This window comes from Apostichopus japonicus, chromosome 17 (assembly GCF_037975245.1).
Source record: "Apostichopus japonicus isolate 1M-3 chromosome 17, ASM3797524v1, whole genome shotgun sequence".
Classification (NCBI taxonomy): Eukaryota; Metazoa; Echinodermata; class Holothuroidea; order Aspidochirotida; family Stichopodidae; genus Apostichopus; species Apostichopus japonicus.
Window position 1 is genome coordinate 9,690,389 of NC_092577.1, and position 144,179 is coordinate 9,834,567.

Consider the following 144,179-nt stretch of genomic DNA (forward strand, 5'->3'; position numbering starts at 1 on the left):
CTGTTTGTAATATCATCCTATCATGTGCATTTCACGATTACAAAAGGTTCCCATTGTTTCCACGGCCCCCAAGAAAACAATACCACAACAAGTAGCTGACTGATCAAACGAACCTCGAAATACCCCTTTTTAAACCCTCCTTATTTATGGCTTTATTGCTGTCTCATTATACACCGTTTTTTTTTTAGTGGGAGGACTTATTCTTGGTAAAGCTCAATGCCTAAAGAGACGTTATATCAAAAGGAGCATCATTACATCCTTTCATATACTCTTGTGCAAGGAACCATGACCGGAATGGGATGGTGTGATTGCGTCACAAACTACGTAAGACAACCTGGACAATAGCGACGTATCTTCTTTTATACTAATTCCTTTAGAAATTGTCCTTGATACCCGCTTTATCCGATTATTATGTCCGTGTACAGCAGGCAGTCACAACCCTCGTACCCAAACATAGCACAAGGAAGGAATCTTTTCGTCCAGACATTAGATTAGAGTTTGTCCGGTGAGTTTAGTACAGAGTGACTTCAGAAACTCTTCAGGGCATTTTAGACGAGTAACTGGGCTTCAAGGCTTCTCTCTAGGTTCGAAGGAGAGGCGTCTGAGGAGAAGTCATTCTAGTATATTATAGAAATAGAAAAGGGAGGGTAGGACACTTCACGGACGGCGGACTCATATAATTCCAGGTAAAACGACGAAAACTTAACCAGAAGACAGCCGACCCAAGGAGAAAAAGTCTAAAGGCAAAGCTAAGATGTTACGCGTGGTCCATCTCATTGGCCTAATATCGCTGGTTTTCATTTATGGTAAGTTCATAAGCTAACGTCTTAGAATTATTATTCTGATACAGTTAATGCTATAGAGAATGCATCGTGACTTCAGCGGTAACATGGAAATTTCTTTTTACCCGGCCTTAAGGATACATTTATTTTCATTGCCAACAACTTGATCTATCTTTTACTTAAACTTTTAAAGGATTCAGTGTATTGCCCCTATTTGGCCCCTACCTTCCACCAGTGAACGTTTCTTTTCAAACGGACAGTTCCCCCAGTACCCACCCCATCCTCCCTCGTCAGCGAACACCCCCCCCCCCACCCGCAAGATTTTCACTGATGTCCATGACTAAGAAATGACGAAATTATATGTTACGTTCGAAACATTTTGCCTCAGATATGATGCAAGAGTAAAAGGGCAATGCAAACTCGTACATATATTGACAGTGTAAGTTTATCGAGACACTCTGAGCCACTTTCACTGCCGGCCGTGCATCGAGATATTTAAGTTAAAATATGTAAAGAATGAAGAGTTTGCAGCAATATTTGCACGTGGAATGCACAACACTGAGGTTAATAGGTTATTAATAAGCTACTCATGTGAACACGTGTACGCTGCAATGTAATTTTTTTAGGCTCTGGTGTATGAACAGGTTGCGTAATTTAGCAGTCTGAATTGTGTGTAATGCTGTGTAATGATGTGTAATGTATAATATCATTACATATTATTCTATATATATTATATTATAATGGATATCGTGTGTAATATATAAGTAGCTATGCAAAACTGCCGTAGGTGTTAGCTATACTATTGTGTTATAACCCTGGAACCCTACAATAAGCCCATATCGGCAGTGGACTGTTATTTCTTTACAGTATAATCGAATATCACGTACGGGTTTTTTCAAGATATTTAAGATATTATTCTCAGATATTTATTCAGATGAAAATATCATAATGCCAATATAACCTAGGAAATATGTCATATCACCCATCTTTATAGCATGGCGACTCATCCCGAAATATGTGGGTCCCTAGATATGGGGGGGGCAGGGGAGGGCTTCATGTACGCCGCCCCTACATGCGGTACAAATTACGACGATCACAGAATACTAACCATTCCCTTCAAAATAAAACATATACTATACCTGCAATATCCCAAAATACAAAATTTCAGTAAAAAAATTCAGATAATTGTCATGATATAGAAAATAAAATAGGATATAAAAAAGTAATTGATATCATCCCAAATTTTGTAATAAAAATCGCTCATTTTACAACAGTTCCTCAATTATTTGTTTAACCTTCTTCAAGATCGCTAATGTTGAAGTTTGCATAGGCGGCGATCCGTACTTCCGAGTGGGGGATATGACCTTTTTGACTATCTAAGCGTAGCGTCACCATGGGTTGGCGCGAAGCGTACAAGAAAATTTTGGGATTTACAAACCCTCTAGATGGCCGGAAACGGCACTTCCCGAGGTTTCCAAGCGTCATATACCCAACTTTAAAATAGGGATATCATGTCCGAAATATCTCATAATCAGGATCCAAAATACTTTTTTTTTTAATTTCGAGTGTTATTTTGGGAAAATTGCCCCTGTCAATCTTGTTTCAGGCGCTACGTTAGAATGTTCGAGAGCTCTTTTATATTATTCGATGAAGAAAATGGCCTGATGCAGGTTATTATAGGCCTATACACATGCAATACACAATTACACATAGTTACATTCCTAGGTACCGATTGCTAGGGCATCCAGGTGAAACGTGTATTAAGCATTACCGTGGTAACATGAGATTCTCAGCTGTTCGAGGGAACAGGTACGTGTGTAGGCCTACATTAGGGCCTATATGAATACTATGAGGGTGCCTATATGTACTTTATAAATACCGTGGGCGCAATAATTCATTTTGTTGTTATATGGCCAATGAAGCCTACAGTCAAATATACTTGCTATATAAAGACGCTTTATTTGGAAGGATCGCACTGCGTTTATGGTAGGCGAGAAATGAAGCTAAAAAAGAGCCGTACATTCACGATGATGCATAAATGTAGGCATGAAAATATTCTTATCCCTGGCATTTGGTGGGGGATATGGTGTATTACATCCCCCACCCATTTTCATGGGGGGATATATCCCCCCTTCCCCCCCCCCCCCAGGATCGCCGCCCATGGAAGTTTGCATTGACTTTATATAGAGATTTTAAAGCTCACCTCCACATTTATCTTTCTCGAATATGCACTAATTTACATGTTCAGAGTTCAGGATCTTGTCCAATGTCTTTTGTAAATACTATTTTGATTCAGAATTTTTTTTATTTTTTTTTTTGAAGGATTTCAATTTCTTATTTTCAACTAAGAATTCAATAAGATTGTCAAAGGGTCAAAGTGTGGACGTTTTCACATTACAACCAAAACCAAGCATGGCAAATCGGTGTTTTAGTTTAACAGGGGGCTCGAAACCAAATGCGTCATTCTACTCGTTGTTATGCGGAAATACATTCGGGTTTAAATATTTCACCTTGTATGCCGATTAAGAAATAAAACCTGAATCATGCGCTGAATGGGGAGAAGAATATGCCCCTTAAGCTCAGCTCATCCTTTTCTTTTCAGCTTTACCAAGCTCCTCAATTGGTATACGCCTTAACCCATTCAGTACACTACCAAATAAACCGCTTAGTGTACAGTTGACCGGCCCCATTATGACATCGTTAAATTAACGTGCCAAGACTTTCGTTGGCGGAGGTGTTTTTACTTGCATTTGTCATTGTGTGTATGTGTGTGTGCACTTGTTTTGTAATCTGACTGAGGACTTGAATAAAATATTTCAAGTCCTCATATGTTCATTCAAAAGAACTGCAACGCCCTGAGAAGAATTATATTGTTCAGGGGGGAGGGGGGGGGGGGGGTATCGTTAAAGTTACGGTACATGGATATGAACAATAGAAGAAAACAATGGGGTTTGAATGTAAAACACCTGTGTGTGTGCATGTGCATTAATCTTTGTATATAAAAATCGTTTTGAGAACCCGCGTTCCATAACTGAATTTGCACTGAAATCTTAGTTATTTTACACCAAGCAGAGCAAGGAAATATTCGTGTTTATGGCTCCCCTGCTGCTCCTTAGTATGGTTACCGTGTTAGTGTATATATAAAAAAATGTGTCAGAAAAGAAATGTTCTGTGACACAACCCACCAATGTGAACTGCATGCCAAACTTCAAGAATAACAATATAATAATAATCATACTCATAATAATTATCAGTTATTTTTACGACGCTTAAGCGACCACAAATGTGCTGAGAAACCCACAAGATTTTATGGTTTAAAACTTACACCTCCGGTGGCTTCCAATTCAACATTTTTTTAGACTCAAGTTTGGAATCTTTTTAATTTAGAAAGTCATTTCAGCTGGGAAAACCGTAGATTGCTCTTGGACAATAACTCACCTTACTATGACCCGGCCGGGTATCGGACCCGGGTACTCCTGATTGCTAAGCCTCATTGCTTCAAATGCCACCACATCGATCCACTCGGCCACAGCACCGATTATATGATGATGATAATAATGACTTAAAGCAACAGATTTATGTTTAAAGTAGACATTTTCTGTTTTAGTTTCTGTTTCTGTTTTTCAATTTCTGTTTTAATGTAGACAGAACTTGAGCAAGTGACAAACGTTAGACGGGCGCCCTCACATCGTAGTGCTAGTATATAATTTAGTTTAAAATCTTGCGATTACAGTGAATTACCGATGGATTAATTTGATCGTGTTCGAAATCACTGTCATTGATAATACGTTTAACGTGCGTAGAATGATACGCTACGTTTCTATAACATGTCACTCGTATATAATGTGTGATGTCATCATTACGTGATAGACTTGGAAATATTTCCTAATTCTTGTACAAATTATTTATCTTAATCAAGACTAAAATAGACAATCCTAACATATTTAATCGGTTATTCGTCACCCCCTACCGCGCCTCGCTATCCTCCTACCCTCCAACTCGCGCCAATACGGTTAGATCAACATTCTGGGGGAGGGGGCGGTTACATTCTGGGGGAGGGGGACGGTTAGATCAACATTCTGGGGGAGGGGGAAGGCATTAAAATGAAAGAGATGGAAGTGAGAAGTGTATCATTGTAGGTGTAAAATACACAAGGGCGTAGGAACCGGGGGGCTGGGGGGCGTTAGCCCCCCAGTGAAAAATATGGGGGGCGGAAGTATCATTCCGCCCCCTCCCCCGCTCAGCAAGTCAGAAAACCCCTTTTTCATTTCCAAATCAGAAAAAAATCTCATTTGGAGCACCAAATTGCATCTAAGGCCAGGTGAAAATGCAAAATTATTTACAAAATGGAGTGGGTGTTGAAGTGTGCTATATTGCACCAAATTGCATCTGAGGCCAACTGGAAATGCAAAAAAAAATCCAAAGGGGGAGGGGGACCCCCCTCCCCTTAGACCCCTCCCCCAGGCCGGCCATTAGTCTTCAGCCCCCCCCCCCACTCAAAAGTACCTTCCTACGCCACTGAAAATACATATGTCTACCTCCCTCTTTTTTATCTTGCTCAAAAAGGAGACGTTTCCGCTCAGATGCCGCAATGCGGGTTAGCTGCCGATAACCCACATGGAATAGCTAGAGTAGTTGGAGGAGACGATGCTCAAGCAGACTCCTGGCCATGGATGGCGTCACTGAGAGGAAACGGCAGACATGTTTGTGGAGCCACTCTTATCTCCCGTCAATGGGCCATTACTGCAGCACATTGTGTGTAAGTATTAGTGGAGCTCCTCCTAAAACGATGGAGGTATGAAGCAAGTAAATCAATTAAAGACATTGAAGACTCGCCCCAAACCGCGTGCCGCCCTCTTCCAAAAAAAACTTTCCGTTGCTTGCAAGTGAGGTTTTTTCTTGTCGCTACAAATTCAGAGAGTAATGAAACATGATACCATGTTATAGTTTATTTGGACCTGAGATGTCCATCGCTGCCATGTACACTGTGTTGTGGGTATTGACCGCAGCTGCATGTATTGCCTGTACACTAGTGCCTAATTAGTCTTCACTCCCTTTAAGGTGTCTTTTAGTTTGCTCAAGCGTGACAGTTTTTGTGTGTGCTCATTTAGTAGGGAGTGATTTACCTTACCAAAGCATCACCAAAGCCGCTTGGATGCTAATCAGATTTGGGTTGTGAGGAGGGAGGGAGGGAAGGAGGGGGAAGGATGGAGGAAGGGAGGGAGGGACATAAAGTTGAGTGATGTCCGTACTGGGGATGTGTCTGGGAGAGAATTTTGTAGAGGTGAGGGGTGTTCCATCCCCTTCGAAAATGTTTTGCATATAGGGGGATGCTTACCCTTTGTAAAATGGTGCCTACATTTTAACTACATTGATGTACAAGTTTAAACGTTGCCAGTGTACAGGATTTTGCCTGCGTTATTTATAGCATATCAGCTGCTTTGAAACTAAACGCTCATCCTCTGATCCCACACCTCACCGTTGCTATATACAGCCCAAGAGACAGATGTTAAATCTTGTTATCTATAACCCACACAGAGCAGCGGGTGTATTTAAACCGCAGAAAGTAAAGAGAAATTTGCCCAATTTGATCCGCTATCAGCATTGCCTTTAACACTGATTATCTGTTTTCTCTCCCTCCTTTTTTGATGGGGGGGGGGGAGCAGGGGAGACCATTTTACTGATATACCCAAATATTCAATATCCAAAACAGAGCATCAGATTTATTTAAAAGACATAATGTATACAACGTGCTAATGCCGACACGTCTTTGCATGAATAAGAAAAAAACATATTCTGCATGTTATATGCAGATCCATAATTTTACAAATAATATGTTAATTCTTAGTTCATCTATCCCTTTGTTTTAATTTGGTTTTCTTTCCTTTTTTTTCTTCTTCTTCTTTTTATCAGCGGTTACTTTAATTCCATCGTTCTCGGTGATTTGCTGCTGGATACGGAATCTACTTTCCACGAGGAACATGCCATAGATATCTTTGTTCATCCAGAATACAACTCGGTATCGTCTGAGAATGATATTGCCATTCTCCGTCTCAAGACCAATGCAACGTTTTCCGATTCCATCCAGCCAGCTTGTCTTGCGACCTCTACCACTGAAACCAGTACATACAGCAACTGTTGGGTAACCGGGTGGGGCGATCTCATTGAAGGAGGAGGTAAGACAACTGGGGTGTTAGACAAGGCCGAAAACGGAAAGGGATCCCTGATCCCAAAGTTTGAATCCTAATTAATGGTATACATTTCTACGACATGTTTAAGTTTCAACAATTACATAATACATATATATATGGATAGATATATAGATTAAGATGGATTAATATGTATATATGCTTTTGCATATGTGGTTACGCGTATATAATGTGTGTGTGTGTGTGTAAAGTGAGACTAGTTGTCGCATGAATATTTTAGCAGCACTTGATGTTTATCATCGCGACACATATAGCCCTAACTCAATTACATCGTAGGTGTGAAGCTATCCTCGGGCCACACGGGACGATGATCAAGTGAGGTATACAGCCCGGTCCCGGGACAATTAGAGTACCCACGAAGATATGGCCATGCCCGAAAACTATATATATACGGTTCTAGAAATCTTTTTATAGTATCGCCTGCTGTGTACATGAGAATCTGAGCTGAGGGCTCTGTGTAATATTGCATGGTAATGGTTACACAGCTTGTGTACATCAATCCTCGCTTGTCTGTAGTCCTCTGATCTAGCCTAGCCTAAGAACCGGTTACATTCTTGCACTGCGCCCCCCAATAAACCTCTCTAAGGCCACTGTTTCTTCCTTCCAAATCTACCATTCAAAAGTATATATACACTAGTGTTTCGGAAACACAATTGTATAGACTTCTGAATGGAAACACTGTTTCTACATGATTTTCACCTTTGTGTCACGCCTGGTTTAGCATTCTCAATGGGCTATTTTGAAATCGTTGAAAACTTTACTTCATTTAGTATCTGCTACAACGAATCACTGCTTAAGTATTCTTGAATTTCCATTTTTTTTTTTTTTTTTTTTTTTTGCCGCTTCAGGATTTCAGCTCATATACCACCTTTTTGGGATAGAAAGCAGTTAAATGATAGTTTGACTATATATATAATAATAGAAGAAAAAAAACAGACAAAAACATATTTTCTGATAATTTGCTATTAAATCTCTTACAGGGTCTGCCCCTAACACGTTGCAAGAAGCTGCCGTAGATCTGTTCACAGACCAAGAGTGCTCGGGATTCTATGGAGGTGGTTATTATGCTGACGTCATGATTTGTGCTGGAAAAGCAGCTGGCGGGGTAGATACATGTCAGGTAAAAACCGATACTAAAAGCTACTCGGTCACGTGATACGTGCTACGTGTCACGTGACTATTTAATGCACCACTTCAGTTCATTTATTGGTGACGAAATAAAACATTGTGAAGAGTTCAATACTGACACTCTTTAATTTAAACGCGGATCTGACTTAAGTGGTTAGTCCAAATGGAAATTACATTTGACAGGTAAAAAGAGTAACATTTTTTTTTCAAAACATCTTGGTGAAATTTTGGATTCGATTGTAATGTACAGTTCGTTCTCAACAACAGTTGACACGTTTTGTAGCCACAAGTGAATATATGGTTAACGGGTACAATGTCAAAGGAGCATATTAACATGTTTTTTTTTTCTTCTTATATCTTTATCTTAAATTTAATTACAATTTTCTACTTCAAACTTGGGAAGTATATCGGTGAATGGACATACTGCCCTCATTGGTGGTGTTTTGTGAACTTCATATCCCCTAAGGTTAAGTTGGGACTCTATCCAAACCAATATCAAAACAAAGTCAAACAAAAGGCCAAGGTCAAAGCAAGGTCAAAGCGAAGGTCAAACCAAACAGTTTGTTACCAGTGTGCAACTATGGATATCGTACCTATTTGCCAAAGGTTACACATATTATACACAAACTCTTGCGATTTCAATTATCATTTAAGCCTTGCACGGTAATCCGGTTTAAGTACCGAAACCGGTTTTTCCCGACCGAATTTCGGTACTATTTTTTATTTTAAGAAAACCGAAAAACCGGAAAAAAAAAACGAAATGTGAATTGCAAATACTGAAAAAAAAATTAAAGCTTCCATCCATCAATTGTACACTTTGGTTTCTCCTATTTACTGTTCTTTTCGCAATATGAAAGTAAATTGCGACAAGAGAAAGCTTTTTCTGATAGACGATATTGTCAGCTACGATCGGCACACGCCATATACCAGTGCTGAGTGCGGAAAGCTAGACCTAAAATTAGGCTATGCAGCCCTTATATGCGTGAATCAGTTAGATGACCTTGTTGTATTGAACTGACCTTGGTGGCCAATGTCAGTAGTTGTGAGAAGTACACACTCAAATGACGAGATGCAGTTCACAATAAATTGTTATATCCAACGTGTTTGTCCTCTTTGTGTTGTTCTTATTATTTAACTTCAATTTAACAGTAGAGAGTATCGAGAAAATCTTTTCAAACACATTGATCACAGCTCGTGTTCAAAAAAATGAACGTTAAAACTTGAAAGGTACATTGCGAAATCCACAATACCATACGACATGTACAGCCGCAGGGGGGGGGGGCTCTGTTAGTTTAACAACTTAGATGCAACAAGTAAAATTAGACCAATCACAGGGGGGGCTCTGTGAGTTTAACAACTAAGATGCAACAAGTAACATTAAACCAATCACAGTCTATTATTCACAAGATACACCTGGCGTCAGGCTTGAGTCAGGGGAATATAAGGGAGTATAAATGTTGCATACGTGGCTGGAAATTACAGATGTTGCTGTTGTACGCTAAAAGATTTTATTTTCTTTGTAAGTTTCCTTTCAACATTTCTTCTTATCAGTTATCAGACAAGGCGTCTCTCAGTTGGTTTTTCTTTTACGTTGATGAACACCTGTTTCCAACTTTTACGTAAACAATTTATATTCTTTGTACGGAAGCGTAGAAAGGACATTGCATTAACGAGTTACCAACTTGACAAAACGACAATTATCTGCAAATTGACGAGTTGACGAGATGGTAACGTAACAAAATTCAGAAAATGGACGTTTTGACGAGATAACGGGTCTCGTCAATGAATCAATTTTCTGCAAATTGACGAGTTGCACACTTACTACCATCTCGACAAAATGACAAAATTCAGAAAGTTGACGTTTTGACGAGATAACGGATCTCGACAATGAATCAATTTTCTGCAAATTGACGAGTTGCACACTTACTACCATCTCGAGAAAATGACAACATTCAGAAAATTGACGTCATTGCAATGTCCCTTCTACGCTTCTGTATCTTTGCAGACCGAATCCCCACTTTTGCCAGCGATATTTTTTCAACTTGTACTTGAAAGGATAGACGGTAAATTTCCCACACTCCTTGAAGAGAAATTTATTTTACCGCTAAGAGACCACCCGCGAACATGGCTAGAGCCTCGTGCAATTTGGTACTTTCGAACACTTTGTCAGCCACTACTGAATATATTGGACCAATCATATTGTAAAGCTTTTTTTTTTTACGATCTCCAATTGGTCATAATGGGGTTTACGGTCGGCCCTCATCTCCGAAAATATAACATATAATATAACATGAACGTGATGTTTTTTTGTTTTTTTTTCTGAACACGAATTTAAACTTCGTGAAGTACAGTAAACACAAGACAAAAGATACATGTACGTGATGTTAAAACTTTAAGAAAACATTTCACTAACACATTTCTTTTCGACATTTTTACTTCAGTTTAGTTAACGTGGGAAATCAAATGAGAGTCATGAAGGCAGTCACATTTCTTGAATTTATACTCCTTATTTTTTACCCTTTACTGTGAACGAACTAGACTTGGACTGCTGTTGGTAAAGCATCAAAAATACGCATCTTAGCGATCGCGACACCTCCGTTAGAGATTTGGATGTTTTTCAATGCAATTTGGGAGGGGAAAAAACGGTTTTTGAGCCAGATTCGGTTTATTGCTAGAGAAAAGCCGGTTGTAAGTTTTCACGAAAGCGTGCAATCATTCATATTATATCTCGAGAAAATGCCATGTAAGAAATGGATGCAAATTTCACGGCAGTATATATACTAAGAATGTTTGCCTGTCATCCGTCACGTATATAGTTTACTTTAGACTAACCTTCCAAAGCAGGAGTAGGGGTTTGACGGGGTTTCAAGAATCATGATATAAATGCATACACAATGATACCTATTGAAGCATATTCACTGAAGCCAGTATGTGAAACATATTTATAAAAGCAAACGTACTGAAGCATATATACGTGTTGAAACATCGGTACTGAAGCATATGTATTGAAGCACAGTCGTGAAGCAAACACACGAAACATACACATGAATCATACGTATTGAAACATACCTAAGTATTGAAGCATACGTACTGAAGCATATACAAGAAGCTTACGTATTATGGAATACGTTTTGAAACATACGTATTGAAGCATACGTATTGAAGCATACGTATTGAGACATCCTTATTTAAGCATACGTATTGAAGCATAAGTACTGAAGCATACACAAGAAGCATACGTGTTGAAGCAAACGTACTGCAGCATAAGTATTGAAACATACGTATTGAAACATACTTATTGAAGCATACGTTTTGCAGCATAATGTACTGAAGCATACAATTGAAGTATACGTATTATGGAAATAAGTGTTGAAGCATATGTTCTGAAGCATACGTATTGGAGCATACGCACTGAAGCATACACAAAACGCGTTCGTACTATGGAATACGTGTTGAAACATACATACTGAAGCATACGTAATGATGCACAGTTGTGAAGCATACACACGAAACATACTCATGAAGCATATGTATTGGAGCATAGTCATGAAGCATACATATTGAAACATGTTCATGAAGGGTATGCATTTCAGGCATACATATGAGGAATACGTACGAATCTTGTACATGTAGCAAACGTAAGGAAAAGAAAGACATGCTAAGCCAAGAACAGTAATCTATTTGCATTGCCATAAAACAAAATGTTCCCAAAGTATAGGAAAAGTGAAGAAATGTGTATTAGGGACATTACTAAAGTATGCGTTAATTACGATATTTATAATTTTGATATAAAAGTACCCATTTATATAGAAAATTTTTAAACCGGAAATAAATTGGTCCCATGTCAATGGTGAAACTAGCTCAAATCAAATCATCCCATGGCAGCGGATAAGTTTCGAAAAATTGATGGCGCTATATCTCATTAGATAATGAAATAATTCTATCATACTACTTGATGGAAAGTCAACTCACTTTTATATTCAAGTTAGGTTACAGAAACAATGAATCTTTCGGGGATTTACCTGTTTTCCTTTGTTTTATTTTTTCGCTGATTGGCAGGGGGATAGTGGCGGACCCCTCGTTTGCGAAAACTCTGGTGTTTGGGATCTACTCGGTGTGACGTCATTCGGTGACGGTTGCGCAAGACCAAATAAACCCGGCGTGTACAGTCGAATATCGAGCTACACGGATTATGTCAGTGAAACAATAAGCAAAGGTGAGGTATAGGACCATCTTACTCGAGTTGTTGTCCTCTGACATTAATAGCAACTCAGTTTTTTTTTATAGATCTCTTCGTTGCAAAAGGGTATAGAGCTCGTTGTGGTCAAGTGTTTAAGGCAGTGGACTGGTAATCTAAGGATTACAGGTTCGAGCCCTGGCCAGATCATTACGTTGTTTCCTTAGCCAAGGCACTTTATCTCCACTGCCTCTTTTCACCCAGGTGTATAAATGGAGTCCTGTGAGATAAACTGGCAGCTGGGCGCTGTTTAGCTGCTACCATGTGAAGGGATTGTCTCTATGTTTGACAGGTTATCGTTGAGCAGGGTAATATTGTTATGCACCTTGAGCACCGGCGTTATCGGTGGATATATGTCTGCGCTTTATAAGTATTATTTTATTATATTATTATTAATATAACGCTATACAATGTTAATTTCACATGGATTGTTCAGTAACTTTTGGAAGACATCCGATGATTTTTTTTGCCCGATAACAATCGAAGCTAGTAAAAGTCCTGAGATCATCATCACGTGGTGCAACGTCATGAAATAGTCACAAATGGCTTCGATTAATATATATATCATATAAGGCTTGAACTTGGACTTTTAATACGTTCTACGAAACTACGAAAATATTACGTAATCATTCTGTAGTCATGTGTGTACCATCAATGATGTTAGAAAATCTTTCCAAAAAAAAAACACTTTTGGAGGTAGTCAACATTCTTTTGTGTATTAAAGCAGCAAATTAACCTCAAAAATATATTGAAAATAAAAACAAAACACTATGTTGTAAAGTTACAAGAATTGCTTTAGCATGCTGCGATAGTTGTACTTAAAATCTTTATAAATTTAAACCCCAGTAAAGAACACATGCTGATAATTTAATTCCATTTGATCGTAGTAGTATAGCTTTATCAAAGTGCATAATAAACACTGTTAAATATACCTCATTCCTCTCTTACCTGTCACTATGTAACATACGCACTTCATATCTACCTCAGTAACCCAAACAAACTGCGCCACCACTGACCCACTTCCGGTTTTAAGCCATGTCCCGCTGTTCTTAGCGAAGCATAACATTCTGAAATTTTATACCTATCAAAAATATTTGGATCTCATCCATATGGATCTGCTGAAAGAACGTTTACTTTCTTGCCTGACCATTTATAGCTGTCACCTTATAGCTATAAGCCTAGATGAATTATACAAACAGAATACCTTAATTTGCCCATGATTTCAATTCACACAAATATGAACAAGGTTTTTATCGACAAATGGTTGGTCAGGTATTTTTATTTATATAAAATTTCATTTCCAGAATATATCGAATGTCCCGGTGGTGAATCTATTTACGTGAAAGGGGATGACGAGTGTGATATCGTAGCTACCTGTGTTCTCGATGGTGCAGATGAAGCTAATTGTCGTAAGGAAAATATTGCTTTTTCTCCTTCGAACCTCCCTGTATCCCTCCCCTTACCCCTCCCCCCTCCACCCCTTCCTCCTCAGTTTGCGGAGAGCCGTAGAGTGCTTCATTTCGTTAATACGGAGTGCCGCTTTCTTTGTTCTTTCCCTTCTGTTTTTTTCTCGTTTTTTTTGGGGGGGGGGGGAGGGTATTTGTATAATTAAAGCGTTCCTTTTTTTGAAAAACTGTTCTTTTGTTGCAAAGATTTGAAACAAGTGAAATGAAAATGTTCTCTTTCGTTGAAATTCAAATACTGGGATATTTTGGCATGGAGTTATTTTCTTTATTTCGATGGGTGGGAGGGGAACTGGGGTTGTTGAGATACACTTGTGGTTTGCCTCTTTAAATCAAAGCTAAATGTCCCACTACCTCTCGTAGTTTGTACTCCCTACCCCCCCCCCCTCCTCCAGACCGCTACCTTTTCCCGATTGAATCCTCTTCTGCCGACCTGAGCCTATACCACCGTTGCAATCCCATCTTCTTCTGATGATAAACAACAAGATAAAAAAAACTCCATAAGAGTTTCTTTTCTCTTGATATGTGGATATCATAAGGAAACGGCAATGATTACTTTTCAGTTACTCGGTTTATTAAATGTTGAGGGGTTAATTTCACATCTATATAACTGTACAATTTAATTGATCTTTTTTTTTCACTTTTCTGTATTTATTCCACAATCAGCCGGACTCGTGGACGTTCTTGATATCACATCGCCATCTTACCCATCACAGTACCCCAACAACCGAGACGTTATTATGTTGTTTCAAGCAGAAGATACATCCGTCGACCTTAGACTCCATTTTGTAGACTTTGACCTCGAGTCCGGTTATGATTATGTAAGCGTTGGTTCCGGTTGGGATGCTTTTGAAGAATCGTCTATCTTACTCAGAGAATCTGGTAACGAAATACCGGCAGATGTGGTTAGCCAAGGTTATCGAATGTGGTTGCGGTTTACATCGGACAATAGTATCACTAAGCGAGGGTTTTCAGCCAAAGTTTCGATCGACGGAGAAGAAGGAGGTAAGTCTATTGACAATGTATTTGGATAATACCGGGTAGTTCTTGTCTTCACTATTGGCTTACCTGTCTTCAAACAATTTATGTACTCCAAACTACCTTCAGGGAATATTCCGGTAACTGAATTTAAAAAAAAACCTTGATAGGTATCTGCATATTTAAGTCAAAACCTTATCTTCGAAGCAGTGTTTTTTTAGGAGGGATGGGGGTGCGTGCGTGTGGGTGGGTGGGAGTTAAAGGCATTGAAGACTCGCCCCAAACCGCGTGCGGCCATCTGAAAAGGTTAACTTTCTGTCGCTTGCAAGTGACGTTTTGTTCGTGTCGCTAAAAAATGCAGACAGTAATACCTTGTTATCTTTAGCTGGACCTGAGATGTCCATCGCTGTGTCGTTTATACACTGTGCTGTGGGTATTGACTGCAGCTGCATGTACTGACTGTACACTAGTGTCTAATTACCGACGTAGCAAGCGGTGTGTGTATTTTCTGGGATCGATGGTGGTGTCTAACACTTCTGTTACACCTCATTCGAAACTAGGTCAGATTACCGGCATTAGACGTTTCTTTTTGCGCGAGTCTTCACACCCTTTAATGTATCATTTCTTTTCAAATTTGGTGGTATTGTATCATCACGGCAATTCAGCTGGAAATGGCTTTTACTTTCTTTGTAATATTTCAATCATTTCATATAGGAAATGTGACTTCTTTTTTTTCTGAAAAAAACAATTACATTTAGATAATGTTATATCATCACAGACTAACACATTTTGATCAACACTCTATATAAGAATCAATAGTTTAGCCAGTCAAAATATGTTGCAAAATAATTGCGATAGGGTTTGGGGTGAAGGGTGGGATCTGTCTTGCAAATTCGGACGTGAATACAGTTTGAATGCCTCCTAAGAGTTTTGCCTTTGGGGAAAAGTAATATAATCATTATTATGATCATATCACACGTGATAAGATATCTATACGCTGGATTTCAATAATTATGATTGAATGGCCGGGGAAGAGTGGTTTTAAAAATAAATAAAAATGTGACATTTGTACACCCATAGGAACGGAGGAATGTTCCGAAGAGATACCTTGCACCGGTGCTTTTGAAGAATGTGAAATAGCCGGCTCTAATGAGAGAACAACTTCTGCTTGTGTGTGTATCCCAGGGTACATTCGAGAGGATGGGATATGCATAGGTGAGGTATTAAATTAAGACGATTAATTAACATGATTAAATTCGCTCGGAAATCATAGTAAGGAGTGTACCCAGTATATTGGCATCATGTCATGGCATATCCTTTGAACAACTTTTGTTGATTTTGGCGCTATATAAATGACTTCTGATTGATTGATTGATATCCTGTACATAATTGGTGTTTGTCGCAGATTTTGAAAGTCTATCGATAAACTAAAGTGTTATGTTTAATAAGTAAATAGTAATAACGTTATCATGTTCACTCACCAACTCAATCAGCAACTCAGTTATTCTGATCCTCAAGTTTTTTTGTTCAATAATATATGTATATAATTCTAAAGTATGAGTACCATGCCCTGAGAACGAGTACTTCGGGGACCATACCACGAGTACCATTTCTTTGTTTTCAATTCCCACAGATATTAGTACAAGCATGAGTAAAATATTTCGAGTACAATTCATTAGAAACGAGTGCTAAGCTGAATTCGAGTATTAGGATGGGTTAGAGTTGAGTGGAATTACCAAGATGCTTTCTATGTACTTAAATTTTGGGAGATTTGGGGATTTTTTCTTCTTTTTTTTGGAAACCGACAGTATTAAAACATATAGGAATTAATGATTGAATTAAAACCCTCATACATATTTACATTCTAGTGCGTAGCGTTTACAATTTGTTCCATTTTACCAATTTCTTTACAATATGCCGACGGTCCCAATATCTCTACTTGGTGATTATTCCTATTATCAACAACAAAAAGACAAACATTTGCATCGAACCCATGTGCTATTTTAATATTGTTAATTACTAAGGGAGGCCGTTGCTGCAGAAACTCGAGTTCCTGTAGTTTATAATGTCTGTTAATGCTGGAGAAAGTATTCATGTACTTATTTTAAAATAGAGACCAAAACAACAAAGAACTATTGTTTTTGTTTTTCTCTCTTCAGATGACAACGAATGCATCCATCCAGAACTGAACACGTGTAACCCAGTAACTGAGATGTGTATTAACAAGAATGGAACATTTGAGTGTGAATGTAAACCGGAATATCTCAACGGCACCGTCTGTAGTAGTGGTATGTTTCCTAATTAATATTCTGCTTACATAATTCACCTTTCCACCATATTATTAATTATTTATTAAATGTCAGTTAAACATATCCCACCGCTGTCGGAATGATGTTTTTGCGTCTTAAGCTAATGAGAAGCTTTGATTATTCTGTCAGGAAGCATTTATAATTCCCATTACTTGTTTCAAATGATAGGATAACTTATGTACATGTGTTTTTCAAGGAAAAATTATATCCATATGATGGAATGTCTTTCAGAATATAACCAACAACGACGTACCAACTCAAAACCAGGTATTCGTATTCAGTACTGGCTGCTCAAGCTGCAATGTAACAAACAATGACATAACAACTAATAATCAAGTATCCGTAATAAAGCTTCTAACCCTTGTATAGTGTTTAGTTGTTATGAATAATGAATGACACAATGTTCTTGTTTCATGAAGATTAATTGCCTGTTTTTTTTTCTTACTCGTATGTGCGTTTCACGGCCATCTTGGAGAGGGCGTACTTCAAGAATACATATCATAAATACACATCATCTCACATAAAGAATGTCATTACTATAACTGAACACAGCACCTTGATATATTAATGGCCGATCAAGCTGCAATGTATGAAACAATTCCGTAATAAAGCTTCTAATTCCGTAATAAAGCTTGATACATTACTAGCCGCCGAAGCTGCATGGCAAGGCATGTTCTTTTACTATATAGCCTATTACTTTGAATATATTTAATTGGTCTATTTGCTTGTTTTTATTTGTTTGTCTGTTTGTTCTTGTCATAAGGAGGTGAAGGAGAAGGTGAACCTAGGCCAGACCCAAACGCATGCGGCACTCGACCAGCATACGATACGAGAGTTGTTGGCGGTACTGATGCTGAAGAGGGCGCTTGGCCATGGATGGCATCTCTCCGTGCTAACCGCCATTCTTGCGGTGCTACTTTAATTGGGACGGAGTGGGCTGTGACTGCCGCTCATTGCATGTGAGTCGAAATTTCTGTACTTGTACAAGTTGGAATGCAGTGCCTGGCGTCTCTATATAGGTAGGATGTGTTTGAAGAGGCTAATTTATACGGAGTTAAACTAAGAACACATGAAGGAAACACAAAAGGACAGATGGACAGACAATTAAATCAGACAATTAATGAGGAATAAATATAACTCAGCTAAACCTCTGAAAAAAATCCTCCTCCTAGAATCGAAACGTCAGACTTTCTACCTTTTCCACACTTTACCAACACCACATGGTTTTTGCATTAGATAAGTATTTTCCTAAGAGTTGTTCTCCCTATAGTTGAATTCTATACGTGTTAAATATGGACAGCATATTCTGAGACCGAGCAATCTTATGCAAAAGATGAAAACACTCGTTGTCAGATGCCCAATAAAGATCATGTGTATTGCTTCCACGTAAAGCAGTGAAATCAAATAACTGCCATCACTTTTCTTCCACAGTCCTCCCCATATCTCCATAACTTCTTCATTTAACCAGTAAGGAGACATTTTTCCTTAAAACCAACTCTTGTCAGATTTCAACGTTCTATTGCTTCTTCTTGTTATTTCTAACATCAGGAGCCAGTGTCCATACTCACATTCTGGAATAGTTACGCGTTTTTGTACTCACCCTGATGAATTTGTAGTCGGGTAAAATACTGCAAAGTTAAGTACTTGTAGTGGCTCTTTAAGAGACCTTGTGCCCAGCAAAAGCATAGCAAGGAAAATTCTACCTGTGTTTGTACTCATGATGTTGTACTCATGCTGTTGTACCCGTACGCATGCTGTTGTACTCATACTAATAACACGGAGAATTCTACTTGTACTCGAATTCATGATGTTTTGCTCATGCTGTTATACTCACACTCATAACAAGTAGAATTCTACTTGTACTCAAAATCATGATGTTGTACTCGTACTCATACTGTTGTAGTCATACTCATAGAAAGTAGAATTTTACTTGTACTCGAAATCATGATGTTGTACTCTTACTCATACTGTGAGCATACTTTGTACTCACTGATAGCAAGATAGAATTCTACTTGTACTCGAAATCATGATGTTGTACTCGTACTCTTACTGTTGTACTCATACTCATAGGAAGTAGAGTTTTACTTGTACTCGAAATCATGATGTTGTACTCTTACTCATACTGTGAGCATACTTTGTACTCACTGATAGCAAGATAGAATTCTACTTGTACTCGAAATCATGATGTTGTTATCGTTCTCATGCTGTTGTAGTCATACTCATAGGAAGGAGATTTTACTTGTACCCGAAATCATGATGTTGTACTCTTACTCATACTGTGAGCATACTTTGTACTCACTGATAGCAAGATAGAATTCTACTTGTACTCGAAATCATGATGTTGTACTCATACTCATGCTGTTGTACTCATACTCATAGCAAGTAGAATTCTACTTGTACTCGAATTCATGATGTTATACTCATGCTGTTGTTCTTATACGTACCCGAATGTTCTTATACGTTCTTATACGTACCCGAAATCATGATGTTGTACTCATACTCATGCTGTTGTTCTTATACTCATAATAAGGAGAATTCTACTTCTACTCTAATTCATGAAGTTGTACTCGTAATAGACGTCTGCGAGTAACGGTATGGTACCAGTTTTAATTGAATGAGTCTGTTCAGAGATATTGAATAAATTAACCCATCTTGCCTGGCTCCTTGCCTCTCAAATCAAGCACTTAACCATCTACATAAACGTCATAAATTAGTTTCGTTTGAGAACTGCGCCCCCGCTTTCGACTTCCGGATATATTGAAAGCAGTACGTCTTCTGGTAACTACGGCGGTCATAAGGTGACATCCGAGATGTAGAGTTACCATGTTAGCATAACATGGCATCTCGACAAAATAATGAATTTTTGTCGAGATACCGACTTACGCTAACTTGACATCTCGGTAAAATTTGTTCCAAATGTCGAGTTGACATGTTTCACCTAACTCGGTATCTCGACAAAAATCAAAATTTTGTCGAGATGCCGAGTTAGGTGTAACATGTCAACTCGACAATTAGACAAATTTTACCGAGATGTCAAGTTAGCGAAAGTCGGTATCTCGACAAAAATTAAAATTTTGTCGAGATGCCGAGTTAGGTGTAACATGGTAACTCGACATTTAGACAAATTTTACCGAGATGTCAAGTTAGCGAAAGTCGGTATCTCGACAAAAATCAAAATTTTGTCGAGATGACGAGTTAGGTTTTTCATGTCAACTCGACATTTGGAACCAATTTTACCGAGATGTCAGGTTAGCGAAAGTCGGTATCTCGACAAAAATTAAAATTTTGTCGAGATGCCGAGTTAGGTGTAACATGGTAACTCGACAATTAGACAAATTATACCGAGATGTCAAGTTAGCGAAAGTCGGTATCTCGACAAAAATTAAAATTTTGTCGAGATACCGAGTTAGGTGTAACATGTCAACTCGACATTTAGACAAATTTTACCGAGATGTCAAGTTAGCGAAAGTCGGTATCTCGACAAAAATCAAAATTTTGTCGAGATGACGAGTTAGGTTTTTCATGTCAACTCGACATTTGGAACCAATTTTACCGAGATGTCAGGTTAGCGAAAGTCGGTATCTCGACAAAAATTAAAATTTTGTCGAGATGCCGAGTTAGGTGTAACATGGTAACTCGACAATTAGACAAATTATACCGAGATGTCAAGTTAGCGAAAGTCGGTATCTCGACAAAAATCAAAATTTTGTCGAGATACCGAGTTAGGTGTAACATGTCAACTCGACAATTAGACAAATTATACCGAGATGTCAGGTTAGCGTAAGTCGGTATCTCGACAAAAATCAAAATTTTGTCGAGATGCCGAGTTAGGTGTAACATGGTAACTTGGCATTTAGACAAATTTTACCGAGATGTCAAGTTAGCGAAAGTCGGTATCTCGACAAAAATCAAAATTTTGTCGAGATGCCGTGTTAAGCTAACATGTCAACTCTACATCTCGGATGTCACCTTATGACCGCCGTAGGTAACTGTAAAAATTCAAAGGACATATTATTAAATGTTTCTCTCTCTCCCTCTCTCTTTAATTTTATTTTATTTTAGTCATCCGTTTTTATTTTCTCTACAGTGGATACTTCAGCGAGATCATTTTTGGCGATCTTAAACTTAATACAGAATCGGCTTATCACCAAGAGAAGTCGGTGACCATTTTCCAACACCCTGAATACGAAGGATCGACCTCCAACAACGACATCGCTCTTCTGCTGTTATCAAGTGCAGTGGACGTCACTGATTACGTACGACCAGCTTGTCTTGCAACTTCACAGAATGAGGTCTCCACATATAGAAGATGCACTGTTAGCGGATGGGGTGATACCACTGAGTCAGGTGGGTGTGGTCGAGATATTTTCTTAAAGGAGACGTAAGCCCAACCATGCACCATCATTGCTCTTAGTTATTGGATAGAGAGGGGGGGTACTACTGATTCAGGTGTGTGTACCCGATATATTTTCTTAAAAGAGACGTAAGCCCATCCGCCATCATTGCTCTTAGTTAGCAAATAGGGGTGGTACTACTGAGTCAGGTGGGTGTGCCCGATATATTTGATTATTTGACGAGACCTTAGCCCAGCCACCATCATTGCTCTTAGTTAGTGGATGTGGGCGATACTACTGAGTCAGGTGGGTGTGGCTGATATATTTGATTATTTGACGAGACCTTAGCCCAGCCACCATCATTGCTCTTAGTTAGTGGATGTGGGCGATGCTACTGAGTCAGGTGGGTGTGCCCGATATATTTGATTATTTGACGAGACCTTAGCCCAGCCACCATCATTGCTCTTAGTTAGTGGATGTGGGCGATACTACTGAGTCAGGTGGGTGTGGTCGATATATTTGATTATTTGAGGAGACGTAAGCCCAGCCACCATCATTGCTCTTAGTTAGTGGATGTGGGCGATACTACTGAGTCAGGTGGGTGTGGTCGATATATTTGATTATTTGAGGAGACGTAAGCCCAGCCACCATCATTGCTCTTAGTTAGTGGATGTGGGCGATACTACTGAGTCAGGTGGGTGTGGTCGATATATTTGATTATTTGAGGAGACGTTAGCCCCGCCACCATCATTGCTCTTAGTTAGTGGATGTGGGCGATACTACTGAGTCAGGTGGGTGTGCCCGATATATTTGATTATTTGAGGAGACGTAAGCCCAGCCACCATCATTGCTCTTAGTTAGTGGATGTGGGCGATACTACTGAGTCAGGTGGGTGTGGTCGATATATTTGATTATTTGAGGAGACGTAAGCCCAGCCACCATCATTGCTCTTGGTTAGCGGATGGGGCCATACTTCTGAGTCAGGTGGGTATGATGGCCGATACATTTGATTATTTTCTTAAAGGAGATGTAAGCCCAGCCACCATCATTGCTCTTAGTTAGCAGATAGGGGCGATACTACTTAGTCAGGTGGGTGTGGCCGATATATTTGATTATTTTCTTAAAGGAGACGTAAGCCCACCATTGGTTTATCGCCAATATATTTATCAGAGCTGTTACAGTCTTATAGCGCAACACGTAAATTGCGTACTCGGAATAAACGTCTTCTTATTATAAAGCGTTTACTAATAGATCATAGTGAGACCGCATTTTGTTTCCGCTGCCCTGCATCTTTTAACTACCTGAATTCACCATTATTTGTCCGTCAAACTAACTTTGAAAACTCATCTGTTTCTTGATGATAGAATTACGACTTAACCTTTAGTCATCTTACACTCCTTATTTGTTTTGCTCCTTCTCACTGTTCTCTTACTGCGCCATTTTTGCGTCTTTTGCGAGAAACCGGAGGATTACAAAGTTCTTTTTTATTATTATTATTATTATTATTCTGATTTATGTGATAAAGAGGAATTATGATGAACACTCTCGCCAAACTGCTTAGAAAAATCTGATTCCATTTATATAGAAGATATCCACAAGTTCCACATGTTCCTTCACAGACAATGTTCAGCACTTTGTTTTAAGCTTAACTATGATTGATCCACCTCCTTGATTGATCCACCTCATTGATCCACACATGCGTCAAGTTTTGATGATCCCATTTATATTTTGTGATTGAGATGGATTCTTTTCTAACGTTTAATGTAAACTATTGAATGATTAAACATTGCAATCTGCATGACCATAGTTTTCAATATCAACACTGTTAAGAACAGACGCAAGGTAAAACGTAATAGCAGCTGGAAATATTAAAGTATAATAATTAAGTACATCTAAATAACTTGTTTTATAATTTTTTATGTAGATACATCTGCTATATACTTAACTTCAAGCTCGTCACGCCCCCCCCCCCCACCTCCCCTCCTACCCTTCCTTCCCGTGAGCGAAAACAACGATCAGTTATGTGCATTGGATAAAATAAGATATATTGTGGATGTTTTTCTCCTCCTAGGTTCTTCGCCCAATACCCTACAAGAGGCAGAAGTGAACCTATTCACCGACGAAGAGTGCCTTCAATTTTACGGGAGCGACTTTAACCCAAACACAATGATCTGTGCTGGATATATTGAGGGCGGTATTGACACATGTCAGGTAATCCTTCCATTATTTGTGTTTCTTTGGCCTGTTCAGTTGCACAAGAAAACGTTTCCTTTCCTTCCGTTTTCTTGTTAGAAATGATAATTTAAAATTGTATGTTTCTTTTCTTCTTCTTCAAACTCTTCTTCAAATTCTTCTTCAAAATTATTATTCTCATTCTTCTTCAAATGTTTCTTCTAATTCTTCTTCAAATGTTTCTTCTTCAAATTCTTCTTTTGCTTCAAATTCTTCATCTTCAAATTCAAATTATATTCAAATGTATTCAAATTATATTCAAATTCAAATTCTTCTTCAAATGTTTCTTCTTCAAATGTTTCTTCTTCAAATGTTTCTTCTTCAAATTCTTCTTCAAATTCTTCTTCAAGTTCTTCTTCAAGTTCTTCTTCAAATATCTCCTTCAAATTCTTATTCAATTTCTTTGTCCTTAACTTCTTTGTCTTTAAATTCTTCTTCTTTTTAACTTACCCGATTACTTCGAAACAAGAAAAGACAACTTCATCCTCTGTAAACCTTCATGTTAATTAACATAAGGCTATACATCACAAGGAGGAACATATCTGCGGTCGAATTTGCACTGAAAGTACCGGGTCAAAAACCGGAATTCTAAATACATCGCGGTATAGCTGTCACCATTTTCCTTGTAATATGCGTCTTCTCTTTTCATCATCTTGTCAGGGGGACAGCGGTGGTCCACTCGTATGTGAAGACGTTAATGGGAAATGGCACTTAGTGGGAGTTACGTCATGGGGTGACGGTTGCGCGCGTCCAAACAGACCAGGGGTCTACGCCAGGGTCTCTAAATACGTTTCGTACATCGAACAAGTACAAAATGGTGGTAAGTAACTTACACTCGTAGGTTCTTGCATTTGGGGGAGGGGAAAGGGGGAGGGGGAAGGGGTGTATGTTGTTGTTGTTTGTAAAACTAATGGTGCTCAAGGTGGAGCGGAGGGATAGGGGATAGGGGAGTGGATGGGATGTGGCGAGTGGTACGGGACGTTACATACATCAGCCGATTCACACAGAGATTACAATATAACTACTGTAAATCTTAAAAATTTGTACCACAGTAAATACTGGATCGTGCTGTTAAATCTGTTAAATCGGTAGCATGTGCTATTACGTTCACATTAAGAACTGAGGATATTTGTAATTCCAACAAATGCATCGAACTGGATTTGTTGGGATTACATATATTCTCAGTTCTTACTGTAATCCTAATAGCACATGCTACCGATTTATAGCACGACCCAGTTTTTTTACTTAGATACAAAACTTTAAGATTTACAATGGTAACTGTGTTCTCTTTGTGTACCAGGTAAATGCATGGGAAGGAATTCGGGTTGGAAAGGAGTTGTTTAAAACGAGGGAAAGAACAGCCTTTTAGACGTGTTCATTTGACTTCTCTATTTTATTTCCAAACCCTCCCTGTCACCCCTGAAAGTAAGAAATTATCGCGGTGTCTGGTTTTGATACTATATGTATAGTGTAAATATTACAACCTTCATTTTGCAGGTCTTTCGTTTCACCTACACGAGTTAATTTTTACAGAAATGGCCTAAGGGCATTATATACTGAAATTGCGAAACCCCTAAAATGTCAAATTATTTCCAAGTCATGCCTATTATGTCAGTCAATGAACTCAACCAAGAAAAAAAGAGCATCTTCAATAGGAAATGTTATAGAAAGGCTTAAACGCATGATTCTGAAATAGCGCCAACCCTTAACTGCAGTGTGGCGGTATTTGATTTTATTTTAGTTTCTTTCTTTTTTCTCTATTAAGATTACGCCCAATGCAGTGATGGCAGTATTCTGTTGCCAAGTCAAGTTTGTGATTTCGTCATAGACTGCTTAGACAGGTCGGATGAAGCAGGCTGTGGTAAGTAGATATAATATAACGTATGTATGTATTTGTATGTAGTTTAGATCCTCCTGCAAGCAGGAACTCGCGACGAAGCAATCATTGGCTTATCAAAGCCGCAAGATGACCGAAGTCAGTCTCTTAGATTCATATTTAACGTCCATGATTATGAATTGTCAACAACTCTGTAACTGCACGACATACATTAATATTGGAGTGACTCGAATTCGGGAACTTATTATTGAAAAGCACCGGCGTTAACCACTGAGCTAACAGTCCCTGTTGGCCGTCTTAACTGTTTGTTGATTGATATGTTAACAAAATTAATAATAACATATAAAACAAAAGTTTATTATCATTTAAGGTAGAAAAAACTCGACCCAGGGACGTAATTTTCCACTGAGCCAGACTTAGCTTTTGAAATACCTGGAAAGATCTCGTACCCATTTTTTGTTATTAATATTTAAACCTTTTTGATATTTAGCTCTGCTTGATGAAGAATCCACATTGGTTGTGAAAAGCCCGAATTATCCTGACGAGTACCTGAATTCTCAAAGCATTACCTGGATCATTGGATCGGTTTCAGGAACTAGACTGCATCTTCACTTCGACGGGTTCGATCTCGAGAGGGGGTACGATTTTCTTTTTATTGGGAGTGGGGACTCTCTTTCAGATGAAAGTCGTTTGCACACATTAACTGGTCCTCGGATACCTGACGATATTACCATCGACGACAATCAAACTTGGCTTTATTTTGCCAGCGACGACAGTATCACGAAATCTGGCTTTCAAGTTCAAATAAGCGTTTTGAGTGAAAACGGTAAGATGATTTGTTCTTTCTTTCTATCTATCTCCACCTCGCCATTTCTCTCTCTCTCCAGAGACTGGAAAACATGTTTCAATTTCTTCTTACGTTCGTTTCATAAATTTGTCTGTTTTACTTTCCGCCTTTGTTGACAACTATAGACAAGTTATTCTGAAGTACAAATGTATTTATCAGCACTTGCAAAATTGATACCCTGAACGTTTCTTAACACACACACACACATGTATATTGTATATGTATATATATTGTATATGTATATTTATTTGCCTCTGTTTACTTTTCAGCGTCTTTTGTTTGTGACAATGGTCAGGTTATTCCTAACAGTTGGGTCTGCGATATAATTGTTGATTGTCCGAATACTGAAGATGAGACACTGGACTGCAGTAAGTAACATCTTCTTTACTAATCGGCTTTGTATTGAGATATTTGCAACTTTTCGACATTTTAAATCTCAATGTTGTTAAAAAGACCTAAATTATGTAAGGAACAAATTAATAATGACTACACTACAATTGATAAACGAGGACATTTATGAATAGGATTTCAAAAATTAAAATCCAAAACGAAATACAGACTAAAAAGTGACATACCAAGTAGTTCGATATTTAAAATCAAACCTATTTTCAGCTTTCCTAGTTTCTTGACCTATACAATCATTTTTACATCCACGTTCATTTTCGTTTTACCTATAAAACATCCTGAGCCACTTTTCCAATGCGCGATACAGAATTTTCTTAGCGCAACGCACAACTCTCTTCTAGGTTTTGCTCATTTAGCATGGGGTTTCATATTATTGATTTATTCTAGGAAGGTGTACTGTATTACAAGATCTTAGACAGAAGTCGAAAAATCTAACCCATTACAGTATATCTGTCTTGCCTTCCATAGAACCGGATAGGAAAACATAAGTGGTATTTAAACACAACTGCCAATTATCGTAGACAGCTAGGGTAACATAATATTTGCGAAACATATATATACAAAGATACTGAGAATGAGGTTTTCAAAAGTTGGTGACAGTTAATCTTAGATCAATTCCAAATGTTGTTAGTACTCGGTGTGATGTATGTCCACAGACAATTTTATGTAAAATCCAAAGACAAATTGCAGTTGCAACGGTTTTTGCTGATGAAAATCGGTTTGTTTTTGTGAACGAAAATTCCCCAAATTTAACAAATTTAAGAAAAGACCAAAATATTCTACGTCTCATTATTTTGTTGTTCTTGTCTCCCTAGAAACCAATGAACAGTCAATTAAACGTTTGTCTTTCTTTTTTCCTTTCTTTCCGTATTTCTTTCTTTGGTAATTGCAGGTCCCCTTGAAGAGGGAGATTGGTTCCTCGTCTCTTCGCCTGGATACGCATTTGAAAACTACCCGGATGCTTTTTCTAGGACTTACCTCTATACCGCGGAGTATCAACTCAACGTTCGCGTCACCTTTTTAGCCTTTGACCTCGAGGACGGCTATGACCTGTTAACCGTCGGCTACGGGTCCGATCCCAATGACGAGTCGACGATTGGACACGTCCTCACGGGCAGTGATCTCCCCGAAGACATAGTCTCGCCCTTATCGTCATTGTGGCTAATGTTTAGTACGGATGCCTCAGTGACTAAAACTGGTTTTCTGGCCAACGTGACAATCACTTCGAAAGGTAGGCAGAAGTGTGTCGGAGCGTTCGTAGGCCTACATATACGCCAAGTGTTTCAAGCTATACAACGTAAAATTAATGGATCGAGCGTCTATATATTACACAGCAGTGAGCTGGTTCATAGACACGGGGGGGCAGGGTGGGGGCAGGGTGGGGGCAGGGTGGGGGTGGTGGGGCGGTGGACCTATCCTTCTGATTTTTTTCAGAAGGGGAGGGAGGTACATAGTCGAATGGTTTAGCATGCGTCATACCCGGTTGTGTACCTTACGCGGCACTTTTTTTTATCAAATGATTTTTTAATGAACCAATTGTTTGCCTCTTTGTTTTATTTACCTCATTACATTTCACATTTTTTTGACGTACTTTCTAGAGAGAGAGCCATGCTCTGAGTTTCTTGAAGTTACTACAGAGGTCCAAACGTTGGAACGGATTCAGACGACCCGTGGAGACGATTGTGGTATTAGTCTGGTCTCGTCAGACGTACGGATGAAGATCAGGTTGGTTATCGATAACGCCGAAATAGACTGCAATACAGGTACAAACATCAGTTACGTATATTAGTAGTAGTAGTAGTAAGTTAAGTCTCGTCTATTCGACATGCTCAGTGATTAACCTCCGCCACGTATCACGATCTTGCGCAAGGTTTAATGCTTCCTCTTAATTGTTAATATTAATGTCCTTAAATTTAAATTGAATATTTATGTTTGTATGTATGTATATTAAATCCTCCTGCAAGCAGGAACTCGCGAAGAAGCCTCATTGGCTTATCAAAGCCGCAAGCTGACCGAAGTCAGTCTCTTACATTCATATTTAACGTCCATGATTATGAATTGTTAATTGTCAACAACTCTGTAACTGGACGACATACATTAATCTGGGAGTGCCTCGAACCGGGGACCTTATAATTGAAAGGCACCGGCGTTAACCACTGAGCTAACACTCCAATCGTATCGAGTTATTTGTCTGCTTGTCTAGCTGTCTGTTCGTCTGTTTATTCATGTCCATCTGTCTGTCTGTTTTCTTATCCATAGTTTTATCAACATCTGTCAATAGATTAATTCTTACTGAGTTGTTGTTTTTTCTGTTTTTCTCTCGCCCTCATAGGGGAGTTCCTCGTTGTACAGCGAACGATATCAGCCCGTACACAAACCCGCGACACTAACTGTGGAACTATTTCCAATTTAGTAATTGAAGCAGCGGATAGTGTAACACTCATTGAATATAATCTCAAAGTGCTCAACCATTACTTTCGAATCTCCTACCAATCGGTATCTGATCCTACGCCATCTTTCCGAGGTACGTATGAAACTGACACAGCTGTTTCTAATGATTATTATGTAGTGATGCAGGCTCCGGGGGATGGGGTGGTCGGGAGGGGGTGGGGGACATGTGACTTATGTCAGACTTAGTCAAGTAAAGCATCATTCATTAGATTTAACGATGTGTCCGACTTTCTGCATTTCTCTGCATTTATTAAGCATAGAAAGAAAACGGATTGAACTTGTTCACTTCCTATTTCTATACGTATCGTCTTAATACATACAAACGTAGCTGTTACGATGTACAGAGGAATATATAAAATGATAATGCAATTCTCTAGCAACCATCTCAAAAGACGAATGAAATAGAAATAAGAAATATTTGATACCTTTTTTTAGACTTGTCTCTTGATTCGTGTTATTAAAATTGCAAGAAACCAAAAAAAAATTATTGGAAAAGTACGCTCCGTTTGTATTCTTCAAGACGACATCGAGCAAAGTCCAGATATTTTTACACATTTACGCCATCTTTTTGTTCTCGTTTTGTGTCTCTTTCGTAACTCTCTTACTCTTTATTCCTTCTTTGTTCTTTTTTTGTTTTCCTACAAAGGATGCCATCAATTGCACACACTGAGTGACGGTCCGGTGACCTTCACATCCCCACGATACCCACTGAATTATCGAGGTAATAGAAAGTGTGAGTTTAGATTTGTAGCCTCCCCTGGCAAGAAGATCAACCTTTCCTTTGACGAGTTTATCCTTCAGGAGGATCAGAGGTGTCGAGCAGACTTCGTGAGGGTGAGAAAAAAATGTCAACATTCACAATTTAACAGGCACACTCCCCCCCCCCCCACCTTCTCCATCTCGAAAAAGCCCCACCTAACCTCCACCCACCCACACCTCCTGCACTCCTCCCAGTCCAATAACAATGCCATCTTCGTATGTACCCCCTGCATATTCTAGTCTCGTCCGTTTTCACTAGTTTATAATCGTTTAATTTCGATGGAATTCTAGAGTCTGTATTTTCGCAATTTCGGGAGTTTGGGTCCTTGTTAAGAAATGTCACCCAAGAAAGAATCTAGGCAGGAAAAAAAACCAACCGAACGACTGATCCTCCTTCATCGTCATCTCATTCCCCAGTTGTGTGTATGACGATTGCCCTAGGATAACCCTTGGATTACCCTTAGTAAGGGCAACGTAATGTTACACATGCTCTTAGCAAAAAGGCAGTGGCGGAGCTAGGGCTATTGGTCAAGGGGGCGAGAATGGTCTTTAGGGGCGCTTCCGACACTATCTAAGCGGAGCGCCACCACAGGTTGGCGCGGAGCGAACAGAATTTTTTTGAATAAAGATACTTCCTAGATCGCCGGAAATGACCCTTTCTTGACCCTGATAATTAGCAGATAAACGAAGAATAAATAGGTGTCATCGCCAAGTAAATGTGACAAATATCAATATAGGTAGATGAGAGCGCAATTAAAAACTAAATAATCGCGATTAATTAAAATGCTGAAAAGGGCGCCAGCAGTCCAGTTGAGTCCGTCAGGGGGGCATCCGCCCCCCCCCCCCCGACTGTATGGACGCTCCGCCACTGCTAAAAGGTTGAAAAGCGATCTCTGGGAGTTTGGTCATAATTGCGTTAAAATAATAACCTGAACCCCAAAAATGTCGTAACTCTCCTTTTACATCGTGATAGATTTATTTTCGTCTATATTTGTAAAAATGCTTGAATTCAAATTTCTTTTAGAGCAAGTGGTCCTCGTTCTTAGGTGATTAAAAAAGAGTAGTACTAGATGATATTTACTTCATGTTTTGGAGATTTATTTTGGTGTTTTTTTTATTTTTGATTATTTGCCTTTTTTCTATCTTATCAAGCTGTTATTACGTATCCCGGTAGATGATGATGACGTCACACTGAATAATTAATGACGTCAATTTATACATGACCCGTCCCATGCATTGTAGTTATACTTTACAGAAGAAGGCTATGAGGTCCTTCAAATGAGCATGACGGTTGTATTATCAATTGTCATCCAGTGTTCTTTTTTTGTTGTTTCATTGCCATTGTTTTATTTCTATGCCTTCTATTGTTTAATTGATCTTAATTACTTTCTTTCTATTGTTTGACAGATCACTGATTTTGTCACCCTGGATATAGAGAGGTACTGTGGTGTACAAGAAAATCTCTCCTATAACTCTACGTCCAATTACGTTAGTGTTTTGTTCAGAACCAATAGAAGGCAGAATTTCAAAGGTTTTAGCGCCGAAGCAAGAGAATTTGATTAAAAATTCAGCTTTGGCAATTTTGCTTCCTTTTTTTTGGTGGTTATTTAATGTTTTCATATCTTATTATATATTCACCGTTTTAAACATTTTAGCCCTTTTACTTTAGTGGAAATATTTTCTTTAAAAAAACGGTTGCACTATACTATATTGTAGACATTGGAATAGAATAGTTTATCATTTTACTTAGTCAGAATATCTTTGCTGATTTTATGATATAGCCAGGAAACCAAACCCTAGGAAGTTTTCAAGGCCTAGAGCTTATTTAGTGAAGCTTTATGAATTTCCAACCATATTAGCAAGTTCCTTTGAAAGGTTTGCTCCAGCTATACAGTAGGTACCTAAGTGAACTTGAAGCAAACAGGTGTGACGTCATAGAAGGACACGGATAAATTGTTTTTCCCTTAGAATCTACATCACTTTCCTTCATTGGGGATACATCCCATTACGAACACACGAGTCATTGGTATGTTGTTAACCGTATACGTGTGACTTGATTCAATCCAAGGTTAAAATCAGTATAGTGAATAGAAAGTCCAACAAAACATTGTATATGACATCACCACCCTGTTTGCTTCAAGTTCACTTATCACACAAAACTGTGACAATGTCAAATGTCATTTTCTCGTAACACTCGTAACAAATGCAGGAATCAAATGCAAATATTATCGGGTTAATTATAATATGTTCTTGATTCATCAGCCAAAAATTTCCCTTTAATTTCCTCTGAATGTCCACTTATTGTCCCCTTTTATGTGCCCCTTTAATGTCCCCTGAATGTCCACTTGAAATGTTCTTTTGAAGAAAACGGTTTAATCTGTTGCGCGAGCTACTGATTTGCGATAAGAGAGCTTGGCGGATACATTGTGATAATACAAAGGGGACATTGAAGGGGACATTCAGGGGACATTATTTAATGTCCCCTGAATGTCCACTTGAAATGTTCTTTTGAAGAAAACGATATAATTTGTTGCGCGAGCTACTGATTTGCGATAAGAGAGCTTGGCGGATACATTGTGATAATACAAATGACATGTGCATAGTGTGGAATTGATGATTTCAATCGGTGACGACACAAAATTGGTGACGATATAGCATTGAATGAAGTGAAGAAAATATTTTATTTTTTTTTATATTTTTTTTTAAGTGCTGAATTGTTGAACGGAATTTAGCAGAACAGTATCGTTGAAAAAACTTGGAATTTTGATCAGTTACTATATTGCGAGTAAATTAAAACCATGCCCTCCATTCGAGAAGTTATTGTGATGGTGAACATGATTAATTATCCGGAAATATTATATTAATAAACATAACTTAAAGACGTTTTTTTAGCTTAAAACAAAAAAAATGAGGACGTTTTGTTTCTAAATTTTAAACATTTGATACTATTATATATTTTATTTTGTAATGATTAGATTTTATAATAAAGTAGATCATATAGCTTTCAGATTCAGGGAACTTTTTTTTATTATTTCTTCCGCGTTTTATGAGTTTCATTTAAATAAAGTTCCTTCAAATTAACATATAATAGGTTAGGGAAAGGGGTGTGGTTAAATGAGTGCATAATATTTAATCCGTTAAAAATCAAACAAAGTGAAATTAAAATTAAGCAATTAAGTTTGAGCCACTAGAGGGCAAGCTTGTAAACTCTCAATTGTCATTTTTTATAACTATCATCATAAAGTTATTTGAGTTTACGGGGCGGATTGATTATTCATTTGCCGGTATACGTATATCACTGAATGTTTCATGTATCTATGAATATTCATGCCACTTAATTTAAATAATAATTACAAATCATGGTAGAAAAATAAAATCCTAGCACTCTACATTTTCTTGAATTACATATTTTATTTATTAAAGGTTCTTTGTGTCTTCGTTTCGTCACCTAATACGTCATTCAACCATTCTGATCATAACACGGCAACATGATCCATTAATTTTAGACTGGTTAAATGTAGCCTACATCTACATCCTACCACGATTCGTTAAAATGTTGAAGAATATGAGTATCGGAAACGACGATACGTTATCATATTCCTGCAAAATGTGATGTCCATTCTTTTCTTAAATAGTCCTTTCTTGAAAAACGTTAACGCAAATTGATTAAACATATAGTTAACGCATCGAGATGGTCTGGTCTGGCACCGGGGCAATGACCGCGGTATATCACATGGCACCTTGGCAATTACCGGTATATCACCCGGCCCGTTTCTGTACATTGCAAGTTTACAATGAAATCGGAAAACAATAATTTGTAACCCATACTTGCCTGGATCCCCTCGGCATGTTTTACCCCGGCCCATGAGTTGACCCCAACCCTTGGGGCCGTATCACATGACCCCGCACTCTCTTGTCGTATGCAATGATTTTGAACGGATGCATTGACTGATTGATTGATTATCGATTATTAGCACTTTACACTGCAGTTTGGGTTAGGGTTCCCTTAACAAAGTTATAAATAAAGAAAACATGTCAGAATAGCTAATAACATCACCCATTGCAACCCCTTCCCTCAACCCCCACCTTCGCCCCCCCCCCCAAAAAAATATATATATAATAACAATCACAACTCCTTCGTTTGGTTTCTTGATTCAGTTGAATTGAAATGATAATAATTATTATTGATATCGATTTACAAAGAATGTAAGGACATTTATATGACTTAAATACCGTCAGCTATTTTAGGTTAAATTTGGTAGAGCTTTTGATAATACTGAATGACTTAAGCCCTATAATGGCACACACCTCAATTACCCAAAATACCAGTATTATTTCAAGTTGTAAAGGAGAAAAACGAACAATTAGAAAATTTCCATTTTTTTTTTTGTTAGAGATATGTGGTTTTTTGATATTTTCCATTTTTCAATCATTCCACATTTTCCGTGTTATTGTTTCTCTTTGTTCATGTTAGTGGTTCACATTGTTCTTACTAGCATTTTTCACATACTAATGAAGCTTTCAATTGTATTGGAAAATATTGATATTCGACGTAAATACCCTGTGCAAACAAAGACATCTTATTTTAGGGAAGTAAATGTAGTTTCTTATATGACGGCGTCGGGATTAAAGGGTGTGAAGACTCGCGCAAAAAGAAAAGTCTAATGCCGTTAATCTGACCTAGTTTCGAATGAGGTTATAACAGAAGTGTTAGACACCCACCATCCCATAAAATACGCACACAGCTTTCTACCTTCGGTAATTAGACACTAGTGTACAGTCAGTACATACAGCTGCGGTCAATACCCACAGCACAGTGTACAAACGATACAGCGATGGACATCTCAGCTCCAGCTAAAGATAACAAGGTATCACGTTTCATTACTGTCTGCGTTTAGTAGCGACACGCAGAAAGTTAACCTTGTCAGAGCGCGGCACCCGGGTTGGGCGAGTCATTAATGCCTTTATAAGAAGTGACATGCAAGGATAAAGTTCATAATGAGGACAAGGCCTTGCATGGAACGAACAGTTAATCTGATGGATTGCGAATAATTACTGCTATCATTTCGATGTTCTGCAGAACAGTTTAAAAGGTTTACATTAAATCAAAATGTAACTTTATGATTCCATTAAATACGAAGAGCTAGATAACAAGTCTCTTAATTCAAAGCGTCCAGTATTATACGCATATTATACGTCGAATTGTCTGCGATCAAAGTTCAACGATCCGTTGCCTAACTACCGTCGCCATGGTACCGTATTCCGCCGTTGATATTTTAATCGCACTCTATTTGCATAGGTGATGCTCGTATCCTCTTCGGGTTTTCTTAAAGAAGTATACAGTTAACTATATTGGCAAATATCGAAGGCGTTTCTTATTGCTCGCCTACGTTGCTTCGACAGTAAATCAGATGAAGAATCAAAAGTTCTTGCTGTGAACAGCGTGAGATTTTATCTATGAACTTTTACAGTAGTTGCTAAACAAGATCACCTTGTCATAATAAACGAGCACTTGTAATACTTAAAACGGCTTAGAAATGTTAAGTACCTAATGTCGACCACTATATACGAGCGTGTAAATAATAAAACAGCTAAGATATTCAACGTGAATATTTACGGGACTGTTATCGTGGAGACTATACGATTGATGATATTTTGTGACCAAAGGACTGTGACCAAAATAGCTCTTGGATATGAGAACGAAATAATGAAATATGTCACATTGGATATAGTTCGTGTAGTCTGCGCAGGGTGTGGTAGGCTATATGCTACAGTATAGTATAGTCCTACATTCGATTAATCCGTTGAAATAGTACGATAGGCTACATCTTTTGGTCGGATAGGGCAATCCCTATCTGTTTGGAAAATGTGAGAACTAATTACACGAAACCTGGGATTTTGGATTAAATCTTCACAGCACTTATGTCTGGAGTATCCTGGTGAATTTATTATCAGCTGGCCGTGCAGAATTTGTGTTTGCGAGTTCATTCAACTTAAAAAAAGGCTTGGTAAGAGAATGAATTATTCATTTAACCTTAGGCTAATATCTTTCCAGGACAATTTAATCACTGTCTTACATCTGCCGAAGTTAACGAAAAAACAAATTGATGTTATGTGATCAGACGTAGGCTATTAATACTAAATGCTTTGGATAAATATATGGAATGTATTCCCAATTAACTAACCATGTCTCAAACTAATATTACGCCTTCTCGTGAAAATATCTGCCAAATTGTCTGGTCGATTCAAGGTAATTCTTTCAGACAATTATACAGCTAAATTCTGTTTTCTGCCCAACTTTACACCTGATCCTGGTATTGCAATGAATTAAAATTCTGCGAGCTGCACAGGCTAACTAATGCATGAAGTTTGCGTATTGTATGTAGAATATATATATATATATATATATATATATATATGCTATACATATATATCTGCTATACAGATATATGTATATATAGCAAGTATCTCTTTATACTTGTTTTGAATTTACCATCAAACCGCACTGTTTAATGATACCTATTTGATTAATTTCTCAACAAAACGACATTTTATCAAAAACTTTAAAAAAAACGATACTTTTCATGACCAAACAGGGCACAGAGTACTTTCTATTATAAGAAGTGACCCTTTAATTGTTATCGATAATCAATATGAGCTGATATACTTTATTACTATAATGTACTTTATTGGAATATATTATTAAAAAACAAGTTTGCCGAAAGGCTGTACAGGTTAAGGGCATCTGGCAGAGGTTTCTATTAATATGGAAAATGTATGGAAAATATATGTATGGACAAATCACGTATCACGTAATCACGTAATCTCCAACTGAGAGCAAGAATAATAATTATCTACGAAAGACTCCTGACATCACAATTTCACATAATAAAGAACATTTTACTGGTGATGGATTTTGAACGTTTCAGGGGAGAATTATCGATGTTAGGAAGGGGGTGTGATCCTGGGGTCGTTGAAACAAACTTCTTCTAGGCGATATGCGGGGTCCATCGATTTCCCTCCTCCCCCCTCCCCCCCCCCCTCTTCCACCCTCCCCAACCCCTCCCGAAAATTAGACGTCCAAAGGTGGATTCTGATGAATACTTAGACTACAAATTAGGTCAATAATTAGATTATAGCGCAAGATTGTCCTCTAAATTGTTTTTGAGGGTGAAAATGGAAAGGGGGAACACCCCGGCATGCAACCCTCACCCTCCTCATTCTCATTCTCGATCAGCACCTGTCTGTAAGGTGAGTAGTTCCACCGTTGCGCGCGTCATAGCTTTGCAACTTAGAATATATTAGCCTTGTAAGATGCATAACAAGATCACGGGAACACTTACTTAAACAACTTGGGAATCACCCGGGTGTCCGATGTTGTATTCCTATGCACCCTTCACAGCTGCAGGCTTTGAAATGCGTAGCCCGTTCTACGTGCCCCGACTTACAATTGACTGTGGAGTTATTGTTTACGGCTTTCGATAAGATATAATCAAGACATCGACTACATGTGCGCAAACGCATACACATGATCTACATTGAGAAATGAGGCACAGTAAGTTGGCATACGAAATCAACGTACCTTGATAATGTTGCGTCGGTATCAACTCCATTACAGGCAATCGGTACTTTTAATACGTAGGTAATTTGCCAATTTGAATTTACATAAGTAAACCAATAGGTTATACTCTGAGACATCTGGGTAAATGATTTGACCCTTACGTACAACCAACTTTGTGGAAACTTTTGTCCCCAAAACAAGTATATAAAAAAAGAGGATAATTTGGTCAAAGCTGTCTGCATTCTTCTTTTGTTGGCAAAACTTTGCATAGGTTTGGTTGGATACACACATACCCAGTGTTGAGTATAGGCTACTTGCCTAACGTTAAAGAGTGTATTAATTATGATAAAGGATATGGATAAGTAAGCACAAACATACAAGGAAGGCACTGTACATACAGTATACTACAGGATCGTATAGATTTATCGTGGTCGAATGACAATCATATTTAAATTACTTTCTTTGAAGCAGTTGGGAAAAGTGGTGACTAGGGATAGGGAAGATAGGAGAGTGGGCAAAGTGGGCAAAGTGGGTTGGATTTGGGAATGTTGGAGTGCTGAGAGGGATTCCTAAATTAACTCGGGGTTGTCAACCTTTGACCTTTGGTAAGAAGTAAAGAAAAGTCTGTATCAATCTACACATTTTGCGAATCCTATAGTTTATATGATCACGGTCACAGATTTGATACTCAGGCGAATGTATTTTAACGACTGAACAGATGACACCATGTACGTGCCGCAAATCAAATGTAAAAGCATGAAACATGGCCTAGTATCGGCGCCAAAGGTTTTAGAAGAAAACAAATAAATTGGTTTTCATATGTGTTAAAAGTTAATACTTCTCTTATACCCAGAACCCATGTCAACCTATACTTTGAGAAATTTAAAGGAGGCTAAATCCCAAAGCCATCCAAACAGGCCATCCATACGTAGTGTCAAAGGTACTATATGAGAGCAAATCTGATAGTAGGCCGCATTCTATTTCAGTATTTAAACAACCGGTTTAAAGAGGAATTTATGACCCTCTTAGCAGAAAGTAATCGGTCACTTTTTATGCTAGAGGCATGCATCACGACTAAACTTTACAACCAGATGTCAATTGTTTGCTGTACAAGTTGTTTAAAAAACAAGAGCTTCAGTTAGTCCAATGAGCTCCTGTGTAAACTAGCCAATACAAATATTCAACTAATATCCAATGTTCAAGTTACAGTGATGAGTAATAACAGACTTCTCTATGATAGCCAGTAGGTGAATGGGTGGAGGGGGGCTTGGGAGCCGGCGGAATGGGGGCAAAAGAGGCCAAAGTATCGCTGTAACGATAGTTGCATTTATAACCTCCATTTACAGAAATAGGTTTAAGTAGACTCACAGGACCCTAAGCTGAATTACAGCCAAAATAATTTTCTTGTTCCTTCGAGAAATTAGGCTAGTCTATTTTGATGTTAATAACGAGTACCGGATAACTTTGCCTTCGAACAAAATTAGCGTTTATAAAGTTTCCTTAGCCTTTTCGTGTTTCAAGATATACACCTTTAAACTACTTTAAATCTCTGCAATGCTCCTTTAAGACTGATTTCATAGTGCCGGTGGCTCCTCGGGTGCAGGCTGTGTGTTCTTATTTCTTCACATATTAAACAGAAGAGAACCCTCAGATAACATTCAGACCACTTCGTCTTGACAAATTTATAAATTTGTTGTGAATATGTCATTTAAAGCCATTTCTATTGAGGTTAAGGCTTATACGTGTTTCTATTGAGCTTTTGTCTTGCATCTGAGGAAATGACGTAATGATCTGCGTGTTAACTTAGTTGTACAGTCATTTAATTTGATCAGTCTCAGAAGTCTGTTTTTTTTTTAAATAAAAATGTTATAGAAATAATACCTTATTGATACGATAGTCCACAAAATATCAAAAGTAATTTCGTACCTAAAGTCATCGTTAAGTTTAGTACTATTTCTATAGTTATAAGCATGCCCTACAACTAGCTATTCCCAATATGGAGATGAGGTTACTACCTAAGGATCCCGAGGACAAATGAACTTCAATGTCCAAAGCCCTTCAAGACCCTGAGGTCAAGATGTTCCGGTGACACTTCCAGACAAGAGATTTTGAACCTACTGAATATTATTATTTTTTCGGAAGGGTTGGAGGGTTTGCCAGCAAATGTTAATAAGGGGGTCAAGCCTATTGTGCCCTTGGGTCCAAGACTGGAGTGTTTACACGGCTGTTCTATATCCATAACACAGGATATCAACCGTGCATGTCGCTATTCTTTTGTATTTCAGTACCTGGAGACATCACACAGGAACCTCAAACACGTTTTGTTTCTTGATGTTTTTTCTTCATTCATTTATATATTTATTTATTTATATATTTATTTATATATTAAGGCTATCCCCAAACAGTCTCATTATGGTCGTCACAACATCTTTAAGTTAACCAGTCTTAGTTGATCACACCCGATAGTCAACCCGCCTCAGTGGCTGATCTAACACCTCTAAAACTACATCACAGGTTACAATATTAACATCACACGATAAGGACACCGAAAACTACAATAGACTGCGGCAACAGTTGTGTGTATATAAATATACAATAACTCCGATGTATATACTGGATAGTGTACTTTCCTGTGTATCACGCTAGTGCAGGCTCGCAGAAGATTTTGTCAATCATGAGCTCGGAGTATAGTTAAAATGTTATCCCTATTAAGCCAACGGTCTGTATCCAATTGATCTCATCCACTTTCTATGGGATAATTGCATCCATTCCTCAGTAGCAATTTCCGTCTTTCGGATCCATCCAATGACGAGATCTCATGGTGCATTAAATCTCCAGTCACTGAATGACTAACTAACCCTGTTCTGATTCGGGGAACTGAGCCTGACTGAATCACAGTTCTCAGAACGAGAGAGATTCGGAGGATGTGGAGGAGGACATTATTTTGTCATCATTTTCGAGGATCTTCAACGAGCGTTGCTCATCGTAACCTGAGCGACTGTGCAATATCTTTCAGTTTCTAAATAGTGTTTGATCAAAGCATGGAGGTAAAAACAGCTCCATGATCAAAGTAAAACGTTCGTGTCAATTTGTGTATACACATCGACAACGAGGGTGAGTGTTACGTCTCCATACTTCCTTTTGTTCTTTCTTTCATTCTTTCCTTCTCCCTTTAAACATTTTATTATATTTATAGACAATTCAATGTTCTTCCTTTTGATCATACTTTTCACAATTGCTGTCACCTTTATCTTTTCTAGTTAAAAGTGTCCTTTCCTAAGTATTATTCCTAGGTATTATGTAATGGTTAATTGAATGTAGAAAATCCACTTCGAAAATACACAATATTTGTGTACACATAGAAAACATTACAATGGCATTGTGTGGACAAATATTTGTCCACGTAAGTTCGGATGTCTACAAGTATACGTCCACACCGGCTCATATAATGTGCGAATACATGTGGACATATATAAATGTTTACATTCTCCTCGATTACATATCCGGGCACACATATATATGCAAATATATGTTGGGATTGTATGGACATATATCCTCGAATATGTGTCCACGATTCTTTGAATACATGTGGACCTACATCATCTTATTATGCGAACTAATGTCGCGATGTTTACACAACGCTATGTTGACATTGAATGTTATGTCATCGTTCTTCAAATGTCCACATAAAATATTCGAACACATTTGAACTAGTATTTGTAGATATATATATATATATATATATATATATATATATATATATATATATAATATATATATATATATCATTTAAAATGACAACACAGAACTCTAGTTAATACATATACATTGTTAATAAAACATATATTGCAGTTAATTGAAAATGTCATTCCTATGTTAATATGATACGGGAAACAGCACAAACTTCACTTTATGTGAGTTCGGGAGGAAGGTAGAATAATTGTTATTATAATTAGTTGATGATGATATGTCTCTGTGATACTTGATTAATTTTTCTCTCAAGTCATCAACTTGTGAAGAGTCTCTAAAGCTATGCTTTCGTTACATTGCTTCTGATTGGAAGGTCGTGATGGTTGCATTATTTGAATGCACCACATTATGCAAATGAAAACTCAGCGTGATCCGTTATAGCTACACTTACTAGCAGCTCAACTACCAGTGGCGTCGCTAAAACACCCGGGGGGAGGTAGGGGTAAGTACCCTCCACGGAAATTCAGGAACGAAACGAAGTCAGCAAAAAACAAATTGGCAAAAAGGAAAATAGATACCAAGGTATATTATACAGGGTAGGCTACTTTTTATTACAGTTCGGAGAAAGTGGCGGATTCGATGATCCGCGGGGCGCCCCCCCCCCCCTATCCGTGGTCGTTGCCTAGGTATTACATAGGTTTCTACACCTACACCTCCCCTTCCCCCTTTTTGAACTCACACAAACTATCAAAGGAGTTATGAGCGCACACTTGCGATAAGAGCTAATTACAGAACTACTTTTTCAAGTCTAAATAAAGTCTAAATAAGCATCGGATTGAGCCATTTGACGTCTCAAAGTGCAATGACCTCTGGGGCAGGACCTTCTGAATCCCCCCCCCCCTCCCCACCTCCAACGTGGCGTTCACCTTACTTGATGCCATTGCGAATGATTGCAGAATGTTATAGGGCCTGTATGGTGTCATGAAAAATCAAAACAATACAATTCGCCTTAACTCGACTTGAATGAATCTTACAATGCCCATCGCACCACACAATGTCAGCTACGCATCTGACAAAGATAATGGGGTTTTCAATTTAAAGGAGTGACTGTCCGATTTTGACATTCTCCAATATCATCATGGACATAAAAATTGTATTTCCTTTTGTCACAAGCTGAATAAATGTGAGTTTACCTGAAATTGCGAGATCAATATTACACAAAATGAGTCTTCAGTTTGCTTTCATGATTTCAACATTTCGGGGTTTGTTTCCATTTTTATGAAAAATTTGGCGATGCTAGTTCAGTTGATCAAAATCCTTTATGAAAATTTGACAATTTCATACCTTTTTAGTAATTTTAATTATAGGGCCTGGAAATCGAAATTGGATTTCCGAGCACACAATGTTTAGTACTGGCGTCACATGTACGCACCAAGTGACGTGTTCATTAGTACAGCTTAGACTTGAAGGTAACCAAATAACATTGAAAGAGCCAGGCGTGTAGTAACCGGAAATGTCAGACTTAAAGGGATATTTCAGTGGCTATAACCTCTTCTTTGCGTAAAAAGAATTATGTAAACTTTTCTAAATCTTTAAGTCAAAGGTCACATTCTTAAAGCATTTTATATGGTGAAGTTACGAAACTTTCAAATCAAAAATTACATTTTTTTTATACAAAACAAATAACAAGAAGAAAACAGATCCCCACCCCTACCAATTGCAACTCGACCCCTCCCCCCCCCCAAAAAAAAGAAAACTTCATAGGAGTCATTAAAGCACAACCTTGCTTGTAGGTCTAATTACATATTTAATTTATATCCTAAACTATGCCTCAGAATTCATCATTTCCATGTCTTAAACTTGAATTCTTTTCCTAAGAAGACCCCAATCCCTCTATACACCAACTGCCCCCAGGACGAGCACTCCTTTATTTAAATCCTGTCTCCCCCCCCCCTCTCAAAGAGGACAAATATAGTGTGCCTATAAGGCTCCAGAGGTTGTTATACAGGCACTGCATGTGCATTTTACAAGTTTAATCTATACAGAGGATGATCATAGCTGTCAAATGAATATTTAGTTTTTTTTTATTTATTTTTTATCAGGTTTGTACTTTTTCTGCTAAAGATACTCGTGTAGAACTATATATCTAAAAAAAAATAGGTTTAGATGAAGACACCAAAACCCGACTAAATCTTAGCTTTAATGCTTTAAAGCTTTAATGCTTTGATGCTTTCGTATAATTTCTTTATGCGATTCCGTTCTGTTACTTTAAAAGACATTAGCTTCAACGATTGTTTCCGAAGCATGAATAATACCAATGTAATGACATTTAAAGCTATGCATGGTTTATCAAGCAATAGTAATGACGTTTCAGTTCCTTCCGAACACTCTATTGACTTAATGAGGCGCTAATGGTATTTACGTCGGTCAGGTGGAGATGAATTTAGCTCTCTTATTGACCGCTTCTTCTTCTTCTTTTTCTTCTTAGCTTAAATGATCAATAAAATGTTTTTATCGTCTCGCATAACAGTTGATGGTCTACACCTGTACATGTGACGCATGTTTTCTCTTAGAGACCCAAACAGGGAAATGAGAGGAGTTATAGATGAACATGCACAGGGCAAGGTCTAGATGGTCGGTTGTTATACGTTAACTAAGAATATATATATCTTGTATCCAAGCAATATACATGGATTACACTGATTAGCTCACTGTTAATGTTTATGTTTGTCCTTTTGTTAGTGAAAGACTTCTTTAACAGATCCTCTGAAAGATAACTCCAAAAATCGACAAAATGACTTATTGACAAATACAAATCTCATGCAAAATACAGAGTCACTTACTTCAATTGCAGAACATAGATATTCAGTCGCATATTATGCAAATTCAGTCGCATAATATGCATATTCAGTCGTGCATATTCAGTCGCATATTATGCATATTCACTCCGTAGTATGAACATTCAGTAAAGAATAGTGTGTATATTTGGGCTATTCCCGTCAAGTTCCTCCCAAAAGCGCAAAATTACTTATTAACAACAATTCTCAAGCAAAATACAGAGTCACTTACTTCAATTGCAGAACATAGATATTCAATCGCGTCTTATGCATAATCATACTTTAAATCAGTAATATACATATTATGCATAATCAATCATACAGGATGAATATTTAGTAATTTATAGTATGCCTATTCAGACCATTTCCGTCAAGAGCTGAAAAGTATTCATTTCTGCAGCCAGTTGGCATTTTTTTTTCCGTCACCCTCTACTGTCCTCCCTCACATCATGCTTGAAAATGCTTGAACGGACAGTATGAACAGTTCCAAACCTTTATTTGATCGATAGAATACATTCAAACTGCTCAAAATTACAGTAAAAGTTAGTTTGATGCTTTAGTTCAAAATATATTATAGAAATAAATTCCAAACTGGGCGATTTATATAAGAAGGACATTATTCTTTTTCTCAAGCGCAAAGAGAGATATTTCAAAAATCGATATGTTACGAAGTTTTATAAGCATTTCTTGTAGGTAATATCTACTGTAACAAACAGTATGTAACTATAAAACACCTCGGGTTTTTTCATCTACTTCGTTTTCCATAGACGTAACCACATACAAACGATCCTGGCTAATCTCTAATCTCACTCACACATGCCGGCGAAATTTAATGTTCCTTTATGCATTGGTTTGAATGCAGGCCTGTCACTAATTAACTACCGTCAATTTCCTCTCAATTGTTTTGGCATTTAGAAAATATTTTTGTCCTTACTTCATTAGTGTAGAAAGAGACCTACTGATGACGTTCCCATGGTAATCATCACAGCCATCGATGAGGACCAATAGACTACAGTGTAAGGAGCAATGGGCGCTATGAGCAGGAACGTTAGCCTACCAGAACAGCCCGCTGTAAGACGAAAGACACAAGGCTTTGTGACGTCATCACCGTCTACGCATGACGTAACAGTAAGTAACAATTCTTATAGATGTCGTAAGGACAAGGTTGACTTAAGTCTAACAAGATCCTATCCTAAGGTGCTTTAAGTAGATTCGATTAGATATGTATTATTGGATTGCACTTTCAGACCTATACGACATTTGTAGTATCAAAGCAAGGCATGTTCTGGACTACTTTAAAGAAGCGCAAGGTGGTTGAATATATTAATAATAATAACAATAATCATAATTATAATCATGATCATGATCATGATCATGGTCATGATAATAATAATAATAATACTACTAATAATAATAATAATCAGCCGTTAGTTTTACGACGCTAAAGCGACCACAAATGTAGGAGAAACCAGCAAGAGCTTATGGATTACAACTAACACGTCGGGTGGGTTCCAATTCATCATTTGAACACAAATTTGGAATCTTTGCGATTTAGAAAGTCGTTTCAGATGGAAAAGCCGTAGATTGCTCTTGGATGAAACCCTACCTTACTATGACCCGGCTGGGAATCGAACCCAGAATCTCCCGATCGCTAAGAATATAGAATAAGAAGCTAAGAATATATTATCAAGACTTACATTAGATAGACACCACGTATTATCGAACACATAAACAATGGAATGTATTCTATGCTATACTTAAAACAGTGTTCAGAACTACATTTTCAGTTTCACAGGACACATTATAAGAGGAAAACAGGGCATTAACCATTAACCACTAAGTTCCTTTAAACCAGCATTTAGAGCTTCAATAACTGTGCAAGAGTTATCAGTAAAACGTTTAGACCGTATTGGCAGGTTTGAAGCAGGAAGTATATGCTTTGAAGCAAGAATTCTATACTTTGAAACATGAATTCAATGCTTTGAAGCAGGAAGTCTATGTGTTGAAGCAGGAATTCTATGCATTGAAGCAGGAAGTTTATGCTTTTAAGCAGGAAGTATATGCTTTGAAGCAGGAATTTTATGCCTTGAAGCAGGAATTTTATGCCTTGCAGCAGGATGCATATGCTTTGAAGCAAGAATATATGCTTTGAAGCAGGAAGTATATGCTTTGAAGCAGTAATTCTATGCTTAGAAGCAGGAAGTCTATACTCTTACGCAGGAAGTCTATGCTTTTAAGCAGGAATTCTGTGCTTTGAAGCAGGAAGTATATGTTTTGAAGCAGGAAGTCTATGCTTTTAAGCAGGAAGTATATATGCTTTGAAACAGGAAGTGTATGCTTTGATTCAGGAATTGTATGCTTTGAAGCAGGAAGTCTATGCCTTTAAGCAGGAAGTCTATGCTTTTAAGCAGGAAGTATATATGATTTGAAACAGGAAGTATATGCTTTGATTCAGGAATTGTATGCTTTGAAGCAGTAATTGTATGCTTTGAAGCAGGGAGTATATGATTTGAATCAGGAAGTAAATGCTTAGAAGCAGGAAGTCTGTGCCTTGAAGCAGGAAGTCTATGCTTTTAAGCAGGAAGTCTGTGCTTTGAAACAGGAAGTATCTGTTTTGAAACAGGAAGTATATGCTTTGAAGCAGGAAGAATATGCTTTGAAGCAGGAAGTCTATGCTTTGAAGCAGGAAGTCTACGCTCTGAAGTTTTAAGCCCAATTTTAATGTCTACATGCATATAAACAGATAGAGAGATAGACAACACTTCAGAGTAATGTCAAGTCGCATACTATGACAAGACTTCCTCGGGATATTTACCTAAAGTTGTTCAGAAGAGACGCGTTTCTATGACATTCGATATTTTGGTTATGTTCGTCGCGTCAAACAAGCAAAGATTCCATTAGTTTTTGTTTATTTTTGGTTTTAAATTTCATGACGTCAACATTTTGTCTGGTGGGGAGGTATCTGATCTGGTTACCATAGAAACCTAACGATCAAATGACGTCATTCCCATCTTGGATCTTCATAGGTGGCATTCTTTCCTGAGAGAGAGAAAGACAAAATTAATATTAATATTTCATCGAATAAAGATGATACAAAGATGAAACATTAACTAAAACATCGTTTTTATTCCCACACGGAATCCGAAAATAGAGTTGTTATCTAAGTTTGGGGATTTGCGAAGCACAAAGCATGTTGATAAATTGAAGAACCTTTTTTTTATTTAAAAAACAAAAAGAAAATGTCACGTGTTTTGTTGCAGGGCAGGGCAGGGCGGACTGAAATGTTCACAAATCTAAGCTAAAGAAACAAAATAACAGACGAGTAGTGATGATGTAAAGAGTCGAACCTTTTGATCAAGTCAAGTCACCCTTGGGGAGAGTCACAAGTTTGTCTAAGTCAAGTCAAGTCGAGAAAAAAAAAGTTTTCAAAGGAGACACAAACGTATGCAGCATTATTGATTTATGTTATAGGGATAACTGTGATGAAAAACATCACCAAACAGCTAAGAAAAATATCATTCTATTTAAGATGTGACACAAGTTTAAAATTTTCCTTCAAGTACTTGGAAACTTGATCAAGTCTAAATATGACATCATCGGGCCACATTTGTGTTACTAAGAAGACCCCAATCCCCCTACATGTCAGTTGACGTCAACTACCCCAGGACGAGCACTCCTTTATTTAAATCTTGTCTCCCAGCCCCCCCCCCCTTCCCGCCAAAAAGAGGACAAATATATGGTGCCTATAAGGCTCCATAGGTTGTTATACAGGAACTGTATGTGCATTTTACAAGTTTAATCTACAGAGGATGATCATAGCTTTTTACTTCATTTATATTTTCTGAAATGGAGATGTTTTTTTTTACTTCAAATTCTGAATTTCAAATATTGAAGCTCTTAACAATGACCTAACTATGGCATTAGTTTTATGTCGACACTGTTGTAAATATGAACAGAACACAAAAGGAAAGTACCAGGTTTCGGAGCAATTTTACATCACAGATTTACAAACTGACGGCTACCAGACTCAACTTTCAAACTAGGACATCTCCCAACGGAGTCAAATGTTGCCTAGCTGTTTGGGGGGGGGGGGGGCGGTTGTTCTTCCTTAAGAACTCTGTCATATATGAACCGAAGATGATGGCTAGGCCCGTGTCTCATTTATGTCAATTCAATTAACACGTGACTCCAGTCACGTACGTAACAAAAATCTGCCAGTGCCAACTCGAGTCAGTAGTTGACTTACACAATTCACATTAATGTGATAACATAAGTGCATTTCAGATCGTCCATGTTATGATCAGGTTGATTGAAATGTTCAAGCACAGGAAAGAGATTGTATGTTTGTGATTATTCAATCGAATCCGGACTGGAAGGCGCTTTGTGACGTTATTCGGAGTTGAAATACTACAAGAGTTAAACAAGATAAAATGGTTATATTTCGCACACGTCTTTGAGAAGCAGATCTACTCTCAGTTGTTTTTTTAGAAAATTCGTCTCACTTATTTCAATATTTACGCCCTTCGGTGGACTGGAAAGGGGTTAATCTGTATTATTTCCATTATAACACCTGAACTACACACGTAGACAGCTATATACAACTATAAATAACTGTTTGGTCCATTAACTCTAAATGACATATACATATAATGCACTTTTGTAGATAATTGAGTTGCGAAATAAATACACTAATTCAGAAAAAGAAAGGTCAACAACAGAAATCTGACTGAGAGACTACAAAATATAAAAAAGTTATGTAAAAATAATAACAATGTATTTATATATATATATCAAATATATCAAATATACATATACATATCTACGAAAGTGCATCAAACCTTTATTATAATACCTAGGCCTTCATTATAATACATAGGCCATCCTTATAATACATAGGCCTATCTCAAAGTATGCTATAATTGCTTTTAAATTGTTACAGACTTCCATAGTGTTTGCTAAAAGTCTTCAGCTGCGTACAGCCAAACTATTGATCAACTATACCGATAATCATATCACCACTTTGTGGGAGAATATATCCCTACAGTAAACGTATGAACAAATTTCACGTCATTACTGTCAGACTTTAGTGAATCCATTTCATTTCCATCGCAGTTTCTTTTCTGTTTTTATGTTCAGAGCAAAGCTCAACCGAGTCCATCAATATCTTTCACACACTCAAATGTTTACTCGAGCTTGCTTGAAGTAATCAACATAGCTCATGCCTATATTTAAATAATGGGATGTTTGATCTTTACAAGGACTTTTTCATCACACATGGTTGTTTCTCTTTCATCAAGAAACGGCTTTCAATAAACTGGGTCCATTTAAGCTGATACAAGGCCGCGAAGATAACTTTGATCAGTACAGAGTGTTCTTAACAACTATACCTGCTTCCAAGAGACTTTTCTCTATCGTCTGCTTTCTGTTAATGCAATTTTTGACAAATGTCATTTCGGTTAGTACATCTACTACTGAACCGTAAATCATCTTGTCTCAGGTAATCAGAAGCAAAAGGAAGTTATGGCACGCCGTTCTGAACTTAATCCATCAATGATTTTAACCATTCTAATATATCTGTCGACGGTTAGTTCCATCCAGACGGAATGAGTCCTTAAATATTGTCAACAATAGGATACGATTAACAACCAAACATTCGTGTTTTTAAATCGACTTTTTGACTTTTTGAGATAATGATGATGATAACTTTAAAGAATTTCGTTTTTAAATCTAGAATTGAATAGCAAGGTCACATTCATTTGTGTTGACTAAAATAGTTTTACAAGTTTTATTTCAAAAGAACAGACAAAGTCGATAAAGTGTAAATGGATAAATTTTATACAGATGTTTAGTTTTGATATATCATAGGTCAATAGAGCCAAAAATATTCTAGTACTGTTTCAATAGCTATGCCAGTTTTAAAGATACTCAGCTTTAAAATATATTCAATCACGCAAATACAACAGTGACGATGACGTAGGCTCCACAGAGCAGGTTTATATAGTAAATATATTTTATACATTTTATATAGGTTATATAGTTTATATGGTTTATATAGTTTATATAGTTTATATATAGTTTATATATATAGTTTATATAGTTATATATAGTTTATATACTTAAAATAGTTGATATTTTTATATAGTTTATATAGTTTACATAGTTGACATAGTTGATATAGTTCATTTAGTTTATATAGTTAATATAGTTAATATATTTTATATGGTTTATATAGTTTATATATAGTTTATATATAGTATATATATATAGTTTATATAGTTATATATAGTTTATGTAATTAACATAGTTTATATATTTTATATAGTTTATAAAGTTTACATAGTTGATATACTTAATTTAGTTTATATAGTTCACATAGTTCATATTGTTTACATAGTTTACATAGTTGATATTGATATAGTTGATATAAGTGATATAGTTGATATAGTTATATATAGTTGATATAGTTACATATAGTTGATATAGTTACATATAATTGATATTGTTACATATAGTTTAGATCGTTGAGACACTTTATATAACCGTTGTTCATCACCCTTGGATGATATTCAATACCTTTGTTGGTATTTTTGTAACATCTTGTATAAGTTATAGAAGTCCTTTCTTTCACTCTTGAGTTTGTGTGGCATCTGGAGAAGAGATCTTATTGTCTTTACATATTAAACTAAGTCGTCCAGCCGCTTTAATGTGATGAATCTCAGATATTTTAAAAGAGACATCCATCACAACTTAAAATTAGTAAAGTATATAGAAGTTCAGTCTGGTCTGCAAACTGCAGTCACTGTTGGGTAGTTTTGTAATGATCTGTAACATATATTTTGTTCTACAATACCATCCTTCAAGTTTTCCAATTTTTCTAACAGCATTGAAAGTACGAGAAAGCTTAATACGAAAATGGTCTGAGCGACTTCTTGGTTCTGTTGTCTATCAAAATTATTAATTAATTACCTGCTCGTAACCACCCTTACCTTGCTTGAAATGTCTAGAAAGGTGTCTTTATCATAATTTCATAAGATTACAATCCTTGTTGAGTTACTAAAAGTCATTTTAGTCAATTTAAATTGATGTCTAAATAGTAAAAAGCTGCTTTCATTTTATGGTCACCGAATTACACTTTTTTAAGAAGAATTTTCCGCATTCTCCCGTTTTACGGTTTTGCTATAAACAAGACTCAGAATCACTTTATTTTATCACCTGCAGTTCTCGTTAGTTCGTTTATCCATTAGGATGAAAACATTTGCCGTTCTAAAAGTACACTATACTGAGAAGGTTCGGTTTTTCTTGTTTTTGTTGATGTTGATGCTGATGTTAATGCTGATGTTGATGCTGATGTTGATGCTGATGTTGATGCTGATGTTGATGTTTTTTTTCTTTCTTTTTTTAAAAAACGATGGGTTCAGTTAATTTCTACGTCCGACCTATTTTGGGAACAATTTTGTTACGTAGTAACATTAGAACATTTTATCCAATTGAGTTCTTTAAACATGATAGCATCTGAAAAATAACATCAAATTTGACACAAGTTTTCCACATCTGGGTAACGTAAACTTGGCTAATAAATATCTGGTTAATGTTATCACCCATGTATGGTTATCTGAACTTCAAATCTAAGAAAATAATTGTAGAGTATAAAAGTAGAGTTTAGCCTATAACGAAGAATGAGAGAAGATGTATTACTATCATTTTAAATTAAGAAAGTTAAAAGAACCTCTAAATTCTTGGTAGAAACAATTCCCGTTTCTTTTCTCTTATTGACAGAATGCCATCAAACTTCTTCAAAAGATAGCAATTAAAATTAACTGATATGACTTTGACAATCCTGTTTTGGCCCAAAAATTAATTCCGTTAACTAAAAATTCTGAATTTTTTATTATATTCCAAATCCATCATAAATAATATCAACCCTTGTTGTTATTTGTTATCATTATCTTTTTCAGTTTATTTACACAGCCGGGCTTATAAAAATCCGTAAACATATATCAAAGCGGAAATTCATAATAATCTATGAGAGTTTTTATTACTTCTTTTATCGGCAACAATAAATTAAGAAAAAGTGCATTCAGAGATTTAAAAATTGATGACTACGCTCTCCAAACCTCCTTGAAACATAGCTGTTAATTTTTCTTGATTTATTTTTATTTTATTTATTGATAATATGTGTATATATGGACTGTCGCTGAAGCACTTTCCTCTTGGAAAGAACAATAATACTTCGTATTATCTTAAGCTCATTAACTTCAACATATTAATCACGTGACTTTCATAATTACATATATAGCTTATGCTAGTTAGCCCGAATTGTATATATTTTTACGATTTAACTGCTTAACGATGTAACCCATAAAGTTATTAGTCATCCGTTTAATTTGACATCAACCAGAGTTCTTAACAAACTTGACGTAGATGTATGCGACTTTTCTGAACCAAAAAAGGGAAAAAAATGAAACTTGTACACATTTATGTTACTTTGATCCTGTACATTTTTTTCCTTTTCTTTTTCCCTGCTTTGGTTTTTTCGCATTTTTTTGGGCGACCCTTTGCAATTAATCGAAGTAGCAAACACGTTTAATTCCTCCCCTACCCCCCCCCCCCTGTTATTTGAACTTGCCTTAAACCTCAGAACAAAAATGCCAAGCAAATCAAACCCCTATAGACACGTTCTATCCTGAATTGAATTTTTACGTTACTACTATTTTTTTCATTCTGATTTTAAATTTATTATTCATTCTTTCCGTGTTTTCACTTATTTATTAACTATGGGGGAGTCACCCTCGAGATGATCAGATTGAAAAATAATATAATTTCTTCAGTGTTCGATTTATTCATTTGCCCGGATAATTTATCTTCTTTCATATCAACCTTACCAAACGAATCTGTTCCTTCGCTTTCAGCGATATTTTCAATTACGTCATTAGCTAGAGGCATAGTAACACTTTCTTTTTCATTTGCCATATAAACCTTGGATGATAGGCTACTATTCAACTAGTCTGTTTTGGCAAAAGACATATATTCCTCCTTTATATCACCTATTTTTCTTGTTCTTATTTTTTCTTTAAGGCTTAACCTCGACTTAATTTAAGCTATATATACATTGATGGCATGTGTTTCTCCTACAAATGTCGTAAATATTTGTTACACCTCCTTAGGGAGTTTCATATTTCCCATATTAAAGTAATCTCATTTCGAAACAAAAGCGAATTAATTCAATTTTGTTCGGGTAAACAGTGACGGATTCTTTATATGCATGATATTCAATATATGTGCAAAGAGATTCTGCAGCAATAAGGATATAAATACTTATAACAGACGGGAATATCAGGCGCGTATCCAGGACTTTCTAACCCGGGGGGCGCGAATTACTATCTAAGCGGAGCGCCACCATCGGTTGGCGCGCAGCGTGCAAGAAAATTTCTTGTTTTGAAACCCCCCAGATCACCGGAAACGGCACTTCTCGGGCTTGAAATGACCAACCAGATGTACACTTTTTGCCTGAGAACCAAGTATTTCCTAATAGTTTGTTTTTTCCATCCATAACCTTTTTGAAGATTGTCAACCCGGCACACATCATGTTCGAGCTGATCGCATCTCCTGTGGGTCTTTGCTTTTGTAGGTGATTCTACGTCGCGGCCCACAATACCCGTCAGCCCCACTTTTCAAGGTTTTAAGCCCCATATTTGTTCAGAATTTGAAAATTCACATTTCTCGTGAATAAACTCACTTCAAAACATACCCATAATGTTATACAAAATTTCATCTATGGACAACCAATATAGAAAAAACTTCCTTTAACCCCTTTAACAGACCGGTCAAAATTGCACGAGTAGAGGGAAGTGTGATGTAGAATGTTGGTCAGAAATTTTCGAAAATTCAGACACAGTTAATTTATTGTTGTACAAATATTAAAACCTGTTATAACGGCTATTATAAAAATTGGTTAAAGGAAATGAAAAAATAGCAGATATTTCCGAAAGCGAACACTACACACATAGGCGTAGGAGGCGCGGCGGCAGTGGCGGAGCTAGGGGTATTGGTCAGGAGTGGCGAGAATGGTCTGAAGGGGCGCTTTCGACACTATCTAGGCGGAGCGCCACCACTGGTTGGCGCGTAGCGTACAGAAATTTTTTGAGTAAAGATACTCCTAGATCGCCGGAAATGACCCTTTCCGGGCCTGGCTAATTTGCAGATAAACGAAGAATAAGGTGTTATCGCCAAATTACACCAACAAAATGTGACAAATGTCAATAAGTAGGTGAGAGCGCAATAAAAAAAGTCAATTATCTAGATAAGTAAAAAGTGGTAAAGAGCTGAAAAAGGCGCCAGCAGTCCATTTGAGTCCGTCAGGGGGGCATCCGCCCCCCTGACCGTATGAACGCTCCGCCACTGTGCGGCGGGGGTGCAGGCCCTAATTCGCCATTACTAATGTAAAAGAGAGTTTTGACATAATTGGACCTCGGTGCTATTTATACACCTACATGAGACATGTCGTTGTTTATATTAGCATCCCGCGGTATACTGCGCAATTTGAACGGACCGTACGGTACATGATTGCATGCGATGTAATAAGCGATGCTTGCTTATATGATATTGACATGAACACGTTGAACGCGCGCTTTGCGCGCGAAAATTTTTGGTTATTTTTTCAGGCAAGTCGCACAATTTTGAGGCTTTTCATCCTGGAACGCCATTTTCATGCTCACTGATATGATGTGATATCTGCTGTTTGCGTTACAAATTCGAACAGGCGCGTAGCGAGGAATTTGCCAAGGGAGGGGCGAAGCCTGTAGGCAAATTATCTAAGCGTAGCGCCACCATAGGTTGGCGCGAAGCGTACAAGCAAATTTTGGCCGAAAATGTCTCCCAGATCGCTGGAAATGACACTTCCCAGGCCTTATAAGTTGCCTCTAAGCACTTTCTATTTTGAAATTACTTAGCGATATCATTTAAAAAAATGCTGAATGGGGGGGCGGGCGGTCGCCCCCATCCCAAAATGAGTCATGTTCCCCGACGACACGGTCGAGTTCGAGACCAGCCACAGTTGGTTTCATAGCACAATTCTACACACGCGTTATGATAGACCATATATAGTATATATATAGATCATTAGTGAGAGAGGAAAATGGAAACGTCAAAAAATGGAGTTGTCGGTGTAAGGGGTAGGGTGAGTCACACTTTTACGAAATCATTGATCCGTCACTGGCTACCCTTTAGCGCTGTAATGATGTCACTGTTCTTCTTTCTCTTCCCGATGTCTTCGCGTTTTGCTTTTACTCCCTCTTTTTCTCCTTTTTCTCTCTTTCTTCTTTTTCTTTTCCCTTCCTTCCTCTCCTCCTCCTCTTTTTTCCCCTCTTTTTTTCCTTTTTTCTTCTCTTTTTTTCTCTTCTTTTTTTCTTACCCGGGGGGCGCGCGCCCCCAACGCCCCCCTGGATACGCACCTGAATATGTCGGTAATTTGATTTAATTTATGTACGGTGTAGTTTTAGGATTGATAATGACCAGTGTTGGGCGTATGCCAAAGAGAGGCATTGTTAAATTATGGAACAATAAGTCGGTATTTTCACCGAATTTTGGGTGTCACGGGGACATGTACCTTGTCCCCCCCCCCCCCGTCTACATCACACCAAAAAGGCACTAACTGTTTACTAAAATAGATAGCTTACCATAATTTCATTTACAAAACAGAGACCTTAATACTATTACAAGGAAAGAGTTTTTTTCATTAATTAAAAATGGTCCCTTTTAATTTGATATTATTTAGGAATATTCGCAAATTTGGGGGCACGTCCATCCTGTCCCTTCTCGCTACATTTGCTCCTCCGTCCATGCCCACTTCCAGATTGTTTGCGCAACTCTATAATATTGACCGTTCCTGTTTTTCGACTAACAATCTCCCCTCGCTCACCTCTCCTCCGATCGCCTCCAACCCACCCCCTCCGCCTGTCGCATTGCCTACCGATTGATCATCGATGCTCATCCCAAACAGTATCGCTAACTTTCTAGAACCCCATCTGCACTCCCCCCCCCCCCCCCCGTTCATCGAAGGGCACAACATCGACCCACTGGTAACAGTACCGTCTCCTTAGCCCAGATATATCTAATCCCATCTCATATGTAATTTCCTTTTGGGATTCAATAAAGTTGACTTACTTACTTACTCCCAACCCCTATATCCCCTTTTCACCATTACCACTCAGTTAACCATAGACCATTACCATTTCAGTATATGTATAACCTTGCCTATATATGTAAGCGTTCTATATTCATTGCATAGAACCTTCGCAATATGAACAATAAATAATGCATCCAATGTTTCAATACAATACAACTGCAGTGTGACATACACACTGGTACAGAGATGTATTCATGCGTTACCATGGCAATCGTATTAACTTTACATTACAATTTGTAATCATTGATAGAGTTATCAAAATTGTCTTTTAGATTCATAATACCGTCTAGACAGACTGAATTTAGTTGCTTTATTTACCTGTCTGTCTTTGTTCCCATTTTATTTATTCCTTCTTTGAATTTTACTATTTTTATTATTTTATTCCGCTTTGAAGATAGGATATATTTATTTTATTATGCTAAGTACTATCGGTTAACCTGGACTAGAGGTCATCAAACGGGCCCATTTGACTTGATAGCCCATCCTGCGCCTCACTCCCCCCCCCCCCTTCAACACCTCTTTCCCCCATCCCACACTATCTCATACGATAGATATGTATATGAGAATATCCTTATGTTCCTGTTCCTTTATGCCGCTCTCCTACTCCCCCCCCCCTCCCCTCCCCGTCGCCCAGACACCCAGTTTGGACAAATTGTTTTTTATACTGTAGTGTCATATCCCGCTCCAAAGCACTCGTATTGTCGGTGCGAGCAGTATGAATATCATGTTTCTATCAGATCAAGGTTAGGAACTGTTTATACTGTCAATACGAGTGCTTTGAAGCATGCGATGGGCGGACAGTATAGAGTGGTATTAGCATTTGAAAACTGACCCAACTGACTGCCCCGGGACACCACGAGCACTGTATACACTGAGTGTATTGAAATTCAATATTAAGTTATTATTGTTGTTGTTGTTGTTGTTTTCGAGAACGAAACAGCAATATTTCCACAAATTTGACAGTTGTAAGTTTGTTTCCCTCTTTTTCATACACTTCTTTCTTTAACATTATGTTTGTATCTTTGTTTTCATTTGTTTCTAGTTTACTCAAACATTTGTTTGCTTGGGATTTTTTTCTGTGTTTGCTCTTTTTAAAAAAAAAAAAAAAAAAATTATTATTTTATATGTGTGTGTGTGTGCTAACAGTATACACCCACATTTCATTACCGTAACCATTACTTTTCCCTAGCAACATACATATATGATTTCTCATGCGCCCATCAACTTGTCACGAGTTTGATTCCCAACAGACCTATAGTACCGAACACTACTCATTGAGTACTTATTAATTTACGAAATTTAACACACTGCAAGGACGAAAACGAATTGTCATCATTTGATATCAACAAATGAGCCATCTGTCCTAGATGACGTAACCACTCTATATATAGAATCTACATGTCATCATGAGAGTCTCTGCCAAAATTACAACTGACAGATAAACAGATCCTCGTAAAAACGAACAGAAAATGAGAGATACTTCTGTATAAGTCACGGTGTGCTCGATGTCGCGCATTGGGTATTGCTAAGTTAAAGGGAATGTATCGTCAAACCTCATACCCTCGCTGATAAGTTGTCTAGTTATCTTAAAATGATGACTTTCAGGCTGTTTATTAGTGTTTATATGTCATAGTCACAGGAACAAAATATGACTGTTGGTTTTGTTTACAGTCCTGTCATCGGGGTATTCATCTTTCAAATATGTTAAATCTCGGGAATGATCCTCTAAGACTTAATATCGATGACGTCGGCTCCCCAGTTCAGGCGTTAAAGTTAACCAAATATTCTAAAAATTCTAATAACTCAACCCAAACAGAACACCCCTCCCTCGCAAGACGGTAATACACAATTTGCCGTTGACAAAGTTGTAAGGGATTATAAAGATTTTCATTGGACGCCCTAAACCGTTTGTTTTCCCGCATTGAGTTTTGTGTTACACATGATGAACTGACTTCATAGTAAGTATAATATAAGTTAAGTAGTCCAGTCGCTTTAATGGAAGAACCTTCCATTGTTTAGGGTATAGTACCTCAAAACATTAAGTGTTATAGAAACACAAGTTGGGCTGAAAGCCGTGTTTTTCAATTAACGTTGTACACGATATCGACATTATCGTTGTGCCTATAAAGTCACTCTATGAATATTCATGTATTTTGTCTGTTCGGTTATATATCTTTATCAGCCGTAATTTCATCCGTCCTCGCTGCATTTTGGTCTATCTATCATACCATTTATTTCCGCCTCTCGGACTTTCGCCTATATAAGATCATGTGTAAACAGTATAAGCACGGTAGATCGCTCATCAACCTTTGACCTTATCAAGTACAATATCTATTCCCTCTCCAACGGACTTTTGATATACCTATTACTCGACGTGAAATCGTCATGATCATTGACTATACAGTCTTGATGTATCCAGGCCTGGACTTGAGAGTGTGTCAAGTTGTTTGGTTTTCATACTCGAGTTCTACGTATTGGTGACTTTTCTCTTCCAAAAAAAAACGGTGCATTCTATATCCGTGTACTCGTCTGTATATATACGTGTTTTATCATACCGTAATTTCAGCCGTTCTATATATTATGCCTGTCTTTATGGCGAGGTGTTAATTTTATCTTCTGCATCTATCTGCTTTATATACACTCTATCGATCAATATGTCTGGCTGTATGTGTGGGTATTTATCATGTCGTGCACCCGTCCATAAATTATGTGTGTCTGTCTTTCTATAACTGTCCTATTATAACCCTGTGTATATAGCTGTCCGTTCACACGATCATCTGTCTGTCTTGTTTTGGGGTTTGTTTTACGAATCAGTCTATAGGTTTGTATTTGTAAGCTCTAGTGCTGTGCTTCGAATTCTTTCTTTCTTTCTTTTTTTCATCTCAGATATATTTATAAAATACCCACTTTTTTTACGTGATTCTGCTAATTAGCACATGTGTCGACGAATATGTGTTTGATTGTCTGTGTTTCAATTTAATTATAAATGTGTGATATATTTGTTGTGCTACTTTGTGTAACAACAACTAGAATAAAGCTGTATTTGGTTGCTGTATTATTCAACATATCTATTGCCACAGTACGTTACCGATAAAGGACAGGTAATTTTTACATGACTCAAAGATAATATTGTTACTCTGTTCCGCCGATGCAGAAGCAAGATATAAGTAATAATTCCAAAGGTTTATATATATCTAAGAATAAAGCAGTATATAATATTTGCATCATCGTAAAGACTTTCTACGTGTGCATTAAACGGTTAATAAGTAATTCGTTAAGTACTCGTCGCCAAATAAGTCCGCATTGAAACTGTAATATTTTACAACCACCACGGAGCTACAACCTCCATGCATTAACATACTGAGTTGATACTCTTATCCAGTTATGTGCATGCAAGCAAAAACACGACTCGCTGAGAAATAGCGCATAGTTATACACAGACCAGCGCCAAACGCAGTTATCACCTGACCGTTGTTACTAGTAACGTGTATAGGATGCTTACCTTAATGCTAAATAAGTCGTTAAAAATACAAACACAAAATATTAGAAGAGTTTACGAGATAAATAATCATCACAAACGAAAGGCACTTTAGCCAATGAAAACAACTCTATATACGGGTTTATGTTTTATATGTATTGAGAACGACTATTGGTCAGACGGGGATAGTTTCATTCGTCTGCGCGGAAATCCACGTTAAAGTGGAGTCTTGGGACTTAACCTGACAAGATAACCTTTTACTGATCACATTAAGGGGACATTTCTTGAATGTTCCATAGCAAATGCAAAGTACTCCCACCTTGTTTTACTAGCCATTTGTCTCAATGTGTTTTCACAAAAGTGAATTCAAAAGATGATAATAATTTGGAAACAATATTAATGAAAATCATAACTTTAAAGTTTATTGTTTTGTCTGATGTTACGTATGTCAGCTCAGTTGTTATCTGATTTGTTCTAATCTGAAGAATTAAAGAAATAATTTCTTTAAATTTTATAAAAATTTATCTAAATAACATTTTCTTCTGGACGTTTTCTTGTTTTATGTGTGATACAGTATACGAATCATATATTTTGCAGTAACAATTTGTAACCTTCTTGGGGATCACGTGATCCCGTGAACGTTAGCTGGCAAGAACACTACATTGCACACCATCTTGATACATATAAGCAATCAGGAAAAGCGAGTTAGCAACCCCCAGAACCCCCCCCCCCCACTCCAGCCCCTCCGCTCCCTAACCATATTTTTAGATTCCCATCAGTGGTATTTCTTGTATAGTTTTTGAGTTATTTAAATAATATCTTTGAAATAGTGACGACAGAAAAAGTTAAAACATGTTACATTTCACTCTTTATCTTCGCCGAACATAGAAATATAATTGGTATAATTTGTCGAGAGTGAGAGATAATGGATCTATTTAACCAAAACTTATCCATATCGGCTAAAAACCGATACAGCGCCGCCTATTTTACTATACGTCTCTGTGACGATACATGGCGGTATTAGATGGTTTATAAACGTGTTATGACATGGCCGTTGTTATGAAAACAAGTTTCATTTGTTCCAAGGTGGTTTAAGGACAAAGTCTATATAAAACATAAAACCATTTCAAGGATAAAAGCAAAATAAAAATATGCATCGAAAGAAAGGGAAATTAAAAGTGTTTGTTTTTGTTAAGGATATTATTAAATAATTAGAGACAAGAGAGAACTTGATCTCGGAAGGTTCAATATTAAAATTAAACTGGCAATTAACAAACCGCACAACCAAACACATTTAAACCTTACTTATTGCATTTACAGAAACAGGCAAGGAAGAGTGGATGAACGTGCCATGGGTAAAATTAGCATTTTTTTTAATTGCTACCGTCGGGTTCCTAAGTGGGGAATTTTTTGATAACAAAAAGCTATCTTCCACCTCCTTAAGTATTTACCTCATTTATATTAGTAAAAAACTCAATCCAACATTGGTACCAAGTATTTCTTGTCGCTCAAAATGACTCAAAATATCCTATGTACGTAACTTAATACGTACTTAACCATTTTCTGTCTATAACGCTCTCCGCCTAGATTCTTATATGCAAATTAGTCAACGTTATGGACAGAGGCTATGCTTTGCTGTGTCTTCTTTACATTTGAGACCGCATTTAGGGGGATCCTATACCGACCAAAGGTGATCAACATTCGCATAGTGTGAATGAGGCTCGCGTACTCAGGATCAGACCATGCAATTGTAGTCCAGGACCCCGCAATGACGATTTATACTGTAGTGTGGTCGCGCGGGGACCCCACGTGACCCGCGATCTTCTGTTACTTTGCCTCATCAAATTCCGCAAATAAGCACTGCAGACAGGAGCGAGTATAAACGGTTGGCGCACCTTAGTACTATATCCAACCCTAGCCCCCCCCCCCCCCACCCTCTCCCATGTTAGCAGACATTTGTTTACAATCCTGCCTTATAATTCTCTTAAAACTCATCGAAAAAAAGAAGGCTTGATATAAGCCTGTGTTCATCCACAATCACATGGATATAATCACATGTATAGGGCCTCGGTTGGCTTCCTCATCCTTGAGAAAATAGAAATATTTGGGTGTCTTTGTGTTTAGTCAGTCAATATTTTACTTGCTGTAACAGCAAATCGCACAACTTCATTAAATTAATTTCACTTTACAAAACTATCTCGAATTCTTACATACCTTTCACGTGTGATAACACTCCGGTGTATTCTACATGACTCGCCTATAAGTTCTCTCTAAATTATATCGTTCTTCCTTGACTTTAAAATGTATACCTCAGCTATACTAACCATTTAAAATTAACTTCTTACCTACCTGCCTACCTGCCAACTTCCCTACCGTCCTCTATGACGTTGGAGTGTACTTCAACGACTCATGCATATTCAATGAGGCACTCTCGCGAATCGCTTTAATTTGTACACAGTGGTGAATGCAAAAGTATTACCGAGCAGAGAGATTTCGTTATGCTATAGGCGCAGTGTGTATACCGTATATAATAGTATAGCTAGTATTGCTCACATCTCTTAGGTAGATATCATTAACAAAACAGCTGCTTGCGTTCACGGAGAGAGAGAGGTTATCGCTAGTTTTTCTTGTTTTTACAAACACAACTCCTGAAAGAAGTTTGGTTTTTATCCTACTGTCGGAGTGGTAAGATAACTTCCAATTTTAAAAATATCATTTTTTTAGGAAAAAGCTGATTTATGTAATTACTTACAGTAAGAAAATATTCTCTTTTCATTTTTAGAAAAAAAAATGTCACAGCTTTAGGGATTGCTACGTTTGTGCGTGAATTGCGTATTTAACGAAGGTCGCTGGGTTAAAATGGTATTGATGGTTAATTGTACCGAAGGCTGAAATACATAGTTTAACCTATACCTTGCAATATGGTATGAAAGGATTTAATTATTTGGTAAATTCTGGCCAACGTGTGAACGGGAGGTAAGGTTAACCATAGCTGTTAATTGAAGCTTAATTAAGTTCAAATGTGTACGTAAATCATGCATTAACGAGTGTCGATGCAAAGCAACGTTAGTCGTATTATATATATATATATATATATATATATATATATATAAATATATATATATTTATATATATAATGTTTATATTGTACATTTCATAAAGTGTCACTTCAGGTGGGAGAGGTTTCAATGAGAGTACGATTTTCTTATTTGTTCACCTGACGTAAAAACCACGATTTTGTATCTCTCTAAAAAACATAGCTCTAGGAGAGCATGTGTCTAACTTTCGGATATTGTTTTATATTATGTTAGCACAAATCCATTGAAAAGGAAACGTTTTGTGCATTGCATTTAGTGAAATGGATACCTTTCCACCAATTCCCCACCCCCCTCCCAACCCCCAAAAAAGGCCATGCAAAAGTAAACCACATTCATCCATCTACAAAGGCAATTTGCAGCATATTTGTAATTATTTTCAAATAAAATACGTGTGGGTTAAAAGTGTTAATATTCATGAATTATCTGTCAAAAATATAATTCCAAGATCTATCATGTTTAGCATTTGATTTCTTCAATAATCTGAAAAAATTATGACGTCACTAGTGATTATTTGGACGTTGTGTAAATATGTGACGAAATAATGCGATGGAGGTTTTACTGTTTCAAAAGAAATGTTAAAGGCTAGTCCTGCGTCCAAAAAAGATCTGTTGTATACAGTATATAGTATATTTCTGTCTTTTTGTATGTTATATATAAATATATATATATATATATAACACACATATATATATATATATATATATATATATATATATATATATATATATATAAATAACATATATATAACATATATATATATAACATATATGTAACATATGAAAAAAAGGCAGAAAAGTACTATATATACCTCAAAATGTTCGTGGGAGACCATTGGTTCGTACTATCCTAACTCGCGTTAATATGGTGAGCGTCAAAATTAAACTTACAGGTAGCCATCCTTACCACCTACCCCCACCCCACCCCTCCCCCACCCTCTCCACCTCCCCACTCAGCAACATTACCCACTCCAACTTGGGCACAATTGCCCTTTTTCAAACATGCAGCTGCTTCGAAATCTCACTTTATTGATACACTTTAATCTATTTGCGAATGACTATAGGTTAGAAAATTACTCATTTGAATGATCGAAAATTAAATATTTGCAGCATCAAATAATCAAGCTATATATTTCATACTGTATTATGTGCTGTCTTCATTGGTTAACAGTTGCATTAATAAGTAGCAATTAAATGATTGTGTACATTATTACTATACATGTATGACAACGTTATACATGAACTCAATTAACCTAATAAACACAGTGTAGTGCACTAAACAGTACAGCTCAGAGTTTGAATTTAATGAGATATTTGATCGCGTTGTGTAGTAGCCTATTGCTATAGATTAAATGTATTATTTACGCACCGAATACTGCTTGTATACTGCATGATATATAACTTGTAGTATAGCCTATGTCTTGTATATGAACATCACCTCGTCGTTTACCCAAGTAAATACCAGAATGGAGATAGCGTTGAGTTTCGCGAGGGGAAAAAATGGTGAACGTTACGACAGCTTGTAGTATATATATATATATAAAAATTACATCTGCCTTTAATGTTAAAATATATTCATATCATATTCGAGCCCGTTAGAGGACAAAAGGAGCCCGGTGACACTCACTGTCTAGGGGCCTGTACAGATCCCCGACGTCCCTGGGTCAAGCCCTGCACAAAGTTATAACACCCGCCATAACACCATGTATCTTTAACAGTGTAATGCAAACCAGAAGCGATTATAGGTTTGTATGCCCTTATCATAGTATTATAGTGTATATCTTACATGGATTGTTTTGAATGCTTATATCGTATTCATTAGGAGCATTATGTCTCGTTTCATCAAACATACTACACGCTGTACATATGAACGTGTTCTATGTTAGTTAGGTTAACATTATATCGCTACCAGCATTTATTAAGAAGGAAAACAATATCCACAGTCATTTATTGTTTACCAATTGCGGGTTCCACCACACTGTTCAATCATCAAACATCGTAAACATAATATAGTGACACGCAGTATGATATCGCTTCCATCGTATTGACTGCGTCTGAAGTATCAACAGTATCGCAAGAATACAGTGGACTTTATCAACTCTTATCATGTCCTTGATCCCTGAAATTCTCGTGTGCTGCAATTTCATATACTCAGTATACTGAGTTTATGACAGACAGTTAGTTATAGTAACTGTCTGTCTCACTGTTCGTACGTGCGTGCGCGCGTGCATGTATGTGTGTACGCGTGCATATGTGTGTGCGCGCGTGCATGTATGCCTGCGCGCGTGCATGCGTGCGAGCGCAGGCGCGTCATGTATATATGTGTATGTGTGCGTGAGATTGATTACCAATGATAATTACTTTTGAGAATAAATTGATGCCCAGAGAATTATTATACTTCCATCTGATCGTTTGATCATCCCTATAGTTTATAGTAGATGGCATAAATAGATGCCAGGAAGTAACAATTATTGCTACAGTTGTTGAGAGCATGGACTGACCCCGATAGAAAATGATATCTCCTGGACCCTCTCTTAGTACTCTTCATATTTCGTTTAGTATATAAGCCAATGTGTAAGTGAGAAGAAACTATAGTTATTCTACATCCCATAATGGTCTCCCACCTCCACCCCCCCCCCCATTTTTGCCAGAGTCCTTCATTGATACCGGGCCTGGATCGCCACCCCTCCCTCTATCCCTCTATTAATATAATATTTTTTTAAAGGCCAAAATTTATTTTAAAGAATCGAACGTAGCATTGCGCAATTATTATCTAAAAAGTTTGAATATTATGAGTGTCTGTTATTTGACTGTCTAGCATATTAAGGGCAGCGCAATGCTGACCACATTGAAGATGTCAATATGCTAAAACAGACGGATTTGAAAAGTTGAAGTTGAACAAGAGACACACATTACCAGGCGCGTAGCCAGGAATTTGCCAAGGGAGGGGCGAAACTGTAGATTCGGCATTGCAAACTATCTAAGCGAAGCGCCACCATGTTTGGCGCGAAGCGTACAAGAAAATTTTGGCTGAAAATGCCTACCAGATCGCTGGAAATGGCACTTTCCAGGCCTTGTAAGTTGCATCTTAGCATTTTCTCTTTTGAAAATACTAGCGATATCATAAAAACATTTAAAAATATATAAAAGATATGCTCAAGGGGGGGCGGCTGCCCTCCCCCCATTGGCTACGAGCCTGCACATGACAGAGTATGAAATGTCATGGAAGTACATCCCCTAACGTCACCCCTTTAGTCCTGACCCCCCCCCCCCACCCTTCCCCTTCACCCTCCCTTTCTCCCATTATTTGCCATGTCATAGCTACATAACACGCTGGCACAGTATTAACAAAAACTAGTAGTCTTCTATAACCAACAGATATGACCTTGTGCAGTAAAGGTCAGTTCATCTTACCCAGATGTGTTGATATCAGCAATGTGATTAGAATTCGTCTGTCCTCAGTAGTTTTACGAACTCCGTCGATGGTCGGCCATAATGTGACAATTTTTGCAAAATTCACAATTATCAATAATCAATTACAAGCTAACGCTATAATTTCGCTTATTAAATAAAATAAAAAACTTCGCTTGGGACACAGATCTTCATATTTGCATTAATTAATAATTAATGATGTTAAGACAATGCTTAAATTCTGTATAGAGCTATAGTAACCAGGTGATATTGTCTTATATATTAGCCTTATATTTATAAACGTATAATATTCTTGTTTTATATATACTGCTTTCCTATATCATTTTATTGTGGTCGTTTCCAAACCGACCTCCTTTAAACTTGAATGTGGTGTCCATGAGACTTGTCAGCTGTATGAAAATTAACATAGGCTACCGCTGTATGACGACGAGAGATTGCCTAGGCGCTAAATTAGCATTTGGGGGATTTCACACTTTGCCATATTGCTAATGCAGTTAGTATATCTCCTGATACTATGCGTTCAAACGACTGTGCGAACTACTGTCGCCATAGGCCTTTTCTTTTATCCTTTTTTTTTTTTTTTTGCCATATGCCCAAATTTGACAACTGACAGCATATAAATGTACGGTATTTCATACAGTGTTGCATATACAGAGCGATGTGTTAAAGCGATTTGAGTTACCGTCTGCTGATATTGAAGTTGACCGCTGTGAGATCATTATTGTATAAACCATAACAGTTGTAAATTCTACCCAGTAGTGTGACATTTTTATCGATTTATTTATGTATTTCTTTGACAAAAATGTTCGAAGTTGATCAAATTAATCTTCTTTTTTTGGTCTCGACAAGATGAAAGGATTCAAATGTGTAACATCAAATGAATCTTCAAGAAAACGGTTTAGTTTTTGAATTTCTTCTTCTTCAAATTTGTCTTCTTATTATTATTCTTCTTTTTCAAATTCTTCCACAAAATTCTTCTTCAAATTCTTCTTCAAAATCTATTTCTGCTTCATATTCTTCTATACTTCTTTTTATTCAGATCAACAATTAAAACGAAAGAAAAGTTTTACAAATGAGAAAGTATATATAGGCTTATTTAAGTAGCAAACCCCATGTTCAACATTACCCAAATTTGGACAAAACTGTTCGACTTTGCCAACAATGTTTAATTAAATTTCAGCCTTCCCCGCCTCCCCTCTCAACCCCAACCCGCCCCCCCCCCCACCCTCACCCAACCTAACCCTGTCCGTCTTCATTGATGTGTTATATGTACTCTAGAGGTGACCATTTGGGGTTAAAAGAAATATTCTGTATGAACCATGAGGAACGGAAAACGATTAAAATTATTCTAAAATTTATTCCAGTGTGAAGCAACCATGCAAATGCTTTAATTTTCCCCTATGACGTCATAAGGACAAGTAATCACAACGATATATTTTTTTAATTCTTTCTGCTTAGCGTCACTTTAAAATATGGATGATACACCCGTGTTAGCCAGAAGGCTTTTAAAGCCCAAGTTAATCGGATTATAACATGAACGAGGTTATTGTAATAAAGTTAACAGGAGCGAATTATAGGAATTAACGTTCAAAACCTGTTAGAATCATATCTTGGCTACAAAAAAAAAGAAGTGCTCTGTGACAACATTTCTAATGTATTGAGAGATTTCGTGCATTTTATTGAGTCTACCCTCTGCAGCCATATAATCCATTTACCCTGATTGGTTACGACACATATGTGTGTTTCATCCATTGTATTTTAACTTATCATTTCTTATCTCGCTTTTTTTATTGTCTGTTTCCATCGTTCGATCATCTTATCTGACATTTTCCGTATTTCACTCTCTTTCTTTCTCATTCTCTCAACATCACATTCATCTCTCACTTAACTTCAGGTTTGTTGAATTTGAGATAACTATCTTTCACCGTCTCAGAACTTACAAGGAATCCTTTACATGAGGACTTTAAGCACAAAATCAATTTTTAATTGATTGTGGAACATTAAAAACTAATGTTATCCGTGAAGGTTTCTATTTCTATACAACAATTCAGTTTTGATTAAATAACAGTTTAACAATCAATTAAAGTGGCTGGACTACTTAGGCTAACACACACATACCAATACATTCAGTTAGCTCAGATACAACACAGTACTCAAAATGAACACGTAAGACACTATAGCCTGGAATAAAAGTTAACAATGTATTTAAAATTTGTAGAAGCACAAACGATACGGTGTTGAATATCATTTAAAGGGGTAGAGTCTGTGTTAATTTAAATTTGGAAGAGCATAAAGCTGGTTGAGTTATTAGAAACAAAATGGATTAACGTTAACTTAGTCATCAATGTAGTCTTAAAGAAGCATTCAGGATATTTAGAATATTTTAAATGTGATTATCTTGAAAACCAGAATAGTAAATATATATTTACTATATATAATATATATATATATATTTACATATATATTATATTACCATACAGAATATATATATTTACTCGTACAATTTTTTCCTTTCACAATATACTATAATTTATCAAGACTAAAATGCTTGCTAAAGTCATGGTTTCTGACAAAAAAATATATAACTGGAGCTTTTAAGGTTTAAAAATCAATGAAGAGTTTAATACATCAAGCATAATCGGACACCACAGAATATATCAAATAAAACGTCATTTCTTATTACCTTTATCTAAATTTATTATTCAGTATTTTGTTAGTGAAGTTTCATGATGAATTAAGAGAGAGAGGGGGTGTATAGAAAGAGAGATATTGACCTCACCATCTGTTCTGTGGAAGTAATGTAATCCCATGTGCATTAACTATTTTTACCTCAGTTATTTATGGAAGTCCATCAGATGAAATAATACTCCAATAGGTTAAAGTTAACAAATACGATAAACACCGTTTAATACAGTTTTCACAGCTGCAGAACAACTTATGACAGAATGAAAGGCATGTTGATAGATCAAATAAAAAATATCGTCATCAAACTTGCATATTTCAGTGATCCATGACCATATAAATTGTGCATTACTCGACATAACTCGTCGATGCTTTTTTTTTTTTCTAATGATGTGGTTTTGGCCGAATATGTTATCCTACCATACACTGTAGTACGCTAATTAAGATATAGGCTTTTAGTTATACTTTCGTAGACATAGCATTTCGTGTGATACTTTTGTTTGCTAGTTTCGATCGAATGCCAGAAACTGTCTGAACTTACCACATACTTAAGCGAGCTCATTATGGAATGTGCTTAGAGTTACACTTTCATGTATACAAAATGTCGTTTTATGCTGCCTGATCCTACCATATACTGTAGTACTCTAATTAAGGTATAGGCTTTAAGTTATACTTTCGTAGACAGAGTATTTCGTGATCCTTTTGTTTGCTAGTTTCGGTCGATGTCCGAAACTGTCTGGAATGTGCATAGAGTTACACTTTCATGTATATAAACTGTTGTGATATCGATGGGTTGCTAGGTTTGGTCGAAATGTTTTATACTGTCTGATCCTACCATATACTGCAGTACGCTAATTAAGGTATAGGCTATTAGTTATACTTTCGTAGACACATAGCGTTTCGTGATAATTTTGTTTGCTAGTTTCGTTAGAATGACCGAAACTGTCTGAACTTACCATATATTTAAGCGCGCTCATTATGGAATATGCTTAGAGTTACACTTTCATGTATATAAACTGTTGTGATATCGATGGGTTGCTAGGTTTGGTCGAAATGTTTTATACTGTCTGATCCTACCATATACTGCAGTACGCTAATTAAGGTGTGTAGGCTTTTAATTATACTTTCTTAGACATAATATGTATGTAACTGTACATACGTCATTTCGTATTCTGGTTTTAATTTGGTAAGCTGATGTTGGCGTCCGGTCGTGCTTCATCGCTGATGCGTTGACACGAACTTTCGGTCGCAAATTTTCCGTCAGAAATTCAAAGAAGGAAAATAGGTTGCTTGTGGCTAGCATAAAAGTTTAACCACGTCTAGATACGCTTCGTTACATCGTAATTTTTACATGTTTTAATCATTATCGTTAAATCCCTTTCCGACCTAATTTTTTGTTTGAATTAAATTAAGAGCAATTATTCAATATCTCTTACTAACTTATTTGTTTTTTAATTGTCGAATTAAGAATGAAGAATTCCACGGAAGGAATGTTCAGTTCCATAGCAACCGAGGCAGAACAATAAAAATCACGAAAATCACGATGAAAGGTCATCAGTTCGATAAAGGTTGCCCTTGGCAGGATTAATATGAAAAAGAACCTTCTTTGAAATTTACCCAGCAATCGAATCGATTGTAATACAACAACTGTCCTAGGGATATTAATATTTCATGATTACAAAGTTTATTATTCCTGCAGTGAATCACTATCTTTACGTTATTTGTTTCTTTATTACTGGAGAACCATTGTGTTATAAGATGAAATGCTGAGCCTGATAATAAACAAGCTTGGCAAATTTTACATCGCTGAGAACTATTGATAAATATTGGTTGTATATAATATTTGTGTCTAACCAAAGGTAGACCTATATCAAGTATTATATATCTAAACAAAGGTAGGCCTATCAACTATTATATGATTCTCATGTACTTTCTTGCTAGGGTTTAGGTCCTAGTTGCTTGTATGCTTGGTGCCTAACTTGTTTGAATGATTGCTTTCTTTGGTTATTGCTTAATCTTTATTGCTGTAAATATTAATTCAATATTGTATTCCATCCATGTGTATATTCCAAACCTGAAAGTTGACGTTTCTATATTCTGAAACATTCAATTAATTTTCAATATTAATTTTCGCAATAAACGAAACTTGAATTTGTCAATTAACTGTTTATTCCTGAAATAATGTTGATTGACTACAGACGCTGAATATAACTCTGCAAATGTAATAAACCGAAACCCATAAATATTTCGCCATTTTGGCATTTTTGTCAAGTAATGGATCTATAAAATATGATAACCGAAAAGGGCATGGGTGAAACATGCGTGATGTTTTCCCTCGCTTTTCCCTCTTTCTATTTTTGCTTCTTGTTCGTCTTCTCACGAAAAGGAAGCCATTTCTTGACAATCGACGGGACTGTTTTAAAAATTATTGATATTAGCTGTCAAATATTTCTCCATGTCTGAGACTTGAGAGGGTAATCAAATGTTAACATTTTATTTGAAAGTGCTATCCGTAAAAAATGGTGACTATCTCTACCCTGTAAGCATTGTGCTTTTAAGCAAGTGCTACACCCACGTGATGATAAAATGATGCCTTCAAACAGTGACCAGATGAATATTAAAAGCATATAAGAGTAAAGAGAAATATGTCTAGAAGGATATATATAGATAGATATATATATATATATATATATATATATATACATACATATATTTTAGATTGTTATCTAGAGTAAGGCAATATATGTCACCAAAACAGGACTAGCATTGTTCGATTCAGGTGGCAACAGCCTACAGTGGTTTGACGAATTTCCTTATTGGTTTCTAACCACTGGACATACAACCAGCGTCCATGGCCTATAGTTGGTTAGGGTGTCCGCACAGAAACCGGTTGGCCAGGGTTCGAACCCTTATGGAGGCTGTTTTTTCACTGTTCCGAATTTTCCATCTCATTACAATTTCATATATAGAGAAAATAATAACAGCTATACTTTGGTAGATGGATCTTACTGGATCACTGGATATTTATCTTTACTGATTTTTAAATTCCTGGAAGGTTTTGGGGTTGTGCTATTCGTTCTTTTCTTTCTTGTTTTTTCTCTATTTTCCCTCATTTTTTACTGTTTATCACTTCATCTTCATGAGGTCGAACCAGCCAGCTATGATTCATGAGCTATGATATCTGTTTGGCATAATTCATAAACATCACAATTTTATTAATAGTATACCCTAATAGCGTTCCATATTTTTATATACATTCTCGTCGTAACCGAATCCTCATAAATTTGAAGAACCACAAACGGTTGTAAATATCTTGTCAAACTGAGAATGATTTTCCTACTGCAAAGCTTCATTGTAAACTATCAATAAACACATTATGGTCGATAAGACCCGTCAATTTAACACAACTGTCGCCTTTCTCATGTTTCATGTTTATACAATTTTGCTATATTGTTATCATATTTTTATGTCATTCAATCGCTTAAAGCGTCATCATGCGCGCATATACATGGAACAAAAAAATGTGTCATTAGGTCTGCTGTGTTACGTTTGCACTCAATCTACAATATAACTTCAAATACTTTTCAAAACAGATATCGAAATGTTAACGTATAGGAATACAAGTCGTTCATGACAGATAAGTGGTTCACTAACTGGTTCACTTTCTGCTAAAAAATTGCTTAAAGAATCTAAGCTAAAGTTTGGTATTGTCTTCAAAGGACTCCCTTGATTGTTGCATTCTAGGATAGGAGAATACCTCATATCACTTTTAGGAGGAATAATGAATCAATTAATTTATGGTAAAGTAGCGCAATTGCTCTCAAGGAAATCGGATGGTGGTTGTTTTAAGAGTGGTAATTACACGCACGCACCCGGGTAGGATTACACTATATACATCGTGTTCAGGCTGTCGGCGCGATACTATGTGAGTAAGACAATCACACTAACATTGCTGTATAGGACACGTTGAATCTATCATGGTTCATTGAGAAAACCAGTGTTTGAAGGTATCGGTAGCTAACTGACCTTAAGTAATCTATCGACCCAAACTTGTAACTAACAAATGACATTTAAGCATCAATATAAAGAAAAAGTTTTAAAATTCCATCCCCCAACCACCCCTCTCTTCCCTCCCACCCAACGCCCATTGCCGCGATTACCCATAGAGGAAATGTACTGTACACTATTGCAGCCTGTGGTGCACTATACTGTACTGTACGGCTCTATACTACTATGTAGTGTAGTGCAGTGTACATGTGCTGTAACGTATTACACTGCACTCCGCTGTATTGTACTATGCTGTACTGTATTATACTGCACTGTGTTGTTCTGAATTGCAAGTACTGAACTGTTTGGTACCATACTGTATTGTACTATGCTGTTCTGTGTTATACTGCAGTGTCTTGTACTACATTGTGTCATATTAAATTGCACTGTGTTGTTCTGCAAGTACTGTACTGTTTGGTACCACACTGTATTGTGCTATGCTCTATTGTGCTATAGTGTAGTGTAATGTACTACATTGTGTCATATTAAATTGCACTGTGTTGTTCTGCATTGCAAGTACTGTACTGTTTGGTACCATACCGTACTGTAACATGCTGTTCTGTGCTATACTGTAGTGTAATGTACTACACTGTATCATATTGTATTGCACTGCATTGTTCATTCCGCATTGTACTGTACTGTTTTGTACCATACTGTATTGTACTATTGTACTATGCTGTTCTGTGCTATACTACTACACAGTATCAGATTGTCTTGCACTGCATTGTACTGGACTGCGGTACACTGTACTGGACTGTACTCACCACTTTAGTGTGCTGTTCTACTGCGCTACACTCCCACTGTCCCACATGTATTGATATGACCACCCAACTAACTCCATCCTCATGTTGGTTTACACTCTCCCACTACTATATAACTGAACAATATCACAACCGCTTACTATGTTTCACGAAAGTTATGATGAAGTTTATCGTCCATTAAATAGAGAACAAACGCCAAAGCAAGATGACTGCTGTATATATGATTGCAGCCTTGCAGTTTATTCTCGTTATATCATTGTATATATATACAAAACAGTTCTCATGGAGATGTGACTTATAATACTTCCCTACCACCTTACCGAATGCAATCATCTCTCTGTCTCGCCATTTATCTTTACAATTTCGCAGCTGCCTTTATTAAAGTATATTCCCTTCATCTTACTCGTTTTGCTCCAGTCACCCGTCATTGCAGTGTTCACAGTACGATCCACATGACAAATTTGTTATGATGAGCCAGCCGTGAGGTTGTTTTCATCTACTTCTTCATCTTCCTCCACCTCTCGCATCTCTCTCTCTCTCTCTCTATATTTTTCTTCTTCTTGTTTTTGCTTTTTAGAATATTTCTTTGCTAACGGCAGTTGTCTTCTTGCCTTTTTCGTATAAGGGGAAACTCGTGATACTTATAGAAGCATGTATTACACTCAGTATTGTTTACACACCTCAAGTGTTGTAAAATATTATATTATCATAAGGTATTATTAAAGAGGCTAACTGTTACAATGCATGATGAAACCTTTAGAATAAAGCTACGATGCAATATTTTACGTCGGTTTCAAATCAAATTTAACAAAATGGAAAGAAGCCGTCATTTTCACAAGTTAAGTAAGTTATGGAATGAAAATGAAATATTCATCCCTTTTATTCCGGGGCTATAAACCCCTATCCTTTTCCCCCTCCGCCAACTTACAATCCTGTTGTAGTAAGGCCAACTTAAATGTCTCCAATTTGAGAGCAAAAGTATGTTAGACATGGGACAACGTTGCAGACTTTCGAAGATTCCGAACAGGATTTCGATATTATGAACACAGAATCTTTAAAAAGGAAATTGTGGGATCTGATTCGCGCATTAATTTATGACGCGAATCACATGCTGACTGGCGCGCAGTACCATAACCCTATACGTTAATCGACGATTAGAATACAGCATTTTTTATATCTAGGTTATACAGTAACGAAAAACCTTAACAACACTGGAATAGTTTCTGTCAGGACCAAGTTTCTATCTTAATGGCATTTTGTTATATCCCGGGAGGGTTAAAACCGCCCTCGAAAATCTATACTTTTGGATAAAATGACGGTTGATTTCCCCAGAGTTTCACCTCCAGTTAATTAATGCATCAGTGGCCATACGTGTGTTATCAGTGACGTTTGCAATCAGTTGCTCATTTTGGTTATATATATATATATATATATATATATATATATATCCCGCTCTACACAACCAATGATTTCTGTGTTATTTCTAAGTTTTGTATTTACCAGTCGTTTTCATAACAGTGGTTCACTTTTAGCATGTTAAGTCGTATTAATGCCTTAAAATCAATGACATCTATATTATTACTCCTTTCCATATTTTCTTTTAATCATGGCACTTTTGGTTTTTGTTCATTTTCTGACAAATCGCTAGAGTCTCTTCCGCTTCGTTTCTACGATGGGAAATAATCTCCAACTAAAACTTCTCGTCAGTCAAGAAAAGGGCCTCTCGTGATAACTGCCACAAATTCAAAAGTACGAGTAAAACTCTCCCTTTTTACCCTATGCGCTATTATCTTGCACATCTTTAACCACAGACGGAACTCGATCTATAACTGGTGTCATACTCTGCCCGTTTCTGGCCTTCTTTAGCCTTTAGCAGAGGCACATTTCCACTTTCAAATCGACAGGAAATTGAGTGCAGATTTCCTTAGCAACCCTAAACAGTCCTCGACATTTCTTTCATTCTCTCTTTCTTCATGCATTTTTTCTTTCTTTATTGTTTTTTCTTTTTGTGCTCGCGAAAAGACACGGGATTTGTTGTAAACTCATTAAGGATATTCTCTATACGATTGAAAACGATTTATCTCGTCTGAGAAGACGACCGTACCAGTAGGAATTGTGCACAATGAAAGGTACTTCATCAAATCTTTATTTCAGGATGTGGTTTGTTTCATTAGTCACAGTTCACATTGTCCAATTGATAGATTTGGTCTGTGGGCGTGTATTTATATATATATATATATATATATATATATATATATATATATATATATATATATATATATATATATATATATATATATATATATATGTATATATATATATATATATATATATATATATATATATATATATATATATATATATATATATATATGTATATATATATATATATATAAACATATATATATATATTAACATATATATATTCTGTGTGGCAATATGTGAAAAACTGCTATTGCAAAGGCTCTCTTCAATTTGTAAAGCTTGAGACTGCATAGCAACAAGCGTGATTCATCGTGGTAAGATGAATAAGCATTACTGTGTAGCCTTTAGCGTGTCCCATGGGTATAAGGTTATACGTCCTACTTTGAAAATTCTCTGCGACTTTCGATAATTGCTATAGGGACTGTATATTGCTGGTTGCTTATTTGTAGAGTCAAGATCCTCGTTAACTCTATGTGAGTAGATAGATAACGGGATGAATAAGGTCGCAACTATACGGGGGCATGAAATTTGAGTAATTCTCATCCTATCACGTATCAACTGATCTGAGATATATATATACTTGGCAAGCTGAAGTAGGTAACTGCATGTAAAATACTCGCCAATGTTGTCGTAGGTACATAAGTACATAATCAGACGCTGATCCAGGTGGCGTAAGGGTAGATGGACCCCTCCGCCACCCCCCCCCCTTCATGGCAAGCAACTACAACGTCCCCTAAATTCGTACATCTTCCTCCCATTTTAGTGGTATCGATGGGTTAGGAGTGCCCAAAAGGTCAGTAACGCTGAAACAACAATATTTTTTGCCCAATAACAAATTAGCTCATTTCAAACACTTATCTTATCAAGTGTAAAGACTTAAATATTGCCAAACTTAAACTTAAAAAAAGGCCAGACCCTATTTGATTCGACCTGCCGTGCACACTGACCTGATTATGAGACTGGTGTGTCGAATAAGCAAATATAGTAAATAAAGAATGTTCTACAAAAAAAAATGAAATAATGATACGTAAATAATGATAGTTGATAATATTTCAACATGATTCTGATGCACTATGGGAAATAATTTGTTTATACCGATGGCACCACGTATGAGAAAAATAGTACATCCATGGCACCTTCGTAAAATATTTCTTTGATGCCATGCACCCTGGGAAAACATTACCCTGGTTAAAACTATTGAAAGACTTCAGCAAAGTCGTATAAAGAAACCTTCGGTCTTTTTTTATCGCTAAAAATAGCCAAACAAATGGAAAATGGCCTTTCTTCATTTTGAAGTGGCAAATTCTTTTACCTACGTTGTTTCAATATTTGGCAATACAGGTTTACAACGCATTTAGCCTGTAATCTTTGTGTATAGCATCACCACGAGTGTCGTTTGCAAATAATTACCCACGGTTAATATTTGTATCTGCTGTATCGGTTATCATGTCAATACACGCGTATAATGTTAGACTGTAACATCCATCCGTTTACTTCGTTTCGTTTAATAACTTCTTTGGTGTGTACGTGTTTGCCAACACGTCTTCATATCGTATTTCTAATGTGTGTGTGTTCATCTTCTGTTGCTAGTGTCGACACGTTTAATTGGATTGCCCGTTATCACGTGATTGATGTAAATATCGATCATGCGGTCTAGTTTTGGGAAACCACTTTATCAAAGTGCAAATTAAAAGGATGTATTGATTGCAGTAAAGTTTTACGACTTGACGTGACTACAATTGGCACTCCTTAGTGCACTTGTAACGTTTCGACGTTGTCATGGTTACGATTTCTACATGAATGAAGATTTTTGTATACTGTAGTGTGCGTACATTTTAATGTATGTATACAACTGACGAAGCAACAACAACAACAAAAACCAACCACCTCATAGATAAACTTAGAGAATGAGAAATAAGGCATAGATTACAGCAGATAATGTCATAAGTTTATAGCAGGTTGTATCATTTCTGTAGGTCTAGAGTTAACAAGATGATCGCATACATTTCGCACAGTGTGTCTTAGAGTTTATATAAATATAGTGGTTTTAGATTGAGCTAATAATAAAGTCAATAACAGCATGATGCAGGCATGAAATGGTATATTGATACTGTTCATCAGGGATGCTGTAATTTACCTGTATTTTGTATGGAGTCTGCTAATAATCGTATGAAAATAAACACAAATCTGCTCCGTTTGTCTATATACAACAATCGTATCAAGATTGAATAAAATCGGTATAAGATTTACGTGCTGTTAACTGATAATAACATGATTCGTGCCCCGACGGCAGGGCCGTTGCAACAGGCGGGGTGGGGGTCGGGTGGGTGGGGTTGAAAGAGGTGCTGCATGACACCTTTCTTAAGATTTTCTACCATACGGCTTAGTACATTTTATAGCAAGCACAGGCAAGGTCGGTACACTGGCAATACTTAAGCTTATTCTACACGAATGTAGCAATATAATGGCAATATTAACAATTAGCAATTAGTTTGCATCTCTGTCCGGTAACGCAAACCAAATATATTCAAAAGGAAACAGCTCCCTATTCAGTTTCTTTCCCTTAGACCCCTCCCAGGACGGGCATCAGCCAACATTTGTGACACCACCACCACCCCCCCCCTGCCCTAAAAAAAATCGAACACTTGCTACAGACATGGTCCCGAGTATCGATCGTCGGCTACACTGTAGGTTACGTGTATTTCGCAGACGCACCTACAATATCATAGAGCATACGTGTCTTGTAACTGTATTCTCCTTCATCTTCTTCTTGTTATTCAAATTCTTCTTCAAATTCTTCTTCTTTTTCAATATTCAATATTAAGGTGCCCAGATCTTTCTAAAAAGTAAATAAAAGCACTTTACCAACCTGCGGTAAAATGAAAGACTCTTCTCTCTTAACTACTGTAGTTAAAGTAGTTTCCATGGCTACATCTGTGACTTTATACTGCACCGCTTCAATCTCTCGCATAAAATGTTTCAGAATCGTCTTGAAATTTCTGATGCAATGAAACAAGTTAACGTTCCCTTGGAACCGGGACTTGTTAGAGCTTCCCTGCTTCAAGGCATAAGAACTTTTACTTCATTCCTTTCATAAATTGGAAACCTGTTTTACTCTCTCTTTTCATAGCCGCATCCATTTCTTGCCATAAGAGTTCTTAAAGCCCTGTTACCATGGCAGCAAATGACTTTTCACTTCCGCGTCTGGGCACCTTTACCGCCAAGGGGCTTCTGTTTTATTGTTCATTCTATTCTAGCCGTTTAACCAGTTGCTTAGCAACGTACGTTGCCTAGAAACACTTGATTCGCCTGTTCATGATTTATTCTCATTCATTCAACATATAAGAAAAGCGATTGTTGTCTGCGCAAGTAATCTATAAATTGAAGAGAAAAGACAGTTAAATTTGCCGCTTCAAATATGGTTAGTTTAGCATAGGATAGGCCTATGCGTATACAGATAAACCTGGGTGATATCTGTGTTCCACTGTTGGATATTGTAATTTTAAAGTGGATAATTGCGTCTGCTGATTGCTTTTCACGCCATTTGGCTATAGGGCAATATTCCGCATAATTCTTCGAAGGATTTTTGTTTTTGTTATTCTAAAACAAAAATGTGTGATTGCCTGGTATAATTAATTGGTCCAGGGGAGCTGTAAACTCCCTGATTGGGCATAGCAATTAAAGAAAATCAATTCTGTCCAGAATTTCATATGTAAAGTAAGGGTAAGCTGAGGTATGTGTACTACGGAAGTGTGATAGGTCTAGGGTAAGTGTCGATCTGTAAACACAGTTTGAAGAGAAGTGAACGTTTTCAAGAGTGTCGCCAATTCTTATCTGAACTCAATGAAACAAACTAGCGTGTTTTTATTTATCTTTTCAAGAGCATTTGATGGAAACCGAAGTTGACGCAATGAGATGCTGTTTGTGCGAATAGAAACATAAAAGCGTACTGAAATCTTACGTCATAAAAACCGCGAGTCTCTAAGGCAGGCGCGTAGCCAGGAATTTGCCAAGGGAGGGCGAAACTGTAGATTCGGCCTTGCAAACTATCTAAGCGTAGCGCCACCATGAGTTGGCGCGAAGCGTACAAGAAAATTTTGGCTAAAAATGCCTCCCAGATCGCTGGAAATGGCACTTCCCAGGCCTTGTAAGTTGCATCTTAGCATTTTCTCTTTTGAAAATACTAGCGATATCATAAAAACATTAAAAATATATATATAAAATATGCTCAAGGGGGGTGCGACTGCCCCCTTCGCCCCCCCCCCTTGGCTACGTGCCTGCTCTAAGGTCAACCGAATATAAATGCAAAACTAATTTGACTCTCTGATAATATGAAAGGTTTGTGTTATGTGTTTTCTGACTTTAGAGCAGTGGTCTGAGCTTGATTGCTTAAGCCAGTCGACCATATTTATATCGATTTGACCACCACGACACCATGGCTACTTTAAATTCACATGAACACCATTGCCACCATGAAACACCAAGACCAACATGAACCCCACGTTGATCCTGGTGTGCAGGGATACGAAAGCACCACGAAACACCATAAACCCAAGACCAACATTGGCACCATGATTGCCATGGTCACTATAAACACCAAGAACCCAGTGACCAACACGAAAAGATTACAATGGCAACCCTGAACACTAACAGCACCATCAACACCTTGACCACCGTAATATATTGTACAAAAGAAAAACACAGATTCCAAGACTTTCATGAAAATCACCAAATTTCAAACGCACCATGACCACCATAATACCATTGACGTCATCATTATAGCCACGGTAACCATGGACTCCAAGGGCACCATGGTAACTAAGCCCACCTTGACTACCATGCAAACACTGATAACAATTCTCATCTTAACCACCATGAACACTACATCTTAACTCTTTCTTCATTTGATCTTACCATGAATTTCTTCTTTTCCTTTTATAGCCACACGAACAACGGGATCCGGACCCACCGGTGACTAATGGCTCTAAGGAGACTGTTGGTGGTGTCCGCGCATGGTCACCCGGAACTGCCATGAAGCTGCAAAATTTCATGGAGCACACGCCCTCTAGTGCGTCATCAAACGAAACGACTCCCTCAGATGAGTTAATCCATTCATCTATGGAGATGACATTCAAAAATATCCAGGAAACTACAAAGGATCATAATTCAAACAAAACGTCAGATGACAGAGAAAACAATCTTTTAGAAGGGGATAGTGTAACGCTGAAGGAAAAAATTAAGGAAAGTCTTCATTTGGAACTTTTGAAAAATACACCGAATGCCATTTATGATATTACAGAAGTTCACAAGATGGCGCCGAATCCGAGACCTCAAGATGTGAGTGAATTGAGCGTCGTCCATGGAGATGGTACATCCTCTGACATAGCTACCAGAAAAGATGAGTACGTAAGCGACGAGAAGAAGAGTAACCAAAACCAAAGAACAATAAACGAGATCAAAACAAGTTTGGAAAAGAAAGTCAGAAAACTTCGAGAGGAGAGAGGTGTCCTCGAGAAGACGATTCAGATAACGCAAGAAGGTGACGTTTTATTTTCACAAGAGAGCTTTAAAAGTGACATTCTTGGTCGAAAAGAGAAACTGAAGAGAATCATCTCAGAGTTAAGAAAGAAACTCGAAGACCAGGGCAAGAGACTGCAAGGTAATTACAACACTATACTCGCTATACAAAGAAATGTCCTACGCTGTCGCAGTTTCACAATGAAGCGAAAGTTTATAACGGACAGTGTGGTGAAAGAATCTCCATTCTGAATGAGTGAAAAACTATGATTTACGTTGTTGTTGTTGTTTTTTTTTTTTTTTTTTTTTTTAGCGAAAAGAGCAGAGAAATGTACGGAGGAGTATAAGTGACTTAACGTTAATGCAATCCGATAATTGCTATAGTTTAAGCGAGGATTCATCTTACCTACTTTATTTATTTTGGATTCGAATAAACTAGACAACGAAATTCGACGTTTTTGAACAATGTTCTTTTTCACAAAAATTGACGTGAACTTTTTATCTCGAATTTAGTAGGCATCATTTCTTAAAGGAGTCATTTGAGATTCTAAAGGAAAATCATCGTGTTGGAGATTTTAACGAGATAGGATCATTCCATCTGAGGTGTCGTGTCCTTACAACGTTCTTGCAAATTTTTGTACATGGAAAATGATACTGGAAACTATAATGGCTAACTATCAAATATTGGATTTCCAGCCACATGAGTTCGCCTGAAAGACGATTAAAATTTTACCTGACAAATAGATATATTTATAGGTATAACTTTGCAAGCTGAAATTTAAGTTACAAACATTAGAAAACAAACTGATAAAATCTCACACTATACATTCTTTTTACAAAGTGAGTTGGTTTATGGAGTTTCGCTAAATTGTTTATCTCTTTCTCTCTCCCTCTTCCTCTAAATGGAAGATATGCTCTTGAAAAGCACGAGATGGTTGTTTGGTTTTGTCGTTAACTTTGGAATTAAATTAAATTGAAACGTAAAAACATTAAAATATACCGGTAACCAATTTCTAAAGCACAGCGAAAATAGGTATTTTTTGTTACATTACTATTATGTGGAAAAAGCTTCAAACCCCGCTTGGTGTCTTCTTTATATTGAACGATGTTTTCTTTCTCTTTTTCCTTTTTCCAGTATAAATATAAATATTTATAAACATCAGTGCATTGATAGACTGATTCCCGTTAGTGCGCCTCCAGATAATATCAGACACGAGAGCTTGTTTTCGAAAGTACGCCATCGCTTTGTAGTAACCTGTGTTTTTTTAATATTAATAAGTATAAATGAAACCAACCAATTCCTCAGCCATGAAAGATGGAATAATCTTGCGTGCCTGGATGAAAGAACATTTTTTTGATGGTTCTTATAAATCTTCAAAAGGGTAAACTGTTGGGAGAGAGAGAGAGATAAATACCAACATTTTAATAATGTAAGTTAATAATGATAGTTCAATGTTTGACGACTGCGAAAATATTTTGAACATGATGATAATCTTTACAACGAAATTAATTAATTTCAGAGAATTTGAGCATGCTTTATATTCGTTGAACATGGTGAGAGGTCATAGGTCGTATGCATGCTTGTTTCGTGTTTCATTTGTTAAAAATAATAACAAAGGTTACACACAAAAATTTGGTATCTATATTAATATCGCAACATTTTTTGGTTATTTGAAACTTTTTTGTCAAGATGTCATGTTTAGCAAACTTTTTCCGAAAACAAACAAATAAAACTTCGTATGATTGTTAAACTGTAGGATAACAATGTTCTGACTTACAACGCCCCACAATGCTTCTTATACTGTGCTTGAAACTTGATGAAAACAAAATCAGCATCATTTTTGCTGTTGATTCCAGCTATACGTCATTGAAGAGGAAATCATGTTTCAGAAGATGGCACTGAATGAGATACAACCTTTAGCAGGGATGCCAAAATTCCGGCAATAGCCGGAATTCCGACTTTTTCCCGAATTTGAAATTTTGTTCCGGCTCTACACGATCTTTCCGTCCCATGCAATTGAAACATGCATGAGCTTTTTCCGCGAATATCTAACTATTATCCTAACACACTGTAGCATACGCAAATTGGAGCCTATACCGCAATTTTTCCTCTGGATGTTCATAAAGTCCCCAACATTAGCTTAGATAGTTTTTGGGATATCCAAGTCCCCACAACTTTCAGGCCCTAGGGGCAAACCCTGCTGGCATCCCTGCTTTAGACCATGTTACTGGCCATAATTTAGAGCATCTTTGTACATTCAGGGATTATGCTTCTTCACAGACGTATATATCTTACGGTACCATCAGAGCATTGCTCGAGATTAAATTAATAGTTTGATATCAGAAGTTTGAAGCCGAGTTTACAATCTGATGACGTCGAGTTATACACAACTTATAAAAGTTGTGATTTGAAAGGCTGTCCGCATAACGAAGAGGACACCTCAAGGAGAACTGGACTCAGACTTAGCCAGACCCGGGGCCATGACAGTCTGGAGACCTGGACACAGGGTGAAAATACTTTCGAACATAATTTTCCGAGTCGGATACGACAGGTTGTCCGAGATTTGGAAGTCAGACCAAGTTAAACCTGACCAGAGATAAGGACTCATTACGAGACAAATGATGAAGCAGTCTGCTTCTATCCATATTCTCTTAACTCTTTTACAGACTAAAGACTTTTGTGTATGTATTTATCAGCATAACAAAGAGGGTGTTACTTTCATAATTCAATTTGAAATACTGCTTTAACAGATAAACAGGTTTATTAAACGTAAACTGTTCTTACGTCTTGTCCAGAGAGTAAATATTAATACTGTTAATTACCATCACCTTTTCTTGTCATTATTTGGGTTTTTCCTCTGTATTTTTTTTCTTTTCTGGAAGTACCCGGAAAAAAGTGCTTCCTTTCCCTCAACCCCTCCCTCTCTCACCGTACGTCCCCCACCCCACGGTCTATATTAATGTCCCGTCTAGTTGATTTTAGTATTTTCCTGTTCCCTCTACTTAATAATATTAATAACAAGGAGGAGGTGTGGTGCTCGACAACGTCCATTTCTCAATGTACTGCCCTTTCGACAGCGTCCAAACCTCTTCATATGTAGTAGAGATACATCTAAAGAAACTTATGAAATTAGGCAAAGAGCTACGGAATATAGTTCAGTTTTGGCTATACCAACTTTTCAGTCATGTCAATGGCATTAATTTTAATGTTTCAATCTACTAGTGAGGGGTAGTACGGGTGGTGATGGCGCTACTCCTACATAGGGAGCAGAGCCGTATAAATATACGGCTCTGATAAGGAGTAAATGCCTCTGATGAAAGTGATGGCGCTACTCCTAAAAAGATAGTAGCTTCCGCTGATGTCAGTGAACTCAAACCGGCTGCCACTTTATGTTGTTTGCTACAATTTGTAGCTTGTTCTATTTTAAATCTATTTGTTTGGATGTGGGGGTGGGGGATATGTTTGCGGGAAGGAAGATATTTATAATCCAAACGGTGACTTGGCACTTTTCGTTTCCGATTTGTGAAATAAGCTTCCTGCTTCCGTGGAGTGTTGCATCTGACGAACATTAACTGCAATTCATGCACCAGCTATACCTACTGTTCACACAACTTGAATCTTTGTCCAAACAAATTAACTATTTCACAACTTGTCATATCAGACATAGAAAGTTAAAGCGAATGTGTCAAGTGGTGGGTTTAGGCCATTTTAAATTGTAACGGTAGACGATTGACACCATTGTAGTAAATTATGTAAATTTGTTATATTATCATATACTCCTTTATTTGACATCTTATCACTGATACTGTTCTAGCGAACGAGACTCACGAAAGAAAACATGTTACAGTTTGAGTGTTAAGGAATTAATTGATCATCGAGGAAAAATGATAATCGTATTGTATCTAAGTAACAGATTTTACTGTTTGTCTTGTTTATGAATTGAGAAAGAGCGTGTTTTTAAACTGCGCCCTCTATTTGTTACCAGCTTCCATCAATATTGTGCTGTAAAGAACTACACACATCGAATACTGTTTCTGGGGTATACATACATATGTTACGCATCGTAGAAAATAATTCACAATCAGTATGACAAACATCTTTACGTTTTTTTTTATATAATTCATAAATGCAATTTACTGCAGAATAGATATTTTACTCTATCGAAATTTGAACAGCAAATGGTATACTAAATATTGCTGCTAACTCCATATCCGTTACTGTACTGAACCGAAGAGTAATTAATTACTGTGCATTCATTGTTTTTTGTCGATAAATCACCTTCTACACCTGACAAAGCTTAAACCTAGAGATGGCAGAATAAACCGTTCAGTATGGTTCCCGAAACCTGCAAATCTTAGAAAAAGATACAATTTCAAATAAACGCACCGTTTTGGTATTCTATAACAAGCTAGGTGTATACAGCATTGTGTTTGCTCGCAGTTTCTTTAACTTGTTTTTCTTTTTCTTTTTCAAGAAGATCGGTGTGTTTGGGCGGGGGGGTGGGGGACTCTGCTTTCCGTGTAACACTACCAGCTTACTGACCGCGTTCTCCAGCAACAGGGGTAGACCGGAGGCAAAGATGGTGCTCTCACGAAACGTTACACACCGGGTAGGACCTTGACACGGAATCCAAACAACCTTGATCCACTCTCAACCTCAGTCGTTCCCTTCCACCGAAATTGTAATTTGTATGAAGTTATGACGGATCATAACGGATCAATTACGGATCAAACGAACCAATATTCCTCATCAATCCTGGCAGGCTTTATTAGTATTCAAAATATGAACTTTATAAGGAAGTTATAGATTGGTTTGTTTTGTGGTTTATGTTTGACGTTGTTTTTAAGCCTTTGACTATAGGCTGCATATACGCATCAACAACTGTGTGTGCTTATTCACATGGAGTATTAAGTAATGTCCTTCCTACGCTTCCGTAGTACGGAAGCATTGGAACGTCACAAACTTAGAAGTATGTTGCGGCTTCATCCGGGGAATTTCCCCACAAACCCACTGTTGTTATTTGAAGAAGGTATAAGGGTTCGTAAAGGAAGTTCATGTCGTGTTGTGGTCAATCGTTGCACAGAGGTCGTCTCAAACAATATTCCACTGCTAACACCACTCCATACTGTCCTCTCATATCATGCTTCAAAGCACTGATACTGACAGTATTAGCAGTTCCTAATCTTTATCTGATTCTAATGCTAATACCACTCCATACTGTCCTCTCATACCATGCTTCAAAGCACTCGTACTGGCAGTATGAACAGTTCCTAATCTTTATCTGATTCTAATGCTAAGACCACTCAATACTGTGCTCTCATATCATGCTTCAAAAGCACTCATACTGACAGTATAAACCAGTTTCTGACCTTTGTATGATATAAACGAGATATGCATACTGTCAGTATTAGTGCTTCGAAAGCGTGATATGAAAGAATACTTTATATAGAAACCAATTGTCCCAACTTGGTATTTTCAAAATGATGCAGACTAGCTATCGTTTCACTCTACAAAACACGAGCATACCGATTTATACAAACTTGACACAGTCGTATTTATTTTATCATGACACAAACTTTAAAGGGATATTCCGGTGGGAGTAAATGTAACACGTATATCACAGAGAAAGATATTCCAGACTGGTCATTGGAAAGGCCATCTCAATATCTTCTTTCTTACTCGAAATGTAGTTGGTTGAGTGTAACCCTTGTTAGACCGGTTAAACAATTCATTCTTGGAAGGGAGTTGATCACGTGACAGATGTTGTTCAAAAGCTTTACGTACTATCCTAAAATAATGTTTCCATTGATTTATCATTGAACTGTGATACCTTTGAAATATTTGCTTATCTGTTAAATTTAATGATCTCTGTATTTAGGATTTCATCGAAAAGGCAACTTTTTGGTAGAAATATAATTTTCCTCTGAGGATGAAGTGAATTAATTTTTATAAAGAAAAGCAAAAGAAGTTCAGGTGATGACAATCAATCACTCTACTGTTGCCAGATGCATTAAAAAAAATATTACCAAATGTGAAATATTCATATTTTTGTCAAAACAAAATGCTGTGAGGATGACCGTGGTTATTCCTTTATAATAAATGATTTCATGGAAATGGTCGGATCGATGTTGCCTATATAATGGGTGTAAAACAAATAATGAAATAATGAAATGTAAGACAAATAACGAACAGTATAGGTACACACTACGACAAACAACTATTTCATGAACGTCGACTCTGTGGACACTTTACTCCATTTAAAAGAATGTACATCCGCAGGAAAAGTTGGCCATTCCGAAGAAGCTCCTAAAAAGACGTTGCCAAGTAACGTTTTTGGATCTGTACAATAATCATTGTTTATTTCCTTTCCGTTCACCATTACAACCACCACCCCTACATTCTCAACCCTCCCCCTCCCTCCCCTCCCCCCCCCCCCCGCCTCCACCAACACAAGAAAGCTCTTTTGTCACCACACACTCATATACTTTACCCTTGGTCACGTGGGTTTCTTTTCGATCAAAAGTACAATACGACATTACTGAACAAAGAAGATCCGCAGGATGGGAAGTGTTGGCATTTACTTAAACAAAGAATGGTTATAACGGAGGACAACTCTAAGACTGAAGAGGAGTCAGGAGTCATTCGTTTAGATCTGCACGAAGCCTTCAACTTCATTGACACAACACTGTATCCCCCTCCCCAACCTCCCCACCCCCTCCCACACCCCACTCTCGCTCTCTCTGTCTATCTCTCGTTCGCTTCCCTTCTACTTTAGGACGCTAGACGAGAATGCCACAAAGGTAAATGAGTTTGCCTAGTTTGCGAATTGTCTTTGGGTAGCTTACGCCTATTAAAAGCCCCATTGACTTACACACTAAATCACAAAAGTAATCTGGTCTCTACGTCTAGATAGAATTTTTCCATAGCTAAACGCTACCTATCTCAGTATAGCTGACAAGTTGGCCATTTATGACATCATCAATTGTTTGTATCATGACCGTGCAGATTTTTTGTTATGAGAGCCTGAATATTTCGTCAATTGTTAACGAACCTTTTTACTCAGGGAGGCCTAAAGAGGTCAACAATTGCCTCCATTTGCCCACTGTTTGCACCACATGTACTTACATTCATTTTAAAATGTAACCCACAACAAAGAACAGATCCTGATCGATAACATATCAAAAAAGATGTTCTCCTGCTGCTATTTGGCACTTTTCCTGATATAGGAGTAAGCCACCTTAGATCAGTTCGGTGTACCCCCTGGGGCTAGAACATTGATACACTATCTAGTACTTCATTCGTGATTCCAAGATAGAACCAGGAAACTGTAACCAAGTATCTTGAACCTCTCTCAAATCCCGGTCCCTCTTACATCGAAACTGTAACCTGATCCTCTCTCAAACCCCGGTCCCTCTTACATCGAGACTGTAACCAAGTATCTTGATCCTCTCTCAAATCCAGTCCCTCTTACATCGAGACCAAGTATCTTGATCCTCTCAAACCCATTCCCTCTTACATCGAGACTGTTCTAAAGTATCTTGATCCTCTCTCAAACCCCGGTCCCTCTAAGATCGAGATTTGCGTGACTTCTGTTAAAGTTCATCATTCGTGATTACCATCGGTAAAATGACCTTCTATAAGTACCAACTATATATAAAGCTTTCTCTCTGCGATGGGTATTCCCGCATCGATGTTTGCCTTTTGTGACCGGTACTAACGTCCGACTATTTTTAGGTACTGGGGTGTCCCGCTTACCCCACCCAAAACCCTACCTTCACCCCTCGATTTTTTTAAATCTTTTCTTGGGGCCTTCTTTCCTTTTCCTATATGATCTGTACTTTTTCTTTTCAATTTGCCAAAAAGAAACCACACAGATCAACAAATTCTGTCAGCCATATATCGTCTATTTGTATAATTCATTGCTTTTTCTGTTGTGTACGTTCGTTTGTTTGTTATGTGTGCGTGCGTGCGTGCGTGCGTGCGTGAGCGAATGGGACTAGTTTCACCTATATATATGACATCACATCCCTTTAAAGGCAGACAGAGTCGAAAGGATCAGACATTTATTTCCTGTCTTTAAAAATGCGACAAACAACCGGAGATGCATTCAAATCCATCCATTGTGATATCATTTTTTTTTATTGCTTCACTAGTCTTTTTCTATCTTCATTTTTTTCTTATACAAATAATGTCAACAAAAATATGTAAAAAAGTGCTTAATATTTACTATTTCGGTGATGCTTTTAAAATAAAAAGCTTTTAAATTATATGAGTATAGTCGATAGCCCAGAGGAATATTTATTTTAGTCCAATGAAAGACGAACTTATTCTAAACATTTTTTAAAGCTATTTACAGATAAATGTTCGCCCTAATGTTCGGAAGTACTTTTTGGATTATATTATTCCGATTTATCCCATTACCCTGGCCCCTATTATACCCCTGGTCCCAGGATGCATTCTCCTGCCTCTCCACTCCACCCCCCCCCCTCTTTCTCTCTCAACAAGCCCGGGATCAATGAGTCTAAGTATAGTTAAACCGTGGGCGGGTTGGGGGGGGGGGGAATTTTGATAATAATAATAATGAAGACAGAAAGTGGACGGTTCCAAGTGCGTGCCTTCCTTTTCAGCGACGGTTTCTTATGCACCTAAACTTCTGTATTAATTAATGTTTTGATATACCAATGCCTGTAATCCCCCCCCCCTTCACCCCATCACCACCCAATCCCTATTCGTGAAATACTAGGTTCGCCACTGTATACCTCTTATCTAAATTAAAGGGTATAGCCAATTATGTCTAAATATCAAATTACTAAAGCAGACAGTTAGAACTATAAGCACATCATTAAATTCAAAGAACGCCGTGTTAAAACTAAATAGCTCGCAATGAATAGCCAATCAATTATCATTGACAAAAATACTTGCTTCTTATTGGATGAAATCATTTTTCGATTCAGACGCACTTACAGACTGTGACATTCCCTTATACATGTTCATTATAAGGTTTTATACGTGCTCTGCCTATCCCGAGAAGAGATGTATAGGTCGATTATGACGTCAGAGAAAAATAAAACATCCCCTGACTGACGATAGAGGTGGAGGCATGACGAACCTTCCCCACCCCCCCCCACCCTACTCCTCCCCTCCCCTTGATCACGATATTGGCCTGGACATGAATGATCTAAATCAGGGGTGGGCAACCTACGGCCCGCGGGTGATATTTTTGCGGCCCGTGAGATGTCTCAAGAAAGAGAAAAAAATCAACTATTTTACATCATCCCAAAAAAATGAGCTAGCTGCTTATAATTTATCGGCACTAATGATGCTGTCAGGTAGGCCTATTATCCCCATTAATTATCAACTGTACTGTATTGACATGATGCTTTTGTGAATACAGATTAAGTACACACACCTATTGCTTGAAAGTCCTCGGAATCAAAGGTTTGAAATCAACAGCAGGTCGTTGGTTAGGTGCGGCCCAGTCAATTTTTCACCCCTTATATCTGGCCCATTCATTCGAAAAGGTTGCCCACCCCTGGTCTAAATGAATCCTCATCAATATCTGAAAATACTTCGTTTTTTCACAAACCTTTACCAAACTGCTTACCTTGCTATATTACACGTGGCCTTGTCATCGCCAAACCAATTCCGGGTCAAATGTCATAACAATTTAAGTTATCAATTTATATGTTTTTTATTAATATTACTATTATTATTCAATTGAGGTAATATAGATTCAAATAAGACCCATTAATTGTAACAATTTCCCATTGCAATCTATTGAGGGGAAAAATATGTTGGATCAGTCAAATTGTCTCTTAATGTAAGACCCGTTTTGTGATTCAAACTTTGGCTCAAAGTCATAATTTAAAGGACATCGACATTTAGTTCCTAGCTTTAGCTTTCTCAAAAATTGCTAGATTTCCTTCAATGGAACTTCTTGGGGGGTTCTCATCCCCTTGATTCATTATCAGAAGTTGAAAAATGTTATGCATTATATGATGTTATTCAGAGAAGGAGAATATGTTGAGAGTGGGATATAATTATCTGTTTCCTCATGAGTGAACAATGTCTGACTTTTCTAGCATTTGTTTCTTGAGAGGGGAGAAGAGGGGAGAAGAGGGGAGAAGAGGGGAGGGGAGGGGAGGGGAGGGAGGGGAGGGAGGGGAGGGAGGGGAGGGAGGGGAGGGAGGGAGGGGAGGGAGGGGAGGGAGGGAGGGAGGGAGGGAGGGGAGGGAGGGGAGGGAGGGGAGGGGGAGGGCGAGTTTTAAAGTAGGTGTCTGCATATATGTAATTACGTTATTAGTCATTTGTTTATAGCAGCTTCGTATCGAGTCCGTACTCACAGTTGTACTCTAACATAGTTGCCTGTACTCGTGTTGTCGTACGCGACGACTTCACAGCGCGAATTTTGTACTCCGTTTTCTTTTCGTATACTTTGGTGTTTTGAAGAAATCTCGTATAGATAACAGGCAAAGATTAAGTACTGGTACTCTTGATTACATCCTTGTACTCATAGTGGTACCCAAACCAAGGTGACTTATGTTTGTACTCGTACTAATACTGTTGTAACTCGTCCTACTTACCTGTTAATTCCCAAATGTTCAACGTTACTTATATGTTCGTATGTGACATGTTCGTATAAGAGACCTGTTCGAACGGGACATAACACTTATTTCTTTCTTTCACTACAGACCAAGGAGACTTATGTTTGCACTCGTACTCATACTGTTGTAACTCGTTCTACAAATCTGTTAATTTCTAAACGTTCAACGTTATAATATGGTAGTACGTGACATGTTCGTATACGAGACATGTTCGAACGGGACATAACATTATTTATTTATTTCACTACATACCAAGGAGACTTATGTTCTTTCTCGTACTTATACTGTTGTAACTCGTTCTACTTATCTGTTAATTCCCACTTGCAACGTTATTAATATGTTCGTACGTGACATGTTCGTATACGAGGCATGTTCGAACGGGACATAACACTTATTTCTTTCAGTGCAAAAAACGTTATCAAAAAGTATACAACGTGCGTAGAAATAAATTACCTCTTATGATGCAATTAAGAATAGAAAATTGTCAGGAAGTTGATTCTTACCTTTCAGAACAAAACATAATGTTTTATAATTATAGATGGAAATGCCAAGGTGTCGCTAAATTAATATAATTGCGATGACGTATCTGAAATATTAGACTTTTTACAAAAATAAAAGAAACCATCCACTTTATGTATGTACGTATGTATTTTAGATCCTCCTGCAAGCAGGAACTCGCGAAGAAGCCATCATTAGCTTATCAAAGCCGCAAGCTGACCGAAGTCAGTCTCTTAGATTCATATTTTAACGTCCATGATTATGAATTGTTAATTGTCAACAACTCTGTAAACTGGACGACATACATTAATCTTGGAGTGACTCGAACTCGGGACCTTACGATTGAAAGGCACCGGCGTTAACCACTGAGCTAACACTCACTCTATCAACACATATTCAAACAGGTCTGTTCTTAAAGTGTGAAACAGTACGGTACATGGTGATGATTATGTGATTATTTACTATAGCTGTTGAATAACATATCTCATAGTTCGTAATTATAATTGTATGCATAACGAGGCTTTTATATGCAAATACTAAATACATTCCAGCCAATCAGTCGAACATAAATTAAAAGAAAAATTAGACCACTTTTAAGATTACGGATTTGGTTTTCTGTTATTTTTGACTTTTTGTTTCACGTTCTATAGTAAGCTATAACAATGAACAAGTTTGCTTGTCGACAGAAACCTAGGGACTTTAAAATACCCCTACTTAAATATTCCAATGATGAAACAAAAGAGTTCATCTATAGTTGTTCTTAAGGGGTTCGACGATAATCCTTTTTCAGCAATGATCTTGAAATAAGTTGATCAATTTGGCAACTACAGGAAAAGCTGTGCTCTAAACACATGTTTTTCGTGTTTTTTTCATTGATTTTGACAATTAAAATGACTTATTTACAATTGATAAAAACCCGAATTTTTCTCGAAATCAATTCTCTGTCGCTTTCAGGTATTTATCGAATGAAAATTTGGTACGACGGTTTAAGTTGCACGGGGAACAGCAGGGCCAATGGGAAGGGTTGCTCTATTTTCTTAGCAAAAGTTCTCATCCCGTGAGGGTGGGGTTGTCGGGTCTGAAGCAGCCTCAGAGTATTTAAGCTTCCCCTCATTGTAGTTTTTAATGCTTCCACTCTGTGTAAATGTCTTGTCTTCCTACCCTTATACCAATGTGATAATAATTAACAGTCTGTTTTTGTTTAAAAATGGTTTTGCTAGAAGAACAGCCTGTCAAACACTATATTGCAAGGAGGGACAGATGGGGTACGAAGGAGAGGCAGGCCGGTAAAAACCTGGATTGACAACATAAACACCTGGACTGGAATGGACTTCAACCAGCTCATGGGAACAGCTGACGATCGTGAATTGTGGAAAGCTTGTGTCGTGTCATCATGTCGCCCCAACGGCCCTCAAGCTATGGGACATAGATAGATAGATGGGTTTGCTAACGTACAGGAGCTTGCCCCCCCCCCCCCCACCCACCCGACGCTAGTTGCAGGGCGTGCAGGCCGTGCAAGGTACCGTTTCTAATTGGCAATCCACCCCACACACACACATCTTTCCCCGGTGAGTTGAGCAGATCAGCAAGAAATGTTCATTATCAATCGATCCACATAGTATCATACAAAGATATCGTATCCTGTTCATATCAAACATCCACAATAATATTGTTGCATATTGTATTACCAAATCCACATAGTATCATACAATAATAGTGTATCATAATAATATAATATCAAACATCCACAATAATATTGTTGCATATTGTATTACCAGATCCACATAGTATCATACAAAAATAGTGTACCATGATAATATAATATCAAACATCCACAATAATATTGTTGCATATTGTATTACCAAATCCACATAGTATCATGCAATAATAGTGTATCATAATAATATAATATCAAACATCCACAATAATATTGTTGCATATTGTATTACCAAATCCACATAGTATCATACAATAATAGTAGTATCATAATAATATAATATCAAACATCCACAATAATATTGTTGCATATTGTATTACCAAATCCACATAGTATCATACAATAATAGTGTATCATAATAATATAATATCAAACATCCACAATAATATTGTTGCATGTAGTTTTAACTCGTTTATACATAGTATCATAAAATAATATTTCATCATAATCATATAAGATATAACATCAACATATTAATATTGTTGCATATAGTATTACAGGGTACAATGATATACTATATTATTAATTGTTTTCATATAAATGAACTGGCTGTCCTCATTTGGGATCACCACCAACAAATGCCCGGATATAGCTACCTTGATAGACAGGACTAGTAATCCTGAAGCCATCTAGCAGTATGTCCGTATACCTTTCTAGCCATCAATTTCTTTCCTCGTTTCAAATTTGACTTGATGAAACATCGTCAGTTATATTTATCCGTTCAGTTTCATATCATTCAAAAAGAACTAAAAGAACTGGGGTTTTTTTTTGGGGGGGGGGGTGTTATGTACTATGGGAAGGATCCGGCCGATGAAGTTCTTAGAACTGAAACAAGCGTGGTGTTTTCATAAGTCAGCATTGTCTCATACTCATGAAAAACTGTTAGACCTAAAGTAAGCTCTTCTTAATTTGGTTAATTGAAATCTTTACTTTATCAATTCTCCGTTTTGTTTAAAAAAAAAAATCGTCGCCGACCGAACGCAAAGATATTATTTTGATACTTGAATCAATAAACTTCAGGATCTATAATACCACAACAGGTGAAGACAGTTTGTTATTAAATCAAATATTGCTCTCTTATAGAATTGATACTCTACGATTATAATACAGTATATAAATGTCATTAATAATTAGAGTAAGAAATTGGCGAGGGATAATTTCTACTCAAATGATTTTAGCAGACTTGTACGGGTTGTTTGTACATCATCAGACACGTTAAGGAGAGCCCTTAAGCAGCTAAACGGAAACAATTTAAACTTCATAACTTCATCGGGAGAGATTAAGACCAAAACATTTCATCGCAAGATTCGGAAACAGTACATCCTGAAATACGTATCCCACAGACAGGAAGACACCTGTTGTGACGAAAATCTATGTGACTGTGACCATTTAGCACAAAGTAGATAAAGCTGAAAGGTATACAAAATCGGCTAGTAATAACAGAATTGCCGCGTATAAATGCAACGCCAGCACCCCCCCCCCCCCACGCACAGCCCAAGGCTTTATTCATATGTTTTACATTTAATAACACACACGAATAAAATGGAAACTTGTAATATGCAAAGTAAGAAAGAACGGATAGTACCATTTTGCCTCACCAAAAATCTAAAAAACAACAAGGGATTAAAACATCCCAGGACGGATATCAAGCAAGACTTGTGCCCACCTCTACGAACCTCTCCCCCCCCCCCCAAACAGACCAGATAAGTAGGGGTCTGGTTGCGGGCTTTGTGCAACACTATAATGAATTTCCCATCAAGTGTGTTGGGTTGTTTATTTGCTCGATAAGTTTGTTGGTTCGATTTTATTTGTTTATGGGTTGTTGTCCCGATGTCTCGATTTATCGCTGTATCGATGTCTCCATGTCTCGATGTCTCAATGTCTCAATGTCTCCATGTCTCCATGTCTCGATGTCTCGATTTATTGATTTATTGAATTCTTGATTTCTTGATTACTTAATGTATTCATGTATTGATTGGTATCTTTGTTTGTTTTTAATGCAGCTGTCTGTTTATAGTCGCCATGTGACGAATTATAATTCTATCAGACCTACCAAGTATAAGGATAATTACTAAAAGCAAGTCTCTTCACGGCTCGATCAGGCTCCACCCCCCCCCCACGCCTCTCTCCCTGACACTAGGGAAGTGGACGTTTGTTGATCTGTTACTATTTTTAACAAGTATCACTTTAGGCACAAAATTACTTATAATAACCTATGCTGCTGTAGACCGTTCAAATACACTGCTATGGATCCAGGATAGATTTCTATGCAGTTTTTGATTATGTGAGAAGTATCCCTCTAAACACCTGAGGCTCTTCAATTAAAGTGGCTGGATTTGTAAGTCTACTGCAGAGCCTACAACTAGGTCAGAATCTCGGATGCAACACAACGTTCAATAGGAAACCATATGACTAACTTTTAGAGCCTCCAATAACGTGTTGTTAAATACATTAAAAATTTTGCCAAAAGCAAATGGCAACCAAATGTGATCCCAAGCGTGTGCTCTATTGTTCACATGACGTTAAAAAGAAAATATTATTTTAAAGATGGAATATCTTGAAAACCGGAATTACTCTGAACACTGAGGAGTATGGCCACCCTTTTTTCATTTTTTATTAATTTAATTTTTTGGCAAATGTTTATCAAAACCAAAATTCTGCCTTAGGCCATGCTTTAAGTTTCATTCGGTTAATTGTTGTTATGACCGAATAATAATCTACTGTCCCTCCGGCATTTTTCTCAATATTCAAATCGACAAAGGTCGCTCCTCAAAGTTCACTCAAGTAGCATGTTTGTTTTATCGTGTTTTCAAGTCACCTTCGATTGTAACATTATCTATCGGATTCCCCTTTCATTGCATAAAATAGAAATTTTTCAAACTTGACCTATATTAGGTTTCCGTCCGAATTGAATAGCTTATAAGGAAAAGACGTAATTGCTGCAGGCGATGACGTCATTTTTAGAAAACAACATTATGTCGCGGGTAAATATAAATTGTTATACCGAATTGTTCATGTATATATAACTTATTGAGGTTGCACACTGTAGATTCAGAATACTGTCTGGTAGAATGTGTCCTTTCACCCACCTTTTTTTCTTTCTTGTTTTTCCGTTTCTTAGGAATTTGATAATCTCTCTAGGTTTTACTTCTATTTACAAACTATATCATGAGCAGCTCATACAATTTCGATGATATACTCACATTCAATACTTATAAATGCTCCAAAACAGTAAAGCTTTTGAAGTATCGGAAAAACTGCAAGTATGAATTGAATGCAAATGTCACTTCAGTCTATACTTTAACTCAACTTATTTCCGTCTTTTGTATAGACCTTGTTGTTAACTGGTATTCACACAAATGGTGCATAATGTGACACCTTGTTGTGACGTAGGCTCATAGGAAAAGGTGTTGTTGTTACGTTCAGGAACTTCCTCCTGCAGCTAGTGTCGTTGGTAATACTGCAAATGGTAGAATCCGGTTAAATTTCACCTCCATATACAGTAAAAGGGAAAAGGCGAAATAAATTATGTAAAAGTTGTAACAATTTTGAAATTTTGTTAATAAAATATGCACAAAATTAAATACCGTTCCTAGTTTGTTTGTCTGGTTTTTTTATGAAATTTGTTATTGATATCTAAAAAATATCACTTTATCTCTTATTTTTCTTTGATCTTTTCCCTCATATATTTGTACTTATTTATTCGAATGAAGCAAAGTAAAATTGATATTAATATAATAGCAATTTCGTTCTTAAACACAATGAAACTCTACAATGCAACTTGCTATAATCATGCACACAGAAATTATTCCCTTAATTTTTTTTTCATTTATATTATTTATTTATATATATCTATATATATATATATATATATATATATATATATATATATATATATATATATATATATATATATAAATATATATATATATATATACATATATACATATATATATATATATATATATATATATATATATATATATTTATTATATTTATTATATTTTTATTTTTATCATTCACATTTTTTTCATTCACATTTAAATCTTGTTGGTGAAGGATGGAACTACTGTAACATAGAATACCTTATGATCGACAGTTGCAAAATATGACGAACGACTGAAGCCATCCCCCTTCCCCCCCCACCCCTCAATCCACCAAACAACCCTCATTTGAACATAATGATAAGTATGTGTGATTTAGTGGTAAAAGTATCAACAACAGAACGACAGTCAACGACGAGTCACTCCAAAGTACCTTCGTGACGTCAGAGAAATGTACTGTACAAGACTCTGATGTCCAGAAGAAATATTCTAAAAACCACTACGTCACTACAACGCCTCTTTAATGTATATAGTCCAGTTACAGAGTTGTTGACAATTCATAATCATGGACGTTAAAATATGAATCTAAGAGACTGACTTCGGTCAGCTTGCGGCTTTGATAAGCCAATGATGGCTTCTTCGCGAGTACCTGCTTGCAGGAGGATCTAAAATACATACACATACAGTAGTTTCTGAGAAAGTGTTATAGCGCCCCAAAATTTCAAACACTGTCAGTAGCTGAGTGCCACAAAGAACGGAGAAGGATAATTTGTGTCTTAACTTAATGCCATTCATGTTACTTTATTTTCTATTCGTAGTTCTCGACATTGGTTATTATTTGGTTTTTTGTTTCCTTTTTTCCATCTGCATATGTATCACACCACAGTTAGAGTTGTGTACTCCCGCCTGAGAGTTTAAACATTGTCGGAAAATAGCCATAAAGTGACCTACTGTATTGATTTTTTGGGCATTTTCCAAGTCATCGCCATTCTTTTTGATGCTTGGATGTTAAAGAGGATGAAACAAACTATACTGATGGTCTAAAAGTCTTGAAGGTGATTTCAAGCATATTAAAACATCCTGGGTGAAAAAAAAGAAGTTTCCGCGGCGGGAGCTAGCAGATGGGTTGGGGAGCACTATGCTAAACTTTGAGCTCTTCTGCCTCAAAATATTAACGGTCATGCATGGCAAATGTTGAATGTGTTATGATAACCAAAGCCATTAGCTATCATATGGTGGGTAGGACATGTCAGTTGAAACTTTTATCTATATGCTCTAGCGGCATTGGAAAGTTACGAGTTTAGTGTGTAAGTCAAGAAATTTCGACATTAATAGATGAAACTTTTACAGTCTACTTTCTCATGCCCCTTCTGCGCTACCGTCACTTTTTCTATTAATGATACATAATATGGTATGTGATATAGTATCGCGACCCTCAGATTAATGTACGTTGTCTCCGCACGTCTTGTTGTGTATGACTGAGGCAGATCCCTATCTGGGTCACATTTATCCCACCCCCCCCCTTCCCCCCGGTTTATGTCCCAAACCCAACTAACACCTTAGAGCCATTTCAAGCGTATTTTGAAGGCTCAGAGAGGAGGGGTTTTTTTTCAAATTGTAGGAGGTACGTCACTGATCCACACCAGAACTGTTTCTCTTTCTATTTACGGTTCTTGACCTAAGTGGACGTTTTTGAGGGATCTAGTGATCCGTTGATATCGATCTAGGCGGGTGGGTTCGTCACGGTAGAGGTGTAAGGTGAGGAGGGTATGGTAAAAAATACTTAGATGCAAAAACGGTATTATATTTTGCGACTTTTGTACTGAATTCAAATATTCATGTTTCAGGTGGGACTATGAACGACTACATTATTGGTGGGTCATAATGCCCCCCCCCCCCCCCACATTAAAACTAGTGTAATTAAGTTGAGAGAAAAATAATAGAAAAAATAAAAAAGAAGAAAAATCAAGTTAACATTTTTTTTCGTTTTCTTTTTTATTACTTTTCGCCTTTTATTCTTCAGTTTCACTGATGATTTATATTTCCGACAAATATACAACCAATTTGTACATTATTTACATAAATAAACAATGAATACACATAGAAAAAGAGAGAGGTTATAATATAAACAGTTCAATATACAAAGGGCAGTATTTACTTTAAACGAAAAAAAAAGAAAAGAAAAAAACAACGAACCTTATATGATCCATAATACAAGTGAAAATATTAAGGAATAGAAAAAATGATCAAAATAATAATAATAATGATAGTAGTAGTAGTAATAATAATATTTATAATAATACTAATAATAATGCAATCAAAAAAGAAGTACCCAGAAATTTTATTTCCTTTGTACAAAATTTTAAACAACTTATTTTCATTTCAGGTAGGAATAAATGCTCTATGGTAAACTACATGCAAATAAAAAAAAAGTAATAACAAAGCCCCCCAAAAAAGCAAAAGGTGTTTCAAAGAGAACAAAAAGAAAAAGGTGGTTGCTAACTAACAGTACTATTAATTAAATAGTTGACAAAAACAGGGGAATTCCCTGACGTAATGAAAAAGATCAACAACAACAAAATATTAGTCAAGATAATATAAAGATATATAAAGTAATAAAAAAAAACATAGTAAAAAGAGAACATAACAATATGTCATTGAATCAAAACAAAATGGCTGACAAGTTATAAGACCTGATTCCTTTCAAAAAATGAAATGAAATATTCTCTAAAAGTTTATGATGGAAATAACCCAATCGAAAGAAAGAAAGAAAAAAAAACATAAATTGTTAAATATTCAGGTTACCTGACAAATTCACGACAATTCAGAGCCGAGATAACGGTACGTAATTTGTACCTTTAATACGTCAGATGCCACTTGCAATTATAGGCAAAGCTATATGTGTTTCGAAGGGAAAAAGAAGAACGGTATTGTTAACCAATTAGCTAGAAACTCATAAAATGGTCACTACTGACACCACTTTTAACAAGACAATAAGAACTCATTTCATATTTTGAATAATACGATGGCTTCCTTTTTTTTATAACCTTTGCTTTCATTTCAAAAATTTAAAAAGATAAATTTCTCTATAACGTGTATCCGATACATTCAAAACCACATTTGTGTGTTATCTATCTGTTTGCATAAAAGAAAAAAATCTACCATAATTACACAGGAAAAAATGAGTTACTGATGCCCGATGGCAAACCCCAAATCTCACAAAATGGTCCGCTAATTAATCCAGTTGAACCGAGTCAACTTCCTTTTCGTAAATATTGATTTTGTGCAATGTCATTTGCAGTTATGCAAATTAGCTGAACTCAAGATTGTTGAATATTCATTTTACAAATTAACTAAATGTCAGACCCTTTCTTTTTGAACTTTTACAAAAACCCAGCGTGGCTAAAAAACTGAAATATCACAACCACCAAATATTAAAGGAATTTCAATCGTCTGCTTATCTCTGCGTATAACCCCGCACTTTCTACCATAAAAAAAATGTTTGTTTGGACAACAGATCATTCAACATATCTCAATCTTTTGTTCATTCCTGGTTAAAAACAAAAACATACCAGCATATTGTCTCCCTTATATACACAAGTTCTGTTTTGGACTAAAATGAGTGTTTTGATGTTTTGATCACTTGCAATTGTTATCCAAACTTGGAAAGGCATCTCTTTTCTTTTTCTTTCTGGTTACACTGTGCTACGACTACCAACAGCTTCCTGAAGGACATAACCTCCCCCCCCCCCCACCGTTCTTGATCAGTGAGACATGATCCTTTTCCTAAAGCCATATTAATATGTTGTGACTGACTTAAACACCTAATGTTAAATGAAGAACACAACATTTTCTCACCAAAATTACCAATTTTAGTAATATCATATAACAATTTCTGATCAAACAAGAAAAAGATAACAAGTAGTGAAACAATGGTGGTTACCCACACCCCATCCAGGTTCACAAAGGAAACTCCCTAAATGACTACCTTCTTTTACCCTCCCTGAGTATAGGCTTTCCCCCTCCCCAACCCAACCCAACCCACCCCTCCCCCTCCCCCAATGTCCTGTTGTCTGAAAAAGTGTCTCCACTCTTCAGCTCCACACAACTACCAACATCACACCCCATAAACCTCTCAAGCTCCCAAAACTCCAAAACTGAGACTGAAATAGAACCCGCCGTTTCCCAAAAGCAATTACAAAATTCAGCGAATGGTTCACGTCTGTGCTCAATTTATCGCCACTGTATGTGTATTTTATACACACACACACACATATATATATATATATATAAATATACATTTATATATATATATATATAAATATATATGTATGCATGATTGTGACATTCAGTTTTGCACATCAAATGATACATTACATTTAAGTTTCCATGACAACCCAATGTATGACCACATAAAGGTTACTCTTAATGGCTTTAAATTCCCTGCCATCTTAGTCGGTATGAATCTACCATAAAAATTGCATAATTTCATGTAGGTGGAAAAATTTGAAGCAGTTTATGTTTTGACAACAAAATCAAAAAGGAAGGTTTTTGTTTTATATTTACCCTTTCTATATATTTATATATATATATCTATATATTTTTTAATAAAGTGATCTATGACTATCCCGTATACATATTCTTCTTTTCTTTTCTTACAGAAAAGGTGCTTGCATGCCTGAAGTGCAATCGTTGATCTAGCAGTTGCCTACAATAATAAGAACCCCCCATCTGGTTGTAGCAGAAACAGGTTTAATCGCATCTAAAAAGATTCCATGTGGGACAGGGGGCCATTATTACAATAAGTGTTTGCCAATATGTTATCAACGTTACCTGTGAAAAAGTTCGTTATCTACAATACTACAAAGTAGCGGTTGCCCGACGGACAATCCCCTCCCCTCACATTTAAAACTTAAGTTCAACCACCCACCTCTTGCAAGCTAGCAACGATTGCAGTTACATAGCTCAGCATTTTTTACCCATAACTTTTGTATTTACTAAAATTGATTGATTTAAATATTGATTACTTGATATAAAACATCTCTAAATTTTCTAAATCTTTTCTTTGTAAGACACAATATCGAAACACACATACTAACACTATACCTGCATGAGGTATACCTGAAAACACCTCTCTACGACTCGCCGATAGCACTGCTAACTACATGCGAGAGGTATACCTCAACATACCTCTCTACGACATCTATATATAGCATTGCTAAATACTTGCATGAGGTATACCTCAACATACCTCTCTACGACATCTATAGATAGCATTGCTAAATACTTGCATGAGGTATACCTCAACATACCTCTCTACGAAATCTATAGATAGCATTGCTAAATACTTGCATGAGGTATACCTAAACATACCTCTCTACGACATCTATAGATAGCATTGCTAAATACTTGCATGAGGTATACCTGAAAACACCTCTCTACGACTCACCACTAGCACTGCTAAATACTTGCATGAGGTATACCTAAACATACCTCTCTACGACATCTATAGATAGCATTGCTAAATACTTGCATGAGGTATACCTGAAAACACCTCTCTACGACTCACCACTAGCACTGCTAAATACTTGCATGAGGTATACCTAAACATACCTCTCTACGACATCTATAGATAGCATTGCTAAATACTTGCATGAGGTATACCTGAAAACACCTCTCTACAACACTAATAGCTATACTAAATACCTGCTAAAGTTATAGCAAAACATACCTCTACACATGAACATAGATAGCACTGCTAAATTCCTGCAAGAGGTATTCCTAACAGTACCCTCTCTACACCATGACCATGGATAGCAATACTAACTTCCTTCAAGAGGTATACCTAACAGTACCTCTCTACAACATGACCATAGACACCACTGCTAAATACCGACATGATAAATTTTCTAAAATATACCTCTCAAAATCTATGACACTATGCCAGGTCAAAAAGTTTTACTTTTTTTTTTCTTCCTTCTTTCTTTGTTTTTCTCTTTTTTGATTAATTTGCAAATGATTCACTTTCACTCTTTCAATTCACACCTTTTCATGCAACATTTTTACTTAAAGTGCAAATGGGGAGAGGAAAATAACTACCAACAACCCAACAGCTGAAAATGAGCACTTGTAATTCCATGTCAAGAAAACCACAACCATATGCTACACTGAATTCCTCAAGTGGTATCATTTATAACTACTACATGGAAACCTTTGTTACACTTTCTCAAGACATGTTACGAAAGCATATTACATGGATTTTGATCCTCCTTTTCTTCTTTTCAATGATATTCGTATCTTTCATAAAGAATTTATAACCAACAGAATATAAAAAAAAGTCCTCAGCAATTAACTCACTTGGTTCTTTCAATTTTCTATTGTTTTCCGGACCCAACACATTTCTTTTGTTTTCCTGACCGATCACCTTTCTATTGTTTTACTGAACAAACACCTTTCTATTGTTTTCTTTATACACTCCCATTGTCCTGTTCTTGTTCTCAACAAATCTAGACCATACTTTCTAACATATGACTGTGTTAATTTTCATTAGAACTGACTTCTTGACAACATAACAAACCACATCTTTGAAAACAAAGTCCTTGGGAAATCTCCCTTCGACATCAAAATTTCCCGAACCCGGTATACAAATGTTTTGGTTGTGGTAACCATCAGACCATAGCCATAAAAAAAAAAACCTTTAGAAAGAAGAAGTTATGTTGAAGACAAACGGTACAAAAAGAAGCATTAAGAAAGAACAACCCGCTGAAAACATGACACCATTAAAATAGTTAAATAACGTTGAAGCAAGCAATCATAATGCAATTAAACCAAAAAACCGAATCGAAAATACCGATAAAGAGTCGAAGAAAAACGAAAAATACAAAAGTTTTAAAATATTGAATAATATCAGTACTTTTCAATATCGATTGTGGTAAAAATACAGGTCTCGAGAACCCACACCGAGTGACTAAACGACACCACATCAAAAGCGTGATACAAAACCATTTTCTTTTTTTCTTTTCTTTTTCGTAAAAGGCACGGAAGGGCTGAATAAAATTTCAGTCTACATGCGGGGTTTTATCCAGTGACGTAGCCCTAGTTGGTTACTGTTAGGTGACAGCACAGCACAGGGAAGAGAAAGTGATAGAAAGCAACATTGGGGGAGAAAACCACCACTTTTAGTTTCCAGGTTATCGTATTGTACTTGTTTTACAAGAAAAGTAAAAGGTAACCCTTTTTTCCTCAAATTTTCACCTTCCCCAAAACACTGTCCTTCCTACCATAAGCTGTACCACTGAATCACCCCACTACTGGTAAAATATCTGATGAAGATCACGGCAAATATACTGTTCTTCTCTTTATATCCATAATTAGTTCATTCTGATATATATATATATATATATATGTAAAAACAACTAATCAAATTAATATATCCTTTAAAAAAAAAAATTGAAACATACAAAACTTTTCTTTTGCCACACACCAACACCAATTTCTAAGTTGCTATTAATGGACTCACATGGGATACATTCATATCAAAAAAAAACCTTTCTTCAGTAATTAAAATTGTAAACATTTTTGGAAAGATTTCAGTCCTAACCTTAAACATATTGAAGAAAACCGTTGAGTTATTTCAATCCAAAAATTGTTTTCTAAATTTTGCTGCCAGACGTAGGCAAATGTTTCTGTACAAATGTCGTCAATAGACCTTTATTGATGACTCCCTGCTAGTACTAATAGCATCACCTCTGCATCCCTAGTACTTAACAAGGAGTACCAAGTACTATATCATCAGCAGACACAAGTGCTATATCACTAGTACTAAGTACCACATCACTAGTACTAAGTAAACCACATCAGTTTCAAGTACTATGTTACTAGTATCAAGTACCACCAGCCTCGCTCAACCTTAGTGCCACAATGCTACTACCAAATACTACGGAGGTACCGAGTACAACATATCTAGTCCAGGTACCATGTACAGGTCTTATACCAAGTACCTCATCAGTGGTATCAAGTTATAACTGTCAGTAATCACCACTCGGTAGAGCTTCGATCCTATAACTCTTCGTTCAACGTTCTAACCCCTCAGACATGATTTTCCAACGGTACATTCACAGGTTAACCTTTAAGCTTCTCGGTGTTTCATTTGTAGATGCCATTTATCCACAATGACTACACTTCTTGATCATGCAAGTCAACCTCTCCAATTTCAACTCTTGATATCCAGAACTTGACATGGTGTTGATTTGAAAGGGGAATTACTGGCTTGGATACAAAACGAAAGTGCTGCAGTTTTTGCGTCCAGTTCATGACAGTTGAACACTACATCCGTTATGTCACAGTAACCAGGGTACGAGACGTCCTTCGCACACTTTCAAGACGTCCTTCGCACACTTTTAAGACGTCCTTCACACACTTTCAAGACGTCCTTTGCACACTTTCAAGACGTCCTTCGCACGCTTTCGACAACCTTCAAGTTGTCTTCCTGCCATCAGAGTCCTCCTCTGCTTCACTCGCACTGTCTGTTCTTTCCGAAGACTCGGGGCTCATTGCATCTTCTCGCTCCTCCTCTCGTCCCAACTCTGCCCTCAACAACTGTTCCTTATGCGGAGGCAATTTACCCGAACGTTCCAAGGTCATCAGGTGACCCCTGGAGCGAAGATGTTTTGCTAAGTGACCTGGTATTCGGAATGCGATGGCACATTCTTTGCACTTGAACGGGCGAGGTTCCGGGTCGGTGCCGACCGTAGCGATTTCGACCGCTTCGACCTTAGCGAAATGCTGCTCGGTTCTCTCATGCTTTGATAGCAGGAACTTTGTTGGGAAATGTAAGCAACAATCAAAACAGGTATAATACTTTTCTAAGCTATGTTCTCTACTATGTATTCTGAGTTGGTTTGGCTTCATGAAGCCTTTGCCACAGGTGGAACATTTATGTGGTCCTGTGGTCGATGGTACAGGAATGGACTGCTCTTGCTCTGGGCTGGGCTCACCATTGGAGGTAGGAGCGGTAGATTTCACATCTGTAGGTGTTTCAATCTTGTCAGCTTTTAGCCCTTTAGATGAAGTAAATGCAAGCTCAGTTTGGTAGCCTGGAGAATTTTCTTTCTTGTTACTACTACTACTACTGCTACCACTGACTTGGTTGTTGTCGGTTGTTGGCGTCTTCAATGTGTGTTCCAATCTGAAGTGAGGGCTAGTTCTTGCCAGTGGACTTGGAGAGTGTACTCTTGATAACACCGTTGGTGGTAACTGAGAGAGTTTGGAAGGTGACATGGGCGACACTAATGGGGGCCTTCCTGGGATGGGTGAGTATGGCATCAATAGATTTGAGGATGGAGATGCATTCAGCAGTGACGGTGATGGCGGAATGAAACGGGGGCTGTACGGTGAGCTGGGTATCCCTTCCATCGGGAATGGCCAGACAGGTGCACGTGCAAGCAGCAAGTTCTTTATTGCATTGCTAGTCTCTGGAGTTGACAACAGCGAAAACTTTTGAGAACCCAGAACAATTTTACCTTGATTCAATTTCTGTTTCTTGCAGTTTTCTTCATCATGATCATCATCATCATCATCATCGGATATTGGTTCTACGATGGGTGGCGGTACAAGCAGGCTGCGTTTCGGAAGTGGATTGTCACTACCTTTTGGTGTCGTTTCCAAGTTTGCAGGTTCCTTGCAAGTGTTCCCAAAGTGAGCATCCTTCTGCGAGTTCACAGTCGATGGAGCTATGTGCAGATTGCTGAAAGTGGGTTCTTGACCTTCCGTTTGTCCAAAGCGCCTTGTAAGAATACTTTTCTTTGACATTGTAGGTGTTGTGGGCGATGTAGATGAAAATTCACTCCAACCAGATGTGACTTTGGTTACACTTTCTGAAGACAAATACCCCGCAGGCAATAGGACACCCCTTTCGGGTTTGTTTTTGTCAAATGGAGTGGGTCTAACCGTTGGCAAGGATGGTGATGGCCGAAGCAATGCTGTTGACACTGAGGTTAAATTACTCACAGACATGCTACGTTTCATTGGAGATGGCAGTAACTTCCCATCGATGCTATTCCTCTGCTGCTTATTAGTGAGATGTTGGGTCAATTTGCAGACGACTTCTGACCTCGAGGGTTTATTTAAAGGAGGCATCGTCCTATTTTTCAGTGCTCCCATCAACTCATCTAACCGTTGCTCTCTTGCTGGGTCCTTTTCACCGTCTTCACTGTCCATTGCCGAGGGCGTAAGTTGGGCTTCGCTGAGAGACCTCCTCAACCCCATCCGTTGATGCAGCGCTCTTAAGGTCGGTGACAATTCTCCGTCGGCGACAGCGGATATCGATGTAGCACATGATCCGACTCTGGTTATCTGAGAAGTGGATTCCACACCGAATGGAGATTCCACAAAGTTGGAAGGGGTTCCCCTCACAGAGTCCTCACTGTCCATGTCCTCATCCTCATCGGAGTTATCGCTGCAAATAGAATCCGTGTCTTCGCTATCGACATCTGCAAACTGGTTCTCGTCACCATCGTCCATGTCATCCGTGGCGCTATCTAAATCTATATCCCCGTGAGGCAGCCCCATCTCCTGACATTTCTTGACATGAGCTTTCGACTTCATATGCTTTGTCAAGTTCCCTTTCGTCTTGAAGGAGAAACTACAACCTCTGCATTGGTACGGACGAACATCGGTATGAGTTCGGATGTGCTTTTTCAGCATACTAGGCTTCTTACACCTTATCCCACACTCCATGCAGACATACTTGCCTCTTCCCCTACCTCTGACGTAGACGTAATCTTCGTGCGACTCGTATCCGCCGGGGAACAAGGGTATTCTAGATAATTCAACATTTGATGCATCACTGCCAAGAGATGGTGATGTTTGCTGCAACAGGTCATCACCTCCTTCTGTAGGAGAACTATTTGGTCTTGGTGAGCCTTCCCTTCTCCTGTGGTGATGTCTGTTCTCCTTATTTCCTGTACTAGTCTTCTCCTTCTTCTGCTGTTCCTTTGACTTCTTCATGTCCTTCGATTCTGTGTAAATACCGCCCGGAGTGAAATTGCATTGGCTGTAATACACCTTGGACTTCTTGTTCCTATGAGAGTTATACAATCCAAGATGGACTTTCCACGATATACCGAGAGGATGTTGAACGTGTCTCGCCGATCTCCAATTTGAATACATTGACACTCTGGAGTTCAACCCCTGAGCGGCATACATTGGCTGCAGTCTCTTTGAGCAGCAGTTAGTCACCTTTGTCACTCCGCACATTCTAGCCGACATGTTAGCATACAAGAAGATTGGAACAGTGGGGAGTGTTTGTCCTTGTTCATTTTTGACTAACCCCAACAATTTACCTTTCCCCTTTGTCAGCATATTATTCCTGAAATTCTGGGAATTCGTCCTCATGTCGTCTGACGTTTTCCGCTCCGGCGGTTGAGAACGAGGTGACTTCTTGGTGTCATCCTCTGTAGATGGTGCAGAAATGGAAAGATTAATTGGCACGTCCGACATGACAATTGCCTGCGACACGGGAGTGGTGAGTTTCAGGTTCATCGGGTACGTCGTCGGGGACTTCAAAGTCACTCCTCTGATGACACCTGGTGACAAATTAGTCATTCCTTGAAGATTGCCAGGAGTGACACACATTGGTTTCAGACTGGAAAGAGTTGGCTTTGGCTTTCCTGCGTTGAGCGAGTTGACTTTTGTGGTACTGCCAGGGAATGTCATAGACACATTTCCAGATGAAGAAGGTTCTGTCTTGTTTAAAGATGGATCCAGACTCTTTGGGTAGCTAACAACTGGTGTGACAGATCTCTGCCCAGTTGTGGTCGGTGTGTGTGGTCTATGAGGCAGTGGGTGTGGTGAAGATAGTTTTCCAGGAAACTGCATAAATGAAGTCGACATTTTGCCAGGAGTTCCAGGAGATTGCATGACCGAGCTTGGAGGCCCAATTGAAGTGGGAAACATTTTAGACATTGATCCCACTGGTGTGAGAGGCTTTGATGAACCAAAACCATGAGGAAATCCATGCTGTGGTCCAGTGGGCGTGAGAGCTTTCAAAGGTAAACCTGTTGGGGTTACGACTTTAGGAGATGGACCAGACATGACGAAAGGCATTGGAGAAGTTCCAGTGGGGGTAAATGGTTTAGATGGTGTTGATGGGGACATCCCTGGAAAACTTGGAGCTTGAGTAGATGAAGGACTAGGCAGAATGAAAATTTGCGATTTTGCACCAGTTGATGTTGGGGTTGCAATAGGTCCGACAATCAAGTTACCAGCTGATGTCGACAAAACACTTTCTATGTTCCCTCCAGCATTATGAAAAGCGTGAGCGACAAGCCTTCCTAACTCACGAGCCTGTTCCACAGGTGTGCTAGGTGTTTGAGCATTGGTTGGTGAGGCCTTTTTCATGACCGACTCTGCTATTGACAGTGCTTCTGGGGAAAGAAGAACTCTCGGATCAATAATAGGTTTTCCGCCACTTCCCAATGGCGGAAACTTTATCATTTTAGCTAAAGGAGATGCAACATCCACATTTAATCCTTGATAAAGATTCTTCTCTGCACCTTTCTTCCACATGTCAGCTGTCGGCAAGCCACCACGCACACGGGGTGATCCGAGTTGAATGGTGGGGACTTCTCCAGAACTCATTCCATGTGACAAGCCAGCATCTCGGGGTGATGCCAGACCTTTGGGTGAAGCTCCTGATTTAGGAGTAGGAATGAACTTGCTTGAAAGTCTACGTCTTTCACTCTTGCTGATGTAGGTACTGTTAACGGTACGAACTCCTCCTAGATTTAAAGAGTTGGGTCGTATCAACGCTGCTTGTGCGTCTGCGTTACCTCCTCTCTCCTCGGCGTTGGTACTTATCCGTAATAGACCTTGATGATTAGGTGGCGTTTTCCTTTTGCTGGGCTCTGAGATGAAAGAGAAACTACTGGACTCTGACGACTTAGGGGTGTGCTGAATCACCGGGACACACGATGATGTGGTAGGACCAAATGATGACGATGGAGATCCAATTACAGGTACTGTATCCACAGAACCATGAGCTGCAAAAGGGGACGCCATTTTCTTCAAAGAAGAAGAAAACATCAAGGAATTTGGTGTTGATACATTCTGTCCTTGGCTTGACTTTGGAGCAGTCAGTAAATCGTTTAGAATTGCTGGACGAGGAGTCTCTACGGAACTTTTCTTCATTGCAGAATCTGGAGGCATGTATAGAGTCTTCTTCATCTTCTTACTGAAGAAAACCGTTCCTTCTTCTCCGCCCTCTGCCTTTCTCTTCAGTGATACTCCATCAGGTGTTTTAGATCCACTGGCAGAAAGATTGAGTGGCCCTGGCACAAGGGATTTCTTCTGGCTCTGAGGCATTTCAAAAACGGATCCGAATTGATGAGTATGTTGCAGAGAAATATGTCGTATGTTCTTATCACTTTCGGGCAAATGTAACTGCCGAGAGACTGGTACGCCTCCCGATGAAACTGTCGGTTTTCCCATTCCGACGGTTGCCTCGATTTTATCCGCTTCTGTTGTCGTTGCGACATTTCCATCCTCCAATGAATATTCTCCTTCCCTAAAATCAAATCCAAGTTTTCTTGGCTTCACTGATTCAAGATCTGTGTTGTTGATAATCTCTTGGTTATCGCTGATTAATTTTTGTATCCTGTCGTTTATATCTTTGTTACCTGATTCGGTTTCATCCTCGGGGTCTTTGGTTCTACTCTGAATACTCGCCAAAGCTTCTGGTGGTAGAGTTCCCATCGGTAGTTGGAGATGGTATTGACCCTTTGTCTTAACGATGTTAAGTTTGCTTAGAGGAATGAGAATTTGATCTGAGCCACCACCAACTTTATCTGAATCAGAACCCTTGTGTGCAGACCGTACGTCAGACTTTTGTATCGGTAGCAATTCTTTCGATTCCATATTAACCTGATATCCTGCAATACCAGGAGGCCCTTTGCCTTGAATTTCTGAAATCTTATTCCCTTGTTCAGTTTCTTTCAATAACTTTGAGATAGAGTGTTCTGTCAATTTTGCTGTTTCCTTTCTTGATGAGTAGGATGCATGTCCCTTTAAAGCATTCATAGAACTTTCACTTTTATTAACTTCAAGTTGGCTAGGGGGTATTATCTGAGGCAAGGCCTGGCTCGATGATGTATGACCTTGTTCTGAATTAATTGTTCTCATACTCTCACTAGAACCTCTGAGATTTCCCTCTTCCTCCTTCTGATAATGCTTAGTTTCATCTTCACTCTCCGTCTCCTCGGAATCTTCTTCACCGTTCGATCCTTTATGAGGAGAATCACTAGACTTTATCCCAACTTTTACTGCATGTGCATGCGACTTGCAGTGCTTATAAAGGTTACTCTTGGTCTTAAAAGCAAACCCACATGGCGTGCAAGGATATGGTCTTTCTCCAGTATGCGATCTCAGGTGCTTGGTTAGAACGCTCGGTTTAGCGCACCTATGACCGCAGTACTTGCAGACATGCCTTCCTAATCTTTTCGACGGTTGTGTATCGACAGGGGATGATTCAGTCTTGACATCCACTGTCATATTTCTGGTGGCATTACCTGGATTGAAATCTTGATACTTTGAGGTATGAAAGATAAAAGGAGACTGGTTCATGGCAGACTCCCTTGGTGTTAAACTACTCTTTCCCTGGCTATCGTTATGTTCTTCTTTCTGATGTACCATCTGTTCTGGTTCTGGTTTGGAATTATTGTGTTGGTTCCTTGGCTCCACTGGATTGTTATTATTTATTGCTTGAAGATCTACACTCTTTATTTGCAAAAGTGCTTCCACAGCTTGTTGTTCATCTCCATACTTTTGCTTTTCCTCTTTAACATTACCACTATTATTTGTTCCTCTACCTATTTTCAAAGATAACTCTGCATCAAGGTTCATATTCCCACACTGGTTGGCATTTATTGACTCACTACTACCTACTGCATCTCCCTCGATGACTTCTCTGTGAGGTTCCTGGTTTCCAGATCGAGCCATGCGAGCTCGTTCCTTGATGAAATCGAACTTATCCTTGAAGACAGGAGAGGACTGTCCACCGGTAACTAACCGAACATCTTTAATTTTTGCATTCAGTGATTTGTCACCTTCAAGTTCCTCTCTCTTATTATGCTTTACTGGTTTCTGCTGATTTTTCCTCAAAGGTCTGTTGAGTTCAGAACTCCTTTTCTTTGGCCCGAACTTGGTGCGAAGCTTACTTTTCTTTTCAAAGTGCTCCTTGGTGATCAGTTTCCAGTGTAAAGGCTTCTGAGCTGTAAATGACACAGAAAGAAAAATCGATGTTAAGACGGGCTTACAGCAGACTGTAAAATGTCAAAGGTTAACATCAAAAGTGTATCATTTTGTATTAATATGTACATGTCTGATACACTCCACATTCCCTTGTTCATTTATGAACAACCCAAAAGTCTGAACTGAGAGGCAACCAGATTACTTACAGAGAGAGCACTTACCTAGGCTAGACCTTCCACTATTGTACATCTTGGTGAATAATCAAACCTGGGCAACACTCTGGAATTTCAATGCCATTCCTTGTCCTTTAAATATTTTCTTTTGAGGCATGTCAAAAACTGAATTGCTGCTATTAAGCAAACTTGATCCAGATAAGAGTATGTCACTTAGCAAAACAAAATTGCCATTTGTATCTTTTGGCTGCAAATAACTGCAAGTAATATTTCACGACCAACAAAAGCCTGGAGTGGTAACCAAAAACCAGGGTCAACCAAGAGCTAATTAGATATCCAAACAATAATTGAGTGTCCAAATTTTGTGTAGCAGTTTTGAGGCTCTGATGCTTTTGTCTTACAAAGTACTACAGTTTCTTTGTAAAAAAACTGGTATGCATCATAGGGCTTACAGGTATATAGCAATCTGACCACTTTGCAAAGAATTTTGCTCTGTGATCCTGGTCAAATTCCTCCTTGATATAATGGACACAATTGTTGCCAAAAAGCCAGAGAAAGGCTCATAGCGTATCAAAAAAAAAAATGTTTCTAAGAAATATCACCATCTTAGCTTATTGCATTTGTGGTTGCTTAATAATGGTTTCAGATTTGGAATTCTGTTGGCCTTAAATTTACCTTTCATCTTCAAAAAAAGAAGTAGTAGCTCTAGATATCTTGTACAGGTTTTTCACCCAAACTATGATTGGTACATGGCACACATACACACCATCATGATCACCAATCCCCTTTTGTCCATACCATATATTCCCCAAAACTTACCTGGTGAGGTGAGGGAGTACACGCTGTGAATTCCAAAATCTTACCTGCCCTGACCTTCATTCCCTCCAAAACTCACCCCTTCCCACCCCCTCCCCTCCCCAACCCTCCTATCATCAATTTTTCCAGCCCAAGCTTAATCTCCTCCACTCTCAAGTCTCCCACTCACTGATCACTTTGCAACACATTACTACCATATGTCTAACACACAGTCCGTGAGTACTGTTGCAAAAAACCACACGCACACACCTGTCACTTCAGTAGCAGAGAGTACAGTACTGTTGTCATACATTTCCTTTCACAGACAAAGTTTTCTGTATTGTATTAAAGCTTTGCTTTACCAATCAATTAATGACTCAGTGGTGTTTTTTTTTTCAAAATACAGCCAGGTGTTACAGTGTACCAGACAATACAGCCTAATGAGTCATGCTGAACTGTAAATATTTAAAGTAATTTTCATATGGCAGGCCTTTGTGTTCGGGTCGACAATTTGTGGCAGTTTTACGAATCCATTCTAGAGTACTTTCTCAAAACAAGCATTGTTCAGATTTAATCACTAGAACGAATTAAACTGATTTCGTAATCCATGAACCCTCTTCTCTATCCTGATGGTTTTGTCACCCGGGCTATTTTTCATTGCCATTATATATCAATATATATGCTGAACAAAAGTCCTAGTACACTTATATATAGGTACGTATAGGTACAACGCTAACAATACATCACCTATAATGTGATGTTCGGTATGGCGATTCGCCAAAAAAACTTTGGATTTCAAAAACCACAACTTCACCACAGGTTTCCTCTACATGGATTCCAAAATAACCAAAGTCAAGTGACAATTTGAAGGACCAATCAATTCCCTCCAACAGGGGATAATCACTTCCTCGGTTTCCTCCATTATGATGCGGCGGCCCGGAAAAGTCACAGAGAATACTTCCTACAGCTATCAGAGGTATATCCCCAAATGTTTCCCATAGACGGAAAGCCCAAATTATTACAGTCTACGTTAGTAGAGGCTTTGGATGACACTGACCCAGACAGATAGAGCAAAAAACATGAAGATTTTGACCCGGAAACAACCCTCTGGGGATTAATGAGGAGCACAAGTTGTACAACAATACATTATGGGCAGGCCAAAGAAACCAGTGCTATACATCCAAAAAGAGGGTTTGGAAATATTACTGTACATAGCTCAAAGCATAACACAATACATGTAGCTACAGCATTTTGTTGAATAATGGTTGTAATAGGTTGAAATAATTAAAGCTTCACTTTGGGATGGTTTGCAGAACTTTCCTATCACTCTGTGTCCAAGCCAATGAAGCTATCTTCGAACTCAATTCGAACCCCTCGAACAGACTTAAGGACACCTACTGTATAGATGTTGACTGCTCCTAGGCAGTGAGTAAGTTACATGTACATTTAATTCAGGCCAAGTTATATTCACACATCCCTCTCAATGTGAAACACCTACGGCCCGTGAGGATGGGTACAGAGTCGACCCCTGTGCCCGATTTATACTTTCAAAGGTGGATCAGACCCACAATGTGACTAGGATTAAAAGCGGATCAGAACTCGGACGCAGGGTTTGATTTGTGTTTGATGGCAGGCCTATGTCTCAATATATACACTGTACGTACGACAGCAAATGTGTCAGACTCCCTTGGTCCTTTTTGTATAACTTTTTAGCTTACATCGTTCATTTCAGATTAATAGATTTATGAGCAAGTCAAATCGATACTTTACTAGAAAATACCATGTAGCCCAATTATCCAAACATGTGTTCCAAGAAACAAAACAGTTGTAGAAACTACAAGTGAAGGATTTGCGGAAAAAATGTGTAGTAACTTCAGGAGTGGTAGATTAGTGGGCGTTGCCCAGGGAGCGAGGGCGCAGTGCTAAAAAGTTTCCAAATGTGTAGTTAGGTAGATAGGAAAGTGCAATTGTGGAGTGGGAGACAGGTTTGAGAGGAGCCAAGTAAATCTGTAATTTGCTATCAACGATACTAACCTGGCTCCTGGACTCAACAAGCCCTATTCCCATCTACCTAAACTACATGACAAGAACATTTAAGAACTGTTACCCCTCCCCCCTCCACTTCTAGGGCATGGCCACAGTTGCTCCTCTTTCCAAATCTACCATTCAGAAGAGACCAACTATGTTTTTTCGAGACTGAGAACTTCCGAGTTTTTCACTTGTTGGTGATCATTTATAAAAGATCGTGAAATTCAAACTTCCATGCACCGAGCACTCTGACTCATTGGGTGGGTGTGTTTCTTTCAACGGCTTTGTAAGCTCTTACTCACGGATGATGTACTTAACATGATCGAACACAATACATCTTGAAGCTTTATTTGTCACACATGATTCAACCCATACAAATATTTGTGCAAAAAACTACGGTTTTACAATTTTAAACAACTAAAGAGCGGATATTTACAAAATTTTGCATTATTACTGCACAATAATTCATTTGAAATATCTTGTACTGTAGACAATTATGACAAACAGCTATTCACAGCTGCTTCACCAATACAAAATTGCTTCAGCTTGTATCATTTATATTTTGCAGGAGTTATTCTGAATGTCAAAAACAAGTATTACTGTAAATTAACTTTGTGTGATGCATACCATATTCCGGATTGCCGATAAATTGCGATAAAGATATATACTGTAGATGCAAACTGTTTGAACAGCTGAGATGGGTTAGGCTTGCATTGAAGGGAATCCTGTGTGACCTCCTTCCCTCTTCCTCCCCCCCCCCCTCCCACCGACCCACCACCTCCACCTCCCATCCCTTTCTTGGCTTCTAAATGATGTTACATTATGCTTTATACTGTACCTAACTAAAGGAACATCTTACTGCAGAACATGAAAGAAGCAGTCGCATCCTGGTTTCAAAAAATTTGGGAAAGACTAGAACAACCACTCTACAAGTTTTAGTTCAAACCGAACACAGACTACATGACTTATCTTGTAGCTTTAAATAGTTACTTGGAAAGATTGGTTTGATGAGGAAGCTTAATTTCCCTTTCCAAAAGTTACCAATCAAAAATGCCGGTAGCAAAATGCCACTTACTCATCATTGAGGAAAGAAACATATTTACCACAGAAGCGTGAGGAACCAGTTGCCAAGCAACTAACAACCTCAAACAGCACAGTTGCTATGCTTACTAATTTTTAATGTTCCCAATGAGGAACGTTCAACTTCCGATTTGCTGTCAAGAGTTTCTCGGAGAGATATCAATTTACTACTGTACTTCCTCTTTGCAATAAACAAAAAGCTAATCTTGGCACATCACCCGAGTACATGCTCCGTCGAAGCATATTTCAGTTACATCTTGTAAACTGTGTTATTAACTGGCATTCGTGTAATAATCTGTGCATTTCGTCCATGCTCTCCCAGAGTAGAAAACACAAGTTTCAATCTGTTCACAACTTTGTTTACACATTTACGCATCCCTGAAAAATGAATGAATGTAACGGGCCTGGTCACCCTCATGTATGAAAAGGTCAAATCAACCATGGCCAATTATGTGTGTTGTGTTTCTGGTCAGTGTGGTCACCCTCGTGAAAAGTACACGTCAACCGTGGCCAAATATGTATTGGACAGGTATCCTGGTACCAACCTTCCCCCCCCCCACCTTTTTTTCCCCATTTGAACATGTCACATCAAACATGGCAAACTATGTTTGGAATGGTGTCCTGAAACTTCCGGCAAACATGGCCGATTATGCATTTTGTGGCCTGGTCACCCACCTGAAAAGGTAACTGCACAGATGGCCAACTATTTAGTAGGATGATGTCCTTGTCAGCTGCATGCAAAGGTCATAGAAACACCAAAACTCACTGGTTTGGGTATTTATGAACGACGATACTTACCTGTCTCCTACAACACTAACGCACATTTCCTAGTCTACCTAGACGCCACTGGTATCATTTTAGCACTGCGCCCCCGGTGACCTCTCCCATAGGTCACCGCGCACCCTCTCTTCCTTCCGAATTTACCATTCCGAAGGAAAACGCGTGTCTTTCGAGCTCCGTTTTCTCTGACGCCATACTGAGTTTTTCTTGCTGGAATCCGGCTTCTCATGAACGACGAAGGTTCTTGACAAAGTTCTTGACAAAGTGGCGTCTAGGTAGACTAGGAAATGTGCGTTAGTGTTGTAGGAGACAGGTAAGAGAGGAGTGAAATAACAATGATACCCTCCAGGAGGGTTGTGCCTAGCTCGACCACTTGAAGGGGGGGCATAGCAGACATGGCCATTTATGCAAGCAGTGTTCTGGACACATATCAAATTTGCTAGCTTGTGTCGTAGGCTTGGTTTTAGCCGTAGCCTTGACCCTTGACGGTCAGCAAACTTGACTCGTGGCAAAATGATTTAACAATTTGCAAGTGAGAATTCCAAGAAGAAGAAAAAAAAAAATCAAATTTTGCCACATCCAAATACTTAATATCATGCCAATTCATTATTGCTTGCTTCCTAAATATGAATTCACTCCTATACACTCACGATGTCTACTAACTAGTGAAAACTAACAATTTTACACAATTCCATGTAATAATACATACTGCTCTTTGGACCAGATTCCTTCTTTCCTCCAGTATTTTTCAACAGTTGTTTGACTTCTGCTTGCTGCTCTGTGTGACAAAGTATAATGAAAGGAAACATATAAGTCACAGAAAAGCAGCAACCTTATTAAAATATGGATAAAACTTACAGCTGATGAATAGGAAAAATTCTTTTATATGACAAGTGAGTTATAAAAAAAATTCAAAATGAAAAAAAAAGAAGAAGCAGACCAAACCATTGATCCAATGCATACATAGATACAGTATGCTTAATATGATGTACTCCTCAAAACCGTTATTATCGACATGATTCATGTTCCATCATGAATACTCAAGAGTGAAGGGTTTAGCAAGTCTGACTGACATCACACAGCAAGGTATTCCTAGGAATGTAAGTTGCAACGATTATCGACATGCATCAATTGTCGGCATCGGCCGATATCAGTGATGTCGGACAGATGTCGGTATGGTAAAATTTGTGTTTACCAATAGTCCCCGATCGTTCTCTATTCTTAAAAAAAATATGCTTTGATGAGAGTTATGTAAGTTGAAGATATTTTGGCCTCAAAACCAACCTTCCCCCAACCCCCACCCCCCCCCACCCCCTGCATGTTATTTGAAGGCAATTACTGCAAAACACGGTTCAGATTTCTTAGTATAAATCTAGTAATACCCGTGGTACGAACAAATTGAAATGCGTAACAGTTCTGCGACCTGATAACCCCATCACAGCACGCGATCATCGTTCTTCATTTGTTCCAGTCACACCCCTGTTAGGGACAGACTACTGTACTATGAAAATAATTGGTATTTGAAGCACAACACCAATGTTGTATAACTTCTATAGGCTTCCTTGTTTAGCATTTCAAACCACTAGAAAAGACATCCCACTGTACCGTATGTATGAAGCTGTAAACATGCACTCAGGGCTGCGCAGGACACGGAGACCAAATATATTTATGGGCATACACACACCTACTAGTAGTACATCTGAGTGCAATCTGCATTAAGCACTTAAGAGCTTAAATACTTAATCATTCAGTAACTACAGAAGCAATTATTTATTGCACTTCTTCCATCCCTTGATACTGTGGAACAATGCTGTCACAAAACCAATGACACATATAAGCCTCACTTGATCGGGTTGAGATTCGAGAGGGAAAAAAATCCCCACTCGTTTGTTTTATTGTGTCCAAAATGAAAGTACGACGGACACTTCTCAGACTGGTGCAGTTTTCTGTCTCTTTCTGTTTTGTGACTCAGTGTTTAGCAATGTAGTATATGTAATGCCTGGATATACAGTATCTATATATACATGATTAATTGTATCATGTGCATCCCTATAGGCTCAACCTGGATGAGTGAGCACTATAAACTATCCCTGCACTTCCACAGGCTGTACACTATTAGAACAGCAACATTAGCTTGTGTATATAGCTACCTGTACTCTACTAGACCATGTACAAGCAAGCTTTACTCCATTTTTTATGTGGGATGGGATGACGGGATGGTGGGTGGCGGAGGGGGTTGGTGGGAAGGCTGGCGAGAAAAGTAGCGTGTACACATGACAATATATCTACCAGGAAGATTCCACATTGTTTTCTCAGATGTGAGCATTGGAGACTGAGTGAAGAACACTGTGTGATTATAAAGTGCTAACCCAAAATGATCAACAGAATGCATAATACGACACAAGCCTTTATACGCTTGCTGTCCTATACCTACTGCATGCAAACTGATGAAAACCATTTGAAAGGATTCACATTCTCAAAATTACTCCCAAAAATTACACAACAGCTGGTACCTTTTGAAATCAATCAACACTACAGTAGGAATGGATAATGTTGACTCATTTTGGATCAGCTGCAAGAGAAATAGGGAAGGACTTAATTCATCCTCGACGACAAAGGTTTTAAACTTTGACACAAAGGCATGCATTTTGTGTCGTAGATCTATGCATAAAGACAAAGCATTTGTATGACAGTAATTTCATTCAACTAGATGCCTTGTATGTATCTGTTATAAAGAATGACACTGGAAAAGTGGAAAACAGCTGACCCCCCCAAACACAAAATGAATGCTTGTAAACGATGGATGGATAACGAACTTACAACCAGCAAACCTCGCTCTTCCATACAGTCTTTTTATCAGAGAGAGACTTACGTAGTTGTTCACTAAACTACACACACAGTCACACACACACACCCATACATTGCTCCTTGGAACATATAAACAGTACCCAAAACTTGACAGATACACCTGTTCACTCCTCCAATTCCCCCATCTAGTAATAGATATGAATGGTTGCAAGGCTAGCCGCAATAAAAGGCTGGAATGCCAAAACAAGCATGCCTAGTTCATGACCCTTGACCTCCCCTAAGGGCACTACATGGTACATTGTTCCCTGCAGCTCTGTTTTGTCTGTCTGCCAAACTTTTAGGGAAGACCCCCAGAAAGGAGATGAATTCCTTCACTCTGAGATTATGAATGAAATTAAAGAGGACTGACTTACTTTTAAAGGCAGACTTGAGGTTGAGCTAGGTCATAATATAACAAAAATCACAAAATTTCAAAGACCTTGTCAGTTTTGCTTTGCTTTAAAAGGATTGTCTGGTGGCCCTAAGAAGTTACCTTAAAAAACGGAGAATAATTTTCCAAACATGTTGTCAAAGTATGAGAACGCTAATGTTGTGTTTGACAGAGAAACGGTTTTTTAATCGTTAAGAATGGCCATTTTAAATATGATTTGAACAGTACAAAACGTGACATAACCCACGCTCTGATTTCTACAGATATCTACAAGAAGAACACGTTGAATGGGGACAAATTTCACATGGTTAGAAATAGAAAAATAAGAACTACAAATGTATCAAAATCTTCCACCAGACAATTCCTTTAAAACTTACACTTACTTTGAATGGGACATGAAGTCCTAAGAAAACTAAATTAGCCCAAAACTACTGTAGTTGAAATATTTACATAGATCTGTCAACTCAAGAAAGCTACTTGAACTTAAAATGTTGTAACCTCAACTGGGCAATTGGACTTGAATTCACTACAAAGTGTTTGTAACATTTTCCACAACTACTGTAACAACCTTTAGCAATTGTAATTTTTTTTTCACCCAGGCCTTTAAAAACTTTGAATGATGAACTCTTTTTCACATATAACTTGAACATTGTTTTATCCCTAATAGCTTTGTACCCCTTAAGCCCCTGCCTCCCAACCCCTTAGCGGTGCATGTTTGAGAATAGCTGATAAACTGGGTGGGCTAGAGAACAAGACATGGTACCTGCTGAGAAATTATTATCCCCGTCCTAGCACGAGTAGAGATTACGGAATTCACTTACAGAATTTTTCAATTTATTTCACCATTTTATATCTATAGTTACCTCTGTGCATTCTTCCAATATAAGCAGCAAAATAAACAGAAATGTGTATGTTTTTTCTGTTACATTTTCATTAAAATACAGATTTCCAAAATCCTCACAATTTAGTTTGGACTGTCATCCATAGACAACACAGTTGCAAAGAAATTGTAACTTTCAGAAGAACACCTAAATGACAATAACTCACACATTCCTGTAAGCTTTTTGAACAGCCATTTTATGATACCAGTCAAGTTATCCAATCCCTCCCACTTCCTCCCCTTCCCCCTTCCGACTTCCCCCTTTCTCCCCTTTCCCCTTTCTCCCCTCCTCCATTCCCCATACCCCTTCCCCATACCCCTCACCCTATCCCTCCCCTTCCCCCACCCAAAAATATTACTGGTTAAGGTCCTCTATTTATACAATGGATAATACCCATCTTCAACCAACTTATGCACCTTCCCCAAATATCTAAAATAACCTATGAAAGATGGTAACACCTGGTGCTTCCCCCTATGACCCCCTTCCTACTCCAGTCACCACCCCCGCTTCCTCTTAATTCTCAATCTATAACCAAACAAAAGTCAACCTACTTTCTACCCCTCTTCACAGATTTCAAATCTAACAACACCTTGTTGGTTTCCCTTTAACAGGTACCATAATGAGCCAGTGACACTCTGGAAAACCACAACTTTTAGACACATAAGTGAGTAGGAATTTTAACCACTACATGATAGCAAAGAGAACTTTCTTCCTTTTTTCACCTTCTTTTTTTTTCAACAGCCTAGATAACTACTTCCCACCAAGTTTCCTTGAACAAACATGTTTATCTGTGGGGTACAGTAGAAGTAACCACTGCATGGGAACTCCTATGGCCAGAGAATGAATAAGCAGATACTAGAAATATCTACAGCATGCTGTAGGTGCATGTATGACAAGATGTACTGTAGCTAATTGGCTTTGTTACACATTATGATATATTTTGCAGTATGCCAGATTCTGGTGCAGTCCCATCCCAAGCTGATAGCTTAGATACAGTACCATGGATCCCATTTCACAGGCAGCCCAATTCCGATGGTGCCCCGTGTCCCCCTCCCCTTTGAGAAATTATTGATTAATTAAGGTGCTATATTTTGCAACTTGATCTTTACGTTCAAGACGGGTTTAGCCTGTCAGATATTTATGTTTTTAATTGAGGCAGATAAAGTTTTTGTTTGAGACCTTTTTTAACACTACAAATTGCATCGGGGGGGGGGGCACAATTGTTTTAGGAGAACATGTGGCCCCCCAGGCCACACTAGTGGTATGCCCATCAGCCACCCAATTGGCCCAAAGCTGGTGTTCTATTTCAGCTAACCTGTAGACTACAGTAAAATATTGATGTGATATTCACTAACCCTACACATCTCTCCTACAGTGTATGTTATTGTGCTATTCACCAAACCTACACATCTCTCCTACAGTGTACATATTGCTGTTCTATTCACCAAACCTACACATCTCTCCTACAGTGTACATATTACTATTCTATTCACAAAACGGTCTACACATCTCTCCTACAGTGTACTGTAAATATTGCTGTTCTATTCACCAAACCTACACATCTCTCCTACAGTGTACATATTGCTTTTCTATTCACCAAACCTACACATCTCTCCTACAGTGTACATATTGCTATTCTATTCACCAAACCTACACATCTCTCCTACAGTTTACATATTGCTGTTCTGTTCACCAAACCTACACATCTCTCCTACAGTGTACTGTAAATATTGCTGTTCTATTCACCAAACCTACACATCTCTCCTACAGTGTACATATTGCTTTTCTATTCACCAAACCTACACATCTCTCCTACAGTGTACATATTGCTATTCTATTCACCAAACCTACACATCTCTCCTACAGTTTACATATTGCTGTTCTGTTCACCAAACCTACACATCTCTCCTACAGTGTACATATTTTCTGTTCTATTCACCAAACCTACACATCTCTCCTACAATGTACATATTGCTGTTCTATTCACCAAACCTACACATCTCTCCTACAATGTACATATATTGCTGTTATATTCACCGAACCTACAAATCTCTCTCGAAATATATATACTGCTGTTCTATTCACGAAACCTACACATCTCTCCTACTGTGTAGTGCATATTGCTGTTCGATTCACCAGACCTAAACATCTGTCCTACAGTGTAAATATTGCTGTTCTATTCACAAAACCTACACATCTCTCCTACAGTGTTTGTATATTGGTCACTCTTTGTCATCATTTTCCTAAATTTTTGGGGACGACCAAATTTGCTGTACGGACAACCAAGAGGTAAGACCTTGTTGCCTGGGGTACCACCCCCCCTGCCCCCAGCCCCCAAAATAATAATTCCTTAAATTTTGCCAATAAATCATCAGTCCCATTTATATAGTACAGCCCCTTTCTAATGCAGCTAAGCCCACTCCTTTAGCAGCCTGCCATATATATATTTCACAATACCTGCCGTATCGAACCCGGTGACGACGAGCCACATCTAGGCAGACAGCCAAATACACAATTACTCTAAACGACTTCCCATCCTTGCCCGCCATCTCCATACGTGCCAAGGTAGATAACCGGACACGATTCACCACGTGAATATTACCAGCGATAAATATGATACACCGCAGGACCTACTTCCCCCCCCCCCCTTATATATGCATGGATACTGTTTAAAAGGGAAATGACCCTGTTTTGATGTTTACTTCCTATTAATGGTGCATGAATTAGTTTAATAGAGGATATACCATCGGATGAAGGTCTCTGCTATACTACTTAACTGACTGCTAGATACTTCCTTCAAAAAACTATTCACCTAGCTAGTACTATATCCTTTTTTTGTTTCATCTAAGTATCCAGTACGCCAAAAAATATGGAGGTTGTACCCTATCACTCGTAAACCGAACTACAGGTATGGTATCAACAATCGCCAAATTTACCTCCTTGGGATACCATATATATATATTATAGCAAAACTACTGTAGGATAGGTAAAGTAGTAAGTACAGTATCACACTTCCACACAAAACCAAATCTATTAGCTACAGTACTAAAGTAGTATTTATTGACCTTTAACTATTGACCAGCTGCTCCGGTTTGAGTCCAAGGATCCTCCCTCCCCCACTCCCCCCCCCCCCACACTTTCTTTCTTTATTGGCCATCCATTTTATCATTTCTTATCTACCACGTTCCAATGTGTAGTTAGGTAGATGAGAAAGTGCAGATGTGGAGTGGGAGACAGGTAAGCGAGGAACGAAGTAAATTCAACATATATACAATGGTGGCTTCTCTAAAGTAAATCTTACTGGCTAGATTCTACCCTGACAAGAACAAAATGTTTATAAAGAAAATGCATGGTTTGTAAACAATCAATCTTACAAGTATTCCATATTTGCTACAATTTAGGCTATTTTCCTTCAAAATGTTCATTTCCAGGGACCTAAAATGTTATCTCAGACTTCTTGAGTTTTTATAGAGCTCAATGTTGAATATGAAACTGGAGTGTCCACAGAAATCACATTCAATGAACTTCACAGTCAAGTATCCATTTTATGAGATTTTATGAGATACTAATTACTTAAATATTGTTGAAAAAATTCACCAAAAGTCGACACAAAAGCTGATTTAGAGGTCACCGGGTACTGATCCGTAATATGCTAGGGTGATTGGAAATATGCTAGAGAATATCACACAATGGTCACTTTTAATACCAATATGCATCAACAAGCATTGTCAAAGTCTATGAAGCATGTACAGTAAATCCATGCACACACCTCAATGTTCATAGTAAACTTGTTTGAGGATAAGGAAATTTACAAAACCTCCAAATAAAACGAATAAATGCAGCACTTTTTCAATATATACTTCTAACACTTTTTAGAGGTGTGCTAAAAACCTTGGTGACATAAACACATTAATGACCATTTAAGCATCAATTTTCTACCGCTAAGGAAACGATATTACAATACTATGAATATTCAACATCCATTTGCATGGCAGGACAAATAACTACAGGTCTTGCAAATGCAATCGTTTCGTTGTTTACGACGACCGGCTGTATAAATGATAATTTCTGCAGATTGCCATCTGTTCGTAAATGCAGATGAGTAAACAAACTACAGTATCACGGCATTAAATGATATCTCAAGACCTTGTGTATTATCAGTACTTGAGGGAATATGCCCAGTCATTAAGTCAACATCATTAACATGACAAGACATCAATGAGGAAACGACTCTGCCCGTTCTCAGGATGAACTCATTCTTGAGGTCTCACGAACGGTGCACCGTAGAAAACTAATTTAGTTGGTAAACAAATTAGTTATTAGTTGCTTAAAATGAAATCATTCTTGAGGTCTCACGAACGGTGCACCCTTAGAACACTTATTTAGAACTTGGTAAACAAATTAGTTATTAGTTGCTTAAAATGAACTCATTCTTGACGTCTCACGAACGAACGGTGCACCGTAGAAAACTTCTTTATAGTTGGTAAACAAATTAATTATTAGTTGCTTAAAATGACTGATACTCACATTTCCAGCTGGGTTTATATTTTAATAACAGACAGAGCAGAGGACACCAAATAGCAAAAGATGTCCCCCCCACCCAAAAATAACAATCAAGGATATCATAAATGTTAACACAAAGAATGTATACATCAGGATGTGGGGGTGGGGGGTTCCCAGAAGTGGACTTGCTGGCCGAATAGGGGCTGCGAAAATTTTTTGTATCTGACCCTCCAGAAAACTGAGAAAAGATGAACCCACAACATTGCATTGATCAATGGGATGAAGTGCTAAAGGTCTTAGGTTATGAGTACTCTATCCCCCCTCCCCCAAGCCCCCCTCCCCCAAGCCCCCCTCCCCCAAGCCCTGCACATTCCTCAACCTAGGTACAGGTATATACTACATAGTATGATTTGTTTACTCTGTCTGGTCAGGACTTTGCTTCACTTAACATGGATAATAAATCGATAATATTATACGAAGTGATTGAAATCTTAAGCTTTATTAAGAGCAATGAAAGAGCGATACTTGCGCAAAAGGCTGGCAATTACGGAAGGGAGATCGCCACACTCACATACAGACAATTGCCAGATGCTAGAGCGAGGTTAATACGGTAATGCATAGGTTATATGAGGTGAGGGAGTACGCGCTGTGAATCCTGGTATTTACCTACATAGATGGATCAGTAACTTTAATTTTGGCCAGAGTGTGACCATGTGAGTCAACAGGGGTTGCAATGCTAGGATGTTAACCACTATTACAGAGGAGTGCATGCTGTATGTTATGGGGAGACTGGTACATGAAGTTAATGCATATAACACAATATTACCCTGAAGACAATCATTTTGATCAGTTAATAACTTTAGGACTTGATAATGATATTCAAAACTTACTGGAAACTTGTGTAACAGTATTCCTACTTCCAGCAAATACCAAACAAGGATCCTGGGAAACCGTTCCGATCGAATTTAGTAGATAATAAATCCACACAAACAACGAAAGATGTAGACACTTTGGGCGGTAGAATGAGAAGGAAGGGCATTGACCGGGAGGGGTAAGGTCATAGAGGGCTCACAGCGTTAAAAGGTTAGCAGTTCATTCTAGACACAGTAAAACGAGAGTGGTACGGTTGAGGGGAGACAGGTAAGCGAGGAGCGAAGTAAATCTCCCGTAGCCTCTACATGTCCTTAGCACTACAGCATCTACACAACTGGTATTCAAAAGTGGGCCAACCAACAAATTTTGGAGGGTCACCAAAATAAAATTGGATGAAAAAATAAATTGCTAATATACTGTACGTAGCGGAAGAAAGTCTATGTAAAAGACCTTGGACAATAATTACTTAAAAAGTTTGCGGCAAAATATATCCCATTTTTCAAACCTTGAAGCTCCCTCAACATATATTTTCAAACTATTCTCAAAGGTGAGAGGGGTATACTTCCTCCCCCAAGACCCCTTACCAGTGCCACATTCTCCGCCACTGGATCGACGCTAAGATAATAAAGGTGAAAACTGTGGTCAGGAAGGGGTGCAGGGAGGGGGGACATGGATACCTGGCAGGTAAATGTACACAATAATTGACTGTTGATGCTCCTTTAGTGGTTGCAACATGCCATTTGTTTTGGGGGGTTTTTTTGTGCACTATAAATATACATGTAGTACTCTAGTATGTGTTGAATGAACTGATTTGTACCAACAATTCTATTCTACAGATCTATCACAGAGTACCTTACGAGTGTGCTCTAAAGGTATGTGGTTTAACCATTTAACTTGGTTTTTAACCATGTATTAGTTTAACCATGACGGTTAATTTTAACGTAAAACCAAGGCTCAAACTTTCAAATAAAACAATATTAACCAACAAATGAAGAAGAAATCATAAAACAAAGAAAAACAAAACAAAGAAGAAGAAGAAGCAAGTCCAATTTACATTACCTGCATATTCCTGTGGTATCAATTTCCAATGGAGAACAGTATATTAGCATACATTTAAATTTAAAATCCAGACTTCCATGGCCGATAAATTCCAACCGCTTGGAAATTAGAAGTAAACAATAATCGCTAAAAACTGAGCTACTGTACCTCTGATCCACATACAAATCTTGACTGGAACTTTCATTTTAAACTGTTGCACCCCCTCTCCCCTCCCCCTCTCCCTTACAGACCCCCTATGATGCTCATCACATCCACCTACTCTTCCCATAGAAACCAAACACACAACAGGCATCCTACTCATTCATGACTGAATCGAGGAAATATTTTTTCAGACAGCGTCACCGGTGGTTCGTGACTCCCATACATCATGACAGTTCTTCAGAAGTGAAAGATGTAGAATGAACATAATAATAATCATAATCATAATAATAATGATAATAATACAAAACTCAACAACATGAACTCACTTTTTTGGGCTACTTCTATACTTTTTTATTTTTTCCTCCCACTGACTAAAAAAAAAACAACCAGAAACCAATTATTAATTCCTGTAAATCTTCCTCCATGCAGCATTCATCGAGCACCACGGACGGACTGACTGACTGAGGGAGCGACAGACCGAGAGAAAAAAAAAATATGTGTATATCCGTCCAGCCTGCCTTGTGGCTTAGAAATAATCAAGTAGGTATATATTCCAAAAACCTGGTGAACTGCAGAGATAGGAAAGTGAGATTGACCCCCATCAGTAACTGCAGTATATAATGAAGAGCTCACACTCTCACTCTAGTGTCTAGTTTAGTACTGTCATATATACACACAAAATTCACTGCCAGTCTGACACACACACAATATCACACACACACACAAAACTCAACTAGCACACTGTACAATGCAATATATGACTCAGCCCACTCAATATACAACTGACCTCAGATTACTTTGTTGCTTCCAGGAACTCTTCAACATTTGATATTCCTGAGAGGGATGTGCATTTCTGTTGTTAAAGCAGTATTAGGGGACTATATCTTGACTGACAAGAAAATCACTATATATAATAAGGCATACAATGCTGATCAAATCAAAATATCGTCACATGAAGAATATTAATTTCCTTTTAAAGATGATCTAGCTTTTACATGGTTATGAGAGGCAGACACAACACTGACCAAATCAAATATCATTTTGGTCATTTAAGCCTCTGAAGAAGATCCTGCTAGGATTCGAAACGTCAGGCCAACTGACTTTTACACATTCTCTTACACAGGCTCTCTAGTGGATAAGCAGTTTGCTAACAGTTTTCTTTTTATATCAAACCAAATATCATCATATAAATATATGCGCCTTTAAAGTTATAGCTGCTGTTTCATCTAGTTTTACACCAGAAAAGAGACGGACACAAAATTGACTGACTCAAATATCATAAACAATTAACTTTGACCAAAGCTATCGACAATAATATGAATAATATAAAAAATGAACAATAATACTGTGAGTTATAGACTCAGATCTGCTTTAACTTTGGAAAGAGCTGTATTAAAACAGCAGACACTATTGCCAAGCAAGATTCACAGGCAAAATTGTTATCCTCATTTCACCATGGCAACTATATTATAACTGCTTGGTCAAACACTGTGTCCGCATTTACCAAACTGTACTTTATACCTCACCACTCTGTTCGAGAGTCATGAACATATTCATTTGTCCATACATGCAGGCCTCTCTATTTTATTCCTTTTTTTCCCTTTCTTTCTCTTTTCCAATGTCATCTTACTCTAAAGTAATTTATGTCGTTTTTGTTTCGATAGTCTTCGAAAAATTTCCAGGGGAATAATCTAACGAAATTGAAAGTGTATAATACAGTAGGCCCAAATACTGTACAAGAGGTCTTTATAGCATAGTAAAACGACCTTTTAACTTCCCCTTCGGAGAAAGTCAGAACTTGTATCAACCTGAGTGACTAATAACATTTTCCAGAAAAGACAAGTCATGAAAAATGCCATCTAAAATATCACAAACAGGCAAACCACTAAAAACTCAACAACTGTGGTATTCAGTATGACCTCTCAGGCTCTCACTGGTCTCCTTCTTTTACTAGGGCCAACACAGGATGACACAAAATATGTTAGATATGCCAAAACTGGCCAGAAATACTTTAAAAAAAAAATAAAACTATTAAAAACCAATTGCTGATGTTTTAAAAGCAGATCTATGATGTTGATCTTACATACAGACTGTATGCACTGATTCCCAAAACAGTATAACAAACTCAGCTAGGGTAGTAGTAAAATAAAACATAACTTGTTGATTATTAATCACTTTCTAAGCTTTGGAAAATGGTAGATTTGGAAGGGAAAAGGATACTGAGGTCATGGGGTCAGCTGTGGCTGAAAGGAAAAACTAGGAAAGTGCGTTAGTGTAGTAGGAGAGAGGTAAGAGAGGAGTGAAGTAAATACCATGTTAACCAACGGTTGTGGATGAGAGAGATTGGATTTTGTTAGGGTATAGTATCTGCCTGTATATATATTTGATACATTAAAGTGCTAATATGTTTGACAAAGACACAGTCAACCCATACCATTCCCATGCTTCAAGTGAGAATCTGAAATATTCCTTAACAAAACTACCATGTATCATAGGATAGGATAGCAATCATCTTTCATTTGTTAACTCAGTAATCAAGGTTATGGAACACAGTTTTAGTATATGATACAAGTCATGTCATGTTGCAAATTATGCCCTCACCGAAGTCAATCAGGAAACATTGTTTGGGTGACCTCTAGACAGAGTCCGGTATATATGTGTGTGCATATATAAATTTATATATATTAATATATGTTGAGACTAGTTGAGACTAGTGGAACACTAGTAGTTGTTACTCAGAGTTTCAAGCGTTGAGCGATCATCAAACAACTGTTAGCTTCAAGTTATACTCCTGTAATATATAGACTCACCGTCGGGATTACGGGGGATTATAGGATTATCGGTGTATCCATCTGTATCAATATCTATATCTATACATATACACATACATATATACATCAAAGTTCTGAATCTGAGTGCTAAGGTTGTGGGGAGATGTCCAAGTAAGCAATGAACAAAGTTAATTCAGAAGTTACTGATTTAAACCATTGGACAGGATACACATGTATGCTACACAAAAATGCTTCTAGAACTTTGGCTGGCAAAATGAGGAGGGACAATCAGTGACCAAATCTCTGAGGGCATACATTGCTAGACAGATTTAACTGATAGTCTAGACACGTCAGAGCGAGAGTGCTGAGGTAATGGGGAAACAGGTAAGTAATGCAGTAAAGTCAATTCAAAATGTTGTACTAAAATGGCAAAACAACGTGAGAAGAGAATTTTGGCTTTTGTGGCACTAATGCAGCGCCTTTAAAAATAGCAAAAACTATATCCAGGTTTCAACATGTTCAAACCTAATAGGCCTATACGTGTGATTTATAATGATTTCAAAGTTATCTTGTCTGTAGATACAGCAGGTAAAGGTTGTGACTAATTTAGCAGGGACTAATTTAGCCTACAGATTCTTCTGTTCAAAGCAGTATCGAAGGGCTCTCAGTTTTTTGTCAATTTCATAAACTGTACCGTGGTTCCTATGTACAACAACCATTGTTGCACAAGTTTGTATCTATTTTGCCCATCTTCTTGCACCTAGCACAATTTGCAATACATACACCGGATAAATTATACCCTGAACTGTATTCGACACCCACATCTCCTGGTACAACCCAATTAGTGCTCAATATATATGCACCAGTTTGTTAGAACATCTGTCACATACATGTGTGTATTGTGTAGCCTTAATAAAATCGTATGATACAGTATGTACAGTACCCTCTGAAATTTAGCCATCCCAGCAGTCCCAACACCGTTCAGTGTGCTGGTAAATAGCAGCATATGACCCTACCAGCTTTGCAGGCTAAAAATAGACTGTATATATTCCTCACAATTTATTTTCTTACACAGCCAGTCAGTGTTTGTGTGTGTGTGTGTGCGCGTCGTGGTGGTAGTACAGTAGTAGTAGTAGTAGCTGGTTATAGACTCCACATTACATTACCAGTTTGATATCTGTATCGCACTACTCACAAATCCTGGCACCTGTTTATGTTTCATGTGAATTGCAACGGGCCGGCGGAGTGCGTGCCTTGTGGCTGTCAAATTCTCTCTGTGAGAGTTTGATACCATAGTAAATCATGTATGTATAGATATATAGATATACTGTATGCATACCTACATGTGAACTTTATACTTGAACAATTTATAATTCCCAGGGTCTCTCCTGCAGTAAGTACATCCAGCAGTCGAGTGACAATGTTTACTCCACTACTATTCCAGTCAGGAGACTACAATGTATGTCATAAAACTTACTGGTTTAGATATTTACGAGTGACGAGCTTACCTGTCTCCTCACAACCGTTGAGGGTGCACAGTGCTAAAAGATTACCAGGGCATACTAGACACGGTAGAATGAGGTGCTAAGGTTGTGAGGAGACAGGTAAGCGAGGAGCGAAGTAAATACTACACAGCAGTACGCAGCAGTACACTGCAGTACACTGCAATGGGCAGTACCCTCCTATACACTGTAACTTGCACCATATACTGATCAAACCGTCTAAAGTAATATCAAAAAGTCGTTTGGATGAATCCTACATTTAAAACAAAGATTCAAAGAAACAATTCATTAATCATGTTTTGTTACCATTTCTGAAGTTGGCTTCCAAAAATAGATAAAATACTGAAATGGAACAGTTATGTACAAATTAAGCAGCTACAAACAGTTCTATGTATATCACTGCATTTGTTTAGCAGTTTCTCCACTTTGCATAGCATCTTGCTATGCTACACCAGAAAATTATTCCCCCATGAGGTCTAGTTGGTTATAATCAGGCTTTCAGCAAGTTCATGCTCAAACTCTAGCATAAAAGCTGGGCTATCTAGCATCTAGATCGATCTAAAACAACTGTGGGGTGCTCTCAAATTGGCCTAACGTGCGTAATCTCTACTGTTTCACCGACCTCCGACTCGACTTAACAGGTTCTTCTGAAAGTTCTGACAAGCTTGCGAATACGCCGTGTGAACTTACTGTACATACAGGTGCCCTTGGGTGATTGAACAAAGGTTTTCCCAGTTTGTGCAGATTGGTTGAACGGACAAAAAAAAAACTTAAGGAAAGACAAGTAATAGGTGCTTAATTTAAACAGATTACAGTAGTCTAACTCAAAAGAGTACGTTTCAGAAAATTCTCTTCTTTCATAATTACAAACTAAATTGTACACTGGTGATCAAACCCCATGGTACTGTTGTGATTGGCACTGGACAGGACTGATATGACAAGTGCCCTCTGTTGATCTTGGATACACCTGGAGAGCCCCCCTACCCCCCCCCGCCCTCCTTTCCTGGTCCTCATCCTCATGGATTTGTGCTTGAACTGGGGGGTCACTCAAATCCAGTTCACTCACAACATGATATGGAGAGAGAGAGAGCGTAATGTTTAATGAGTCAGGAAGCAAATTAACATTAACTCGATCTACAGATTGCGCGAAATAACAAACCCTCAAGATAGAAAGAGAATCGACAGGTTACGGTCATCTAGTCATTTCCTTCCCAAGTTTCAAATTTCCTCACTTTTAAAAAGTGAAAAAATTTACGCCCTTTCCTGGTGTTCCCTGTAGTATAAATCGTTTCCTTGAAAGATCGTATTGCGTGCAAATACGACTACAGCACGGTATGCATACTGACATGATACAAATCATGATATATGAGGATCCTAGACAACCGTCCAGATCGAATTACGTAGATCAATAAATCGAAACATGAAACAAAAATGAACTATGCTGACACTTTGGGTCAGTAGAATGAGAAGGAAGGGCATTGACCGGAGGGGTGATGTCATAGAGGGCGCACAGCGTTAAAAGGTTACCAGTTCATTTCTAGACACGGTAGAACGAGAGTGCTACGGTTGAGGGGAGACAGGTAAGCGAGGAGCGAAGTTAATTTGACTGTTTTCATTTCATGACAATATATTAATAATAATATATATTATACCCAAAGTGTTTAGAACCTTGGCTTTTTACTCAAATTTTTGACCAGCTGGGATCTTACGGGACCTACGGTAACCAGTTCACTCAGACAAGTTAGACAGAGATTGCTGAGGAACAAAGTCAATACGGCCATACTTGGTCCCTCAACTTTGCAACATATGTAACATATAACATAAAAATTCAATTTTAGGGAGTATATATGTATATGTACAGTATTAAAAAAAAACACAAAAAATATAAAGATAAAAAAACTCATTAGCCCGATGCACCTCTTTAATATCAACAACTTACCAGGTTTACCTCGAGCATTGTTTAACTAGTCACGTAGTTCAGATCGAAGCCAATAATTCTAGTCTACTCGCTAATTTCACCTCACAATTTTGGGATTTATTTTGACAAAACTCCACCCAAAACTTTTTGTCCATGAATATCTTGTTATATTTTTTATCTTTGCTTTCTTCTTGGTTCTCTTTGAAAAACACCGCTGTGTGTATTTTTTTGTCAAAATCTCAAAGTCTACCTTTCCTGGCACAGTAAACTGATCAACACAACACCTTTCAACTATCCAGTATTTAATCCCACCCACCAAACAACAGTTACACATATTTTTGGACTTTGTCATCAGTAGTAGTACCATTGTCCACATACACTGCACACAAAGCTCTTTCCTCTTTTTTTTCCTTTTTTTCTTTTACGCTTATGTTTCTTCGCCCCCCCCCCAATATTTTTTTTGTATTCCTTTTTCATTAAGAATAGTAATGCAAGCAAACAGACAGACAAATGTGTATGCTTCAGTGAGTATTAAGCCTTGACATCATGCCTACAGTAGCCGGTATTACTGTACACAGAAGCTGTGGTAAGGAAAGCCTGCAACAGTGGATTGTTCCACTCTGCAATAGGGGGATGATAAAACAGGATGATTCTTTAAGTGTTGGGTATGTCTACAGTGCTATACACACACATGCAAATATATATATATATATATATATATCTATATCTATATATATATATATATATATATATATATATATATATATCTATATATATATATATATATGTATATATATAAATATATATATATATATATAGAAACCATGTACTCAATGTCAATGACATGATTAGGGATATTCCCCAAGGAAGAAGATTCACTTTGACACAAACCTTGTTGAAGCACCTCTTGACACTAGTCATCCCCGATTGGCTTATTTTGGCAAGAGAACCTTTTTGCATTTTTCCCCTTGAAATGGATCAGTGGATAACCCTGCGTCATTTAAAATGATTCTTCAAAACACGTTTTTGCAATGCAGTTTTTTTTAATACTTTCTGTAAAACTGTATTGTACTAACTAAACAGGGATATCTTTTTTCTGGTCGTCACTAAAAACATAAATTTATTTCATTTGAATCGGTTTGGATTTGGCAGACCAACCCTCCCAATGTACTGTACTCTGCACTCTTCTAGGGTTCATCCAAGAACAACATCATACAAACTATTACAAAGTATCCTGTATGGCTGACTTATGAATTTAGTTAATAACTACTTCTGAGCATAATAAGGCTGCACCGTATCGCCTAAGGTAGAAGCCATTAGGTTTTTAATTTTTTGAAATACGAGACCAGTTTAACCATGATAACCTTAATTTGCACTATTTTGCAAATATTTCCCATAACTTGCACTATCTGGAAAAAAACACTAGAGTATTAGAGAGATGAGCAACAGGCATTCAAGTACATGCTTTGTGTAAAAATACTTTCACTGGTTTAATATAGTTAACCAGATGAGCTATTTATAGTTAACAATGTCCGACCTTTTGAAAAAGTTCGCCACATTGGGGGAGGGGGGAGGGGGGTTACAGTAGCTTTCATTGTTGTGCTCAGACTAGGTCTGCACATCTCGAATCGAGAGAGACAGCCTGATTCTCAAACAATGAAAGCATCATTGATTTGTTGAAGTGACAAAATTTGGGGACGGTCCCTTTTGATCTGATTGATGTTTATATGTGCATCACGGTTGCATGAGCCGTGCATTAACTGACCGCATGGATTATTCCGGATTTGAAGATATTCATCCACCGAACAAAATGAAAACAAGTACGCTTCTAACGTCATGTATGGTTTGATTTAAAGTACGACATCCAACACCAAGTTCATTTTTGATAAGTACTGTATTATTGGTTTACACTGTTATGAAACACTGCTATGATAAGGGTGCTTTTAATTTGTGAGAAAATGACCTTTAAATCATCTGAGGGTCATCAATTAAAGTGGCTGGGCTACTTAGTCTAAAGCACACCGTAAGGTCAATTCCTCAGATTCAAACAATAGGAAAGCTGTGTCACACCTTATATGGCTTCGGATGACATCTTTACATTGTTTTATTACATAATGGTGTTGGAAGTTCATCCAAGTACATTGTATTGTTATATTAATTTTAATTTAAGGGACATATTTTATTGGAGATATTAAGGATCTACAAAGCAGTGGATTTAACATTAACTTTTAGACAAGCACTGAGGAACCGAGGTCATCATCAACTTTAAAGTCTTAAAGAAGCATTAAAGAGATTTAGCATTCATGTTAAAGGTGAATACCATGAAAATAGGAGAACAGCTGTACATATATAATACCGTAGAACCATTACTAGAGCTCAAATATTTCTTGGACTTTAACATATCCAGAGTAATATTCTGACTAAAGCCATCCTTTGTGTTCAGTTATAAATATGGGCATGGTGAAACTTTTCGCACATAATTATCTAGAGCTGACAATATTTTTTTATTTTGGGGGGAATTTTAAAACACGTAACTGTCTGATGTAATCCTCAACACGTATCCTCTTCCGGGCGTACTCAAAAACACAGAAATTTAATCATCATAAGTTATGCGTCCATCTGTATACATGTACAACGAAGCACCGATACCACATGTTTAACTGAATTTCTACAAGGCCTGGTATTAAAGTACACACCGATTCATACCAGCGAAAAACTACGGCCAGGGCTGGGTAGACAGTCTAGTTTTCCCTTAAACCGTACAACAGGAATCAGTAACACTGTTTGAGGCTACAGTATGTACTGTACTGGCAGCCTTCATATGTACAATGATGACAAAAAAAAAACACCCTGAAATTTCAAAAGTGACAACACTCCATCTAGTAATAATACATGATTGTACAGTATGTACAGCAGCTTGTGAAAAGGAAACATTTTGTCTACATGGTGCACAAGATGTAGGTGCACAAACTTCTTTTTTGAGGGGATGCGTCGAGACATCAACTGCTATGTCAGCTGTAAAGTATGAGCAGGGGCTTACATAGTCTTGTTAAGACCCTAGTAAGAACAGCCTACTGTAGTGAACCTTTTTTTCACAAAGCTTTTTCCCGTATCTATTTGCTGTACTGTCCAGATAACGCCCGTGGCAACGCTTGCGATTGAGACTAGGGTCTTGCACATTTCTCCAAAGCTACAGTATTTTATGTTTTAATTTGATTTTGGAAAATTTGCTTCGGAAAAGTGCAAGAAGCCATTCAGGTTTGCCAATTGGGCCCACTTGCCCCAAAAAGGTTTATATTCAAGTCCTCCCTCCCGCAGTGAACAATCACTTGGCCTTAGATTGGTTTGGACACTGAGAGATGGTCATTAATTGCTGTGGAAGAAACATGATCTCACATGACACACAACTTTGTAATATTAATATGAATAAAGATTTTGTGGTTTGCATAAGTTCATGCACCTCTTTGGAGAAATGTCCAAGACGTTTGTGTCAGACAGATCCTCGGGCATGTAAAATACAGTGGGCAAGCACATTTGTGGTACACAGGCAGAAGCGGACTCTGAGGTACTGTATGTACAGTTGCATGCGAGAAAAAGAGTATTACAAACTTGGCATTACAAAATTAAAAACCTGGCCAAGACTAGGGCTTAGCCTTACACTGTAATAGTTGCATTCATGTGCATGGTGAAGGATATGAATGTACTACTGTATACTGTACAAAATAAGCCACCTCCCAGAGAAAAACATCCCAAATATCAAAAACAAAATATCAGCATATTTCAAAACGATATGACACCCAAAAGCTTTAGAAGCTGACATGAAAAATCAAGTTCCACTCCGTTGGTTCATTTTGAAGGTCTGAAATTTAAAACGTGAATTACGGCAGAATTTTAATTCAAATATATCTATCTACTTTAGATGTCATAGTCTGCTTAGAAAAGAAAAAGAGACAAAATTTTGAGTGCTTGTTATATAGTGTTTTCTGTAATTATTGAGGTTTCCCCTTAAGGGAAAAAAAAACAATAAATCTTTGGAATGCCCCTCTAAGGCTATATATTTGACGATAGTTTCTGCTCCTCGGGGTTATAGCCTTAGCCTGCTCATTAAAGTTAATTTATTGCTTTTAATAAATTGTAATGTGGTTTAGCCAGCTACCATGACAGCTACCGTGAAGTTACGGTACTGACAGCTACCATGAAGTTACGGTATTGACAGCTACCGTGAGTAACGGCATTGACAGCTATCGTGAGGTTACGGTATAGACAGCTACCATGAAGTCACGGTACGGACAGCTACTTTGAAGTTAGGTATTGACAGCTACGGTGAAGTTACGGTACCTGTAGACCTTGTTTAACTTTGTAACCAATTTTGTTCCCTGTTCAATACAATATTTATATTGTTCGGTACTTAATACTTTCAATCAAATCATGTACAAGACTGAATCAATCAGAATAATACTTTCGAAAAGGCAATGAAATCATCAGCTAGAGCAAACTGGTTTCAAACTAACCTACAGCTGGAACACAAGTCCTGTTTCCTACCAACTTGGACATTTTAATCCATCTAACTTGGACATTTTAATCCATATGGCCTCAAGTTGTAATAGTGACGTCCCTATTAACCATTTTTGGTTATACAGTAAGTAAAATTTACCTATAAGTATATATTCCACTCCTCCCGTAAATTTGTAGAAGGTAAGTGCTTAGAAAATTATTATTTTTTATTTACTTTTTTATTTCTAATGTAGTAGTTTCTAAACAACTCTGTTATATATCAAAGCTACAAACAACAATGACACATATACACACACACAATTTACACAAACAAAGAAATTTCCCTAAATATAGGTAGACCCAGGTACTCGCAAAACCAAATTGTGTGTCAATTGTATCAGGTCATTTTCTGACAATATTTCACAAAAGAAACCGCAACACAGACACTCCAAAGAAAAAAATCTAGTGACTTGATCTGTGAAATTGTGTAATTGTGAAATTGTGGAATGTAAAAAAAAAAAAAAAAATCTGTTTTATAAAAAGATCTAGAGTCTACCATACAAGTCCCACTGGAGGTCAGATGAAATCGTGCCAAATTCAACCACCCATACATACTTTATTTTATACTCACAAATGAAACAATATACTTTATACATTGAATAAGGAAGATGTACTTCAAGTTTGGCTTCCAGGGCAATATTTTCTTTCATTTTTTTTTTTTAATTCAAATACTTATATTGATTTCCGAATTCAGAAAGCAGGCTACCATCAGCTGGTAAAGTCATTTTAAAACCAACCGTCTCTATGAGAGGAATAAACCATTTGACCAGGCTACAGTTATAGCCATTGAGGCAATGTCGTAAACCATGACTACAGTATTACTGCAGACCTAACAGAACAGTACATCCAAACCAAATACTACTGTGAATCATGAGTCCATGGCCTTGGATAAAATACTGACTTTCGTTCTCAGCAAATTTGCAGTTCAGTCAAGCTAAGTTTATTCAAATTATGTAAAATTTTAAAATTTCATAACGAAATGTCACCGAAACATTCAGATATATATATAATATGTTGTACAATACATATGTTTTTTCACTGGTCTTCCAATGCTTTTCATGTAGTACTGACTACTGTATCAAGAATTTGAATACTGTACATCAAGTGAAAGATATTGTATCAACTTAGTACAGTATGAGTGTATAAGATAATTTTTGTTTTTAAAAGTACTAATCGACATCCAACACATTTTAACCAGCTGCCTAAAGGAGGGACACACACTGCCAGCAAAATGCAAGGGGACGGTGTTTATCTTCGTGGGTGGAATATCTTCCTGTCCATCCTGTGTTTTTTTACCTCGGAGACTATCTAGAAACAAATTCTGCAAATTTTTTGTTTCTCTAGCGGCCATGCCACCTTAAGGAAGAAGAACTTGTTGGTTCCTTTACTTAAGATTGCTATATGAATTTTCTAGTCATAACATGTCTTAGCAACAGCACCAAGTGGTTGTTTACTTCAAGATTTTTCAAAAATTGTAACTTGTTTTCTCTAGACCTGCTATTTTCAGTCAAACTCAGACTAACTGTATACTTCTGTAAAGTATTTTTTGATACATTTTTTATCAAGACTACAGACTAGTACCTTTTATATTTAGTCTCACCGGCAACAAGCAGAGGAGCAGTTGGTCTACAGTACAAAAAGACAACTTTGCTTTGTTGTAACTCTCTCTTAAATTCCAAAAGCTGGCCAGTGAGCCGAATCCAGCCCACAAAAGGACTTAAATCTGGGCCTGCAAGATAAAGCTTGGACCGCTTCAATACCTGAGCCTTTAATTAGAATGATTCTACAAGCCTGATATACTGCATGATTTATAAAGCTGAGATTTAGTTCAGATATAGAGTTAGAGGGCTTGATGTTGCGATTGCTAGCATGATCTCCTCCAGAGGCTACTGAACATGAAAACAAAACTTAGAACACATGAAGAGACACAGATGGACAGATAGTTTAACTGGACAAACTGTCAGTCTGTCTGTCCATTTGTGTATCTTAAAGAGTGTGAAGACTCGCGCAAAAAGAAACGTCTAATCCCGGTAATCTGACCTAGTTTCGAATGTGGTGTAACAGAAGTGCTAGACACCACCATCGATCCCAGAAAATACGCACACAGCTTGCTACCTTCGGTAATTAGACACTAGTGTACAGTCAGTACATACTGTACTGTACAGCTGCGGTCAATACCCACAGCACAGTGTACAAACGATACAGCGACGGACATCTCAGGTCCAGCTAAAGATAACTAGGTATCACATTTGCATATTTTAGCATTTTGTTGCATTTTGTAGCGACAAGCATAAAACTTCACTTGCAAGCAACGGAAAGTAAACTAGTTAGAGCGCGGCACACGGTTTGGGGCGAGTCTTTAATGCCTTTATTGTGTGTTGCAATAGATAAGCAGCTTGATAATTTAGCTTTTCTCTCTCTCTCTATCCAGCTAGAACATTAAAACCAGTCAGATGATGATGCAAATTTATGAAATCAAGGATATATCTCAAGGATAACATTCCATGGATGAAGGGAGGTCATTTTCCTAGGTAATTTGCAGGACTCCTCGTTCGAACGAGTCAAGCATATATACTCTACTGCGAAACACAAATTGAACAGAGGCAGGCCATTCTCTAAGAGCTGTTAATTCCTAGGTTTGATGTCTGTTTGCATCCTCAGTTGGATTTTAGTCCCCAATGTTGGGGAAGTTTTTGTGGCTTCGAGTGTTTTGTACCAGTTACATCTACTAATATATTTCCATCATCCTGGTGAAATCCAATCAAATCACATATGTAGTTAACGGACAGCTAAGTAACCCACAGAGGATCACCATTCTTACCTTTATCCAGCACTGAATGAACATTTGTGATCATCTGCGACATCAGAGGTTTCCCTACATACCAACATATATGCATTAGACGTTTCCCTACATTAGACGTTTCCCTACATACCAACATATATATGCATTAGACGTTTTCTTCACACCCTTTAAACGGAGCTACTGAATGTGTGGACATGGACGGTCTTCTGGAAACATGCTGACTGACTGATGCAGGCTACAGATGCAGGCTACAGATGTCTTCCAAATATCTATCTGTTATGGCCACAATGCGCCTTATAGTTCAGTACCAAAGAACAATCACGAGGCAATTGGCTGCACCACCAATATACAACGTAACAGAAACTGCTTTGAAAGAGAACCTTAATTGTTTCTCTGAGTGGTACTTATCTAGCCAATGGCATGACAATTGAAAATGATGGAGAAGCCTCACTTTGTCGGAAATTGTCGCTAAAACTAGCGATTTATGGAAAATTCAAATTGGATTTTTTTTTTTTTAGAGAATTTAACGTTCTTTCCAGGCAAGGAAATTATGTCAACTGGAGTATTGTACTGAACTATGAAATTTGGAATAATAATGGAGTCAGGCTAAATCATGTAAGCTTACTGTCATAAGCAAAGCAGCTAAAATAAGGCACCAGGATGAGCCTGAGGACTTGAGAAGAGTCCAACCTCCCTACCTAGGAGTACGGATAAGGGGCCTACACCAGCCTAGGGAAGCTCATTTCTCTAATTATTATTGAAACATACTCTAAAATTTATAAATGCATTACATCAGAGGTTAAACCAAACACATGCTTTTCTTTTATATATAATAATTTAGTCTTCAAAAATTAAATTTGGTTAAAGGCAGTACTCTTAACAACCCTATTGGTCTTGAAAAGCAAGAGCACTCCCAGATAAGGCAACCCTACCCTCCCACCCACCTACAACTCCGAAAAGAAACCACATCTCGGACAAAAGTTTATAAAACATGGAACTTGCTAACATACCATTAGCCATTGCCAGAAGTTAAAACTAACTTAGATAGGCTAGGCCTAGGCGCCTCAACTTACACCTACTGTATACACTGTAAGCCCAAATGAACAACTATACAGCTGCAGATAAGCGATTTCAAAACCCCTCTAAAAATAATGGTAGTTACCAAGGTCTTTCAATGGCTTTATTTCTAAACCTGCGGTAGATTTAGCCAAATGAGGTAATTTCTTTTTTAGCAAGATTACACCGATACGTAACGGTGAGCGATGCATGAAAAATGGAAAAATGCTTTGCGCTGTTTCTTATCATTGTACTGCCAGTTAAAAACGTTACCCGATAATGAGAAACATACCTCGCATTATTGTGCAAAAACGAAACGCTAAGAAGTAATCAAGGGATCGAAGCGCTGTAATGGTGAATAGCTAATGAGGAAACCCCACAAGGGAATCCCGAAGACAGTACAGGATTCCTTAGGATTCCCTGTAAACAAGTAACATTTCTCTCTATAATCTCATTAATTCAACTCTTAAACATTCTCGGCATTCCTAGGCCCAGAAGTGCTTTAAAAATTAGAATGATTCCTAATGTTGTACTTACGTTTCAATGGCTTTGGATTCGACTGTTTTTGACGTGGCATGGCTGACTCGAAACCACTGAAAAGCCCTCCGAGCGGAGCAGGGAAATCCCACCGTGTTCCTTAAATTTCGACTGCAACAAATATTGACAGTCATCAAA

The 144,179-nt window shown here is 37.7% G+C and overlaps 3 protein-coding genes and 1 long non-coding RNA gene across 7 annotated transcripts in view; 3 read left to right on the forward strand and 1 right to left on the reverse strand.

Moving 5' to 3' along the window:
* The first annotated feature begins 437 nt into the window (after positions 1–437).
* LOC139954915 (transmembrane protease serine 9-like) lies at positions 438–33,362 on the forward strand. Of its 2 annotated transcripts, XM_071954901.1 has the most exons (22): positions 438–806; positions 5,349–5,541; positions 6,696–6,958; positions 7,972–8,111; positions 12,179–12,335; positions 13,661–13,765; positions 14,486–14,824; positions 15,878–16,012; positions 16,957–17,085; positions 17,870–18,065; positions 18,538–18,573; positions 21,194–21,453; positions 23,512–23,651; positions 24,333–24,492; positions 25,438–25,533; positions 26,000–26,335; positions 26,626–26,724; positions 27,654–27,992; positions 28,360–28,524; positions 29,094–29,285; positions 29,859–30,046; positions 31,379–33,362. In XM_071954901.1, the coding sequence occupies exons 1-22, from the start codon at positions 755–757 to the stop codon at positions 31,532–31,534; spliced, it is 3,876 nt and encodes a 1,291-aa protein (XP_071811002.1). In that variant the 5' UTR covers positions 438–754; the 3' UTR covers positions 31,535–33,362. The 2 variants fall into 2 exon arrangements, with proteins under 2 accessions (XP_071811002.1, XP_071811004.1); XM_071954903.1 differs by lacking the exon at positions 18,538–18,573 and having other exon boundaries at positions 440–806.
* Positions 33,363–35,416: 2,054 nt separating this feature from the next.
* On the forward strand, positions 35,417–84,284 carry LOC139985249 (uncharacterized). Of its 3 annotated transcripts, none has more exons than XM_071999528.1 (3): positions 35,417–35,979; positions 45,002–45,187; positions 80,884–84,284. In XM_071999528.1, exons 2-3 carry the CDS (start codon positions 45,086–45,088, stop codon positions 81,709–81,711), a joined length of 930 nt encoding a protein of 309 aa, XP_071855629.1. In that variant the 5' UTR covers positions 35,417–35,979; positions 45,002–45,085; the 3' UTR covers positions 81,712–84,284. The 3 variants fall into 3 exon arrangements, with proteins under 3 accessions (XP_071855629.1, XP_071855626.1, XP_071855628.1); XM_071999525.1 differs by lacking the exon at positions 35,417–35,979 and adding an exon at positions 40,139–40,646; XM_071999527.1 differs by lacking the exon at positions 35,417–35,979 and adding an exon at positions 40,139–40,646 and having other exon boundaries at positions 45,007–45,187.
* A 15,795-nt stretch (positions 84,285–100,079) lies between these two features.
* LOC139985250 (uncharacterized) overlaps positions 100,080–144,179 on the reverse strand; it is a 44,297-nt gene continuing 197 nt past the window's right edge. The window contains exons 1-3 of the mRNA XM_071999529.1: positions 144,042–144,179; positions 118,915–118,983; positions 100,080–113,369 (exon numbers count right to left, since the gene is read on the reverse strand). The exon at positions 144,042–144,179 is cut by the window's right edge and continues 197 nt beyond it. Of these exons, the coding sequence (XP_071855630.1) occupies positions 106,579–113,369; positions 118,915–118,983; positions 144,042–144,081 (6,900 nt within the window). The 5' untranslated portion in view covers positions 144,082–144,179 and the 3' untranslated portion in view covers positions 100,080–106,578. The remainder of the gene's footprint in view (positions 113,370–118,914; positions 118,984–144,041) is intronic.
* LOC139954613 (uncharacterized) lies at positions 137,453–140,292 on the forward strand. Its single transcript, XR_011788133.1, has 2 exons — positions 137,453–139,291; positions 139,343–140,292. It is a non-coding gene; the product is annotated as an uncharacterized lncRNA (long non-coding RNA).

What these genes read in the sequence shown, in the direction of transcription:
- LOC139954915 (XM_071954901.1), top strand. Translation starts at nt 755, where the DNA reads ATGTTACGCGTGGTCCATCTCATTGGCCTAATATCGCTGGTTTTCATT. An exon ending in GTCGGATGAAGCAGGCTGTG is followed by an intron (nt 25,534 to 25,999) that starts GTAAGTAGATAT and finishes TTTGATATTTAG; the next exon opens with CTCTGCTTGATGAAGAATCC. An exon ending in CGTGACAATCACTTCGAAAG is followed by an intron (nt 27,993 to 28,359) that starts GTAGGCAGAAGT and finishes CGTACTTTCTAG; the next exon opens with AGAGAGAGCCATGCTCTGAG.
- LOC139985249 (XM_071999528.1), top strand. Translation starts at nt 45,086, where the DNA reads ATGGGCGCTATGAGCAGGAACGTTAGCCTACCAGAACAGCCCGCTGTA. An exon ending in CGTCTACGCATGACGTAACA is followed by an intron (nt 45,188 to 80,883) that starts GTAAGTAACAAT and finishes TTCCTTTTATAG; the next exon opens with CCACACGAACAACGGGATCC.